Below are 116,702 nucleotides of genomic sequence, written 5' to 3' on the forward strand. Positions count from 1 at the left end.
TAAACAGGAATGTTTACTAGAACTAATGGAATGTTTTATTTTAAAGCTGTAGGTTAAAGGAATAATGCCACTAAACAGGAATGTTTACTAGAACTAATGGAATGTTTTATTTTAAAGCTGTAGATTAAAGGAATAATGCCACTAAACAGGAATGTTTACTAGAACTAATGGAATGTTTTATTTTAAAGCTGTAGTTAAAGGAATAATGCCACTAAACAGGAATGTTTACTAGAACTAACAAAATGTTTTATTTTAAAGCTGTAGATTAAAGGAATAATGCCACTAAACAGGAATGTTTACTAGAACTAATAAAATGTTTTATTTTAAAGCTGTAGGTTAAAGGAATAATGCCACTAAACAGGAATGTTTACTAGAACTAATGGAATGTTTTATTTTAAAGCTGGAGATTAAAGGAATAATGCCACTAAACAGGAATGTTTACTAGAACTAATGGAATGTTTTATTTTAAAGCTGGAGATTAAAGGAATAATGCCACTAAACAGGAATGTTTACTAGAACTAATGGAATGTTTTATTTTAAAGCTGTAGGTTAAAGGAATAATGCCACTAAACAGGAATGTTTACTAGAACTAATGGAATGTTTTATTTTAAAGCTGTAGGTTAAAGGAATAATGCCACTAAACAGGAAAGTTTACTAGAACTAATGGAATGTTTTATTTTAAAGCTGGAGATTAAAGGAATAATGCCACTAAACAGGAATGTTTACTAGAACTAATGGAATGTTTTATTTTAAAGCTGGAGATTAAAGGAATAATGCCACTAAACAGGAATGTTTACTAGAACTAATGGAATGTTTTATTTTAAAGCTGGAGGTTAAAGGAATAATGCCACTAAACAGGAATGTTTACTAGAACTAATGGAATGTTTTATTTTAAAGCTGTAGTTAAAGGAATAATGCCACTAAACAGGAATGTTTACTAGAACTAATGGAATGTTTTATTTTAAAGCTGTAGATTAAAGGAATAATGCCACTAAACAGGAATGTTTACTAGAACTAATGGAATGTTTTATTTTAAAGCTGTAGATTAAAGGAATAATGCCACTAAACAGGAATGTTTACTAGAACTAATGGAATGTTTTATTTTAAAGCTGTAGATTAAAGGAATAATGCCACTAAACAGGAATGTTTACTAGAACTAATGGAATGTTTTATTTTAAAGCTGGAGGTTAAAGGAATAATGCCACTAAACAGGAATGTTTACTAGAACTAATGGAATGTTTTATTTTAAAGCTGTAGTTAAAGGAATAATGCCACTAAACAGGAATGTTTACTAGAACTAATGGAATGTTTTATTTTAAAGCTGTAGTTAAAGGAATAATGCCACTAAACAGGAATGTTTACTAGAACTAATGGAATGTTTTATTTTAAAGCTGTAGGTTAAAGGAATAATGCCACTAAACAGGAATGTTTACTAGAACTAATGGAATGTTTTATTTTAAAGCTGTAGGTTAAAGGAATAATGCCACTAAACAGGAATGTTTACTAGAACTAATGGAATGTTTTATTTTAAAGCTGTAGATTAAAGGAATAATGCCACTAAACAGGAATGTTTACTAGAACTAATGGAATGTTTTATTTTAAAGCTGTAGGTTAAAGGAATAATGCCACTAAACAGGAATGTTTACTAGAACTAATGGAATGTTTTATTTTAAAGCTGTAGGTTAAAGGAATAATGCCACTAAACAGGAATGTTTACTAGAACTAATGGAATGTTTTATTTTAAAGCTGTAGGTTAAAGGAATAATGCCACTAAACAGGAATGTTTACTAGAACTAATGGAATGTTTTATTTTAAAGCTGTAGGTTAAAGGAATAATGCCACTAAACAGGAATGTTTACTAGAACTAATGGAATGTTTTATTTTAAAGCTGTAGGTTAAAGGAATAATGCCACTAAACAGGAATGTTTACTAGAACTAATGGAATGTTTTATTTTAAAGCTGTAGATTAAAGGAATAATGCCACTAAACAGGAATGTTTACTAGAACTAATGGAATGTTTTATTTTAAAGCTGTAGGTTAAAGGAATAATGCCACTAAACAGGAATGTTTACTAGAACTAATGGAATGTTTTATTTTAAAGCTGTAGGTTAAAGGAATAATGCCACTAAACAGGAATGTTTACTAGAACTAATGGAATGTTTTATTTTAAAGCTGTAGGTTAAAGGAATAATGCCACTAAACAGGAATGTTTACTAGAACTAATGGAATGTTTTATTTTAAAGCTGTAGTTAAAGGAATAATGCCACTAAACAGGAATGTTTACTAGAACTAATGGAATGTTTTATTTTATAGCTGTAGATTAAAGGAATAATGCCACTAAACAGGAATGTTTACTAGAACTAATGGAATGTTTTATTTTAAAGCTGTAGGTTAAAGGAATAATGCCACTAAACAGGAATGTTTACTAGAACTAATGGAATGTTTTATTTTAAAGCTGTAGATTAAAGGAATAATGCCACTAAACAGGAATGTTTACTAGAACTAATGGAATGTTTTATTTAAAAGCTGTAGGTTAAAGGAATAATGCCACTAAACAGGAATGTTTACTAGAACTAATGGAATGTTTTATTTTAAAGCTGTAGGTTAAAGGAATAATGCCACTAAACAGGAATGTTTACTAGAACTAATGGAATGTTTTATTTTAAAGCTGTAGGTTAAAGGAATAATGCCACTAAACAGGAATGTTTACTAGAACTAATGGAATGTTTTATTTTAAAGCTGTAGGTTAAAGGAATAATGCCACTAAACAGGAATGTTTACTAGAACTAATGGAATGTTTTATTTTAAAGCTGTAGGTTAAAGGAATAATGCCACTAAACAGGAATGTTTACTAGAACTAATGGAATGTTTTATTTTAAAGCTGTAGGTTAAAGGAATAATGCCACTAAACAGGAATGTTTACTAGAACTAATGGAATGTTTTATTTTAAAGCTGTAGATTAAAGGAATAATGCCACTGAACAGGAATGTTTACTAGAACTAATGGAATGTTTTATTTTAAAGCTGTAGGTTAAAGGAATAATGCCACTAAACAGGAATGTTTACTAGAACTAATGGAATGTTTTATTTTAAAGCTGTAGGTTAAAGGAATAATGCCACTAAACAGGAATGTTTACTAGAACTAATGGAATGTTTTATTTTAAAGCTGTAGGTTAAAGGAATAATGCCACTAAACAGGAATGTTTACTAGAACTAATGGAATGTTTTATTTTAAAGCTGTAGGTTAAAGGAATAATGCCACTAAACAGGAATGTTTACTAGAACTAATGGAATGTTTTATTTTAAAGCTGTAGGTTAAAGGAATAATGCCACTAAACAGGAATGTTTACTAGAACTAATGGAATGTTTTATTTTAAAGCTGTAGGTTAAAGGAATAATGCCACTAAACAGGAATGTTTACTAGAACTAATGGAATGTTTTATTTTAAAGCTGTAGGTTAAAGGAATAATGCCACTAAACAGGAATGTTTACTAGAACTAATGGAATGTTTTATTTTAAAGCTGTAGGTTAAAGGAATAATGCCACTAAACAGGAATGTTTACTAGAACTAATGGAATGTTTTATTTTAAAGCTGTAGGTTAAAGGAATAATGCCACTAAACAGGAATGTTTACTAGAACTAATGGAATGTTTTATTTTAAAGCTGTAGGTTAAAGGAATAATGCCACTAAACAGGAATGTTTACTAGAACTAATGGAATGTTTTATTTTAAAGCTGTAGGTTAAAGGAATAATGCCACTAAACAGGAATGTTTACTAGAACTAATGGAATGTTTTATTTTAAAGCTGTAGGTTAAAGGAATAATGCCACTAAACAGGAATGTTTAAAAGTGAATCAAACCCATTTACCTTCATGACGGGGGGTGAGAACAGACACCTCTGTCAGTCTACTGCTGTTAAATCATATACATATTTCTAACATTGGTAGCCCAGCATTATCCACAGTGCTCTCTATCATCTGTCAGTCACATGCCATACATTGGTGGTGTGATATTACAGCCTGTTAATATTCCGACAGTGTAAAACATCACATCTATGAACAAACACCTATGGTAGACTAAAAAGTGATCTGGTCTAAATTCATCGTGGCTACAGCACTCTGTGGGACCATCACTGTTCTTTAACAGGACAGGGACCCAAACACACCTCTAAGCTGTGTACGGACTGTCTAGAGTGATGGGGGTCTACATCAGAGGACCTGGCCTCTGAAAGCACCGGACCTAAACCCAGCTGAGAGGGTCTGGGATCAGAGCAGACAACAAGAGCTCAGCACCTCTGGGAGCTCCTTCAAGACTGTGGGAAAACCATCCCAGGCTTTACCTCAGAAGGGTGTCATCAGGGCCAACGGTGGCTAGTCTGAAGAATCTTAAACACAGGTGTCAAACCCAAGGCCCGGGGGCCATATCTGGCCCGTGGGACGATTATATCCGGCCTGCAGATTCAGATCCTGTCTGTATTCTACCTGTCCCAGTCTGAGGTCTGCAGATTTACTCCAGTATAAAAATGATTATTTTAAATCTCCTTGTTAAGCCATAAAAATCTGGAAAAGTAAAGAGTAAGAAAAATGTCATAAAAAGTCAAAAATATGGGGAAAAATCATTTGTGTTTTATTTCATATTTTCAATTTTGCATCTCAAGGTTACGTCTCAAACTTATGATTTTGACTTTTGATATCATACTTTGACCTTTTACACTCCCAATATAAATCAAAGTCATATTGTTAACTTTTTCAGTCATTATTTTGAATTCTAGCTCATATTTTGACATTTTCAACTCCTAATTTTGTCCTTTTTTTATAGATTTGTTTTTGGGCCTTTATTGGATAGAGGAGGACGGTGGATGGACTTAGAAACAGGGATGAGAATGAGAGACTTGCAGTAAAGGGCCACAGGCCAATTCAAACCTGGGACACCCGCGTACATGGTGCCTCCTTAACCACTCGACCACGGGTGCACCCCTAATTTTGGCTTTTTAATCCCATATTTTGAACTATCAGACTCACAGTTTAAAATTTTAATTCATATTTTGACCTTTAAACTCGTGATTTCAACTTTCTCCTCATATATTTGTTCTTTAAAAACATTGTTTTCTATTTTGAATTTCATGTTCTGACCTTTGAACTAATGAGTTAGAATTTTATCTCAGATTTGAGCCTTTAAACTTATCGTTTTTACTTTTTAAATTTCCACGCGATTTATCATCAGTGCTGTTTTATTTCATATTTTATTCCTGGTGAAAATGAGGCTGACAGTTCTGGTTAAATGTGGACCCTGGTAGGCCTTCAGGTTAGACTTGAATCCAGAATCTGGCCCCTGTTGTGACTGGGTTTGACACCCCTGATCTAAAATATAAAAGATATTCTGGTTTTAGTTTACTCCATAATCACCACGTTAATGTCACCTTCATAGGACGTCCCGCAGCACAGAGGGAGGTTCTGGGGTCTACCAGAATCAGATCTGTGGGTCAGTCATCTAACCCTCATAATGGACCACCTGCTGAGAGGTTCTGGGGTCTACCAGAATCAGATCTGTGGGTCAGTCATCTAACCCTCATAATGGACCACCTGCTCAGAGGTTCTGGGGTCTACCAGAATCAGATCTGTGGGTCAGTCATCTAACCCTCATAATGGACCACCTGCTCAGAGGTTCTGGGGTCTTTGATTGTTTTTGTTCATTGGGGAAAATTCAGTTCTGACTGTGAAACCTCTTCCTGTATAAGTCAGAGTAAACTCTAAATATCTTTAACTGGAGTAGAACAGTCTGGAACTTTCCACCTCCTCTGTGCCTCCAGAGGCTCAGGGATTTCGGTCTGGTCTATAAAATAGTTTAAAACTAGAAAAGCACTCAGAGAGCGCAGACCTCCACCATTAGCCCTATCTCCCAATAGTGAAGAATCCTTTAAACAATTCCTGGATCCAGACAGTGATCCGGATCACTCCCAAAATCTAATCAGTTCTTCCTCATGCCATTTCTGACATTTCCTCAGAATTTCATCAAAATCTGTCCATAAGTTTTTGAGTTATGTTGCTAACAAACTAACAAACCCTGTCGATCAGCTCCTTGGTGGAGGAAATAACTCCATTCTAGAGAGGTGGTGTTCGTCCACTGGGGGCGCTGTAGAGTCCTAGTCAGTAGTATTAGTGTCAGACCACTAGGGGCGCTGTAGAGTCCTAGTCAGTAGTATTAGTGTCAGACCACTAGGGGCGCTGTAGAGTCCTAGTCAGTAGTATTAGTGTCAGACCACTAGGGGCGCTGTGTGACTCCATTGACGGTAGTAAACGGGTCTAAAGTCGGAAGTCGCGGTGTTGTCTCCGTGTCTGTGAGCCTGCGGACGTACATGGATAGACTGGAGTGATAAAATGGGTGAGATTAACAGGATGTTACATCAAATTATCGTGTTTGAGCACTTCTGGATCTGCCGGGCGGAGCCGAGAGAGTGACCGAGGATGAGAGGCTGTGACCGGCAGAGGAGAGGGTAGACCTCCCGGTGGTGAGACCGGAGCTCCGGAGGGTCAGAGACCCAGAGAGGAACTACTGGGAGAAGTTTAGTCATGGTTTTAATGGTTCTACTGGGGCTAGTTAAGAAGGATTTAATCCTCACATGAAGATTTCCTACCAGATTAAGACTCCGCTCTGAGACGGACCAGATCCACGTCGGACTAAAGACAGGTCTGTGTACTGGGATTTGGACTAAAGATGGGTCTGTGTACTGGGATTTGGACTAAAGATGGGTCTGTGTACTGGGATTTGGACTAAAGACGGGTCTGTGTACTGGGATTTGGACTAAAGACGGGTCTGTGTACTGGGATTTGGACTAAAGACGGGTCTGAGTACTGGGATTTGGACTAAAGATGGGTCTGTGTACTGGGATTTGGACTAAAGATGGGTCTGTGTACTGGGATTTGGACTAAAGACGGGTCTGAGTACTGGGATTTGGACTAAAGATGGGTCTGTGTACTGGGATTTGGACTAAAGATGGGTCTGTGTACTGGGATTTGGACTAAAGACGGGTCTGAGTACTGGGATTTGGACTAAAGATGGGTCTGTGTACTGGGATTTGGACTAAAGATGGGTCTGTGTACTGGGATTTGGACTAAAGACGGGTCTGTGTACTGGGATTTGGACTAAAGATGGGTCTGAGTACTGGGATTTGGACTAAAGACGGGTCTGTGTACTGGGATTTGGACTAAAGATGGGTCTGTGTACTGGGATTTGGACTAAAGATGGGTCTGTGTACTGGGATTTGGACTAAAGACGGGTCTGAGTACTGGGATTTGGACTAAAGACGGGTCTGTGTACTGGGATTTGGACTAAAGATGGGTCTGAGTACTGGGATTTGGACTAAAGACGGGTCTGAGTACTGGGATTTGGACTAAAGATGGGTCTAAGTACTGGGATTTGGACTAAAGATGGGTCTGTGTACTGGGATTTGGACTAAAGATGGGTCTGTGTACTGGGATTTGGACTAAAGACGGGTCTGTGTACTGGGATTTGGACTAAAGACGGGTCTGAGTACTGGGATTTGGACTAAAGACGGGTCTGTGTACTGGGATTTGGACTAAAGACGGGTCTGAGTACTGGGATTTGGACTAAAGATGGGTCTGTGTACTGGGATTTGGACTAAAGACGGGTCTGTGTACTGGGATTTGGACTAAAGACGGGTCTGTGTACTGGGATTTGGACTAAAGATGGGTCTGTGTACTGGGATTTGGACTAAAGATGGGTCTGTGTACTGGGATTTGGACTAAAGACGGGTCTGTGTACTGGGATTTGGACTAAAGACGGGTCTGAGTACTGGGATTTGGACTAAAGACGGGTCTGTGTACTGGGATTTGGACTAAAGATGGGTCTGTGTACTGGGATTTGGACTAAAGACGGGTCTGTGTACTGGGATTTGGACTAAAGACGGGTCTGTGTACTGGGATTTGGACTAAAGACGGGTCTGTGTACTGGGATTTGGACTAAAGACGGGTCTGTGTACTGGGATTTGGACTAAAGACGGGTCTGTGTACTGGGATTTGGACTAAAGACGGGTCTGTGTACTGGGATTTGGACTAAAGACGGGTCTGTGTACTGGGATTTGGACTAAAGACGGGTCTGTGTACTGGGATTTGGACTAAAGACGGGTCTGTGTACTGGGATTTGGACTAAAGACGGGTCTGTGTACTGGGATTTGGACTAAAGATGGGTCTGAGTACTGGGATTTGGACTAAAGATGCGTCTGTGTACTGGGATTTGGACTAAAGATGGGTCTGAGTACTGGGATTTGGACTAAAGATGGGTCTGTGTACTGGGATTTGGACTAAAGATGGGTCTGTGTACTGGGATTTGGACTAAAGACGGGTCTGAGTACTGGGATTTGGACTAAAGATGGGTCTGAGTACTGGGATTTGGACTAAAGATGGGTCTGTGTACTGGGATTTGGACTAAAGACGGGTCTGTGTACTGGGATTTGGACTAAAGACGGGTCTGTGTACTGGGATTTGGACTAAAGACGGGTCTGTGTACTGGGATTTGGACTAAAGACGGGTCTGTGTACTGGGATTTGGACTAAAGATGGGTCTGAGTACTGGGATTTGGACTAAAGACGGGTCTGAGTACTGGGATTTGGACTAAAGACGGGTCTGTGTACTGGGATTTGGACTAAAGATGGGTCTGTGTACTGGGATTTGGACTAAAGACGGGTCTGTGTACTGGGATTTGGACTAAAGACGGGTCTGAGTACTGGGATTTGGACTAAAGACGGGTCTGTGTACTGGGATTTGGACTAAAGACGGGTCTGAGTACTGGGATTTGGACTAAAGATGGGTCTGTGTACTGGGATTTGGACTAAAGACGGGTCTGAGTACTGGGATTTGGACTAAAGACGGGTCTGTGTACTGGGATTTGGACTAAAGACGGGTCTGAGTACTGGGATTTGGACTAAAGATGGGTCTAAGTACTGGGATTTGGACTAAAGATGGGTCTGTGTACTGGGATTTGGACTAAAGATGGGTCTGAGTACTGGGATTTGGACTAAAGACGGGTCTGAGTACTGGGATTTGGACTAAAGATGGGTCTAAGTACTGGGATTTGGACTAAAGATGGGTCTGTGTACTGGGATTTGGACTAAAGATGGGTCTGTGTACTGGGATTTGGACTAAAGATGGGTCTGTGTACTGGGATTTGGACTAAAGACGGGTCTGTGTACTGGGATTTGGACTAAAGACGGGTCTGAGTACTGGGATTTGGACTAAAGACGGGTCTAAGTACTGGGATTTGGACTAAAGATGGGTCTGAGTACTGGGATTTGGACTAAAGACGGGTCTGAGTACTGGGATTTGGACTAAAGATGGGTCTGTGTACTGGGATTTGGACTAAAGACGGGTCTGTGTACTGGGATTTGGACTAAAGACGGGTCTGTGTACTGGGATTTGGACTAAAGATGGGTCTGTGTACTGGGATTTGGACTAAAGATGGGTCTGTGTACTGGGATTTGGACTAAAGACGGGTCTGTGTACTGGGATTTGGACTAAAGACGGGTCTGAGTACTGGGATTTGGACTAAAGATGGGTCTGTGTACTGGGATTTGGACTAAAGATGGGTCTGTGTACTGGGATTTGGACTAAAGACGGGTCTGTGTACTGGGATTTGGACTAAAGACGGGTCTGTGTACTGGGATTTGGACTAAAGACGGGTCTGTGTACTGGGATTTGGACTAAAGACGGGTCTGTGTACTGGGATTTGGACTAAAGACGGGTCTGTGTACTGGGATTTGGACTAAAGACGGGTCTGTGTACTGGGATTTGGACTAAAGACGGGTCTGTGTACTGGGATTTGGACTAAAGACGGGTCTGTGTACTGGGATTTGGACTAAAGACGGGTCTGTGTACTGGGATTTGGACTAAAGATGGGTCTGAGTACTGGGATTTGGACTAAAGATGGGTCTGTGTACTGGGATTTGGACTAAAGACGGGTCTGTGTACTGGGATTTGGACTAAAGACGGGTCTGTGTACTGGGATTTGGACTAAAGACGGGTCTGTGTACTGGGATTTGGACTAAAGACGGGTCTGTGTACTGGGATTTGGACTAAAGACGGGTCTGTGTACTGGGATTTGGACTAAAGATGGGTCTGTGTACTGGGATTTGGACTAAAGATGGGTCTGTGTACTGGGATTTGGACTAAAGACGGGTCTGTGTACTGGGATTTGGACTAAAGACGGGTCTGTGTACTGGGATTTGGACTAAAGATGGGTCTGTGTACTGGGATTTGGACTAAAGACGGGTCTGTGTACTGGGATTTGGACTAAAGACGGGTCTGTGTACTGGGATTTGGACTAAAGACGGGTCTGTGTACTGGGATTTGGACTAAAGACGGGTCTGAGTACTGGGATTTGGACTAAAGATGGGTCTGTGTACTGGGATTTGGACTAAAGATGGGTCTGTGTACTGGGATTTGGACTAAAGACGGGTCTGTGTACTGGGATTTGGACTAAAGATGGGTCTGAGTACTGGGATTTGGACTAAAGATGGGTCTGTGTACTGGGATTTGGACTAAAGACGGGTCTGAGTACTGGGATTTGGACTAAAGATGGGTCTGTGTACTGGGATTTGGACTAAAGACGGGTCTGTGTACTGGGATTTGGACTAAAGACGGGTCTGAGTACTGGGATTTGGACTAAAGATGGGTCTGTGTACTGGGATTTGGACTAAAGACGGGTCTGTGTACTGGGATTTGGACTAAAGATGGGTCTGTGTACTGGGATTTGGACTAAAGACGGGTCTGTGTACTGGGATTTGGACTAAAGACGGGTCTGTGTACTGGGATTTGGACTAAAGACGGGTCTGTGTACTGGGATTTGGACTAAAGACGGGTCTGTGTACTGGGATTTGGACTAAAGATGGGTCTGTGTACTGGGATTTGGACTAAAGATGGGTCTGTGTACTGGGATTTGGACTAAAGACGGGTCTGAGTACTGGGATTTGGACTAAAGATGGGTCTGTGTACTGGGATTTGGACTAAAGACGGGTCTGTGTACTGGGATTTGGACTAAAGACGGGTCTGTGTACTGGGATTTGGACTAAAGACGGGTCTGTGTACTGGGATTTGGACTAAAGACGGGTCTGTGTACTGGGATTTGGACTAAAGACGGGTCTGTGTACTGGGATTTGGACTAAAGACGGGTCTGAGTACTGGGATTTGGACTAAAGACGGGTCTGTGTACTGGGATTTGGACTAAAGACGGGTCTGAGTACTGGGATTTGGACTAAAGACGGGTCTGTGTACTGGGATTTGGACTAAAGACGGGTCTGTGTACTGGGATTTGGACTAAAGATGGGTCTGTGTACTGGGATTTGGACTAAAGACGGGTCTGTGTACTGGGATTTGGACTAAAGACGGGTCTGTGTACTGGGATTTGGACTAAAGACGGGTCTGTGTACTGGGATTTGGACTAAAGACGGGTCTGTGTACTGGGATTTGGACTAAAGACGGGTCTGTGTACTGGGATTTGGACTAAAGACGGGTCTGTGTACTGGGATTTGGACTAAAGACGGGTCTGTGTACTGGGATTTGGACTAAAGATGGGTCTGTGTACTGGGATTTGGACTAAAGACGGGTCTGTGTACTGGGATTTGGACTAAAGATGGGTCTGTGTACTGGGATTTGGACTAAAGATGGGTCTGTGTACTGGGATTTGGACTAAAGACGGGTCTGAGTACTGGGATTTGGACTAAAGATGGGTCTGTGTACTGGGATTTGGACTAAAGACGGGTCTGAGTACTGGGATTTGGACTAAAGACGGGTCTGTGTACTGGGATTTGGACTAAAGACGGGTCTGTGTACTGGGATTTGGACTAAAGATGGGTCTGTGTACTGGGATTTGGACTAAAGATGGGTCTGTGTACTGGGATTTGGACTAAAGACGGGTCTGTGTACTGGGATTTGGACTAAAGACGGGTCTGTGTACTGGGATTTGGACTAAAGATGGGTCTGTGTACTGGGATTTGGACTAAAGACGGGTCTGTGTACTGGGATTTGGACTAAAGACGGGTCTGTGTACTGGGATTTGGACTAAAGACGGGTCTGTGTACTGGGATTTGGACTAAAGACGGGTCTGAGTACTGGGATTTGGACTAAAGATGGGTCTGTGTACTGGGATTTGGACTAAAGATGGGTCTGTGTACTGGGATTTGGACTAAAGACGGGTCTGAGTACTGGGATTTGGACTAAAGATGGGTCTGAGTACTGGGATTTGGACTAAAGATGGGTCTGTGTACTGGGATTTGGACTAAAGACGGGTCTGAGTACTGGGATTTGGACTAAAGATGGGTCTGTGTACTGGGATTTGGACTAAAGACGGGTCTGAGTACTGGGATTTGGACTAAAGACGGGTCTGTGTACTGGGATTTGGACTAAAGACGGGTCTGTGTACTGGGATTTGGACTAAAGACGGGTCTGTGTACTGGGATTTGGACTAAAGATGGGTCTGAGTACTGGGATTTGGACTAAAGACGGGTCTGTGTACTGGGATTTGGACTAAAGACGGGTCTGTGTACTGGGATTTGGACTAAAGATGGGTCTGTGTACTGGGATTTGGACTAAAGATGGGTCTGTGTACTGGGATTTGGACTAAAGACGGGTCTGTGTACTGGGATTTGGACTAAAGATGGGTCTGTGTACTGGGATTTGGACTAAAGACGGGTCTGTGTACTGGGATTTGGACTAAAGACGGGTCTGTGTACTGGGATTTGGACTAAAGACGGGTCTGTGTACTGGGATTTGGACTAAAGACGGGTCTGTGTACTGGGATTTGGACCAAAGACGGGTCTGTGTACTGGGATTTGGACTAAAGACGGGTCTGTGTACTGGGATTTGGACTAAAGACGGGTCTGTGTACTGGGATTTGGACTAAAGACGGGTCTGTGTACTGGGATTTGGACTAAAGACGGGTCTGTGTACTGGGATTTGGACTAAAGACGGGTCTGTGTACTGGGATTTGGACTAAAGACGGGTCTGTGTACTGGGATTTGGACTAAAGACGGGTCTGTGTACTGGGATTTGGACTAAAGACGGGTCTGTGTACTGGGATTTGGACTAAAGATGGGTCGGTGTACTGGGATTTGGACTAAAGACGGGTCTGTGTACTGGGATTTGAACTAAAGATGGGTCTGAGTACTTGGATTTGGACTAAAGACGGGTCTGTGTACTGGGATTTGGACTAAAGACGGGTCTGTGTACTGGGATTTGGACTAAAGACGGGTCTGAGTACTGGGATTTGGACTAAAGACGGGTCTGAGTACTGGGATTTGGACTAAAGACGGGTCTGTGTACTGGGATTTGGACTAAAGACGGGTCTGAGTACTGGGATTTGGACTAAAGACGGGTCTGAGTACTGGGATTTGGACTAAAGACGGGTCTGTGTACTGGGATTTGGACTAAAGACGGGTCTGTGTACTGGGATTTGGACTAAAGACGGGTCTGTGTACTGGGATTTGGACTAAAGACGGGTCTGTGTACTGGGATTTGGACTAAAGACGGGTCTGTGTACTGGGATTTGGACCAAAGACGGGTCTGTGTACTGGGATTTGGACCAAAGACGGGTCTGTGTACTGGGATTTGGACTAAAGACGGGTCTGTGTACTGGGATTTGGACTAAAGACGGGTCTGTGTACTGGGATTTAACTCTAACAGAGCTCTAAACTTCATAGGGAGACTGAACCCGGATTTCTGTTCTTGTTTCTGTCCTTTCTGCAGGGTTTTTACTCTATTAGTTTGATTTGTGCTCTTATTTTGAAAGGAACAGTTTTTTATTCGTGCTCTTATTTTGAAAGGAACAGTTGTTGATTTGTGCTCTTATTTTGAAAGGAACAGTTGTTGATTCGTGCTCTTATTTTGAAAGGAACAGTTTTAGGATTGACGTTACAGACTTCTCTCTACAATCCCGGACTTTTAAAGTTTCTATTTAAACATTAATAATAATTAAACAGTGTATTTAAACATTGATCCTTATGGATAAACATAGATATTAATGACTTAATTGTTACTGTGATATATTCTGAACTCTCCTCCTAAACTCCTGTCTGACATAAAAGTTATTTTTAGTTTCAGCTTTATTTATTTATTTATTTCAGTTAGAACTTAAACTTAGATTCAGATTTTTTTTTATTTCATATTTTGGCCAGTTAGCTCATGAATCTCATTTTTTTCCTCATATTTAGCCTTTAAAGTCATGATTTTAAAGTTTACCTCCCATTTTGACCTTTAAAAGTCCCAACCTTTTATTTTATCTTCTCATATTTCAGCTTTTAAATTCACAGCTGTGAATTTTGACTCATGTTTTGTTCTTTTAGATTCATGATTTTGATTTTCAGTCTCATATTTCTGCCTTATATTTTATTTTTTCTATCCTTTTTTCTTATAATTTTGTGTTTTGACCCTTTGATCTAATAAGTTTGCCTTTTTATTTCAGATTTTGAGCCTTTAATCATTTTGACTTTTTAAATCCAAAAATCCTTTATCATCAGAGCTAGGTTTTTTATTTCCCATAATTCATCACTGCTGAAAATGAGGTTGACAGGTTTTGGTTAAATGTTGATCCTGGTCAGCCCTCAGGTTAGACCCCAGTCCAGATCCTGGCCCCCACTGGGGCGATAAAATCTCCTCTCCTTTCATCTAGACTGCTGTGCTAACGGTGGTCTTATAGGTTGTTTCCACTGAGCGGTCTGGCTCAGTTCGGCGCGGTACGGCACACTTTTTTTGGCGTTTCCATAGAGAAAGGGGCCCAAAAAACCGACCCGTACCGTCCCACTTTTCAGCACCCTTCCGTAGGGGTGCCAATCTTACCTAACCGTACCAATAAGGTGGAGCTACACACAACAGCAGGGGCTGCACTGACGTCACGTCAGCGCGCGACTCAGCTGCTCGCCTCCGGGCTTCAAACACGGAAGTCTGCGCTGTGAGAAGTGGGCGACGACGGGAGAAAAACTGACCATTATCTGCCTAAATGGGAAATATTTGGACTGGACGGAGATCCAAACTGTTTCCTAGTCTGTGGATATTGCTTTCTGGCCACAAATCCAGTTTCCTGACGTTTATCTGGATGATTTTAAGAACACAAAGCAGAACCTGAAGGCTCACATCAGCCTGATCCATCCGCCATGGATGAGAAACTAAATTAATGCTGAAGTTTTGTACGAAGCCTTCGAACAGTTCATTCTCTGTAACTAGTTATTAATCTACGTCTTACGTTAGGTAACCTGTGAAAACATCGCTCTGTGGTTGTTGGACGGGCTCGTAAAACTTCAGGCTGCAGACTATTTTAAAACGAGATCAGCGCACCCCGGATTTCTGACTTAATCTAGCTTGATTTTAACACCAGCTGAACTTTAACTTTATTTTGAATGAGGTGAAGTCTCACAGTACAGCTCTGAACTTTCAGATTTAGTCATAAAAACTGTTCTAGACTAGATATATTCACATATTAACGTAGCGTTACGACTCAAACCGTCTCTGTACACGTATTCATCAGCTGAGGATCTGGACTGACAGCGGTTAACATCATTGAGATGTGGTTATTTTTTTAAAAAAGCACTTCCAGCTGAAATAAAGCTGTTTACTGCTTATTCCCGACTGATTTCTGTCACTCATCCTTTCTATAACTGCAGCAGGAACAGCTGACTCACGCCGTCTGTGACTTTACATGCATGCTTTTACAGCCCCGCCCACCCAAGTGAGAGCACGGGTGTCTGAGGAAACGCTAACTATTTTGGGGTTTAGCGTACCAAACCATACCAAACTCAACTAAATCAAACCGGACCCCCCTGATGGAAACACGGCTTTAGTTCTCCTGGGTTCAGGTCTTCGTAGTCTAATCTGGTCTGATGGAGTCATAGGGACCCGGTTCCCTAGTCTGGTCTCATCAGCTGATAAGGCGTTAGTGTCTGGTTTAGAGGTGTTTACTCTGTTTAACTGACTCAGTCACAAGTGTAGAACGTCCGGTTCTTTCAAAATGAAACACAATGCACGGACTCCTGATCATAAATCTTCACTATATCAACATTGCATCTCATCCTGCAGCGAGAGCAAAGGTCACCGAGAGGTCAGAGAGTCACAGCACTACGACGGCGCCATTGAAAAGGAAAAGTTAACTTTTGAGGATATTTAGCCAAAGAATGTTCCATAAAACCACAGATCCTTTAAGCAAACTTTAACCTTTGAACTTCCTAATGTCCTCACCCAGTGAAGCAGTAATATCATGGACTTAGACCAGAGAGGATGAGAAATGACCACTACAAGGTACAACAGTCCGCTGTTAACACGCTATTCCTGCGTGAATCTCAGTTCTCCCGTGGTCACTTCCTGCTGATCAGGTCTGCGCGCTGCAGCACTGCGTTCTACACTCGCTTCCAGTGGGCGAGGTCGCTCTCCAATAGGTCGGGCCAAACCCGCGGCGCTTCGGTGCGCGGCGCGCTCGTCCTATGTGGAAATTGCGGGTGACTGAGGAGTTTACACTTAAGAGTCAGTATGATGAACTGTTCTGCTAACATGTCTCCTCGCCGTCCTTCTCGCCATCCTCAGAGAGCAGAGACGATGCCACAGAGCAGGATGAAGCTGGTGGTGACGGGAGATGACTTTGGTTACTGTCCCAGGAGGAACCAGGGCATCGTCGACTGTTTCCAGGCCGGAGGACTGTCCAACGTGTCGCTGCTGGTCAACGCCGCCGCCGCTAAGGAGGCCGCTGATCTGGCCAAGAGGTCGGTGGTGACGATGATGGTAACGGGGTGTTCACCTGAGTGGGAGGATACCACCACACAGATATCCGATTAAGCTGGCAGCACTGACGGGTTTTATCAAAGTTCAGTCAGATTTCAGAGAACAGCTGAGGGGTTAAAGTTTTCACTTCCTCTCTGACTGAGAGCTGGATTATATTAGTTCTGGATTATATTAGTTCTGGATTATACTAGTTCTGGATTATATTAGTTCTGGATTATACTAGTTCTGGATTATATTAGTTCTGGATTATGTATGTTCTGGATTATATTAGTTCTGGATTATATTAATTCTGGATTATATTAGTTCTGGATTATACTAGTTCTGGATTATATTAGTTCTGGATTATACTAGTTCTGGATTATATTAGTTCTGGATTATACTAGTTCTGGATTATATTAGTTCTGGATTATACTAGTTCTGGATTATATTAGTTCTGGATTATGTATGTTCTGGATTATATTAGTTCTGGATTATATTAATTCTGGATTATATTAGTTCTGGATTATACTAGTTCTGGATTATATTAGTTCTGGATTATACTAGTTCTGGATTATATTAGTTCTGGATTATACTAGTTCTGGATTATATTAATTCTGGATTATATTAGTTCTGGATTATACTAGTTCTGGATTATATTAGTTCTGGATTATACTAGTTCTGGATTATATTAATTCTGGATTATATTAGTTCTGGATTATACTAGTTCTGGATTATATTAGTTCTGGATTATACTAGTTCTGGATTATATTAGTTCTGGATTATACTAGTTCTGGATTATATTAGTTCTGGATTATGTATGTTCTGGATTATATTAGTTCTGGATTATATTAATTCTGGATTATATTAGTTCTGGATTATATTAATTCTGGATTATATTAGTTCTGGATTATACTAGTTCTGGATTATATTAGTTCTGGATTATACTAGTTCTGGATTATATTAGTTCTGGATTATACTAGTTCAGGATTATATTAGTTCTGGATTATGTATGTTCTGGATTATATTAGTTCTGGATTATATTAATTCTGGATTATATTAGTTCTGGATTATACTAGTTCTGGATTATATTAGTTCTGGATTATACTAGTTCTGGATTATACTAGTTCTGGATTATATTAGTTCTGGATTATACTAGTTCTGGATTATATTAGTTCTGGATTATACTAGTTCTGGATTATATTAGTTCTGGATTATGTATGTTCTGGATTATATTAGTTCTGGATTATATTAATTCTGGATTATATTAGTTCTGGATTATACTAGTTCTGGATTATATTAGTTCTGGATTATATTAGTTCTGGATTATACTAGTTCTGGATTATATTAGTTCTGGATTATACTAGTTCTGGATTATATTAGTTCTGGATTATATTAGTTCTGGATTATACTAGTTCTGGATTATATTAATTCTGGATTATATTAGTTCTGGATTATACTAGTTCTGGATTATATTAGTTCTGGATTATACTAGTTCTGGATTATATTAATTCTGGATTATATTAGTTCTGGATTATACTAGTTCTGGATTATATTAGTTCTGGATTATACTAGTTCTGGATTATATTAGTTCTGGATTATACTAGTTCTGGATTATATTAGTTCTGGATTATGTATGTTCTGGATTATATTAGTTCTGGATTATATTAATTCTGGATTATATTAGTTCTGGATTATTTTAGGTCTGGATTATATTAGTTCTGGATTATACTAGTTCTGGATTATATTAGTTCTGGATTATACTAGTTCTGGATTATATTAGTTCTGGATTATACTAGTTCTGGATTATATTAGTTCTGGATTATGTATGTTCTGGATTATATTAGTTCTGGATTATATTAATTCTGGATTATATTAGTTCTGGATTATACTAGTTCTGGATTATATTAGTTCTGGATTATATTAGTTCTGGATTATACTAGTTCTGGATTATATTAGTTCTGGATTATACTAGTTCTGGATTATATTAGTTCTGGATTATACTAGTTCTGGATTATATTAGTTCTGGATTATGTATGTTCTGGATTATATTAGTTCTGGATTATATTAATTCTGGATTATATTAGTTCTGGATTATACTAGTTCTGGATTATATTAGTTCTGGATTATATTAGTTCTGGATTATACTAGTTCTGGATTATATTAGTTCTGGATTATACTAGTTCTGGATTATATTAGTTCTGGATTATACTAGTTCTGGATTATATTAGTTCTGGATTATGTATGTTCTGGATTATATTAGTTCTGGATTATATTAATTCTGGATTATATTAGTTCTGGATTATACTAGTTCTGGATTATATTAGTTCTGGATTATACTAGTTCTGGATTATATTAGTTCTGGATTATACTAGTTCTGGATTATATTAGTTCTGGATTATACTAGTTCTGGATTATATTAGTTCTGGATTATGTAAGTTCTGGATTATATTAGTTCTGGATTATATTAATTCTGGATTATATTAGTTCTGGATTATACTAGTTCTGGATTATATTAGTTCTGGATTATACTAGTTCTGGATTATATTAGTTCTGGATTATACTAGTTCTGGATTATATTAGTTCTGGATTATACTAGTTCTGGATTATATTAGTTCTGGATTATGTATGTTCTGGATTATATTAGTTCTGGATTATATTAATTCTGGATTATATTAGTTCTGGATTATACTAGTTCTGGATTATATTAGTTCTGGATTATACTAGTTCTGGATTATATTAGTTCTGGATTATACTAGTTCTGGATTATATTAGTTCTGGATTATATTAATTCTGGATTATATTAGTTCTGGATTATACTAGTTCTGGATTATATTAGTTCTGGATTATATTAGTTCTGGATTATACTAGTTCTGGATTATATTAGTTCTGGATTATACTAGTTCTGGATTATATTAGTTCTGGATTATATTAGTTCTGGATTATATTAGTTCTGGATTATATTAATTCTGGATTATATTAGTTCTGGATTATTTTAGGTCTGGATTATATTAGTTCTGGATTATATTAGTTCTGGATTATATTAGTTCTGGATTATACTAGTTCTGGATTATATTAGTTCTGGATTATATTAGTTCTGGATTATATTAATTCTGGATTATATCAGGTCATGCTGGTTTGTTTGTCTGTCTCTTTAACTGAGAGCTGGATTATATTAGTTCTGGATTATATTAATTCTGGATTATATTAGTTCTGGATTATACTAGTTCTGGATTATATTAGTTCTGGATTATACTAGTTCTGGATTATATTAGTTCTGGATTATACTAGTTCTGGATTATATTAGTTCTGGATTATACTAGTTCTGGATTATATTAGTTCTGGATTATGTATGTTCTGGATTATATTAGTTCTGGATTATATTAATTCTGGATTATATTAGTTCTGGATTATACTAGTTCTGGATTATATTAGTTCTGGATTATACTAGTTCTGGATTATATTAGTTCTGGATTATATTAGTTCTGGATTATACTAGTTCTGGATTATATTAGTTCTGGATTATACTAGTTCTGGATTATATTAGTTCTGGATTATATTAGTTCTGGATTATGTATGTTCCGGATTATGTTAGTTCTGGATTATACTAGTTCTGGATTATTTTAGGTCTGGATTATATTAGTTCTGGATTATATTAGTTCTGGATTATACTAGTTCTGGATTATATTAGTTCTGGATTATATTAGTTCTGGATTATATTAATTCTGGATTATATTAGTTCTGGATTATATCAGGTCATGCTGGTTTGTTTGTCTGTCTCTTTAACTGAGAGCTGGATTATATTAGTTCTGGATTATACTAGTTCTGGATTATATTAGTTCTGGATTATATTAGTTCTGGATTATACTAGTTCTGGATTATATTAGTTCTGGATTATATTAGTTCTGGATTATATTGGTTCTGGATTATACTAGTTCTGGATTATATTAGTTGTGGATTATATTAGTTCTGGATTATATTAATTCTGGATTATATTAGTTCTGGATTATATCAGGTCATGCTGGTTTGTTTGTCTGTCTCTTTAACTGAGAGCTGGATTATATTAGTTCTGGATTATATTAGTTTTGGATTATATTAGTTCTGGATTATATTAGTTCTGGATTATATTAGTTCTTGATTATATCAGGTCATGCTGGTTTGTTTCTCTGTCTCTCTAACTGAGAGCTGAATTATATTAGTTCTGGATTATATTACTTCTGGATTATGCTAGTTCTGGATTATGCTAGTTCTGGATTATATTAGTTCAGGCTGGTTTGTTTTTATGTCTCTTTAACTGAGAGCTGGATTATTTTAGTTCTGGATTATGCTAGTTCTGGATTATATTAGTTCTGGATTATATTAGTTCTGGATTATACTAGTTCTGGATTATATTAGTTCTGGATTATATTAGTTCTGGATTATATTAGTTCTGGATTATATTAGTTCTGGATTATATTAGTTCTGGATTATATTAATTCTGGATTATATTAGTTCTGGATTATATCAGGTCATGCTGGTTTGTTTGTCTGTCTCTTTAACTGAGAGCTGGATTATATTAGTTCTGGATTATACTAGATCTGGATTATATTAGTTCTGGATTATACTAGTTCTGGATTATATTAGTTCTGGATTATACTAGTTCTGGATTATATTAGTTCTGGATTATATTAATTCTGGATTATGTTAGTTCTGGATTATATCAGGTCATGCTTATTTGTTTGTCTGTCTCTTTAACTGAGAGCTGGATTATATAAATTCTGGATTATATTAGTTTTGGATTATATTAGTTCTGGATTATATTAGTTCTGGATTATATTAGTTCTTGATTATATCAGGTCATGCTGGTTTGTTTCTCTGTCTCTCTAACTGAGAGCTGAATTATATTAGTTCTGGATTATATTACTTCTGGATTATGCTAGTTCTGGATTATGCTAGTTCTGGATTATATTAGTTCAGGCTGGTTTGTTTTTATGTCTCTTTAACTGAGAGCTGGATTATTTTAGTTCTGGATTATGCTAGTTCTGGATTATATTAGTTCTGGATTATATTAGTTCAGGCTGGTTTGTTTTTCTGTCTCTTTAACTGAGTGCTGGATTATATTAGTTCTGGATTATATTAGTTCAGGCTGGTTTGTCTCTCTGTCTCTCTAACTGAGAGGTGGATTATATTAGTTCTGGATAATATTAGTTCTGGATTATATTAGTTCTGGATTATATCAGGTCATGCTGGTTTGTTTCTCTGTCTCTTTAACTGAGAGCTGGATTATATTAGTTCTGGATTATATTAGTTTTGGATTATATTAGTTCTGGATTTTATTAGTTCTGGAATATATTAGTTCTGGATTATATTAGTTCTGATTATATTAGTTCAGGCTGGTTTGTTTCTCTGTCTCTCTAACTGAGAGGTGGATTATATTAGTTCTGGATTATATTAGTTCTTGATTATATTAGTTCAGACTGGTTTGTTTTTCTGTCTCTTTAACTGAGAGCTGGATTATATTAGTTCTGGATTATGCTAGTTCAGGCTGGTTTGTTTCTGTGTCTTTAACTGAGAGCTTGATTATATTAGTTCTGGATTTTATTAGTTCAGGCTGGTTTGTTTCTCTGTCTCTCTAACTGAGAGCTGGATTATATTAGTTCTGGATTATATTAGTTCTGGATTATGCTAGTTCTGGATTATGTTAGTTCTGGATTATATTAGTTCAGGCTGGTTTGTTTTTCTGTCTCTTTAACTGAGAGCCGGATTATATTAGTTCTGGATTATATTAGTTCAGGCTGGTTTGTTTCTGTGTCTTTAACTGACAGCCGGATTATATTAGTTCTGGATTATATTAGTTCTGGATTATATTAGTTCTGGATTATATCAGGTCATGCTGGTTTGTTTGTCTGTCTCTTTAACTGAGAGCTGGATTATATTAGTTCTGGATTATATTAGTCCTGGATTATATTAGTTCTGGATTATATTAGTTCTGGATTATATTAGTTCAGGCTGGTTTGTTTGTCTGTCTCTTTAACTGAGAGCTGGATTATATTAGTTCTGGATTATATTAGTTCTGGAATATATTAGTTCTGGATTATATTAGTTCTGGATTATATTAGTTCAGGCTGGTTTGTTTCTGTCTCTGTAACTGAGAGCCGGATTATATTAGTTCTGGATTATATTAGTTCTGGATTATATTAGTTCTGGATTATATTAGTTCTGGATTATATCAGGTCATGCTGGTTTGTTTGTCTGTCTCTTTAACTAAGAGCTGGATTATATTAGTTCTGGATTATATTAGTCCTGGATTATATTAGTTCTGGATTATATTAGTTCTGGATTATATTAATTCAGGCTGGTTTGTTTCTCTGTCTCTTTAACTGAGAGCTGGATTATATTAGTTCTGGATTATATTAGTTCTGGAATATATTAGTTCTGAATTATATTAGTTCTGGATTATATTAGTTCTGGATTATACTAGTTCAGGCTGGTTTGTTTCTCTGTCTCTTTAACTGAGAGCCGGATTATATTAGTTCTGGATTATATTAGTTCTGGAATATATTAGTTCTGAATTATATTAGTTCTGGATTATATTAGTTCTGGATTATATCAGGTCATGCTGGTTTGTTTGTCTGTCTCTTTAACTGAGAGCTGGATTATATTAGTTCTGGATTATATTAGTTCTGGAATATATTAGTTCAGGCTGGTTTGTTTCTCTGTCTCTCTAACTGAGAGGTGGATTATATTAGTTCTGGATTATATTAGTTCTGGATTATGCTAGTTCTGGATTATATTAGTTCTGGATTATATTAGTTCAGGCTGGTTTGTTTTTCTGTTTATTTAACTGAGAGCTGGATTATATTAGTTCTGGATTATATTAGTTCTGGATTATATTAGTTCAGGCAGGTTTGTTTCTGTCTCTTTAACTGAGAGCTGGATTATGCTAGTTCTGGATTATATTAGTTCAGGCTGGTTTGTTTCTGTCTCTTTAACTGAGAGCTGGATTATATTAGTTCTGGATTATATTAGTTCTGGATTATATTAGTTCTGGATTATATTAGTTCTGGCTGGTTTGTTTCTGTCTCTTTAACTGAGAGCTGGATTATATTAGTTCTGGATTATATTAGTTCTGGATTATATTAGTTCTGGATTATATCAGGTCATGCTGGTTTGTTTGTCTGTCTCTTTAACTGAGAGCTGGATTATATTAGTTCTGGATTATATTAGTTCTGGATTATATTAGTCCTGGATTATATTAGTTCTGGAATATATTAGTTCTGGATTATATTAGTTCTGGAATATATTAGTTCTGGATTATATTAGTTCTGGATTTTATTAGTTCTGGATTATATTAGTTCAGGCTGGTTTGTTTCTGTCTCTTTAACTGAGAGCTGGATTATATTAGTTCTGGATTATATTAGTTCTGGATTATATTAGTTCTGGAATATATTATTTCTGGATTATATTAGTTCTGGATTATATTAGTTCTGGATTATATTAGTTCAGGCTGGTTTGTTTCTGTCTCTTTAACTGAGAGCTGGATTATGCTAGTCTGGATTATATTAGTTCAGGCTGGTTTGTTTCTGTCTCTTTAACTGAGAGCTGGATTATATTAGTTCTGGATTATATTAGTTCAGGCTGGTTTGTTTCCTGTTCACTTACTAAGAATGTTTTCTGGTAACTGGTTGAGTTGAGAGATCGAACATCCTCCAGTGTTCTCTAGCCACGCCCACACAGATTTGACTGTCAGAGTGTCAGGTGACGTCCCCGTGTCTCTGTCTCTCTGTCCCTCAGACACAGCATCCCCATCGGTCTCCATGCCAACCTGTCCGAGGGCGTCCCCGTGTGCCAGGGTCTGCAGGCGGACTCCACGCTAGTGAACCAGAGGGGGTTCTTCCATGGGAAGATGGGTTTCAGAAAAGCTCTGGAGAGAGGACAGCTCAGCATGAAGCAGGTACAGGATCAGACCTGGAGGGTCAGACTTAGAGGGTCAGATTTAGAGGGTCAGACCAGGAGGGTCAGACTGAGAGGGTCAGACCTGGAGGATCAGACTTAGAGGGTCAGACCTGGAGGATCAGACTTAGAGGGTCAGACTCAGCGGGTCAGACCTGGAGGGTCAGACCAGGAGGGGCAGACGTGGAGTCTCAAACCTGGAGCGTCAGACTTAGAGGGTCAGACCTGGAGCGTCAGACTTAGAGGGTCAGACCTGGAGGGTCAGACTTGGAGAGTCAGACCTGGAGGGTCAGACTTAGAGGGTCAGACCAGGAGGGTCAGACTTGGAGAGTCAGACCTGGAGAGTCAGACTCAGAGGGTCAGACCTGGAGGCTCAGACCTGGAGGGTCAGACTTAGAGGCTCAGACCTGGAGGGTCAGACTTAGAGGGTCAGACCAGGAGGGGCAGACCTGGAGGCTCAGACCTGGAGGGTCAGACTTAGAGGGTCAGACCTGGAGGGTCAGACTTAGAGGGTCAGACCAGGAGGGGCAGACCTGGAGGCTCAGACCAGGAGGGTCAGACTTAGAGGGTCAGACCAGGAGGGGCAGACCTGGAGGGTCGGACTTAGAGGCTCAGACCTGGAGCGTCAGACTTGGAGGGTCAGACAAGGAGGGTCAGACCAGGAGGGTCAGACTTAGAGGGTCAGACCAGGAGGGTCAGACTTAGAGGGTCAGACCTGGAGAGTCAGACTAAGAGAGTCAGACTCAGAGGGTCAGACTTAGAGAGTCAGACCAGGAGGATCAGACTAGGAGGGTCAGACCAGGAGGGTCAGACCTGTGGGGTCAGACCTAGAGGGTGAGACTTACAGGGTCACACCTGAAAGGGCAGACCTGGAGGGTTTAGACCAGGAGGGTCAGATTTAGAGGGTCAGACTTGGAGGGTCAGACCAGGAGGGTCAGAATTAGAGGGTCAGACCTGGAGAGTCAGACCAGGAGGATCAGACTTAGAGGGTCAGACTCAGAGGGTCAGACCAGGAGGGTCAGACCTGGAGGGTCAGACTTACAGGGTCACACCTGGAGGGTCAGACCTGGAGGGTTTAGACCAGGAGGGTCAGATTTAGAGGGTCAGACCAGGAGGGTCAGACTTAGAGGGTCAGACCAGGAGGTCAGACATAGAGGGTCAGACCTGGAGAGTCAGACCTGGAGGGTCAGACTTGGAGGGTCAGACCTGGAGAATCAGACCTGGAGGGTCAGACTTAGAGGGTTAGACCTGGAGGGTCAGACCAGGAGATCAGACTTAGAGGGTCAGACCAGGAGATCAGACTTAGAGGGTCAGACCAGGAGGGTCAGACTTAGAGGGTCAGACTCAGAGGGTCAGACTCAGAGTGTCAGATCTTGAGGATCAGACTTAGAGGGTCAGACCAGGAGGGTCAGACTTAGAATCTCAGACTTGGAGAGTCACACCTGGAGGGTCAGACTTAGAGGGTCAGACCTGGAGCGTCAGACTTAGAGGGTCAGACCTGGAGGGTCAGACTTAGAGGGTCAGACTCAGAGGGTGAGACCTGTAGGGTCAGACTTACAGGGTCAAACCTGGAGGGTCAGACCAGGAGGTCAGACTTAGAATCTCAGACTTGGAGAGTCACACCTGGAGGGTCAGACTTAGAGGGTCAGACCTGGATAGTCAGACTTGGAGGGTACAACCGGGAGGGTCAGACTTAGAGGGTCAGACTCAGAGGGTCAGACCTAGAGGGTCAGACCTAGAGGGTCAGACCAGGAGGGTCAGACTTAGACGCTCAGACCTGGAGACGGACCAGGAGTGTTAGACTCAGAGGGTCAGACTCAGAGAATCAGACCTAGAGGGTCAGACAAGGAGGGTCAGACCTGAAGAGTCAGACCAGGAGGGTCAGACTTAGAGGGTCAGACCTTGTCTGATTTAGGTTAGTTGACCTCCAGAGAATATGGTCTTGACCCGCAGCCTGACAGTGAAACCCTCTCATGGTGTAGTTCATGGATAGATCCAGGGTTTGGCTTTTGGAGAGCTTTCACCGTAGCAGAGTTTAGATTCAGTAGACAGGAAGCTTTAGTAAAACTGAAACCAGCCTGAAGAGGGCTGTGAAGACCAGGAGACCGGGTTTCTAAGGTTAGAGGACTTTACTGAAACTCTTTTAGTTTTTAGAATCATCAAACCAGAGAAAAACAGACATTTTATTGCTTTTAGAGTCTAGAAAATGCTGACAGTCTCATATTTAATGTTTTTGTTTACAATGTCTGACAGTGAAGAGAGAGGAATGTCATGTGACAGGGGTCAAAGGTCAGACTATATCCTCCGTAGGAGCATACCCTCAGGTAGAAAACAGCCAGTGACAGAGATAACCCCCCTTCCTCTAACTTCCAGGTGTGTTGTTACCTCCTCAGGTGGAGCTGGAGCTCAGAGCTCAGGTGAGGCTCTTCACGGAGCTGACGGGTCATCTTCCTCACCACATGGATGGGCACCAACACGTCCACGTCCTCCCAGGTAAGCAGTAGACTCACCTGAGCTGGACAGTAAACCACATGGCCCCAGAGGAAGTCCACAGACCCAAACAGCTGATCAGATCCACTGAGGCAGGGGAAACCTGGTTATTTATATCCCTGTAGACATGAGAAATACTAGTATCCCCATGTCTAATCACTGAATCAGTATCCTGTTTTCTTTTGGAGTAGCAAAACCCGGATGCAGGTTTATCCCAGTTTCTGAAAGAGTATACATGCACAAGCCAAACCGAGACATTCAAAAAACCCAACAGGAACTGCAGTACTCAAGTCCATGTAGACTCAGTCACTGACTGATGTTTTAATGTGCTTTTACTTCCTGTTTGGATGAAAACTACCTTTATTTTGAAAGAGAACAAGGAACTTCTGGTGAGCAGAAACATTAGTGTCATCATGGAGGAAAGACCTGGTTGGACCCTTACAGAGATGAAGGCGTTAGTGTGACAGCTGTAGTAACCAATGATTCGTCGGTAAATACGGACATTTAATGTTGTTGTTGTTGTCATGGTCCAGGTGTGCGCGAGGTGTTTGCCCAGGTGTTGTCCGACCTCAGCATCACCTTCACTCGTGTTCCGGTTGAGGCTGGCTTACACAGCTGTACCTGGCTGCCTCCTCACCTGCACAGGTTCCACACCCAGGTGGAGAGAGACGCTCTGGATGCCATCCCTGTCTTCACACGCTACGGGATCAGGTGAGTTAGTGTGAGACACCATTGGTTATGTCTGTCTAGACCAGGGTATTCAGGTCTGACCTGTGGCTCCTTTCCTGCATGTGATATCTCTCATGCTCATTCTACAATATCCACTGTTAGAAAAGGGCAGAACTGCCAGAGGAAATCTTTAAAATCTTGATAATTTAATAATAATTTATGATGGTCTGACATGAGAAGGCCATGTGTTTCTGTACTCCTTAAGTCTAAAACGTACAAAACTTTCTGTGGACGTAGAGAACGTCCATTTCTGCTGATGGACCAGCCAATAGAAAACAGGTAATGGATGGACCAATCACGTTAGCTCTGCCCGTTATTGCTATGCTGTTCTCCAGGAGACTTTTGCTTTGATCTCACTGAGACAGTCCCTAAATTCTATCACACAAATTCATGGTAAAAGTCCCAGGGTAAAAAGTCGTCATCAAACTTGAACAGGAGTTATTAAATCTGTGGCTCTAGGGCGTAGGTTCAGAGGTGTAGGTGACAATGGCCTGGATTCCGCACTGTAGGTCACTGTGGTGTAGGTTCACAGGTGTAGGTCACTGTGGTGTAGGTTCACAGGTGTAGGTCACTATGGTGTAGGTTCACAGGTTTAGGTCACTATGGTGTAGGTTCACAGGTGTAGGTCACTGTGGTGTAGGTTCACAGGTGTAGGTCACTGTGGTGTAGGTTCACAGGTGTAGGTCACTGTGGTGTAGGTTCACAGGTGTAGGTCACTGTGGTGTAGGTTCACAGGTGTAGGTCACTGTGGTGTAGGTTCACAGGTGTAGGTCACTGTGGTGTAGGTTCACAGGTTTAGGTCACTGTGGTGTAGGTTCACAGGTGTAGGTCACTGTGGTGTAGGTTCACAGGTGTAGGTCACTGTGGTGTAGGTTCACAGGTTTAGGTCACTATGGTGTAGGTTCACAGGTGTAGGTCACTGTGGTGTAGGTTCACAGGTGTAGGTCACTGTGGTGTAGGTTCACAGGTGTAGGTCACTGTGGTGTAGGTTCACAGGTGTAGGTCACTGTGGTGTAGGTTCACAGGTGTAGGTCACTGTGGTGTAGGTTCACAGGTGTAGGTCACTATGGTGTAGGTTCACAGGTTTAGGTCACTATGGTGTAGGTTCACAGGTGTAGGTCACTGTGGTGTAGGTTCACAGGTGTAGGTCACTATAGTGTAGGTTCACAGGTTTAGGTCACTATGGTGTAGGTTCACAGGTGTAGGTCACTGTGGTGTAGGTTCACAGGTGTAAGTCACTGTGGTGTAGGTTCACAGATGTAGGTCACTGTGGTGTAGGTTCACAGGTGAAGGTCACTGTGGTGTAGGTTCACAGGTGTAGGTCACTGTGGTGTAGGTTCAGAGGTGTAGGTCACTATGGTGTAGGTTCACAGGTTTAGGTCACTATGGTGTAGGTTCACAGGTGTAGGTCACTGTGGTGTAGGTTCACAGGTGTAGGTCACTGTGGTGTAGGTTCACAGGTTTAGGTCACTATGGTGTAGGTTCACAGGTGTAGGTCACTGTGGTGTAGGTTCACAGGTGTAGGTCACTATGGTGTAGGTTCACAGGCGTAGGTCACTGTGGTGTAGGTTCACAGGCGTAGGTCACTGTGGTGTAGGTTCACAGATGTAGGTCACTGTGGTGTAGGTTCACAGATGTAGGTCACTGTGGTGTAGGTTCACAGGTGTAGGTCACTGTGGTGTAGGTTCACAGGTGTAGGTCACTATGGTGTAGGTTCACAGGTGTAGGTCACTGTGGTGTAGGTTCACAGGTGTAGGTCACTGTGGTGTAGGTTCACAGGTGTAGGTCAGTATGGTGTAGGTACAGAGGTGTAGGTCACTATGGTGTAGGTTCAGAGGTGTAGGTCACTATGGTGTAGGTTCACAGGTGTAGGTCACTATAGTGTAGGTTCACAGGTGTAGGTCACTATGGTGTAGGTTCACAGGTGTAGGTCACTATGGTGTAGGTTCACAGGTGTAGGTCACTGTGGTGTAGGTTCACAGGTGTAGGTCACTATGGTGTAGGTTCACAGGTGTAGGTCACTGTGGTGTAGGTTCACAGGTGTAGGTCACTATGGTGTAGGTTCACAGGTTTAGGTCACTGTGGTGTAGGTTCACAGGTTTAGGTCACTATGGTGTAGGTTCACAGGTGTAGGTCACTGTGGTGTAGGTTCACAGGTGTAGGTCACTGTGGTGTAGGTTCACAGATGTAGGTCACTGTGGTGTAGGTTCACAGGTGTAGGTCACTGTGGTGTAGGTTCACAGGTGTAGGTCACTGTGGTGTAGGTTCACAGGTGTAGGTCACTATGGTGTAGGTTCACAGGTGTAGGTCAGTATGGTGTAGGTTCAGAGGTGTAGGTCACTGTGGTGTAGGTTCACAGGTGTAGGTCACTATAGTGTAGGTTCACAGGTGTAGGTCACTATGGTGTAGGTTCACAGGTGTAGGTGACTGTGGTGTAGGTTCAGAGGTGTAGGTCACTATGGTGTAGGTTCACAGGTGTAGGTCACTATAGTGTAGGTTCACAGGTGTAGGTCACTATGGTGTAGGTTCACAGGTGTAGGTGACTGTGGTGTAGGTTCACAGGTGTAGGTCACTGTGGTGTAGGTTCAGGGGTGTAGGTCACTGTGTTGTAGGTTCACAGGTGTAGGTTACTATGGTGTAGGTTCAGAGGTGTAGGTCACTATGGTAGTGTTCACAGGTGTAGGTCACTGTGGTGTAGGTTCAGAGGTGTAGGTCACTATGGTGTAGGTTCAGAGGTGTAGGTCACTATGGCCTAGATCCAGCACTGTAGGTCACTGTGGTGTAGGTTCAGAGGTGTAGGTGACAATGGCCTGGATTCCGCACTGTAGGTCACTGTGGTGTAGGTTCACAGGTGTAGGTCACTGTGGTGTAGGTTCACAGGTGTAGGTCACTATGGTGTAGGTTCACAGGTGTAGGTCACTATGGTGTAGGTTCACAGGTGTAGGTCACTGTGGTGTAGGTTCACAGGTGTAGGTCACTGTGGTGTAGGTTCACAGGTGTAGGTCACTGTGGTGTAGGTTCACAGGTGTAGGTCACTGTGGTGTAGGTTCACAGGTGTAGGTCACTGTGGTGTAGGTTCACAGGTGTAGGTCACTATGGTGTAGGTTCACAGGTTTAGGTCACTATGGTGTAGGTTCACAGGTGTAGGTCACTGTGGTGTAGGTTCACAGGTTTAGGTCACTATGGTGTAGGTTCACAGGTGTAGGTCACTGTGGTGTATGTTCACAGGTGTAGGTCACTGTGGTGTAGGTTCACAGGTGTAAGTCACTGTGGTGTAGGTTCACAGATGTAGGTCACTGTGGTGTAGGTTCACAGGTGTAGGTCACTGTGGTGTAGGTTCACAGGTGTAGGTCACTGTGGTGTAGGTTCACAGGTGTAGGTCACTATGGCGTAGGTTCACAGGTTTAGGTCACTATGGTGTAGGTTCACAGGTGTAGGTCACTGTGGTGTAGGTTCACAGGTTTAGGTCACTATGGTGTAGGTTCACAGGTGTAGGTCACTGTGGTGTAGGTTCACAGGTGTAGGTCACTGTGGTGTAGGTTCACAGGCGTAGGTCACTGTGGTGTAGGTTCACAGGCGTAGGTCACTGTGGTGTAGGTTCACAGATGTAGGTCACTGTGGTGTAGGTTCACAGATGTAGGTCACTGTGGTGTAGGTTCACAGGTGTAGGTCACTATGGTGTAGGTTCACAGGTGTAGGTCACTGTGGTGTAGGTTCACAGGTGTAGGTCACTATGGTGTAGGTTCACAGGTGTAGGTCACTGTGGTGTAGGTTCACAGGTTTAGGTCACTATGGTGTAGGTTCACAGGTGTAGGTCACTGTGGTGTAGGTTCACAGGTGTAGGTTACTATGGTGTAGGTCACTATGGAGTAGGTTCAGAGGTGTAGGTCACTGTGGTGTAGGTCACTATGGTGTAGGTTCACAGGTGTAGGTCACTGTGGTGTAGGTTCACAGGTGTAGGTCACTATGGTGTAGGTTACAGGTGTAGGTCATTGTGGTGTAGGTCACTGTGGTGTAGGTTACAGGTGTAGGTCATTGTGGTGTAGGTCACTGTGGTGTAGGTTACAGGTGTAGGTCATTGTGGTGTAGGTCACTGTGGTGTAGGTTACAGGTGTAGGTCACTGTGGTGTAGGTCACTGTGGTGTAGGTTACAGGTGTAGGTCACTGTGGTGTAGGTTTCAGGTGTAGGTCACTGTGGTGTAGGTTTCAGGTGTAGGTCATTGTGGTGTAGGTCACTGGTGTAGGTTTCAGGTGTAGGTCACTGTGGTGTAGGTTTCAGGTGTAGGTCATTGTGGTGTAGGTCACTGGTGTAGGTTACAGGTGTAGGTCACTGTGGTGTAGGTTCACAGGTGTAGGTCACTGTGGTGTAGGTTCACAGGTGTAGGTCACTATGGTGTAGGTTCACAGGTTTAGGTCACTATGGTGTAGGTTCACAGGTGTAGGTCACTGTGGTGTAGGTTCACAGGTGTAGGTCACTGTGGTGTAGGTTCACAGGTGTAGGTCACTGTGGTGTAGGTTCACAGGTGTAGGTCACTGTGGTGTAGGTTCACAGGTGTAGGTCACTGTGGTGTAGGTTCACAGGTGTAGGTCACTGTGGTGTAGGTTCACAGGTTTAGGTCACTATGGTGTAGGTTCACAGGTGTAGGTCACTGTGGTGTAGGTTCACAGGTGTAGGTCACTGTGGTGTAGGTTCACAGGTTTAGGTCACTATGGTGTAGGTTCACAGGTGTAGGTCACTGTGGTGTAGGTTCACAGGCGTAGGTCACTGTGGTGTAGGTTCACAGGTGTAGGTCACTGTGGTGTAGGTTCACAGATGTAGGTCACTGTGGTGTAGGTTCACAGGTGTAGGTCACTGTGGTGTAGGTTCACAGGTGTAGGTCACTGTGGTGTAGGTTCACAGGTGTAGGTCACTATGGTGTAGGTTCACAGGTGTAGGTCAGTATGGTGTAGGTTCAGAGGTGTAGGTCACTATGGTGTAGGTTCAGAGGTGTAGGTCACTATGGTGTAGGTTCACAGGTGTAGGTCACTATAGTGTAGGTTCACAGGTGTAGGTCACTATGGTGTAGGTTCACAGGTGTAGGTGACTGTGGTGTAGGTTCACAGGTGTAGGTCACTGTGGTGTAGGTTCAGGGGTGTAGGTCACTGTGTTGTAGGTTCACAGGTGTAGGTTACTATGGTGTAGGTCACTATGGAGTAGGTTCAGAGGTGTAGGTCACTGTGGTGTAGGTCACTATGGTGTAGGTTCTCAGGTGTAGGTCACTTTAGTGCAGGTTCAGAGGTGTAGATCACTGTTATGTAGGTTCACAGGTGTAGGTCACTATGGTGTAGGTCACAGGTGTAGGTCACTGTGGTGTAGGTTCACAGGTGTAGGTGACTGTGGTGTAGGTTCACAGGTGTAGGTGACTGTGGTGTAGGTTCACAGGTGTAGGTCAGTATGGCCTAGATTCAGTACTGTAGGTCACTATGGCCTGGATTCAGTACTGTAGGTCATTGTGGCGTAGGTTCAGAGGTGTAGGTCACTATGGTAGTGTTCACAGGTGTAGGTCACTGTGGTGTAGGTTCAGAGGTGTAGGTCACTGTGGTGTAGGTTCAGGGGTGTAGGTCACTGTGTTGTAGGTTCACAGGTGTAGGTTACTATGGTGTAGGTCACTATGGAGTAGGTTCAGAGGTGTAGGTCACTGTGGTGTAGGTCACTGTGGTGTAGGTTACAGGTGTAGGTCACTGTGGTGTAGGTTTCAGGTGTAGGTCACTGTGGTGTAGGTTTCAGGTGTAGGTCATTGTGGTGTAGGTCACTGGTGTAGGTTACAGGTGTAGGTCACTGTGGTGTAGGTCACTGGTGTAGGTTACAGGTGTAGGTCACTGTGGTGTAGGTCACTGGTGTAGGTTACAGGTGTAGGTCACTGTGGTGTAGGTCACTGTGGTGTAGGTTACAGGTGTAGGTCACTGTGGTGTAGGTTTCAGGTGTAGGTCACTGTGGTGTAGGTTTCAGGTGTAGGTCATTGTGGTGTAGGTCACTGGTGTAGGTTTCAGGTGTAGGTCACTGTGGTGTAGGTTTCAGGTGTAGGTCATTGTGGTGTAGGTCACTGGTGTAGGTTACAGGTGTAGGTCACTGTGGTGTAGGTCACTGTGGTGTAGGTTACAGGTGTAGGTCACTGTGGTGTAGGTTTCAGGTGTAGGTCACTGTGGTGTAGGTTTCAGGTGTAGGTCACTGTGGTGTAGGTTTCAGGTGTAGGTCATTGTGGTGTAGGTCACTGGTGTAGGTTACAGGTGTAGGTCACTGTGGTGTAGGTCACTGTGGTGTAGGTTACAGGTGTAGGTCACTGTGGTTTAGGTTACAGGTGTAGGTCATTGTGGTGTAGGTCACTGTGGTGTAGGTTCAGCAGTCTATGATTAAACCTTGTTCAGAGCCTTCAGCTGATGATGAGGTCATTGACCCTTTTCCTGTCAGGTTCGCCTGTCCTTCAATCACCACACCTGTTGTTGTTGTTTTATTCATCGTTGTAGATTTTTTCGATCCCACACTGTCTCAGATTCAGAGCCATGTCTCTAATTTTAACTCTTCTTCTTTTTTTTTCGCTGTATCATTGTTTTTGTTGTCGACCAATTGTCTGCCATGTTCCTCCTCCTCTGATACCCATCAGCCCCTCCCCCTCTCTCCTCAGATGGCCTGACTCGTACTTCGGTCTGACCACGATGGGATGCAACATGTCCGTGTCCAACCTGCACAGGGCGCTCCGCCTGGCGTTCTCGGCGGGCTGCTCGGCTCCTTCCTCTGGTGGGGACGACTCTGATCAACCCGTGGTCACCGCAGAGCTCATGGTCCACCCGGGTTACCCCAGCCTGCCCCAGCAGGGGGGGTGTGGAGAGGGGCCTGACGACTTCTCCCGGTCAGCTGACAGACAGCATGAACTGAGCGTGCTCAGGGACCCCGCCCTGCTGGAAGTGTACAGGCAGGAGAGAGTGCAGCTGTGTGCCTTCAAAGACCTCTGACACCAACACCACCAACCAACCCTGTGCTCATATATTAGTTGACTACATTTCCCCTCAGCCCCAGGCAGGTCAAAGGTCACGAATAGAGCAGACTTAAACTCCAGGAATTAGCGACAGGCGTGTAACAGAAACACATTCATAGTCCTTGATTATCTCTGACTATAGATCAGTACTGATCATCGACCCCCACCCATCACTTCAGGCAGTGGTTCTCAACTGGAGGGTCAGGACCCACGAGTAGGTGGTAAACAGGTGGAAAAATTCTAGGAGTAAATTCTGGAGTCTGACTGACTTATCCTGCTGTCTCAGAAACACCTTGTAGAAAGCTGATTTCCAGTGATAATGCCATTGTTTCTGCAGATCTTAAACAAATCTACTTTATCGTGGGAAAACTGAAACAACACGTTTACATGTGTGACCTCCCAAAGGCCTGTCCGCTCTCTTTGTTCAGTCTGATGTTTGAATCTAATTTTTAATTGAATGAATTTCATTGTTTGAAAATGAAAGAGCTGTGGGTCATAATGTCACATTCATAGAGGTGGAGGGTCGTTGGGCTAGGACAGTTCAGAACCACTGATTTATGGTGTTAGAGTATCTCCCACCAACACGTACCAGCAGCCTGTTGCACCAGCTGGGTATAAGTTCAGCCTATAGTTCTGGTGTAAAGTCCACCCTTAACCCAACGTTTAGACTTGTTCGGCCTAAAGTTCAGGTGTAAAGTCCACCCTTAACCCAACGTTTAGACTGGTTCAGCCTAAAGTTCTGGTGTAAAGTCCACCCTAAATCCAACGTTTAGACTTGTTCGGCCTAAAGTTCTGGTGTAAAGTCCACCCTTAACCCAACGTTTAGACTGGTTCAGCCTAAAGTTCTGGTGTAAAGTCCATCCTAAATCCAACGTTTAGACTTGTTCGGCCTAAAGTTCAGGTGTAAAGTCCACCCTTAACCCAACGTTTAGACTGGTTCAGCCTTAATTTCTGGTGTAAAGTCCACCCTAAACCCAACGTTTAGACTGGTTCAGCCTAAAGTTCTGGTGTAAAGTCCACCCTAAACCCAACGTTTAGACTGGTTCAGCCTAAAGTTCTGGTGTAAAGTCCACCCTAAACCCAACGTTTAGACTGGTTCAGCCTAAAGTTCTGGTGTAAAGTCCACCCTAAACCCAACGTTTAGACTGGTTCAGCCTAAAGTTCTGGTGTAAAGTCCACCCTAAACCCAACGTTTAGACTGGTTCAGCCTAAAGTTCTGGTGTAAAGTCCACCCTAAACCCAACGTTTAGACTGGTTCAGCCTAAAGTTCTGGTGTAAAGTCCACCCTAAACCCAACGTTTAGACTGGTTCAGCCTAAAGTTCTGGTGTAAAGTCCACCCTAAACCCAACATTGAGACTTGTTCAGGTGTAAAGTCCACCCTAAACCCAACATTTAGACTGGTTCAGCCTAAAGTTCTGGTGTAAAATCCACCCTTGACCCAACGTTTAGACTGGTTCAGCCTAAAGTTCTGGTGTAAAGTCCACCCATAACCCAACGTTTAGACTGGTTCAGCCTAAAGTTCTGGTGTAAAATCCACCCTTAACCCAACATTTAGACTGGTTCAGCCTAAAGTTCTGGTGTAAAGTCCACCCATAACCCAACGTTAAGACTGGTTCAGCCTAAAGTTCTGGTGTAAAATCCACCCTTAACCCAACGTTTAGACTGGTTCAGCCTAAAGTTCTGGTGTAAAGTCCACCCATAACCCAACGTTAAGACTGGTTCAGCCTAAAGTTCTGGTGTAAAGTCCATCCTAAACCCAACGTTTAGACTAGTTAAGCCTAAAGTTCTGGTGTAAAATCCACCCTTAACCCAACATTTAGACTGGTTCAGCCTAAAGTTCTGGTGTAAAGTCCACCCATAACCCAACGTTTAGACTGGTTCAGCCTAAAGTTCTGGTGTAAAGTCCACCCATAACCCAAAGTTTAGACTGGTTCAGCCTAAAGTTCTGGTTTAAAGTCCACCCTAAACCCAACGTTTAGACTGGTTCAGCCTAAAGTTCTGGTGTAAAGTCCATCCTAAACCCAACGTTTAGACTGGTTCAGCCTAAAGTTCTGGTGTAAAGTCCACCCTAAACCCAACGTTTAGACTGGTTCAGCCTAAAGTTCTGGTGTAAAGTCTACCCTAAACCCAACGTTTAGACTGGTTCAGCCTATAGTTCTGGTGAAAATTCCACCCTTAACCCAACATTTAGACTGATTCAGCCTAAAGTTCTGGTGTAAAGTCCACCCTTCACCCAACGTTTAGACTGGTTCAGCCTAAAGTTCTGGTGTAAAGTCCACCCTAAACCCAACGTTTAGACTGGTTCAGCCTAAAGTTCTGGTGTAAAGTCCACCCTAAACCCAACGTTTAGACTGGTTCAGCCTAAAGTTCTGGTGTAAAGTCCATCCTAAACCCAACGTTTAGACTGGTTCAGCCTAAAGTTCTGGTGTAAAGTCCACCCTAAACCCAACGTTTAGACTGGTTCAGCCTAAAGTTCTGGTGTAAAGTCCACCCTAAACCCAACGTTTAGACTGGTTCAGCCTAATGTTCTGGTGTAAAGTCTACCCTAAACCCAACGTTTAGACTGGTTCAGCCTATAGTTCTGGTGTAAAGTCCACCCTTAACCCAACGTTTAGACTGGTTCAGCCTTAATTTCTGGTGTAAAGTCCACCCTAAACCCAACGTTTAGACTGGTTCAGCCTAAAGTTCTGGTGTAAAGACCACCCTAAACCCAACGTTTAGACTGGTTCAGCCTAAAGTTCTGGTGTAAAGTCCACCCTAAACCCAACGTTTAGACTGGTTCAGCCTAAAGTTCTGGTGTAAAGTCCACCTTAAACCCAACGTTTAGACTGGTTCAGCCTAAAGTTCTGGTGTGAAGTCCACCCTAAACCCAACATTTAGACTTGTTCAGGTGTAAAGTTCACCCTAAACCCAACGTTTAGACTTGTTCAGGTGTAAAGTCCACCCTTAACCCAACATTTAGACTGGTTCAGCCTAAAGTTCTGGTGTAAAATCCACCCTTCACCCAACGTTTAGACTGGTTCAGCCTAAAGTTCTGGTGTAAAGTCCACCCATAACCCAACGTTTAGACTGGTTCAGCCTAAAGTTCTGGTGTAAAGTCCACCCATAACCCAAAGTTTAGACTGGTTCAGCCTAAAGTTCTGGTTTAAAGTCCACCCTAAACCCAACATTTAGACTTGTTCAGGTGTAAAGTCCACCCTTAACCCAACATTTAGACTGATTCAGCCTAAAGTTCTGGTGTAAAGTCCACCCTTCACCCAACGTTTAGACTGGTTCAGCCTAAAGTTCTGGTGTAAAGTCCACCCTAAACCCAACGTTTCGACTGGTTCAGCCTAAAGTTCTGGTGTAAAGTCCACCCTAAACCCAACGTTTAGACTGATTCAGCCTAAAGTTCTGGTGTCAAGTCCACCCTAAACCCAACGTTTAGATTTGTTCAGGTGTAAAGTCCACCCTTAACCCAACATTTAGACTGGTTCAGCCTAAAGTTCTGGTGTAAAGTCCACCCTAAACCTAACGTTTAGACTGGTTCAGCCTTAATTTCTGGTGTAAAGTCCACCCTAAACCCAACGTTTAGACTGGTTCAGCCTAAAGTTCTGGTGTAAAGTCCACCCTAAACCCAACGTTTAGACTGGTTCAGCCTAAAGTTCTGGTGTAAAGTCCACCCTAAACCCAACGTTTAGACTGGTTCAGCCTAAAGTTCTGGTGTAAAATCCACCCTAAACCCAACGTTTAGACTGGTTCAGCCTAAAGTTCTGGTGTAAAGTCCACCCTAAACCCAACGTTTAGACTGATTCAGCCTAAAGTTCTGGTGTCAAGTCCACCCTAAACCCAACGTTTAGACTTGTTCAGGTGTAAAGTCCACCCTTAACCCAACATTTAGACTGGTTCAGCCTAAAGTTCTGGTGTAAAGTCCACCCATAACCCAACGTTAAGACTGGTTCAGCCTAAAGTTCTGGTGTAAAGTCCACCCTTAACCCAACATTTAGACTGGTTCAGCCTAAAGTTCTGGTGTAAAGTCCACCCATAACCCAACGTTTAGACTGGTTCAGCCTAAAGTTCTGGTGTAAAGTCCACCCTAAACCCAACGTTTAGATTTGTTCAGGTGTAAAGTCCACCCTAAACCCAACGTTTAGACTTGTTCGGCCTAAAGTTCTGGTGTAAAGTCCACCCTTAACCCAACGTTTAGACTGGTTCAGCCTAAAGTTCTGGTGTAAAGTCCACCCTTAACCCAACGTTTAGACTGGTTCAGCCTAAAGTTCTGGTGTAAAGTCCACCCTAAACCCAACGTTTAGACTGGTTCAGCCTAAAGTTCTGGTGTAAAGTCCACCCTAAACCCAACGTTTAGACTGGTTCAGCCTAAAGTTCTGGTGTAAAGTCCACCCTAAACCCAACGTTTAGACTGGTTCAGCCTAAAGTTCTGGTGTAAAGTCTACCCTAAACCCAACGTTTAGACTGGTTCAGCATTAAGTTCTGGTGTAAAGTCCACCCTAAACCCAACATTTAGACTTGTTCAGGTGTAAAGTCCACCCTAAACCCAACGTTTAGACTGGTTCAGGTGTAAAGTCCACCCTAAACCCAACGTTTAGACTTTAGACAAACAGCGTCCAAAGTGAATGAAAATTATGATAAGGCCTATGTGAGTTTTGAAACCCACAGCCTAAACCTAGAGCCAGTATAAAACACCAACACTGGCATCTAGTGGTGGAATCGATAATAACACCAGATAATTTAACAGTGGACGGTGGAAATGATCTCCACTCATGGGAAACAACAGAGTTACAGATCCTGGAGAACGCAGAGCTGACACCAAAGTGACGGTGAAATCCTCAACTCCTCGCCATCCTCCGGGTTGTCCCATCTCTCTGAGCTATCACTTTGACCGCCTTGTTCTACAGCGGACTTTAACCCTAGTAGAGGGTAGGTGTAAGATTTAAGTTAGAACTTTAGCCTATGTTGAAACTATCACTGCTGGTGCAACACCTTAAATGTTAGCAGAGAGTACACTCTGACGTTCAGACTGGGCCATGTCTGAACTTATCACAGCTGGTGGAACCATAGCTGACCTGGGTTTACACTGACAGTGTTGAATAACTGAAGAATCCCTCAGAGGGGACCATGGTTTAATATTCTAGAGTAGAAATGAAGGAAGTATTAGAGGAAGTTCAGGCTCAGGATTGTAACTCTAAGTAGAGACACCACAGCAGCACTACAGGATCCCGTTTAAACTCACATTAACATCCCGTTTGGTGGTCCAGACCCTCTGGTGATCTTTGATGGTTTAGATGGGCACCTCAGTGACAATGGTCCGATACCCGAGGGTTCAGAGTGATGCAGAGGTGGTCTAGGATGTCTTCATCTAGTCACGATTACTGGCCCACATTAAAGACCACACCAGCAGCTGACCTGGTCTGCTGTATTCTGATCGTAAACTAAAGTCATGGCATGGTTTCTGTCCGTCCAGCCTCACTCAGACCAATGAGGACTACGGCTCTGTTTAGGGTGCACTCACACCAGAGCCGGTTGGTCCACTTTGAATGGTCCGTTTCCCTGGATAATCCAGTTCATTTGGAGTGGACTGAAAGCTCATCTGGACTCTGGTGTGGACCAAACAAGTGAACTCCTGTCCCCTTAAAAATGAGGGACTTGGTTCTCTTCTAGACTAACTCTGGTGTGGATCTATTGAGTTGTGGAAGCAAAGCGGATCGACTTGTGAACCGACGACAGGGAGTGACAAACGTAATGACTTATGGATCTATTTATGTCATTTAGTACTCAAATACATGCTGGTGCCCCCAGGGACCATGACTGTCTCTGACTCTCAGGTCCAGTCCTGATTCACCTGCTGCATGTCTGCTCATGCTGACACCAAAGCAAAAGCAGGAACCAGACTGCATAGTGGTGTTTCAGATTTCTGGTTTCATCTTCTTCTCTTCTTCACTGCTCTTTATTTAGGTGAAAACACCACAAACGTGTAACGGTTGACTTTATCCAAACGGTTACGTTTGTACGTTAGAGCCCCGAACCAAACCAAGTCCCCCGGACTATCAGGAGTGAAAACCACCTGAGAGATCTGGATGGTTTAGCATAGCCCAGGATAAAGGATGGTCCTTAAGCTCCCACACAGATCTCCTTTGGTACCAGTCTGACTTTTTAGTCTTTTAACAGCAAAAACCGAAAAAGGAAGCCAGCCCTCAAACAGGAGCTGGCTCCTGTTGTTCACTGGTCACTTGTTGGGAACCACCAGCCAATAGACCTCCTGATTGCTTACATCACTGATCACATGACCTTGACCTTCCACAGCATCACCACCTGCAGGCTCCAGGTGGAGGTAACGCTGAGACTACCTGCACCCCTACAGGGCCTGAAGTCTGAGCTCCAGGCTTCACAGATACCTGCAGATCTCAGGTGTGGTGGCGGACCATTCACGGCAGCGGTGCTGAAAAAGTCTCGTCAACCAGACAGCCACTGCTGGAACATTGGCACTCTGATCACGGGCCGTTATGTAGCGACAGCCATCAGGGCGTTAATGCTGAATATAAGTGGGGTCATGCTGCCCGGTGGTCTGATTTTAAAGGTTTGTTCTTTCTAGAAGCCATAAAATCGCTCTGCTGTGTCTGATCACAGGCGGACATTTTTGCACATTTTTATGAAGACTTTAAACTGAAATAAGCGAGCACACCTACATCCTGATGAAGTTTCAGACTGATGACACTACACACCACTGCTCTGTCACAGTTAGAGCGCCACCTCCTGGTAATCAGGGTTAGACATGTGAGATTTTTCTGCAGGGAAACATCAGACCCATGTGGAGCATCCTGTAAAACCCAACCACAGACGACAAAAACAGTCACCATGGAAACAGGAACTCAACAGATATGAGTGACCATCAGGATCAGGACTGATGTTGGTCCAAACCCTAAACTCATTCACACAGGGAATCTGTTTTGGTGTTTGGTATTTCTACTGATGACCCCTGAACCCCTGACAGTCAGAGGAGGATTCTTAATCTCTCAATGTGTAAATAATAGTAATAATAATAATATAAAAACATCAGTGACCCATTCAAAGCTGGGATAAAGCCCTTCAAAGAAGTCAGATTTGCACATAGAATATAAAAATAAATGTCTATTTTTAATGAGTATAGTTTGACTATTTATAAGTAATAGAACAGCCAGGTGAAGGCTTTAACCCTTTAATGGCACACATTTATCTGTGCAGATTTATTTCTAATATTTAAAGGCTGCTGTCTCAGTCACATGTTCTCAGCTCTTTAATGTCTGAATGATCATCTAATGTTCATGTTCACTTCAGACTCAGGATGTGTGAAACTGGATTTTGATGACCAGGTTTTATCTTTCTAATGTCAGAATGAAGTTTAAAATGAGTGAATGATTGAGGTCTATCCTGTTGTGATCGTGAATAACCAGAGAAAGACTGATGATACTGTATGATAGAGGATGTCTGTCAGAGGTAAACAGCTGAGTGAAGCTGCTATGGAGAGTGATGACTGAGATTACCTGGGCCTGATGATCCTGGTTAGGACTCTGATCTAAGCCTCTATGGAGACCAATGTCTGAGATTACCTGGGCCTGATGATCCTGGTTAGGACTCTGATCTAAGCCTCTATGGAGACCAATGACTGAGATTACCTGGGCCTGATGATCCTGGTCAGGTCTCTGATCTATGCTTTTATGGAGACTGATGACTGAGATTACCTGGACCTGATAAGTCTGGTCAGGAATCTGATCTAAGCCTCTATGGAGACTGATGACTGAGATTACCTGGACCTGATAAGTCTGGTCAGGATTCTGATCTAAGCCTCTATGGAGACTGATGACTGAGATTACCTGGGCCTGATGAGTCTGGTCAGGACTCTGATCTAAGCCTCTATGGAGACTGATGACTGAGATTACCTGGGCCTGATGATCCTGGTCAGGACTCTGATCTAAGCCTCTATGGAGACTGATGACTGAGATTACCTGGACCTGATAAGTCTGGTCAGGACTCTGATCTAAGCCTCTATGGAGACTGATGACTGAGATTACCTGGGCCTGATGATCCTGGTCAGGATTCTGATCTAAGCCTCTATGGAGACTGATGACTGAGATTACCTGGACCTGATAAGTCTGGTCAGGACTCTGATCTAAGCCTCTATGGAGACTGATGACTGAGATTACCTGGGCCTGATGAGTCTGGTCAGGACTTTGATCTGGTTTAGATCAACCTGGAAAAATGGAGTTTACATGTTTCATAGAGAGGGTTTACTTTAAATCCAGAGACTCTCAACCCTGAGTCTGTTAACTCTGAGTCTGTTAACCCTGAGTCTGTTAACCCTGAAGTAAAGGATACTCAGAGGAAGAAACCCCAAGGCTGAGAATGTGGGCAGAGTCAGACATGTCTGTAAAAATGTCAGAGAATAGATAACAGTGATTAGTTAATCACTGTATCAGGGCTCTATTGATGATGGCTTTTCATGGCCGTGTTGCTGAAGTCAGAGTTAACCTACTCAGAGATGATTAAACTAACTCAGATCAGCCTTTCTGAACCTGAAAACTCAGGGTTTGTTATCTGAGGGTAGAAAGAGTCAGACTCTGAGTTTGTTGAGCCTCTTCGTTGAAACGGCCCCCTGCTGGTCAGATTTATTCTTGGGCAGAGGAAGTGAAGGTGGGACAGAGGAACCATCAGCATTAGGCCCTGATGTTATCTGATTCTTTACCCAAACACTAACCTCAGAGTCTCTGTCCTCCATAAGTCACACCCTCCCATTGCTGCCGCCATGTCTGTTTTGATTATTCTTCGCTCAGCTGGGGCGGTGCCATCTCAGATCTCTGATGTCAGAAAACAAGAGTAAGGCGTCCACGTGCCACAGTGTCCCGTCAACTTTCATGTTTGTGACCTCAGGATCAGTCTACATGTCCAATCAGTAAACAGGATACCAGAGTCCTACCTGAGTCCAGGTAAACACACTCATCAGTGCCGCTATGCTGCATATCTGACCATGTGATCAGCTGTTAAACATCTAGGATGTTTATAACTGACCTGATATTTCTCCTCATCTATTTAAGTCTGGTAGCTAATAAATAATGTCACATCACTCCTTCATGTGTCTTAGTCTTTATTTTCAAAGGCAGTGCTGTCCAAACTATGGCCCAGGGGCCAAATGTGGCCCACAGTGAGAAAAGTCTCAGAGGTTATGAAAAAACATATATATATATATTTATGTTTTTGTTTTTTCAGTTTCATATTTTGTCTTAAATTTCATTTAATTTTCATTTTTCTCTGCTGCTTTATTTTTAATTACCTATTTAATTTGTTTTTTTACTTCTTTATTTGTAGAACAGTCTACCAGTCTGGAGTAACACCGTAAAGGGCCTAATAAACATTTTTTTAAAATACATAGAAACACTTATTTTATCTGTTCATTATGTCTGAAGGTTAAGGGTTTGATCCCCAGCTCTGGCAGTCATGAGTGAACCCCAGTCCGATCAACTTCCTGTGTTTGGATAGGACGAGCTAACACTGATGACCGGTTCTCCTCAGGAACCTCTGAATGAACCTCTGTCAGTGTGAATGAGGGTAAAACGCTGCTACTGACCAGATCTGATTTCTGGAGTTATAAATCTCTACACACATTACACTGATGAGGTCAGTCTTCATGACTGTGTTCATTAGTCAAAATTTCTCTCAGCTCTATTCTAATCGGCTGCATTCCTTTGAACTCTGTTCTGATTAGCTGTAGTTCTCTGAGCTCTTTTCTGATTGGCTGTATTCCTCTGAGCTCTATTCTGATTGGCTGTATATCTCTGAGCTCTATTCTGATTGGCTGTACAGTTGTGTTCAAAATAATAGCAGTCCCACATCACTAGCAAGATAAATCACTGTTTTTGTTAGAATTTCAACTTCTACACTGCAAGTAAGTTTCTAGAAGGTTTAGTAAAGTTACAGAAAACCAACAGACCCAACAGGCATGGCGTGCATGCTGCTGATTCTGTGAAAGTGAATCATTTACTGAAAGGGGCGTGTTCAAAAAAATAGCAGTGCTGAGTTCAATTAGTGAGGTCATTGATTATGTGAAAAAAATAGGTGTTAAACAGGTGGCCCTTATTCAAGGATCAAGGCAACTGACGCTGCATATGCTGGCTGTGCATTTGTCCTTGAAAAACAGTAAAATGGGTCGTTCAAGACACTGTTCAGAGGAAGAGCGTTCTTTGATTAAGAAATTAATAAAAGAGGGGAAAACCTATAAAGAAGTGCAGAAAATGATAGGCTGTTCAGCTAAAATGATATCAAACGCTTTAAAATGGCAGCCAAAACCAGAAAGGCGAGGAAGAAAAAGAAAAACGACTATTCGAATGGACCGGAGAATAACCAAAATGGCAAAGGCTCAGCCAATGATCAGCTCCAGGAGGCTCAAAGAAGATCTAAGATTGCCTGTGAGTACTGTAACAATCAGACGACGTCTATGTGAAGCCGAGCTACCAGCAAGAAGCCCACGCAAAGTCCCATTGTTAAAAAAATACATGTGCTGAAGCGGTTACAATTTGCCAAAGAACACATTGACTGGCCTAAAAAGAAATGGCGTAATATTTTGTGGACTGATGAGAGTAAGATTGTTCTTTTCGGGTCTGAGGGCCACAGACAGTTTGTCAGACGTCCTGCAAACACTGAATTCAAGCCACAGTGCACAGTGAAGACGGTGAAGCATGGTGGTGCAAGCATCATGATATGGGGATGTTTCTCGTACTATGGTGTTGGTCCTGTTTATCGCATACCAGGGATCACGGATCAGTTTGAGTACATCAGAATACTGGAAGAAGTCATGTTGTCGTATGCTGAAGAGGAAATGCCCTTGAAATGGGTGTTTCAACAAGACAATGACCCCAAACACACCAGCAAGCGAGCAAAATCATGGTTCCAGACAAACAGAATTCAAGTAATGGAGTGGCCAGCACAATCCCCAGACCTTAATCCCATAGAAAACTTGTGGGCTGACATAAAAAATGCTGTTCATGAGGCAAAACCAAGAAATACAGAGGAATTGTGGAACGTAGTACAATTGTCCTGGGCTGCAATACCTGTTGATCGGTGCCAGAAGTTGGTCGACTCCATGTACCACAGATGAAACCGTGGTTATGCAACTAAATATTAGTTTATGATTCTCAGGAAAGTTGAATCTTCACGCATTTCTTAGTTTATACAGTACATGTTTGAGTTTGTAAAGAAAGATGTCAACACTGCTATTTTTTTCAACATTCTATTTCTTGACTTTCTGTCAAATATCAAATTCAATTCTTTTTTCCAGTTTTCTTGCTTTGAAATAGAATGTGCAGTGTCCCCAATGCATTTGTGTTCATTAAAATACAATTTATCTGAAGAATTTTGAGGTTTACTCACCTTTTTAAACACACTGCTATTATTATTATGAACATAACTGTATATCTCTGTGCTCTATTCTGATTGGCTGTATATCTCTGAGCTCTATTCTGATTGGCTGTATATCTCTGTGCTCTTTTCTGATTGGCTGTCTTCCATTGAGCTCTATTCTGGTTGGCTGTTTATCTCTGAGCTCTATTCTGATTGGCTGTATTTCTCTGAGCTCTTTTCTGATTGGCTGTATATCTCTGAGCTCTTTTCTGATTGGCTGTATTCCATTGAGCTCTATTCTGATTGGCTGTATATCTCTGAGCTCTATTCTGATTGGATGTATTTCTCTGAGCTCTTTTCTGATTGGCTGTTTATCTGTTAGCTCTGTTCTTATTGGCTGTATGTCTCTGAGCGCTGTTCTGATTGGCTGTCTTCCATTGAGCTCTATTCTGGTTGGCTGTTTCTCTCTGAGCTCTATTCTGATTGGCTGTATATCTCTGAGCTCTATTCTGATTGGATGTATTTCTCTGAGCTCTTTTCTGATTAGCTGTTTATCTGTTAGCTCTGTTCTTATTGGCTGTATGTCTTTGAGCGCTGTTCTGATTGGCTGTATTCCTCTGAGCTCTAATCTGATTTGCTGTATTTCTCTGATCTCTATTCTGATTTGCTGTATTTCTCTGATCTCTATGCTGATTGGCTGTATTTCTCTGATCTCTATGCTGATTGGCTGGTCCCAGTAAAGTGGAGGCGACAGCAGCAGACAGTGAGGCCAATAGTCAGCCATCTTTATTATGAAACCATATTTGGGAGCAGATCAAACAGCGGTTACATGGTGGTTGGTTCTTTTTTTTTTTTTTTTTTTTTTTTTTTGGCCATTGAAGTCCCTTCCCGTGTCCTGACACAACCCCGCACAGCCCCGCCCTCTCCCAGCTGCCTTCAACGTGCTCGGACCACTCCAGGAGCCGAGCTGGCGTCTTCATCGGCCCGCCGCTCCTCGCCCCACCCTCGCTCCCTCTCAGCTGGGCGGCCGGCGGTCCACTCTGTCTCGGTGTGGTGAAGGGCTCTGATTCTACTGGGGACGCCGACATCCACGGCTTCATCATCATCATCATCATCATCATCAGTCCATGTCCACATCGTTTCGGTGAATCAAAGAGGAGAAAATGAGCGTAATGAGGAAACACCAGGGGGCGCTAACATGCAGCTGGTGCTGAAGGCTCAAACCCATTAAAGGAGATGTGAACAGATGATTTTCTGGATTTTTCTCTCATTTATCAGGTTTTAACAGCGTTGTGTCTGAGTGGTAAAGGTCAAATAAACTCGCTGAGTCATGGCGTGAATGTGAGGACGATGTCATGCTTAGAGACCAATGTTTTCTTCTTCTGCAGCATTGTTACCAACCTGCCAGTCTGCTGAAACCACATTACAACTAAAGAGAACCTACGGAGGCTTGAAACTGTGTTCTGGCTGTTTGTCATGTTCTAAACGTGACGACTGCAGCGCTTCATCATGGACTCAAACACCTGAACGCCTCTACATGACTTTATTCTGAGTGCTGACCCCAGGAAGACTAGCAGAGACCGAGGCTCCAGCTAACAGGGGCATCCTGAACAGAAAAGAACCCATGACTCTCCTGGTGTGTGATAATCGATGGATCAATGAGCAAACGTATGGATGAGTGAGGAACAGATCAGACTTCCCTTACTTCGCTGCTTCACATTAAGAAAGAGTAGAAAGTTAGAAATGAGGGGGGAGGAGGGGGAGGGAGCTGTCTGATCCACAGAGAGTCCTGGGGGGTCGGGGTCAGAGGCTGCTGCTGCTGCCGGGCTTCAGCTGGGCAGGGCGGGGGCCGGGGACTAATGTGGGGGGGGGGGGGGGGCTGGGTGAGTGAGGCAGGTGAGCAGGGCGGGGCCAGAGGATGATGGGTAACTGTTTGAAGAGGAGGAGGGGTGAGATAGAGAGGAGGAGAGAGAGAGAGACAGCGACAGGGCTCCGGGACCCTCAGGGATCAGTCCATTGGCCGTTTCTCTCCGTGTTTCTTTGTAAACTCTTCAGCGTTCTTCAAGAATTTTTTACGGTCCTTTGAGTATTCTTCTGCGAGGTCCGCCCTCAGGGGGTGCTCGGGCTGGGGGTCGTTGACCAGGGCGATCAGGGACTGGATGACTGCAGCAGAGACGGGGAGAGAGACGGAGACGTGGTCAGCATCGAGGACTGAGGAGGAGACAGACTAGGACAGAGACAGAGACTAGGACAGAGACGGAGACATGCTCAGCCTCGAGGACTGAGGAGGAGACAGGGACTAGGACAGAGACTAGGTCAGAGACTAGTACAGAGACAGAGACTAGGACAGAGACAGAGACATGGTCAGCATCAAGGACTGAGGAGGAGAGAGACTAGGACAGAGACTAGGTCAGAGACTAGTACAGAGACAGAGACTAGGACAGAGACGGAGACATGGTCAGCATCGAGGACTGAGGAGGAGACAGAGACTAGGACAGAGACTAGGTCAGAGACTAGTACAGAGACAGAGACTAGGACAGAGACAGAGACATGGTCAGCATCAAGGACTGAGGAGGAGAGAGACTAGGACAGAGACAGAGACTAGGACAGAGACGGAGACATGCTCAGCCTCGAGGACTGAGGAGGAGACAGGGACTAGGACAGAGACTAGGTCAGAGACTAGTACAGAGACAGAGACTAGGACAGAGACAGAGACATGGTCAGCATCAAGGACTGAGGAGGAGAGAGACTAGGACAGAGACTAGGTCAGAGACTAGTACAGAGACAGAGACTAGGACAGAGACGGAGACATGGTCAGCATCGAGGACTGAGGAGGAGACAGAGACTAGGACAGAGACTAGGTCAGAGACTAGTACAGAGACAGAGACTAGGACAGAGACTAGGTCAGAGACTAGTACAGAGACAGACACTAGGACAGAGACAGAGACATGGTCAGCATCGAGGACTGAGGAGGAGACAGAGACTAGGACAGAGGCTAGGTCAGAGACTAGGACAGAGACAGGGACTAGGACAGAGACTAAGGGTGTACTCACACTAGGCCATCTGTGCCGTGCTGTATTCTAACCGTGCTGAAGCCCATTTCACCCCCTCCCCTGTCCCCCCTTCGGCCCGCACTCACACTGCTCAACGCATCCAGGCCCGGGCACGAATACGTCACGCGCCGACGTCATCACACTGAGTATCCACTGCTGATGACTTTATAGGTGTTGATGACTCAGTATTTAAGTGTTGTTTTTTTAGGCTGTAAAATATCAGCAGATTTATACGATATCTGATCTGACACCAGAGGTATTTTAGCTGACACCTGACATCAGCAGCTACATTAACTACACCGCATTCCACATTATTATGCAAATGATATTTTTCTCTGATTTTCCTAAATATTAATGCAAATGACAGAATATTTTTCAAGTCATCAGCCATCAGAGCATAATTCAAATGTTTTTGAACAAACTTCATAATGACAAAAATTATTTAAAAAAAAATAAAAACCTCAAAATGCACTGTTCCACATTATTAAGCACAACAGCTTTTAAAACATTTTATAGGTTGTAAAGAACTGAAAATGGTCATTTGTAGAAATTGCAGCATTAGGAGGTCATATTTACTGAAATCAAAGCTATTTCAATCAAAAACATCTGAACAGGCCCAGTTCCATGTTAACATAGGAGCCCTTCTCTGATATCACCTTCACTATTCTTCATCCATTGAACTTGTGAGTTTTTGGAGAGTTTCTGCTTGAATTTCTTTGCAGGATGTCAGAATATCCTCCCAGAGCTGCTGTTCTGATGTGAACTGCCTCCCACCCTCATAGATCTTTAGCTTGAGGATGCTCCAAAGGTTCTCAGTAGGGTCAAAGGTCAGGGGAGGATGGGGGCCACACCATGAGTTTCTCTCCTTTTATGCCCATAGCAGCCAATGACACAGAGGGATTCTTTGCAGCATGAGATGGAGCATTGTCATGCTTGAAGATCATTTTGCTACTACCATGGAAGAAAGTGGTCAGTCAGGAACTTTACATCAGCTCTCTCCTCATGTCCCGGCCTCATTGGGACATGGTGGCCATCCACCAACCATCCACTACTCCTCCATCTGGACCATCCAGGGTTGCACGGCACTCATCAGTCAACAAGACTGCAACCGTTTCTGCTTGTGAGCATTGGTTAGGGGGGGCTGAATAGTAGGTTTATACACGACTGCAAGCCTCTGGAGGATCCTACACCTTGAGGTTGGTGGGACTCCAGAGGCACCAGCAGCTTCAAATACCTGTTTGCTGCTTTGTGATGACATTTTAGCATCTGCTCTCTTAATCTGATGTATTTGTCCATCAGAAACCTTCCTCATTATGTCTTTATCTGCAGGAACCCGTCTGTGCTCTGAATCAGACTCTAATGTCTTCACAGTACGATGATCACACTGAAGTTTTCCTGAAATATCTCATGTTTTCATTCCTTGTCCAAGGCATTACACTATTTGACACTTTTCAGCAGCAGAGATCCTTTTTCTTTCCCAGATTGCTGAAACCTGTGGCCTGCTTAATAATGTGGAACATGTGGAAAAGAGCATTTTGAGGTTTTTATCTAAAAAAAAAAAGTTATCATTATGAAGTTTGTTCAAAAACATTTGAATTATACTCTAACTGATGATTTGAAAAATATTATGACTGTCATTTGCATTGATATTTAGAAAATCAGAGAAAAACGTCGTTTGCATAATAATGTGGAACGCGGTGTATACAGAGCCCAGTGAGGAGAGAGAGAGAGAAACGGTTCATAGCGGAGAATTATCCCTCACAGCATCTAATCTGGAGTCTGATCAGAGTAACTGCACTTTGATGAATGAAACCCGGACTTTTGATCTCATATGAGCCCCTGCGACTGCTCTTCTGCATGACAATATTCTAACTGAATCCCCGTGGAGTTCTTTTACGCGCCCTGAACTGAGCCTTTTCTCTGCGTTTGGATGCCTTTCAGTGGTGCACCAAACAAGCTCTCATGTCACCGGACAGTCTGTGTTCAGAGCAGGATTAAATGTTCAGATAAAAGATGTTTTTAACGTGACGAGAGCGAGTTTAACCCTCTGATGAGAGCTGGAAGTGAATGCGCCTCAGGATTAATAAACAATGTTCCGTCCAAACGTCAGCGAACAAGATCCCAATTTCACTGCTTGGTGACATGAAAAAGAATTAGAGGTCAGTTAATCCAGTGGAGGATACTTTGGTATTGTGTTTTTTTAATCAGAGAGGTTACATCAGCCGTGAGATTAACCGGCACACACTTGTCCACGTATTTGGCACTCTCCTTTACACACAGAGGATGAAAGGTGTTTGATTTCCCATGAGCTGCTGTTTGTCACTAAAACAAGGGAAGAAGTTTTATTTCACAAACCAGAAAACCTCTTACAGTCATTAAAGCCTGAAACTGGTCAGAAATGTGGACTGGACTGGGATCCATTAGAAAGAGGATGTGGAGCTGTGCGAAGTTAAGCGAAGTGAAGCGTGCCGTGCCGAAGCACGGAACGATTGCACTCACACCGGCCAAACGCACTGGACTTTAGGCTGAAACGGGCCAAGGCACGGTACGGATGGCCTAGTGTGAGTGCGCCCTAGGACAGAGACAGGGAATAGATAGGAGACTAGGACAGAGACAGGGAATAGATAGGAGACTAGGACAGAGACAGGGAATAGATAGGAGACTAGGACAGAGACAGGGAATAGATCAGAGACTAGGACAGAGACAGGGAGTAGATCAGAGACTAGGACAGAGACAGGGAATAGATAGGAGACTAGGACAGAGACAGGGAATAGATAGGAGACTAGGACAGAGACAGGGAATAGATCAGAGACTAGGACAGAGACAGGGAATAGATAGGAGACTAGGACAGAGACAGGGAATAGATCAGAGACTAGGACAGAGACAGGGAGTAGATCAGAGACTAGGACAGAGACAGGGAATAGATAGGAGACTAGGACAGAGACAGGGAATAGATAGGAGACTAGGACAGAGACAGGGAATAGATAGGAGACTAGGACAGAGACAGGGAATAGATAGGAGACTAGGACAGAGACAGGGAATAGATCAGAGACTAGGACAGAGACAGGGAATAGATAGGAGACTAGGACAGAGACAGGGAATAGATAGGAGACTAGGACAGAGACAGGGAATAGATCAGAGACTAGGACAGAGACAGGGAATAGATAGGAGACTAGGACAGAGACAGGGAATAGATAGGAGACTAGGACAGAGACAGGGAATAGATCAGAGACTAGGACAGAGACAGGGAATAGATCAGAGACTAGGACAGAGACAGGGAATAGATAGGAGACTAGGACAGAGACAGGGAATAGATCAGAGACTAGGACAGAGACAGGGAATAGATAGGAGACTAGGACAGAGACAGGGAATAGATAGGAGACTAGGACAGAGACACGGAATAGATAGGAGACTAGGACAGAGACAGGGAATAGATAGGAGACTAGGACAGAGACAGGGAATAGATAGGAGACTAGGACAGAGACAGGGAATAGATCAGAGACTAGGACAGAGACAGGGAATAGATCAGAGACTAGGACAGAGACAGGGAATAGATAGGAGACTAGGACAGAGACAGGGAATAGATAGGAGACTAGGACAGAGACAGGGAATAGATAGGAGACTAGGACAGAGACAGGAATAGGAGACTAGGACAGAGACAGGGAATAGATAGGAGACTAGGACAGAGACAGGGAATAGATAGGAGACTAGGACAGAGACAGGGAATAGATCAGAGACTAGGACAGAGACAGGGAATAGATAGGAGACTAGGACAGAGACAGGGAATAGATAGGAGACTAGGACAGAGACAGGGAATAGATCAGAGACTAGGACAGAGACAGGGAATAGATCAGAGACTAGGACAGAGACAGGGAATAGATAGGAGACTAGGACAGAGACAGGGAATAGATAGGAGACTAGGACAGAGACAGGGAATAGATAGGAGACTAGGACAGAGACAGGGAATAGATAGGAGACTAGGACAGAGACAGGGAATAGATCAGAGACTAGGACAGAGACAGGGAATAGATCAGAGACTAGGACAGAGACAGGGAATAGATCAGAGACTAGGACAGAGACAGGGAATAGATCAGAGACTAGGACAGAGACAGGGAGTAGATCAGAGACTAGGACAGAGACAGGGAATAGATAGGAGACTAGGACAGAGACAGGGAATAGATAGGAGACTAGGACAGAGACAGGGAATAGATAGGAGACTAGGACAGAGACAGGGAATAGATCGGAGACTAGGACAGAGACAGGGAATAGATAGGAGACTAGGACAGAGACAGGGAATAGATAGGAGACTAGGACAGAGACAGGGAATAGATCAGAGACTAGGACAGAGACAGGGGATAGATAGGAGACTAGGACAGAGACAGGGAATAGATCAGAGACTAGGACAGAGACAGGGAATAGATAGGAGACTAGGACAGAGACAGGGAATAGATAGGAGACTAGGACAGAGACAGGGAATAGATAGGAGACTAGGACAGAGACAGGAATAGATAGGAGACTAGGACAGAGACAGGAATAGATCAGAGACTAGGACAGAGACAGGAATAGATAGGAGACTAGGACAGAGACAGGGAATAGATGGAGACTAGGACAGAGACAGGGAATAGATAGGAGACTAGGACAGAGACAGGGAATAGGTCAGAGACTAGGACAGAGACAGGGAATAGATCAGAGACTAGGACAGAGACAGGGAATAGATAGGAGACTAGGACAGAGACAGGGAAGAGATCGGATACTAGGACAGAGACAGGGAATAGATCGGAGACTAGGACAGAGACAGGGAATAGATAGGAGACTAGGACAGAGACAGGGAATAGATCAGAGACTAGGACAGAGACAGGGAATAGATAGGAGACTAGGACAGAGACAGGAATAGATCAGAGACTAGGACAGAGACAGGGAATAGATAGGAGACTAGGACAGAGACAGGGAATAGATAGGAGACTAGGACAGAGACAGGAATAGATAGGAGACTAGGACAGAGACAGGGAATAGATCAGAGACTAGGACAGAGACAGGAATAGATAGGAGACTAGGACAGAGACAGGGAATAGATATGAGACTAGGACAGAGACAGGAATAGATAGGAGACTAGGACAGAGACAGGGAATAGATCAGAGACTAGGAGGACAGAGACAGGGAATAGATAGGAGACTAGGACAGAGACAGGGAATAGATAGGAGACTAGGACAGAGACAGGGAATAGATAGGAGACTAGGACAGAGACAGGAATAGATCAGAGACTAGGACAGAGACAGGGAATAGATCAGAGACTAGGACAGAGACAGGGAATAGATCAGAGACTAGGACAGAGACAGGGAATAGATAGGAGACTAGGACAGAGACAGGGAATAGATAGGAGACTAGGACAGAGACAGGGAATAGATAGGAGACTAGGACAGAGACAGGGAATAGATAGGAGACTCGGACCGAGACAGGAATAGATCAGAGACTAGGACAGAGACAGGAATAGATCAGAGACTAGGACAGAGACAGGGAATAGATAGGAGACTAGGACAGAGACAGGGAATAGATAGGAGACTAGGACAGAGACAGGGAATAGATCAGAGACTAGGACAGAGACAGGGAATAGATAGGAGACTAGGACAGAGACAGGGAATAGATAGGAGACTAGGACAGAGACAGGGAATAGATAGGAGACTAGGACAGAGACAGGGAATAGATCAGAGACTAGGACAGAGACAGGGAATAGATAGGAGACTAGGACAGAGACAGGGAATAGATCAGAGACTAGGACAGAGACAGGGAATAGATAGGAGACTAGGACAGAGACAGGGAATAGATAGGAGACTAGGACAGAGACAGGGAATAGATCAGAGACTAGGACAGAGACAGGGAATAGATCAGAGACTAGGACAGAGACAGGGAATAGATAGGAGACTAGGACAGAGACAGGGAATAGATAGGAGACTAGGACAGAGACAGGGAATAGATAGGAGACTAGGACAGAGACAGGGAATAGATCAGAGACTAGGACAGAGACAGGGAATAGATAGGAGACTAGGACAGAGACAGGGAATAGATAGGAGACTAGGACAGAGACAGGGAATAGATAGGAGACTAGGACAGAGACAGGGAATAGATCAGAGACTAGGACAGAGACAGGGAATAGATAGGAGACTAGGACAGAGACAGGGAATAGATCAGAGACTAGGACAGAGACAGGGAATAGATAGGAGACTAGGACAGAGACAGGGAATAGATCAGAGACTAGGACAGAGACAGGGAATAGATCAGAGACTAGGACAGAGACAGGGAATAGATAGGAGACTAGGAAAGAGTAAGTGAATATATAAGAGACTAGGACAGAGACAGGGAATAGATAGGAGACTAGGACAGAGACAGGGAATAGATAGGAGACTAGGACAGAGACAGGGAATAGATAGGAGACTAGGACAGAGACAGGGAATAGATAGGAGACTAGGACAGAGACAGGGAATAGATAGGAGACTAGGACAGAGACAGGGAATAGATAGGAGACTAGGACAGAGACAGGGAATAGATAGGAGACTAGGACAGAGACAGGGAATAGATCAGAGACTAGGACAGAGACAGGGAATAGATAGGAGACTAGGACAGAGACAGGGAATAGATAGGAGACTAGGACAGAGACAGGGAATAGATCAGAGACTAGGACAGAGACAGGGAATAGATAGGAGACTAGGACAGAGACAGGGAATAGATCAGAGACTAGGACAGAGACAGGGAATAGATCAGAGACTAGGACAGAGACAGGGAATAGATCAGAGACTAGGACAGAGACAGGGAATAGATAGGAGACTAGGACAGAGACAGGGAATAGATAGGAGACTAGGACAGAGACAGGGAATAGATAGGAGACTAGGACAGAGACAGGGAATAGATCAGAGACTAGGACAGAGACAGGGAATAGATCAGAGACTAGGACAGAGACAGGGAATAGATCAGAGACTAGGACAGAGACAGGGAATAGATAGGAGACTAGGACAGAGACAGGGAATAGATAGGAGACTAGGACAGAGACAGGGAATAGATCAGAGACTAGGACAGAGACAGGGAATAGATCAGAGACTAGGACAGAGACAGGGAATAGATCAGAGACTAGGACAGAGACAGGGAATAGATAGGAGACTAGGACAGAGACAGGGAATAGATAGGAGACTAGGACAGAGACAGGGAATAGATAGGAGACTAGGACAGAGACAGGGAATAGATAGGAGACTAGGACAGAGACAGGGAATAGATCAGAGACTAGGACAGAGACAGGGAATAGATCAGAGACTAGGACAGAGACAGGGAATAGATAGGAGACTAGGACAGAGACAGGGAATAGATAGGAGACTAGGACAGAGACAGGGAATAGATAGGAGACTAGGACAGAGACAGGGAATAGATCAGAGACTAGGACAGAGACAGGGAATAGATCAGAGACTAGGACAGAGACAGGGAATAGATAGGAGACTAGGACAGAGACAGGGAATAGATAGGAGACTAGGACAGAGACAGGGAATAGATAGGAGACTAGGACAGAGACAGGGAATAGATAGGAGACTAGGACAGAGACAGGAATAGATCAGAGACTAGGACAGAGACAGGGAATAGATAGGAGACTAGGACAGAGACAGGGAATAGATCGGAGACTAGGACAGAGACAGGGAATAGATAGGAGACTAGGACAGAGACAGGGAATAGATAGGAGACTAGGACAGAGACAGGGAATAGATCAGAGACTAGGACAGAGACAGGGAATAGATAGGAGACTAGGACAGAGACATTGAATAGATCAGAGACTAGGACAGAGACAGGGAATAGATAGGAGACTAGGACAGAGACAGGGAATAGATCAGAGACTAGGACAGAGACAGGGAATAGATAGGAGACTAGGACAGAGACAGGGAATAGATAGGAGACTAGGACAGAGACAGGGAATAGATAGGAGACTAGGACAGAGACAGGGAATAGATAGGAGACTAGGACAGAGACAGGGAATAGATAGGAGACTAGGACAGAGACAGGGAATAGATAGGAGACTAGGACAGAGACAGGGAATAGATAGGAGACTAGGACAGAGACAGGGAATAGATCAGAGACTAGGACAGAGACAGGGAATAGATAGGAGACTAGGACAGAGACAGGGAATAGATAGGAGACTAGGACAGAGACAGGGAATAGATCGGAGACTAGGACAGAGACAGGGAATAGATCAGAGACTAGGACAGAGACAGGGAATAGATCAGAGACTAGGACAGAGACAGGGAATAGATAGGAGACTAGGACAGAGACAGGGAATAGATCAGAGACTAGGACAGAGACAGGGAATAGATAGGAGACTAGGTCAGAGACTGGGAATAGATAGGAGAGACTAGGACAGAGACAGGGAATAGATCAGAGACTAGGACAGAGACAGGGAATAGATAGGAGACTAGGACAGAGACAGGGAATAGATAGGAGACTAGGACAGAGACAGGGAATAGATCAGAGACTAGGACAGAGACAGGGAATAGATCAGAGACTAGGACAGAGACAGGGAATAGATCAGAGACTAGGACAGAGACAGGGAATAGATAGGAGACTAGGACAGAGACAGGGAATAGATCAGAGACTAGGACAGAGACAGGGAATAGATAGGAGACTAGGACAGAGACAGGGAATAGATAGGAGACTAGGACAGAGACAGGGAATAGATCAGAGACTAGGACAGAGACAGGGAATAGATCAGAGACTAGGACAGAGACAGGGAATAGATAGGAGACTAGGACAGAGACAGGGAATAGATCAGAGACTAGGACAGAGACAGGGAATAGATCAGAGACTAGGACAGAGACAGGGAATAGATAGGAGACTAGGACAGAGACAGGGAATAGATCAGAGACTAGGACAGAGACAGGGAATAGATCAGAGACTAGGACAGAGACAGGGAATAGATAGGAGACTAGGACAGAGACAGGGAATAGATAGGAGACTAGGACAGAGACAGGGAATAGATAAGAGACTAGGACAGAGACAGGGAATAGATAGGAGACTAGGACAGAGACAGGGAATAGATAGGAGACTAGGACAGAGACAGGGAATAGATCAGAGACTAGGACAGAGACAGGGAATAGATAGGAGACTAGGACAGAGACAGGGAATAGATCAGAGACTAGGACAGAGACAGGGAATAGATAGGAGACTAGGACAGAGACAGGGAATAGATCAGAGACTAGGACAGAGACAGGGAATAGATAGGAGACTAGGACAGAGACAGGGAATAGATAGGAGACTAGGACAGAGACAGGGAATAGATCAGAGACTAGGACAGAGACAGGGAATAGATCAGAGACTAGGACAGAGACAGGGAATAGATAGGAGACTAGGACAGAGACAGGGAATAGATAGGAGACTAGGACAGAGACAGGGAATAGATCAGAGACTAGGACAGAGACAGGGAATAGATAGGAGACTAGGACAGAGACAGGGAATAGATCAGAGACTAGGACAGAGACAGGGAATAGATAGGAGACTAGGACAGAGACAGGGAATAGATCAGAGACTAGGACAGAGACAGGGAATAGATCAGAGACTAGGACAGAGACAGGGAATAGATAGGAGACTAGGACAGAGACAGGGAATAGATAGGAGACTAGGACAGAGACAGGGAATAGATAGGAGACTAGGACAGAGACAGGGAATAGATAGGAGACTAGGACAGAGACAGGGAATAGATAGGAGACTAGGACAGAGACAGGGAATAGATAGGAGACTAGGACAGAGACAGGGAATAGATCAGAGACTAGGACAGAGACAGGGAATAGATAGGAGACTAGGACAGAGACAGGGAATAGATCAGAGACTAGGACAGAGACAGGGAATAGATCAGAGACTAGGACAGAGACAGGGAATAGATAGGAGACTAGGACAGAGACAGCGAATAGATAGGAGACTAGGACAGAGACAGGGAATAGATAGGAGACTAGGACAGAGACAGGGAATAGATCAGAGACTAGGACAGAGACAGGGAATAGATAGGAGACTAGGACAGAGACAGGGAATAGATCAGAGACTAGGACAGAGACAGGGAATAGATAGGAGACTAGGACAGAGACAGGGAATAGATAGGAGACTAGGACAGAGACAGGGAATAGATCAGAGACTAGGACAGAGACAGGGAATAGATCAGAGACTAGGACAGAGACAGGGAATAGATAGGAGACTAGGACAGAGACAGGGAATAGATCAGAGACAGGGACAGAGACAGGGAATAGATCAGAGACTAGGACAGAGACAGGGAATAGGTCAGAGACTAGGACAGAGACAGGGAATAGATCAGAGACTAGGACAGAGACAGGGAATAGATCAGAGACTAGGACAGAGACAGGGAACAGATCAGAGACTAGGACAGAGACAGAGACGTGGTCAGCATCGAGGACAGGGGAGGAGACGGAGACTAGGACAGAGACTAGGTCAGAGACTAGGTCAGAGACTTGGTCAGAGACTAGGACAGAGACGGGGAATAGATCAGAGACTAGGACGGAGACAGAGACGTGGTCAGCATCGAGGACAGAGGAGGAGACCGAGACTAAGACAGAGACAGGGACTAGGACAGAGACTAGGTCAGAGACTAGGACAGAGACTAGGACAGAGACTAGGACAGAGACTAGGACAGAGGCGGGGAATAGATCAGAGACTAGGATTACTAATCACTCTTCAAACCTGGGGAGCTCTCAGCTGACCTAACAGGAAGTGGAAAAATTTTACTTAGGAAAATAAAACCAAAAGTGCATGGTGCATAAGGGTTCAAAGTGAAAGAAGATCCTGATCCCTAAGAACAGGAAGTAGTGTGGATGTAAACGGTTAAAACAATCCTGTGTCTGTCTTTAATCCAGCACCACAGCCTGGATTTCTTCAGAACTGCTGTTTAAAGGAGAGCCTTCACTGAAGACTGCAGTTTAAGTCCATGAGACAGAGCTGAACCTCTCCTCTGCTGAAGCTCAGTCAGATTAACGACAGACCCGTCCTCAGACCGAGACAGTTCGGGTCAGACAGGTGGGACGGTCTGGTCTCACCTTCTGGTCTGTACTGGGCATGTCTTTTAGTTCAGTTTAATGGACTGCAGCTCATCAGAACACAGCAGCACCAGGATCTGACTCTATCTGCACCAATGAGTCCGTAGGAGCTGGACCACTATCTAACCCTGGCTGACAGCTGGACCACTATCTAACCCTGGCTGAGACCTGGACCACTATCTAACCCTGGCTGAAAGCTGGACCACTATCTAACCCTGGCTGACAGCTGGACCACTATCTAACCCTGGCTGACAGCTGGACCACTATCTAACCCTGGCTGAGACCTGGACCACTATCTAACCCTGGCTGACAGCTGGACCACTATCTAACCCTGGCTGACAGCTGGACCACTATCTAACCCTGGCTGACAGCTGGACCACTATCTAACCCTGGCTGACAGCTGGACCACTATCTAACCCTGGCTGAGACCTGGACCACTATCTAACCCTGGCTGACAGCTGGACCACTATCTAACCCTGGCTGACAGCTGGACCACTATCTAACCCTGGCTGAGACCTGGACCACTATCTAACCCTGGCTGACAGCTGGACCACTATCTAACCCTGGCTGAGACCTGGACCACTATCTAACCCTGGCTGACAGCTGGACCACTATCTAACCCTGGCTGAGACCTGGACCACTATCTAACCCTGGCTGAGACCTGGACCACTATCTAACCCTGGCTGACAGCTGGACCACTATCTAACCCTGGCTGAGAACTGGACCACTATCTAACCCTGGCTGACAGCTGGACCACTATCTAACCCTGGCTGAGACCTGGACCAGTATCTAACCCTGGGTGAGAACTGGACCACTATCTAACCCTGGCTGACAGCTGGACCACTATCTAACCCTGGCTGACAGCTGGACCACTATCTAACCCTGGCTGACAGCTGGACCACTATCTAACCCTGGCTGACAGCTGGACCACTATCTAACCCTGGCTGAGACCTGGACCACTATCTAACCCTGGCTGACAGCTGGACCACTATCTAACCCTGGCTGAGACCTGGACCACTATCTAACCCTGGCTGAGAACTGGACCAGTATCTAACCCTGGCTGAGAACTGGACCACTATCTAACCCTGGCTGAAAGCTGGACCACTATCTAACCCTGGCTGAAAGCTGGACCACTATCTAACCCTGGCTGACAGCTGGACCACTATCTAACCCTGGCTGAGAACTGGACCAGTATCTAACCCTGGCTGAGACCTGGACCACTATCTAACCCTGGCTGAAAGCTGGACCAGTATCTAACCCTGGCTGAAAGCTGGACCAGTATCTAACCCTGGCTGAAAGCTGGACCACTATCTAACCCTGGGTGAGAACTGGACCAGTATCTAACCCTGGCTGAGACCTGGACCACTATCTAACCCTGGCTGAGACCTGGACCTCTATCTAACCCTGGCTGGGAACCTGGACCAGTATCTAACCCTGGCTGAGATCTGGACCACTATCTAACCCTGGCTGAGACCTGGACAAGTATCTAACCCTGGCTGAGATCTGGACCACTATCTAACCCTGGCTGAGACCTGGACCACTATCTAACCCTGGCTGAGACCTGGACCACTATCTAACCCTGGCTGAGACCTGGACCACTATCTAACCCTGGCTGAGACCTGGACCACTATCTAACCCTGGCTGACATCTGGACCACTATCTAACTCTGGCTGAGACCTGGACCACTATCTAACCCTGGCTGAGATTCTGGACCACTATCTAACCCTGGCTGAGACCTGGACCACTATCTAACCCTGGCTGAGACCTGGACCACTATCTAACCCTGGCTGAAAGCTGGACCACTATCTAACCCTGGCTGAGACCTGGACCAGTATCCAACCCTGGCTGAGACCTGGACCACTATCTAACCCTGGCTGAAAGCTGGACCACTATCTAACCCTGGCTGAGACCTGGACCAGTATCTAACCCTGGCTGAGAACTGGACCAGTATCTAACCCTGGCTGAGAACTGGACCAGTATCTAACCCTGGCTGAAAGCTGGACCACTATCTAACCCTGGCTGAAAGCTGGACCACTATCTAACCCTGGCTGACAGCTGGACCACTATCTAACCCTGGCTGAGAACTGGACCAGTATCTAACCCTGGCTGAGACCTGGACTAGTATCTAACCCTGGCTGAAAGCTGGACCACTATCTAACCCTGGCTGAGACCTGGACCAGTATCTAACCCTGGCTGAGACCTGGACCACTATCTAACCCTGGCTGAGACCTGGACCACTATCTAACCCTGGCTGAGACCTGGACCTCTATCTAACCCTGGCTGGGAACCTGGACCAGTATCTAACCCTGGCTGAGATCTGGACCACTATCTAACCCTGGCTGAGACCTGGACCAGTATCTAACCCTGGCTGAGATCTGGACCACTATCTAACCCTGGCTGACAGCTGGACCACTATCTAACCCTGGCTGAGACCTGGACCACTATCTAACCCTGGCTGACATCTGGACCACTATCTAACCCTGGCTGAGACCTGGACCACTATCTAACCCTGGCTGACAGCTGGACCACTATCTAACCCTGGCTGAGACCTGGACCACTATCTAACCCTGGCTGAGACCTGGACCACTATCTAACCCTGGCTGAGACCTGGACCACTATCTAACCCTGGCTGAAAGCTGGACCACTATCTAACCCTGGCTGAGACCTGGACCACTATCTAACCCTGGCTGAAAGCTGGACCACTATCTAACCCTGGCTGAGACCTGGACCAGTATCCAACCCTGCCTGAGACCTGGACCACTATCTAACCCTGGCTGAAAGCTGGACCACTATCTAACCCTGGCTGAGAACTGGACCAGTATCTAACCCTGGCTGAGACCTGGACCACTATCTAACCCTGGCTGAGACCTGGACCTCTATCTAACCCTGGCTGAAAGCTGGACCACTATCTAACCCTGGCTGAGACCTGGACCAGTATCCAACCCTGCCTGAGACCTGGACCACTATCTAACCCTGGCTGAGACCTGGACCACTATCTAACCCTGGCTGAGAACTGGACCAGTATCTAACCCTGGCTGAGACCTGGACCACTATCTAACCCTGGCTGAGACCTGGACCACTATCTAACCCTGGCTGAGACCTGGACCACTATCTAACCCTGGCTGAGACCTGGACCACTATCTAACCCTGGCTGAGACCTGGACCTCTATCTAACCCTGGCTGAGACCTGGACCACTATCTAACCCTGGCTGACAGCTGGACCACTATCTAACTCTGGCTGAGATTCTGGACCACTATCTAACCCTGGCTGACAGCTGGACCACTATCTAACCCTGGCTGACAGCTGGACCACTATCTAACCCTGGCTGACATCTGGACCACTATCTAACTCTGGCTGAGACCTGGACCACTATCTAACCCTGGCTGAGACCTGGACCACTATCTAACCCTGGCTGAGACCTGGACCACTATCTAACCCTGGCTGAGACCTGGACCACTATCTAACCCTGGCTGAGACCTGGACCACTATCTAACCCTGGCTGAGACCTGGACCACTATCTAACCCTGGCTGAGACCTGGACCACTATCTAACCCTGGCTGAGACCTGGACCACTATCTAACCCTGGCTGAGACCTGGACCACTATCTAACCCTGGCTGAGACCTGGACCACTATCTAACCCTGGCTGAGACCTGGACCATGGTTTTCTCACCGCTGTTGGCTGTGCTAGTTTTTGAAGATGATTTTGTCCAGATGAATCTGGACTATCTATAATCCACATAGTCTGGTCCCCCTTCAGGACTCTGGGTCTCACCTTGGTCAGTTTTAGTGGCAGGTTTCCAGTTCTCTGCGCTGATCACCGGCAGGCACACCTGGCCCTTCTCGTCGATGTTGGGGTGGTAGATCTTTGTCTTGAATGTGATCTTGGGGGGCTTGAAGGGGTACTCAGTGGGGAAAATGATTTCAATCCTGAACGCACCTTTGTCATAGGGAGGGTTGTCCTGGAGGAGAGGACAGGTACGGAGTTAGAGAGGACATCAGAGACAGCCAGGAGAGAGGAGCTACAGGTAGACCTGTATTAGGTCTACCTGGACCACATTCCTGGTCCCACTTGGACCCCACTAAGAGACCTAACTGGACCACTTTAACTGGACCGAGCACACTGAAGCATTCCTACATCAAAAATCTAAAACCAGAATTTCACGTTTTATTGTGTTCCTTTAGATGTAGAACATTTAGAAACTATCACTCACATTAGAAGAGTCCAGTATTGTCAGTTGGTCTGTTTCATCAGGGGGTGGTCCTCAGGGGCCACATGCCCTGCCCCCCCCCCCCCCCAAACATGTCCCTCAAGTCAATTTCAGACATTAAAATCCAGGGCAACCTGACCAGGTATCTGCCATGAACATCAGGAGCATTATTGTTCGGCCAAACTCTAAAGTCTGACTAAACTGATCAGAAAAAAACAGACTATTACGTCAGGAGCTAAAATCAGCTGTTAAGCTGATCAAATAAAGCATCTGAGTTTAACATGTAAACGTTGGTATAATCAGTTACTCTGAAAGGTTCTAATGAAAGCCTCCCATCCCTGGTTTCAGAGAGGTTGATGTATGGAGCCATTATTGGTACAAAACTTTAGAGCTCATTGTAATGTTCTGAGATCAGGACTCATGGATTGAGGGCTCAGAGTTTTCTCTCTGTGCTCTAAATGTCTGATCAAACTTCAGTCCATCCTCTCATTCAGGCTGGTTCTGTTCATCAAACTGACTCTGGTTTTTCTCTGTGGCGTACCAAACTTTCTCTGCAGATGAACCCACCAATAAGAAACAGGTAGAGGATGGACCAATCAGGTTAGCTCTGCCTGTTGTTGCTATGCTGTTCTCCTTTGATCTCACTGAGAGAGTCCCAACATTCTATCTCACACACACACGGTAACAAAACCATCATGAAGCTTCAACAGGAATGGTTAAAAACCTGTCAGAGACAGAGAACGGTGACTCCAGCACAGACAGATGAGTACTGAGTCTACCTGTTGAAGCCTAAAGGAAGTGTGTAGGAGGAGCTGGGGTGGAGTAATGGGGCTGAGGCGGTGTGTGGTAGAATGTTGGGACTGTCCTCAGGCTCAGTTAGGCCCTCCACGTGGACGGCTGCTCAAACGCACACTGACCAGGAACCATCAGGAGCATTTATAGGAAATGCCAGCTTCCTCCTCCCTGCAAACTGACATGCATGCCCGTATATGGGCGTGTCTGCATCTGTACGATCTCAGAGATACGTGTGGCCAGGCAAACATTCGCCACACAAGACCCTCACAAAGGGGCGTGGCTGAAGATTCCATACAACAGCATAAAGAAGGCCTAGTGAGAGCAGAGCAGATGTCTCCTGGAGAACAGCATGGCAACAGCAGGCAGAGCTAACCTGATTGGTCCATCCTCTTCCTGTTTCCTATTGGTTGGTTCAACAAAGGCAGGAAGTCGTTTGGAGTGCTATGAAACTTTCTCTGCTTGAAGAGAAATCCAAACACAAAGATTATAAAGTTTATTGCACAGGCAGGGTTGGGTGGAAAAGGCTGAGCTGTGCTCCTGAGTTTTGCAGCAATAATGACTCCATACATGAATGTCAGACCCCTTAGACACCCTTTACCTAACTGACAGACAGGAACAGAGGGGATACTCACAGGAACGATGAGCCCTTGCCATGACAATAGGTTTGATTCCTCCACTTGAATGTTTCTGAAGTTTTTCATTCCAGATCTGCGAATCTCATCAAGCTCCTGAGAAGCAGCCGAGTTTCACACAGGAGAGACGACAGAAGAGATGGACACACAGGTTTAGTTCAGGATAACTGCTGCTGGTCTAGTGTAGTAATGACTGATGAACCAGGAAGTTAGGGTCATTCTAAAGGCCTAAAGACAATCACGTTTCAACAGTAACAGCTTTGACAATCAATGAGAGGTAGACAGTGGTGGATATGAACACGACCTGTGGGTCAAAGTTCATACTAGAACTAAAACTAGACGTTCAAAGTCAAACACTCCATCTATCAGCCATCATACAGTCTGATGCAGTGTGGCATTCATCCCAGCAGAGGGCGCTCTCAGAGTAACCTCCACATGCCCTCTGGACCTCAGTGAATTAAGATACTGATGCTATTGAACTAAAATGGAGGGCGTCATGGAGGCGGCGCCACTGAACAGTAGCGGTACCTAGAGACCTTCAACGTGCTGTGTGGAAATACTCAGCATTTACAGCAAAGAGGGTAAAATGAGAACGGTACAGCCAGGTCTCCTCTCTGGACTCTTAAACTAGGGATGCACGACATTGGATTTTCTCCCATATCTGATATGTCGATATTTTGAAACAAATTTTGGCCGATACGGATATTTAATTACATTTTTTCCACTGTTATAAACACCAATTCTATCACGGACTACAATTTTTTAAAAATATTGGTAGTCTATTTTTGTACAAACTGACAAAACATTTGATTTTTATCAGAACTGAAGGATATATTGTTGTTGTTTTTTTTCAAATACAGCCATACACTAATGACAGACTTACAGTAATGTCTTTGGGTTACATGTGTATTACATGCTTACATGTATTTTTAACAGTACAGCCTAAGTCATCTGCATTTTTAGGGCAGTAAGCAGCAGCAAAATAACCTGCTGACTCTGAGCTCCACAGTATAAACAAGAAATAGCTTATACATTTAGACTGACTCTCCTCATTACTCAGCCAGTTTGCAGGATGGCTCCCTGAGATACTCCTGACGAAGGGCTTTAAAAAACAACAACACAGATTCTTAAATGCAAAAACAAAAATCTAGCCATAGTTCAGAGCTTAATTATAATTCTAAATTCCTGAGGGTCAAGATGAACAGAAATACATGTAAGACCATCACTGACAGGACCACAGGGTTCACATGTAAGACCATCACTGACAGGACCACAGGGTTCACATGTAAGACCATCACTGACAGGACCACAGGGTTCACATGTAAGACCATCACTGACAGGACCACAGGGTTCACATGTAAGACCATCACTGACAGGACCACAGGGTTCACATGTAAGACCATCACTGACAGGACCACAGGGTTCACATGTAAGACCATCACTGACAGGACCACAGGGTTCACATGTAAGACCATCACTGACAGGACCACAGGAGGACTCCAGGACTCCAACTGACAGGAGAAAGACTTTCATCACCGAAACAACAAGGCCGAAACACGATGTTGTGATGACACAAGCAAAAACCGCGGCCAGCACGCGCTTGGTGCAGTGGTTCTCAAATAGGGGTACGCGTATGTGAAGGCACTTCAGGGGGTACGTGAGATTTTAAAATACATGCCGGCTATTTAAGGAAAATAGCGCCTTTCTTTGCACGTCAGGAGTGACACGTTTTTGCGAGTATATTACTACATTCTAAAATCACATTAGTGCTGCGAACGTCTGCGGTGTGTTTTCTCTGTCCTCTGATAAACACTGATATTTTTTGAAGCGGAAGATAAAAGGAGGTGTGTCCCTCTCTGTCCTTCACTCCGTGCATAACGCGCCACTTTTACGCACAGCCAGGCTGTCAGTGCCTTTGGGTTTCACTGTTTCATCCACTCTGCCAGACAAGTTTGTAAGAGGAGGGACTGACTTTTCATTCATTCCATGTCAAATATGATCAATCAGAGTTATAATATCGCACAGCTGAGGCTAGCGGTGAGAGGAGTTAACTCTCCACAGACTGGCTCACCTGTTTGTGTTCCAGACTGGTCAGAGGAGTCATTTAGCTGGTTGATCTGGAGCTTTTATAAGTCGTATGTCTGAGGTCAGAGGAGACTGTGTTGGTAAATGTTTCACCAAAGTCCCGTTAGTTTAGAAACAGCTCCAGCTGTGTGAGTTTCGCTCCAGCGAGAGCACATGGTGGTGGTGGTGCCGATTAATAAGGCAGACAGAGGAACAAAAACGTCCTCCTCTCCAACACCACCTGAAGTTTGATATCTCCTCATATCTGTCTGTATCAGTGCTTGTGTTGTTGCCTCTTTTTTGGCCTGGTAGAGAGGGAGACAGGCAGCAGGAAGGCCGACATGTCCACATGAGCGCAAATGCGCTACTTAAACATGCAGCGATGTCGCGCTGCGTAATGATGTTGCAGGTGTGGAAGCTTGCTTTGATTCGCTACAGGTTCTAAATGTAAATATTTTGTGTAAATAAACTGCATGAAAAAATTGCGTATAGGGTGTAAGGACCTTAAGTTTATAAACTGGAGTTAATATTTTGTATGTTATTAAATTTAATCACCCTAAAACCCCCTGAGTCTCCCCCATGGCAGGATGGTTTGACCCACACTGGAGCATGCCTGTCAGTCACTGCATTCACAACCTCTCCATTCATAAAAAGGTTTAGGATTTATTTTTTGTGAAGAAGTTCTGATCTATAACTAAGTTCATGATTTCAGTTTGAGAAGAGAGAAGTCTTTTTTATAATTAATTATTATTTATAGGTTTTTAGTTCTTTCTAACTCTATGTTTTTACTTCCAAATTGTTCCAGAGTGACCGCTGCAGCTGAGCAGAGTTTTGCACACTTCTGGGTTTAAAGCCTTTCAGTCACTGTTCCCAACAGCTACATTCATTCGAGTTCCCACATTTAGAGATGAGACGATGTGCCATGACTTTAGTCATGCATTTTTAACATTTAAAATGTATGAAAAACAAATCTAATATTTGTAACTTGAAAGTGTTTATCAGTTACAAAGTTTGATAAATCAGACGGCTGTCACAACACTCTTTAATGTCTTTCTTTTTGGCCAAAAAGCTTTGTGCTGTTTAGGGGGTACTTAGCTGAAAAAGTACTTCACAGGGGGGTTCATGACTGAAAAAAGGTTGAGAATCACTGATTTAATGTAGACATGATAATGGTCAAGTTAAACATTTTATTTTGTATTTTATTTTATTTTGTATTGTGTATTGCTGGAATGAAGTGCTTAATAAATATTTACATAACTTTGTAATTGATTTATTCTTTGAAGCATGAATATTAATTTTTGCAATTGCAATTGATTTTAGTGAGGTTAGTACACAGCCATAGCCATAAATGCAATGGTACTAACCATTGGCATAATAATGTCTTTCGGTGTTTCGGTTGTCAGCCTTGGTTTCCTCGTTTTCGGTTTTCAGTTTCGGCCAAGAATTTTCATTTCGGTGCATCCCTAGTTAAAATGGCAATAAAAATAAGGTAGCAAAAAGGGTTAAAAAGCAGCAAAAAATGAACTGTTACAGACTGTAACAGACTGCCTGGACTGTTACAGACTGTAACAGACATCCTGGACTGTTACTGACTGCTACAGACTGCCTAGAATGTTACAGACTGCTACAGACTGCCTAGAATGTTACAGACTGTTACAGACTGCCTGGACTGTTACAGACTGTAACAGACTGCCTAGAATGTTACAGACTGCTACAGACTGCCTAGAATGTTACAGACTGTTACAGACTGCCTGGACTGTTACAGACTGTAACAGACTGCCTAGAATGTTACAGACTGCTACAGACTGCCTAGAATGTTACAGACTGTTACAGACTGCCTGGACTGTTACAGACTGTAACAGACTGCCTGGACTGTTACAGACTGCTACAGACCGCCCGGACTGTTACAGACTGCCTGGACTGTTACAGACTGTGACAGACTGCCTGAACTGTTACAGACTGCCTGGACCGTTACAGACTGTTATAGACTGCCTGGACTGTTATAGACTGTTACAGACTGCCTGGACTGCTATAGACTGCCTGAACTGTTACAGACTGTAACAGACTGCCTGGACTGTTACAGACTGCAGCAGACTGCCTGGACTTCTAAGGCCTGTAACACACTGCCTGGGCTGTTACAGACTGCCTGGACTGTTACAGACCGCCTGGACTGTTAAGGACTGTTACAGACTGCCTGGGCTGTTACAGACTACCTGCATTGTTACAGACTGTTACAGACTACCTGGACTGTTACAGACTGCCGTGACTGTTACAGACTGCCAGGACTGTTTAGGACTGTTACAGAGTGTTAAGGACTGTTACAGACTATTACAGACTGCCTGGATTATTACAGCATGTTATAGACTGCCTTGACTGTTACAGACTGCCTGGACTGTTACAGACTGCCTGGACTGTTACAGACTGCCTGGACTGTTACAGACTGTAACAGAATAACTGGACTGTTACAGACTGCCAGGACTGTTACAGACTGTAACAGACTGCCTGGACTGTGACAGACTGTGACAGACTGCCTGGACTGTTACAGACTGCCAGGACAGTTACAGACTTTTAAGGACTGTTAAAGACTATTACAGACTGCCTGGTCTATGACAGACTGTTATAGACTGCCTGGACTGTTACAGAGTGCCAGGACTGGCACACAGTGTTACAGACTGCCTGGACTGTTACAGACTGTAACAGACTGCCTAGACTGTTACAGACTATAACAGACTGCCTGGACTGTTACAGACAGCCTGGACTGTTACAGACTGTAACAGAATGCCTGGACTGTTACAGACTGCCAGGACTGTTAAAAACTATTACAGACTGCCAGGACTGTTACAGACTGTTACAGACATCCTGGACTGTTACAGACTGTTACAGACTGCCTGGACTGTTATAGACTGCCTGAACTGTTACAGACTGCCTGGATTGTTACAGACTGTTACAGACTGCCTGGACTGTTACAGACTGTTACAGACTGCCTGGACTGTTACAGACTGCCAGAACTGTTAAGGACTGTTACAGACTGTAACAGACTACCTGGACTATTACGGACTCCTACAGACTGCCTGGACTGTTACAGACTGCCTAGACTGTTAAAGACTGCAACAGACTGCCTGGACTGTTACAGACTGCTACAGACCGCCCGGACTGTTACAGACTGCCTGGACTGTTACAGACTGTGACAGACTGCCTGAACTGTTACAGACTGCCTGGACCGTTACAGACTGTTATAGACTGCCTGGACTGTTATAGACTGTTACAGACTGCCTGGACTGCTATAGACTGCCTGAACTGTTACAGACTGTAACAGACTGCCTGGACTGTTACAGACTGCAGCAGACTGCCTGGACTTCTAAGGCCTGTAACACACTGCCTGGGCTGTTACAGACTGCCTGGACTGTTACAGACCGCCTGGACTGTTAAGGACTGTTACAGACTGCCTGGGCTGTTACAGACTACCTGCATTGTTACAGACTGTTACAGACTACCTGGACTGTTACAGACTGCCGTGACTGTTACAGACTGCCAGGACTGTTTAGGACTGTTACAGACTATTACAGACTGCCTGGATTATTACAGCATGTTATAGACTGCCTTGACTGTTACAGACTGCCTGGACTGTTACAGACTGCCTGGACTGTTACAGACTGTAACAGAATAACTGGACTGTTACAGACTGCCAGGACTGTTACAGACTGTAACAGACTGCCTGGACTGTGACAGACTGTGACAGACTGCCAGGACAGTTACAGACTTTTAAGGACTGTTAAAGACTATTACAGACTGCCTGGTCTATGACAGACTGTTATAGACTGCCTGGACTGTTACAGAGTGCCAGGACTGGCACACAGTGTTACAGACTGCCTGGACTGTTACAGACTGTAACAGACTGCCTAGACTGTTACAGACTATAACAGACTGCCTGGACTGTTACAGACAGCCTGGACTGTTACAGACTGTAACAGAATGCCTGGACTGTTACAGACTGCCAGGACTGTTAAAAACTATTACAGACTGCCAGGACTGTTACAGACTGTTACAGACATCCTGGACTGTTACAGACTGTTACAGACTGCCTGGACTGTTATAGACTGCCTGAACTGTTACAGACTGCCTGGATTGTTACAGACTGTTACAGACTGCCTGGACTGTTACAGACTGTTACAGACTGCCTGGACTGTTACAGACTGCCAGAACTGTTAAGGACTGTTACAGACTGTAACAGACTACCTGGACTATTACGGACTCCTACAGACTGCCTGGACTGTTACAGACTGCCTAGACTGTTAAAGACTGCAACAGACTGCCTGGACTGTTACAGACTGCTACAGACCGCCCGGACTGTTACAGACTGCCTGGACTGTTACAGACTGTGACAGACTGCCTGAACTGTTACAGACTGCCTGGACCGTTACAGACTGTTATAGACTGCCTGGACTGTTATAGACTGTTACAGACTGCCTGGACTGCTATAGACTGCCTGAACTGTTACAGACTGTAACAGACTGCCTGGACTGTTACAGACTGCAGCAGACTGCCTGGACTTCTAAGGCCTGTAACACACTGCCTGGGCTGTTACAGACTGCCTGGACTGTTACAGACCGCCTGGACTGTTAAGGACTGTTACAGACTGCCTGGGCTGTTACAGACTACCTGCATTGTTACAGACTGTTACAGACTACCTGGACTGTTACAGACTGCCGTGACTGTTACAGACTGCCAGGACTGTTTAGGACTGTTACAGAGTGTTAAGGACTGTTACAGACTATTACAGACTGCCTGGATTATTACAGCATGTTATAGACTGCCTTGACTGTTACAGACTGCCTGGACTGTTACAGACTGCCTGGACTGTTACAGACTGTAACAGAATAACTGGACTGTTACAGACTGCCAGGACTGTTACAGACTGTAACAGACTGCCTGGACTGTGACAGACTGTGACAGACTGCCAGGACAGTTACAGACTTTTAAGGACTGTTAAAGACTATTACAGACTGCCTGGTCTATGACAGACTGTTATAGACTGCCTGGACTGTTACAGAGTGCCAGGACTGGCACACAGTGTTACAGACTGCCTGGACTGTTACAGACTGTAACAGACTGCCTAGACTGTTACAGACTATAACAGACTGCCTGGACTGTTACAGACAGCCTGGACTGTTACAGACTGTAACAGAATGCCTGGACTGTTACAGACTGCCAGGACTGTTAAAAACTATTACAGACTGCCAGGACTGTTACAGACTGTTACAGACATCCTGGACTGTTACAGACTGTTACAGACTGCCTGGACTGTTATAGACTGCCTGAACTGTTACAGACTGCCTGGATTGTTACAGACTGTTACAGACTGCCTGGACTGTTACAGACTGTTACAGACTGCCTGGACTGTTACAGACTGCCAGAACTGTTAAGGACTGTTACAGACTGTTAAGGACTGTTACAGACTGCCAGAACTGTTAAGGACTGTTACAGACTGTTAAGGACTGTTACAGACTGCCTGGACTGTTACAGACTGTAACAGACTTCCTGGACTGTTACAGACTGCCAGGACTGTTACAGACTGCCTAGACTGTTAAGGACTTTAACAGACTGCCTGGACTGTTAAAGACTGTAACAGAATGCCTGGACTGTTGCAGACTGCCTGGACTGTTACATACTGTAACAGACTGCCTGAACTGTTACAGACTGCCTGGACTGTCACAGACTGTCTGGACTGTTACAGGCTGTTACAGACTGCCTGGACTGTTATAGACAGCCTGAACTGTTACAGACTGCCTGGATTGTTACAGACTGTTACAGACTGCCTGGACTGTTACAGACTGCCAGAACTGTTATGGACTGTTACAGACTGTTAAGGACTGTTACAGACTGTTGTGGACTTTAACAGACTGCCTGGACTGTTACAGACTGTAACAGAATGCCTGGACTGTTGCAAACTGCCTGGACTGTTACATACTGTAACAGACTGCCTGAACTGTTACAGACTGCCTGGACTGTCAGAGACTGTTACAGACTGCCTGGACTGCCTGGACTGTAACAAACTGCCTGGACTGTTAGACTGTTACAGACTGCCTGGACTGTTACAGACTGCCTGGACTGTTACAGACTGCCTGGACTGTTACACAGTGTTACAGACTGTCTGGGCCGTTACAGACTGCCTGCACTGTTACAAACTGTTACAGACTGCCTGGACTGTTTCAGAATGCCAGGACTGTCACAGACTGTTACAGACTGTTGGACTGTTACAGACTGCCTGGATTGTTACAGACTGTTACAGACTGCCTGGACTGTTTCAGAATGCCAGGACTGTCACAGACTGTTACAGACTGTTAAGGACTGTAACAGACTGCCTGGACTGTTACAGACTGTAATAGACTGCCTGAACTGTTACAGACTGCCTGGACTGTTATAGACTGTTACAGACTGCCTGGACTGTTACAGACTGCCTGGACTAATACAAACTGTCATAAACTGCCTGGACTGTTACAGACTGCCTGGACTGTTACAGACTGTAATAGACTGCCTGAACTGTTACAGACTGTTACAGACTGCCTGGACTGTTACAGACTGCCTGGACTGTTATAGACTGCCTGGACTGTTACAGACTGCCTGGACTGTTACAGACTATCTGGACTGTTACAGACGTTATAGACTACCTGGACTGTTAAAGACTGTTACAGACTGCCTGGACTGTTACAGACTGCCTGGACTAATACAAACTGTCATAAACTGCCTGGACTGTTACAGACTGCCTGGACTGTTACAGACTGCCTGGACTGTTACAGACTGTTATAGACTGCCTGGACTGTTACAGAGTGCCAGGACTGGCACACAGTGTTACAGACTGCCTGGACTGTTACAGACTGTAACAGACTGCCTAGACTGTTACAGACTATAACAGACTGCCTGGACTGTTACAGACAGCCTGGACTGTTACAGACTGTAACAGAATGCCTGGACTGTTACAGACTGTAACAGAATAACTGGACTGTTACAGACTGCCAGGACTGTTACAGACTGTAACAGACTGCCTGGACTGTGACAGACTGTGACAGACTGCCAGGACAGTTACAGACTTTTAAGGACTGTTAAAGACTATTACAGACTGCCTGGTCTATGACAGACTGTTATAGACTGCCTGGACTGTTACAGAGTGCCAGGACTGGCACACAGTGTTACAGACTGCCTGGACTGTTACAGACTGTAACAGACTGCCTAGACTGTTACAGACTATAACAGACTGCCTGGACTGTTACAGACAGCCTGGACTGTTACAGACTGTAACAGAATGCCTGGACTGTTACAGACTGCCAGGACTGTTAAAAACTATTACAGACTGCCAGGACTGTTACAGACTGTGACAGACTGCCTGGACTGTAACAGACTGTTACAGACTGCCTGGACTGTTATAGACTGCCTGAACTGTTACAGACTGCCTGGATTGTTACAGACTGTTACAGACTGCCTGGACTGTTACAGACTGTTACAGACTGCCTGGACTGTTACAGACTGCCAGAACTGTTAAGGACTGTTACAGACTGTAACAGACTACCTGGACTATTACGGACTCCTACAGACTGCCTGGACTGTTACAGACTGCCTAGACTGTTAAAGACTGCAACAGACTGCCTGGACTGTTACAGACTGCTACAGACCGCCCGGACTGTTACAGACTGCCTGGACTGTTACAGACTGTGACAGACTGCCTGAACTGTTACAGACTGCCTGGACCGTTACAGACTGTTATAGACTGCCTGGACTGTTATAGACTGTTACAGACTGCCTGGACTGCTATAGACTGCCTGAACTGTTACAGACTGTAACAGACTGCCTGGACTGTTACAGACTGCAGCAGACTGCCTGGACTTCTAAGGCCTGTAACACACTGCCTGGGCTGTTACAGACTGCCTGGACTGTTACAGACCGCCTGGACTGTTAAGGACTGTTACAGACTGCCTGGGCTGTTACAGACTACCTGCATTGTTACAGACTGTTACAGACTACCTGGACTGTTACAGACTGCCGTGACTGTTACAGACTGCCAGGACTGTTTAGGACTGTTACAGAGTGTTAAGGACTGTTACAGACTATTACAGACTGCCTGGATTATTACAGCATGTTATAGACTGCCTTGACTGTTACAGACTGCCTGGACTGTTACAGACTGCCTGGACTGTTACAGACTGTAACAGAATAACTGGACTGTTACAGACTGCCAGGACTGTTACAGACTGTAACAGACTGCCTGGACTGTGACAGACTGTGACAGACTGCCAGGACAGTTACAGACTTTTAAGGACTGTTAAAGACTATTACAGACTGCCTGGTCTATGACAGACTGTTATAGACTGCCTGGACTGTTACAGAGTGCCAGGACTGGCACACAGTGTTACAGACTGCCTGGACTGTTACAGACTGTAACAGACTGCCTAGACTTTTTCAGAGTATAACAGACCGCCTGGACTGTTACAGACAGCCTGGACTGTTACAGACTGTAACAGAATGCCTGACTGTTACAGACCGCCAGGACTGTTAAAAACTATTACAGACCGCCAGACTGTTACAGACTGTTACAGACATCCTGGACTGTTACAGACCGTTAACGCCTGGACTGACCGTTACAGACTGCCTGACTGTTATAGACCGCCCGGAACTGTTACAGACTGCCTGGATTGTTACAGATCGTTACAGACCGCCTGACTGTTACAGACCGTTACAGACTGCCTTGGACTGTTACAGACTGCCAGAACTGTTAAGGACTGTTACAGACTGTAACAGACTACCTGGACTATTACGGACTCCTACAGACTGCCTGGACTGTTACAGACTGCCTAGACTGTTAAAGACTGCAACAGACTGCCTGGACTGTTACAGACTGCTACAGACCGCCCGGACTGTTACAGACTGCCTGGACTGTTACAGACTGTGACAGACTGCCTGTACTGTTACAGACTGCCTGGACCGCTACAGACTGTTATAGACTGCCTGGACTGTTATAGACTGTTACAGACTGCCTGGACTGATATAGACTGCCTGAACCTTACAAGACTGTAACAGACTGCCTGGACTCTTACCGACTGCATCAGACTGCCTGGACTTCTAACGACTGTAACACACTGCCTGGTCTGTTACAGACTGCCTGGACTGTTACAGACCGCCTGGACTGTTAGGCGACTGTTACAGACCGCTGAGCTGGGCCGTTACAGACTACCTGCATTCGTGCTACAGACCGTTACAGACTACCTGGACTGTTACAGACTGCCGTGACTGTTACAGACTGCCAGGACTGTTTAGACTGTTACAGAGTGTTAAGGACTGTTACAGACTATTACAGACTGCCTGGATTATTACAGCATGTTATAGACTGCCTTGACTGTTACAGACTGCCTGGACTGTTACAGACTGCCTGGACTGTTACAGACTGTAACAGAATAACTGGACTGTTACAGACTGCCAGGACTGTTACAGACTGTAACAGACTGCCTGGACTGTGACAGACTGTGACAGACTGCCAGGACAGTTACAGACTTTTAAGGACTGTTAAAGACTATTACAGACTGCCTGGTCTATGACAGACTGTTATAGACTGCCTGGACTGTTACAGAGTGCCAGGACTGGCACACAGTGTTACAGACTGCCTGGACTGTTACAGACTGTAACAGACTGCCTAGACTGTTACAGACTATAACAGACTGCCTGGACTGTTACAGACAGCCTGGACTGTTACAGACTGTAACAGAATGCCTGGACTGTTACAGACTGCCAGGACTGTTAAAAACTATTACAGACTGCCAGGACTGTTACAGACTGTTACAGACATCCTGGACTGTTACAGACTGTTACAGACTGCCTGGACTGTTATAGACTGCCTGAACTGTTACAGACTGCCTGGATTGTTACAGACTGTTACAGACTGTCTGGACTGTTACAGACTGTAACAGACTGCCTAGACTGTTACAGACTGCCAGAACTGTTAAGGACTGTTACAGACTGTTAAGGACTGTTACAGACTGCCAGAACTGTTAAGGACTGTTACAGACTGTTAAGGACTGTTACAGACTGCCTGGACTGTTACAGACTGCCAGAACTGTTATGGACTGTTACAGACTGTTAAGGACTGTTACAGACTGTTGTGGACTTTAACAGACTGCCTGGACTGTTACAGACTGTAACAGAATGCCTGGACTGTTGCAAACTGCCTGGACTGTTACATACTGTAACAGACTGCCTGAACTGTTACAGACTGCCTGGACTGTCACAGACTGTCTGGACTGTTACAGGCTGTTACAGACTGCCTGGACTGTTATAGACAGGCTGCACTGTTACAGACTGCCTGGATTGTTACAGACTGTTACAGACCTGCCTGGACTGTTACAGACCTGCCAGAACTGTTATGGACTGTTACAGACTGTTAAGGACTGTTACAGACTGTTGTGGACTTTAACAGACTGCCTGGACTGTTACAGACTGTAACAGAATGCCTGGACTGTTGCAAACTGCCTGGACTGTTACATACTGTAACAGACTGCCTGAACTGTTACAGACTGCCTGGACTGTCAGAGACTGTTACAGACTGCCTGGACTGCCTGGACTGTAACAAACTGCCTGGACTGTTAGACTGTTACAGACTGCCTGGACTGTTACAGACTGCCTGGACTGTTACAGACTGCCTGGACTGTTACACAGTGTTACAGACTGTCTGGGCCGTTACAGACTGCCTGCACTGTTACAAACTGTTACAGACTGCCTGGACTGTTTCAGAATGCCAGGACTGTCACAGACTGTTACAGACTGTTAAGGACTGTAACAGACTGCCTGGACTGTTACAAACTGTTACAGACTGCCTGGACTGTTTCAGAATGCCAGGACTGTCACAGACTGTTACAGACTGTTAAGGACTGTAACAGACTGCCTGGACTGTTACAGACTGTAATAGACTGCCTGAACTGTTACAGACTGCCTGGACTGTTATAGACTGTTACAGACTGCCTGGACTGTTACAGACTGCCTGGACTAATACAAACTGTCATAAACTGCCTGGACTGTTACAGACTGCCTGGACTGTTACAGACTGTAATAGACTGCCTGAACTGTTACAGACTGTTACAGACTGCCTGGACTGTTACAGACTGCCTGGACTGTTATAGACTGCCTGGACTGTTACAGACTGCCTGGACTGTTACAGACTATCTGGACTGTTACAGACGTTATAGACTACCTGGACTGTTAAAGACTGTTACAGACTGCCTGGACTGTTACAGACTGCCTGGACTAATACAAACTGTCATAAACTGCCTGGACTGTTACAGACTGCCTGGACTGTTACAGACTGCCTGGACTGTTACAGACTGCCTGGACTGTTACAGACTATCTGGACTGTTACAGACGTTATAGACTACCTGGGCTGTTAAAGACTGTTACCGACTGAGAGAGTATAGAGAAGATCAGGGAACATGTTTCCTTTAACCAGTGAACTTTAAGGTGACCTTCTTATGAGGTCGCCATCACTGAGAGAACAGAAGGGTTTCTTCATTTACATCAGAAATATCCGTTTACAGCCAGTGTGGTTAGACATCTGACTGTAACTCTGGTTACAATTATTTTACATCAGGGTGATCCAAACTGTGGCTCCTGGGACAACTGTGGCCCTTTAAACAGTAAATTTCAGGGAATTTCTATTTAATGAGTGAACATTTGGTTCATTTACATAAACAGGACACTCTTTTATAGTGAAATTAGTGGAGTAGATAAAAAGAATCAAAGGTATTCCATAGGGCCCTCCATGAAGCAGAGAGCATGCTAGGTACTCTGGTGTTTAAGGGATGCTGCCATGGCCGCTACCACAGACCAGGATCTGGACTATGTGGCTCTAGGATTACTGTTAGACCCTGTTTGGCCTGGGTCTAAGTAAGGGACTGAGGTGAAAGGTGCTGACATGGCCTCCTCCAAACTAAGGCAGACTGCAGCTCATTTCTGGAGGTCTCCATCAGACAGCTGCCTTCAGGAGCAGAAGCAAGGGCTTCTGGGTAGTGTCAGTTAGAATTAGTCATAAATATCTTTGCTCACTACACATTAACCCCTTCTTACCCCCAGATGTGCATAAATACATCAAATTAACTTATTTTTAAATCAACAATTGAACACGGATGATTGGTTCCTCTGGGTTATCTTCCATCAGGAGTAGGAAATGACTGGTTATCAGTTACTTATGGTGCATCCCTACCAGAGGTCAGTGATGTCTGTTTCTCACTGACCCTGATATCTAGTCTCTGAGGCTCAGAAACGTAGTGTCAGTCTCAGATTTCACTGCTGAAGGACTGGAAATGAGAGCCACAGTGGCTGGTCAATTCAAACATCTGACGTTAACAAGCAGCATTATTAATCAATATATCATCCATCATTACGTGTAATTTATCATATATTTAAAAGGCTATCTTACACAGGAAAATGTCTGAATGATTGAAGAACACACTGGCATGCTCCTCTCATTCTGAGGCTGCTTTATGAGCCTGTCCTGAGCTTCTCATCACAATAATAAAGGACAGTGTGACCCTGCCTTATCACATTTAATACTGCAGTTTCCATGATTCCAGAACTACTTAGACACCTACAGGACCAGATCAGAGACCACAGAGGGACCAGATTTATTTACAGAGCTCACCAGAATAAATACTCAGAGACTTCAACTAAAACTACTCAGTTACATTTTACCTACAAGAACATTTATCTCTTTATATAAACTATCCCCAGGAGAATCTCTAAACCAGGGGTCTGTCATCGCTTCTTGTAAAAGAGGCGATGACAGCTGTGGCTGAGACATTACTCAAGGATCATAAATGTAAGACAGAAATTATGTCTGCTATTGCCGATGTACAGCTGGGTGCGAATACTGTGGCAAGGAGAGTGTCTGCGCTGTCTGTGGATGCTGCGGAGCAGCTGGAAGGGGACTTGATCAGGTGTCAGTGGTTTTCAGTAGTGTGATGAGTCGGTTGACTCCAGTGATACGGCTCAGCTGGCTCTCTTTGTTCGCATGGTGTTCAATGACTTTTCTACGAAAGAGGAGCTTTTGACCTTACTTCCACTGAAAACCACCACCCGAGGAGTTGATATATACAACGCTGTGAAGGACTACTTTGTGGAGAAAAAGATCCCACTTGAAAAGCTGGTGTCTATAACAACTGATGGAGCGCCGGCTACGACAGGACGTCACTCTGGATTTATTGCCCGCTGCAAAGCAGACCCCGACTTTCCCAGATTTATAAACTATCATTGTATCGTTCATCAACAGGCCATATGCGGGAAGGTTATGGGATTTGATCATGTCATGGAACCTGTTGTAAAGATTATCAACTCTATTCGAGCAAAGGCCAAACAACACAGGAGCTTCAAGCTGTTCCTGGAAGAATGCTCTGCTAACTATGGGGATCTCCTTCTCCACACTGAGACCCGGTGGCTAAGCAAAGGTAAGATCCTACAGCGCTTTCTTTCCTTGCTGAGTGAAATCAAGACTTTCATGGAATCAAGGGAGGAGGACACCACCTTGTTGCCTGATCCTGAGTGGCTGCTTCCTTACTGATGTAACTGAGAAACTGAATAACTTGAACCTACAGTTGCAAGGTTAAGATAAAAACATGTGTGATATGATCAGTGCTGTTACGTCATTGAAAGCAAAGCTGTCATTTTACATTCAGCAAGTCAAAAACAAAAGGTTTCAGCACTTCCCCTCATTCTCAAGGGGGGGGGACAGCCTCTTTGAATGTACAAAAGTATTGTGACCTACTGCTAAAGCTTGGGCAGGAGTTTGATGACAGATTCAATGACTTTGAGAAACTGGAGCCCTGTGTGACATTTATTGCCAACCCCTTCACTGAGGTGGACATAAGTGAGATTTCAGGACTGATGGCTGAACTGTTCTGTGTTGATCCTGTGGAGATGGAGATGGAGGTTATAAGCCTCCAAAACGATGTCCAGCTTAAATCTCAGCAACATTCACAGCATTTCTGGAGCCTAGTTGAGCCAGAAAACTACAAGAGCCTTCACCCAGCAGCTCTGAAAATGTCTGCTTTGTTTGGCTCTACATATCTTTGTGAAGCTGCTTTCTCTGACATGTCATAAAATCTAAGTTCAGAACCAGACTGACAGATGAACATTTAAATGACTCCATAAGAGTGAACCTAAGCGGACACACTCCAGCCTACACCTGTCTTGTTGACTCCATGCAGTGCCAGTCATCTCACTAACTGCAGCAAAGACTGAATGAATAACAGGCTGTATGTTGCAGAATGGACGATTGCTTTGATGGGATCCTTGGCTTGATTTAATTCCCCTTGTTATTTGAGTTGTTGCTGTGTTGTCCCATGTCATTTGTATGACATTACTGTCTCACTCCTGTGCAGGATCTTTCCATGTTTAGTGAAACATGCTGTCCTGGGTTTCTCATGTTGTTTGTGTAAGAGGGCTTTTGACCTTCTTCTCATTGTATCCTGTATTTTTTTGGCAAGGTAAAGAACAGCTTAATGTCCTCAACGATCAAAAGTGGTACCTCATTGTTGTCCTATAATCTCACAGTTCAAGGGCACAAAACACGCACATGAACACAGATGTTACGTCAGGGGAAGTTATTTGACACAGTGATGTGTGCACAGACACAAAAAGTAATAACATTTTTCTGTTTTCTGTTACATTACATTCAGCTTGTTTGAATGAAGATCTGCTACGTAAATAAATGTTACCGATCATATAAAACTCTGAGGGGCTCTCGGCTGCTTTCATTTTGTCAAAGTAGCTCTCATAGTGTAAAACGTTGGAGACCCCTGCTCTAAACTGTAGAGCAACAGTGTCATTTATGATCCAGTCAGCTGATTCTCATCAGAGTTATGTCCTACTGCACTGATCATCAACTGGTGGCCTGGGGGCCATATCAGGCCCCTCAAAGCTCCCTGCCCGGCCCCCAAAGATCACTAAAGGAGGAAAAGAAGATGTTGTGGTTTTAAGAGTATTCTTGGGCTTTAAATGTCTGCAGCTGTTAAATCCTTACCAAAAACCATTAATATGAAGTAGTTTTAGAATGACTGAACATTAACATTACTGCCATGATTACTAGATATTTAAAAAAGGGTTAACGCTGGCAGAAGTGCTGCAGAAATGACCAGATAAAGTGGTGAAAAAGGGACTAGAGAGTAGCAAGAATGGGTGACAAGTGGCAAAATGGTTGTGGAGTGGAGAAAGGGGACAGAAAGTAGTGAAATGAGGTTAAAATGTAGCAAAAATGGTAAAAGAGGAAAAAAGGGGGCAAAAAGTTTTTAAAATTGGTTACAAATGATGAAAAATTGGGCGAAAAAAGTCATGAAAAGGGGTTAAAAAGTGACAAAAATGGATAAAAGAGTAGCACAAAGGGGATAAAACATGCAGGGAAAGTGGTTTAAAGGGGTTCAAATCCTGCAAATATTGGGTTAAATAGGCAACAAAGGTAAAATGATCAAAAAGGGGTTAAAGTGTGAAAAATGAGTTAATACTGGTACTAAATCACAGCTGTAGAGGGCCCTGCCTCTGGGAGTTTCAGGGGCCCAGCCTGTCTGCTGTCAGGCCTGCTTCATTACAGATAACAGGGATAGATCTGACTGGTGATGACTAACAATGTCCTGGATTTGGAAAGAAAATACAACAATATTTCAACCAGACCTAAATATTGATTTTATTTTTGTGTATGAAGGTCTGGCCCCAGAGCTACTGGTCCTGGGGCTACGTGGTCCTGGAGCTACCGGTCCTGGAGCTACGTGGTCCTGGAGCTACATGTCCTGGAGCTACCGGTCCTGGAGCTACTGGTCCTAGAGCTACTGGTCCTGGGGCTACGTGGTCCTGGAGCTACTGGTCCTAGAGCTACTGGTCCTGGGGCTACGTGGTCCTGGAGCTACCGGTCCTGGAGCTATGTGTCCTGGAGCTACCGGTCCTGGAGCTACGTGGTCCTGGAGCTACCGGTCCTGGAGCTACCTGTCCTGGAGCTACATGTCCTGGAGCTACCAGTCCTGGAGCGACAAGTCCTGGAGCTACCTGTCCTGGAGCTACCGGTCCTGGAGCTACCTGTCCTGGAGCTACTCGTCCTGGAGCTACGTGTCCTGGAGCTATGTGTCTTGGAGCTACTGGTCCTAGAGCTACTGGTCCTAGAGCTACTGGTCCTGGAGCTATGTGTCCTGGAGCTACGTGTCTTGGAGCTACTGGTCCTAGAGCTACTGGTCCTAGAGCTACTGGTCCTGGAGCTATGTGTCCTAGAGCTATGTATCCTAGAGCTACGTGTCCTAGAGCTACGTGTCCCGGAGCTACATGTCCTAGAGCTAAATGTCCTGGAGCTACCGGTCCTGGAGCTACCTGTCCTGGAGCTACATGTCCTGGAGCTACCTGTCCTGGAGCGACAAGTCCTGGAGCTACCTGTCCTGGAGCTACCGGTCCTGGAGCTACCGGTCCTGGAGCTACCTGTCCTGGAGCTACCGGTCCTGGAGCTACCTGTCCTGGAGCTACTCGTCCTGGAGCTACATGTCCTGGAGCTATGTGTCCTGGAGCTACGTGTCCTGGAGCTACTGATCCTGGAGCTACGTGTCCTGGAGCTACGTGTCCTGGAGCTACGTGTCCTGGAGCTACTGATCCTGGAGCTACGTGTCCTGGAGCTACGTGTCCTGGAGCTACGTGTCCTGGAGCTACGTGTCCTGGAGCTACGTGTCCTGGAGCTACTGATCCTGGAGCTACGGGTCCTGGAGCTACCTGTCCTGGAGCTACTCGTCCTGGAGCTACATGTCCTGGAGCTATGTGTCCTGGAGCTACGTGTCCTGGAGCTATGTGTCCTGGAGCTACTGATCCTGGAGCTACGTGTCCTGGAGCTAAATGTCCTGGAGCTACCTGTCCTGGAGCTACTCGTCCTGGAGCTACGTGTCCTGGAGCTACGTGTCCTGGAGCTACCTGTCCTGGAGCTACTCGTCCTGGAGCTATGTGTCCTAGAGCTACGTGTCCCAGAGCTACGTGTCCCAGAGCTACGTGTCCCGGAGCTACGTGTCCCGGAGCTACGTGTCCCGGAGCTACTGATCCTGGAGCTACGTGTCCTGGAGCTACGTGTCCTGGAGCTACTGATCCTGGAGCTACGTGTCCTGGAGCTACGTGTCCTGGAGCTACGTGTCCTGGAGCTACGTGTCCTGGAGCTACTGATCCTGGAGCTACTGATCCTGGAGCTACGTGGTCCTGGAGCTACGTGTCCTGGAGCTACGTGTCCTGGAGCTACTGATCCTGGAGCTACTGATCCTGGAGCTACGTGTCCTGGAGCTACGTGTCCTGGAGCTACTGATCCTGGAGCTACTGATCCTGGAGCTACGTGTCCTGGAGCTACGTGTCCTGGAGCTACGTGTCCTGGAGCTACTGATCCTGGAGCTACGTGGTCCTGGAGCTACATGTCCTGGAGCTACGTGTCCTGGAGCTACTGATCCTGGAGCTACGTGGTCCTGGAGCTACGTGTCCTGGAGCTACGTGTCCTGGAGCTACGTGTCCTGGAGCTACTGATCCTGGAGCTACTGATCCTGGAGCTACGTGTCCTGGAGCTACTGATCCTGGAGCTACGTGTCCTGGAGCTACGTGTCCTGGAGCTACGTGTCCTGGAGCTACGTGTCCTGGAGCTACGTGTCCTGGAGCTACTGTTCCTGGAGCTACGTGTCCTGGAGCTACTGATCCTGGAGCTACGTGTCCTGGAGCTACGTGTCCTGGAGCTACGTGTCCTGGAGCTACGTGTCCTGGAGCTACTGATCCTGGAGCTACGTGTCCTGGAGCTACGTGTCCTGGAGCTACGTGTCCTGGAGCTACTGATCCTGGAGCTACGTGTCCTGGAGCTACGTGTCCTGGAGCTACGTGTCCTGGAGCTACGTGTCCTGGAGCTACGTGTCCTGGAGCTACGTGTCCTGGAGCTACTGATCCTGGAGCTACGTGTCCTGGAGCTACGTGTCCTGGAGCTACTGATCCTGGAGCTACGTGTCCTGGAGCTACGTGTCCTGGAGCTACTGATCCTGGAGCTACGTGTCCTGGAGCTACGTGTCCTGGAGCTACTGATCCTGGAGCTACGTGTCCTGGAGCTACGTGTCCTGGAGCTACGTGTCCTGGAGCTACGTGTCCTGGAGCTACTGATCCTGGAGCTACGTGTCCTGGAGCTACTCGTCCTGGAGCTACTCGTCCTGGAGCTATGTGTCCTGGAGCTATGTGTCCTGGAGCTACGTGTCCTGGAGCTATGTGTCCTGGAGCTACTGATCCTGGAGCTACGTGTCCTGGAGCTAAATGTCCTGGAGCTACCTGTCCTGGAGCTACTCGTCCTGGAGCTACGTGTCCTGGAGCTACGTGTCCTGGAGCTACCTGTCCTGGAGCTACTCGTCCTGGAGCTATGTGTCCTAGAGCTACGTGTCCCGGAGCTACGTGTCCCAGAGCTACGTGTCCCGGAGCTACGTGTCCCGGAGCTACGTGTCCCGGAGCTACTGATCCTGGAGCTACGTGTCCTGGAGCTACGTGTCCTGGAGCTACTGATCCTGGAGCTACTGATCCTGGAGCTACGTGTCCTGGAGCTACGTGTCCTGGAGCTACGTGTCCTGGAGCTACGTGTCCTGGAGCTACTGATCCTGGAGCTACTGATCCTGGAGCTACGTGGTCCTGGAGCTACGTGTCCTGGAGCTACGTGTCCTGGAGCTACTGATCCTGGAGCTACTGATCCTGGAGCTACGTGTCCTGGAGCTACGTGTCCTGGAGCTACTGATCCTGGAGCTACTGATCCTGGAGCTACGTGTCCTGGAGCTACGGGTCCTGGAGCTACGTGTCCGGGAGCTACGGGTCCTGGAGCTACTGATCCTGGAGCTACGTGGTCCTGGAGCTACAGGTCCTGGAGCTACGTGTCCTGGAGCTCCGGATCCTGGAGCTCCGGGGGCCTGGAGATACGTGTCCGGTCGCTCCGTGTCCTGGAGCTCCGTGTCCTGGAGCTACTGATCCTGGAGCTACTGATCCTGGAGCCACGTGTCCTGGAGCTACTGATCCTGGAGCCACGTGTCCTGGAGCCACGTGTCCTGGAGCTACCTGTCCTGGAGCCACGTGTCCTGGAGCCACGTGTCCTGGAGCTACTGATCCTGGAGCCACGTGTCCTGGAGCCACGTGTCCTGCAGCTACTGATCCTGGAGCTACTTTTCCTGGAGCTACGTGTCCTGGAGCTACGTGTCCTGGAGCTACGTGTCCTGGAGCTACGTGTCCTGGAGCTACTGATCCTGGAGCTACGTGTCCTGGAGCTACATGTCCTGGAGCTACGTGTCCTGGAGCTACTGATCCTGGAGCTACGTGGTCCTGGAGCTACGTGTCCTGGAGCTACGTGTCCTGGAGCTACGTGTCCTGGAGCTACTGATCCTGGAGCTACTGATCCTGGAGCTACGTGTCCTGGAGCTACTGATCCTGGAGCTACGTGTCCTGGAGCTACGTGTCCTGGAGCTACGTGTCCTGGAGCTACGTGTCCTGGAGCTACGTGTCCTGGAGCTACTGATCCTGGAGCTACGTGTCCTGGAGCTACTGATCCTGGAGCTACGTGTCCTGGAGCTACGTGTCCTGGAGCTACGTGTCCTGGAGCTACGTGTCCTGGAGCTACTGATCCTGGAGCTACGTGTCCTGGAGCTACGTGTCCTGGAGCTACGGGTGCTGGAGCTACTGGTCCTGGAGCCACGTGTCCTGGAGCCATGTGTCCTGGAGCCACGTGTCCTGGAGCTACGTGTCCTGGAGCTACGTGTCCTGGAGCTACTGATCCTGGAGCTACGTGTCCTGGAGCTACGTGTCCTGGAGCTACGTGTCCTGGAGCTACTGATCCTGGAGCTACGTGTCCTGGAGCTACGTGTCCTGGAGCTACGTGTCCTGGAGCTACTGATCCTGGAGCTACGTGTCCTGGAGCTACGTGTCCTGGAGCTACGTGTCCTGGAGCTACGTGTCCTGGAGCTACTGATCCTGGAGCTACGTGTCCTGGAGCTACGTGTCCTGGAGCTACGTGTCCTGGAGCTACTGATCCTGGAGCTACGTGTCCTGGAGCTACGTGTCCTGGAGCTACGTGTCCTGGAGCTACTGATCCTGGAGCTACGTGTCCTGGAGCTACGTGTCCTGGAGCTACTGATCCTGGAGCTACGTGTCCTGGAGCTACGTGTCCTGGAGCTACGTGTCCTGGAGCTACGTGTCCTGTAGTCTCTGTAAATGCATGCAGCCTTTTCCTGTGTTATGACGGTCAGACTTGGGGAAGGTAATATTTAAATTGAATACTTCTGGCCTTGTTGAATGATCTCAGACATCAGTTCAAACACACAACAACAGCACAGCTGCAGTGGAGATGTCTGTGGTTTATTATGGGGCTACCAACCATGGAAATATAAGAGAAAATGGCAAACTGGAGGAAAAGTTTGTCGGTTATCTAATTTTGTTTGAAAAAGTAGCAGAGATGTTATCAGATGAAGACTTTAAAGAAGTAGTGAACACGTTAACATTCATTTCAGTATCTGACTGAACCATAATAAAACACACCAGTGCTGCTGTTATTTCTGACATTTGACCCAAACTGATAAAATTCTGCATTTTAGGGCTTTTAATGGGCTCAAACGAACATCTGCTGTGGAAAATCTATTCTGTGTGAGCTGGTCTGATTTCAGTGGTGCCCCTGTGCTGCAGAAGGGCCCAAACATCTGAAGTTTGAATCACCATGACCTTTCTGTGGCTGTCATGGAGGTAAATGAAGAGATGGAGGAGACGCCAGTGCTGCAGCTCCACATAGTGGTCAACAGTAGCTGCCAGGGCCTTGAATTATGTTTGCCCTCCAGGCCTCCATGTCAGGTCATGTGATAGAAGAGTATGTGGTGGGTGTTTTCTTCTTAGTCATGTAGCCGTGGTGTCAAACAGCTCTGAGAGTTATTAGAATCAAAGTTTACCTGACTATAGAGCACACATAAGAAGACGAAGAGGAGGAAGACACCGTTCTGCTTCTGTCTGGTCAGTTTACTGTCAAAGCTGATCACCTGAGTGTTTCTTCAGGTCAAACTAGCAGCAGTTCAAGGTCTACCTGAGAAACTGTCCTGTGACAATAAAAACTACACAGCTTTATAAAAGAGATGTCACATGATGTTTCTCACTCATGGCCCCGCCCCCTGGTCATCAATAAACGCTCCGACTGCTCTCCAGAGGAGCGGATGATTTTAACAGGTTCCTGTTCTTTAAACTATGCTCTCAGTGAAGAGCACACAGGTCTGTGGTCTACCAGTACACAGGTAGTAGACTCCAGTTAACAGCTAAATGCTCTCAGACACTCTGCTGTCATAGACAGGAGAGTCGAACTGTCCTGTTCTCATGCTCCCATCAAACACTGAGGTAACTCTACCAGAACATTTAACTAGCTCTGGTTATCCTGGTGAATCTTATCTACAGTCAACTCTGTCTGACTCAGATAAACTCCAGTTAATCAGTAGCAGATCCCGCTTTTATGAGTTCAGATCATGGACCCTACAAAACCTGTTACTTTCACTTTAAACCTCCTTGTTCTGTCAGTGGCAGCTACTCTGCTGTAAATAGAATACTTAACACGTATACATATATAATCCATATATATATATATATATATATAGATAGATAGATAGATATAGATATAGATATAAATATATATAGATTTATATCTATAGAATATAGAGGGTTAGCCCCACATCACACTTCAGTGGATTTATGAGTTATTATGATTCAGGTCAGGATTTTTGTTAGATAAACATATAAATAACCAAATACCAGATGTCTAGGAGGGTTTTTTTGGTAAATAAAGTAATAAAAAACAAAATATCAAGTTTATAGTCCTGTATTTTTATATTTTAATGTAATAAATAACCAAATACCAAGTTTATAGTCCTGTATTTTTATATTTTAATGTAATAAATAACCAAATACCAAGTTTATAGTCCTGTATTTTTATATTTTAATGTAATAAATAACCAAATACCAAGTTTATAGTCCTGTATTTTTATATTTTAATGTAATAAATAACCAAATACCAAGTTTATAGTCCTGTATTTTTATATTTTAATGTAATAAATAACCAAATACCAAGTTTATAGTCCTGTATTTTTATATTTTAATGTAATAAATAACCAAATACCAAGTTTATAGTCCTGTATTTTTATATATTAAAGTAATAAATAACCAAATACCAAGTGTATAATCGTGTATTTTTATATTTTAATGTAATAAATAACCAAATACCAAGTTTATAGTCCTGTATTTTTATATTTTAATGTAATAAATAACCAAATACCAAGTTTATAGTCCTGTATTTTTATATTTTAATGTAATAAATAACCAAATACCAAGTTTATAGTCCTGTATTTTTATATATTAAAGTAATAAATAACCAAATACCAAGTGTATAATCGTGTATTTTTATATTTTAATGTAATAAATAACCAAATACCAAGTTTATAGTCCTGTATTTTTATATTTTAATGTAATAAATAACCAAATACCAAGTTTATAGTCGTGTATTTTTATATTTTAATGTCATAAATAACCAAATACCAAGTTTATAGTCCTGTATTTTTATATTTTTATGTAATAAATAACCAAATACCAAGTGTATAGTCGTGTATTTTTATATATTACAGTAATAAATAACCAAATACCAAGTGTATAGTCGTGTATTTTTATATATTACAGTAATAAATAACCAAATACCAAGTGTATAATCGTGTATTTTTATATATTACAGTAATAAATAACCAAATACCAAGTGTATAGTCGTGTATTTTTATATATTACAGTAATAAATAACCAAATACCAAGTGTATAGTCGTGTATTTTTACATATTACAGTAATAAATAACCAAATACCAAGTGTATAGTCCTGTATTTTTATATTTTAATGTCATAAATAACCAAATACCAAGTTTATAGTCCTGTATTTTTATATTTTAATGTAATAAATAACCAAATACCAAGTTTATAGTCCTGTATTTTGATATTTTAATGTAATAAATAACCAAATACCAAGTTTATAGTCCTGTATTTTTATATTTTAATGTAATAAATAACCAAATACCAAGTGTATAGTCGTGTATTTTTATATATTACAGTAATAAATAACCAAATACCAAGTGTATAGTCGTGTATTTTTATATATTACAGTAATAAATAACCAAATACCAAGTGTATAGTCGTGTATTTTTATATATTAAAGTAATAAATAACCAAATACCAAGTGTATAGTCGTGTATTTTTATATATTACAGTAATAAATAACCAAATACCAAGTGTATAGTCGTGTATTTTTATATATTACAGTAATAAATAACCAAATACCAAGTGTATAGTCGTGTATTTTTATATATTACAGTAATAAATAACCAAATACCAAGTGTATAGTCATGTATTTTTATATTTTAATGTAATAAATAACCAAATACCAAGTGTATAGTCGTGTATTTTTATATATTACAGTAATAAATAACCAAATACCAAGTGTATAGTCCTGTATTTTTATATTTTAATGTCATAAATAACCAAATACCAAGTGTATAGTCCTGTATTTTTATATTTTAATGTAATAAATAACCAAATACCAAGTTTTTAGTCCTGTATTTTTATATTTTAATGTAATAAATAACCAAATACCAAGTTTATAGTCCTGTATTTTTATATTTTAATGTAATAAATAACCAAATACCAAGTGTATAGTCGTGTATTTTTATATATTACAGTAATAAATAACCAAATACCAAGTGTATAGTCCTGTATTTTTATATTTTAATGTCATAAATAACCAAATACCAAGTGTATAGTCCTGTATTTTTATATTTTAATGTCATAAATAACCAAATACCAAGTTTATAGTCCTGTATTTTTATATTTTAATGTAATAAATAACCAAATACCAAGTTTATAGTCCTGTATTTTGATATTTTAATGTAATAAATAACCAAATACCAAGTTTATAGTCCTGTATTTTTATATTTTAATGTAATAAATAACCAAATACCAAGTTTATAGTCCTGTATTTTTATATTTTAATGTAATAAATAACCAAATACCAAGTTTATAGTCCTGTATTTTTATATATTAAAGTAATAAATAACCAAATACCAAGTGTATAATCGTGTATTTTTATATTTTAATGTAATAAATAACCAAATACCAAGTTTATAGTCCTGTATTTTTATATATTAAAGTAATAAATAACCAAATACCAAGTTTATAGTCCTGTATTTTTATATATTAAAGTAATAAATAACCAAATACCAAGTTTATAGTCCTGTATTTTTATATATTAAAGTAATAAATAACCAAATACCAAGTGTATAATCGTGTATTTTTATATTTTAATGTAATAAATAACCAAATACCAAGTTTATAGTCGTGTATTTTTATATTTTAATGTCATAAATAACCAAATACCAAGTTTATAGTCCTGTATTTTTATATTTATATGTAATAAATAACCAAATACCAAGTTTATAGTCCTGTATTTTTATATATTAATGTAATAAATAACCAAATACCAAGTGTATAGTCGTGTATTTTTATATATTACAGTAATAAATAACCAAATACCAAGTGTATAGTCGTGTATTTTTATATATTACAGTAATAAATAACCAAATACCAAGTGTATAGTCGTGTATTTTTATATTTTAATGTAATAAATAACCAAATACCAAGTGTATAGTCGTGTATTTTTATATATTACAGTAATAAATAACCAAATACCAAGTGTATAGTCGTGTATTTTTATATATTACAGTAATAAATAACCAAATACCAAGTGTATAGTCGTGTATTTTTATATATTACAGTAATAAATAACCAAATACCAAGTGTATAGTCGTGTATTTTTATATATTACAGTAATAAATAACCAAATACCAAGTGTATAGTCGTGTATTTTTATATATTAAAGTAATAAATAACCAAATACCAAGTGTATAGTCGTGTATTTTTACATATTACAGTAATAAATAACCAAATACCAAGTGTATAGTCCTGTATTTTTATATTTTAATGTCATAAATAACCAAATACCAAGTGTATAGTCCTGTATTTTTATATTTTAATGTCATAAATAACCAAATACCAAGTTTATAGTCCTGTATTTTTATATTTTAATGTAATAAATAACCAAATACCAAGTTTATAGTCCTGTATTTTTATATTTTAATGTCATAAATAACCAAATACCAAGTTTATAGTCCTGTATTTTTATATTTTAATGTAATAAATAACCAAATACCAAGTGTATAGTCGTGTATTTTTATATATTACAGTAATAAATAACCAAATACCAAGTGTATAGTCGTGTATTTTTATATATTACAGTAATAAATAACCAAATACCAAGTGTATAGTCGTGTATTTTTATATATTACAGTAATAAATAACCAAATACCAAGTGTATAGTCGTGTATTTTTATATATTACAGTAATAAATAACCAAATACCAAGTGTATAGTCGTGTATTTTTATATATTACAGTAATAAATAACCAAATACCAAGTGTATAGTCCTGTATTTTTATATTTTAATGTCATAAATAACCAAATACCAAGTGTATAGTCCTGTATTTTTATATTTTAATGTAATAAATAACCAAATACCAAGTTTTTAGTCCTGTATTTTTATATTTTAATGTAATAAATAACCAAATACCAAGTTTATAGTCCTGTATTTTTATATTTTAATGTAATAAATAACCAAATACCAAGTGTATAGTCGTGTATTTTTATATATTACAGTAATAAATAACCAAATACCAAGTGTATAGTCCTGTATTTTTATATTTTAATGTCATAAATAACCAAATACCAAGTGTATAGTCCTGTATTTTTATATTTTAATGTCATAAATAACCAAATACCAAGTTTATAGTCCTGTATTTTTATATTTTAATGTAATAAATAACCAAATACCAAGTTTATAGTCCTGTATTTTTATATTTTAATGTAATAAATAACCAAATACCAAGTTTTTAGTCCTGTATTTTTATATTTTAATGTAATAAATAACCAAATACCAAGTTTATAGTCCTGTATTTTTATATTTTAATGTAATAAATAACCAAATACCAAGTGTATAGTCGTGTATTTTCACATATTACAGTAATAAATAACCAAATACCAAGTGTATAGTCCTGTATTTTCACATATTACAGTAATAAATAACCAAATACCAAGTGTATAGTCCTGTATTTTCACATATTACAGTAATAAATAACCAAATACCAAGTGTATAGTCCTGTATTTTCACATATTACAGTAATAAATAACCAAATACCAAGTGTATAGTCCTGTATTTTCACATATTACAGTAATAAATAACCAAATACCAAGTGTATAGTCCTGTATTTTCACATATTACAGTAATAAATAACCAAATACCAAGTGTATAGTCCTGTATTTTCACATATTACAGTAATAAATAACCAAATACCAAGTGTATAGTCCTGTATTTTTATATTTTAATGTCATAAATAACCAAATACCAAGTGTATAGTCCTGTATTTTTATATTTTAATGTCATAAATAACCAAATACCAAGTGTATAGTCGTGTATTTTTATATATTACAGTAATAAATAACCAAATACCAAGTGTATAGTCCTGTATTTTTATATTTTAATGTCATAAATAACCAAATACCAAGTGTATAGTCCTGTATTTTTATATTTTAATGTCATAAATAACCAAATACCAAGTTTATAGTCCTGTATTTTTATATTTTAATGTAATAAATAACCAAATACCAAGTTTATAGTCCTGTATTTTTATATTTTAATGTAATAAATAACCAAATACCAAGTTTTTAGTCCTGTATTTTTATATTTTAATGTAATAAATAACCAAATACCAAGTTTATAGTCCTGTATTTTTATATTTTAATGTAATAAATAACCAAATACCAAGTGTATAGTCGTGTATTTTCACATATTACAGTAATAAATAACCAAATACCAAGTGTATAGTCCTGTATTTTCACATATTACAGTAATAAATAACCAAATACCAAGTGTATAGTCCTGTATTTTCACATATTACAGTAATAAATAACCAAATACCAAGTGTATAGTCCTGTATTTTCACATATTACAGTAATAAATAACCAAATACCAAGTTTATAGTCCTGTATTTTCACATATTACAGTAATAAATAACCAAATACCAAGTGTATAGTCCTGTATTTTCACATATTACAGTAATAAATAACCAAATACCAAGTGTATAGTCCTGTATTTTCACATATTACAGTAATAAACCGGTATTTTTCTTGGTTCCAGTGAGTACTAAACCAGTTCAGGGTGTTCACTCGTGGCTGTTGTCTGTGTTTTTATCAGAACCTTCTCGAGGTTTCCTGTCCTCTGTGGTTTACAGTCAGTAGTTTGACGCTAACTAGTCAGAGGCACCCATCCAAACTTAAACTGATAACACAGAGCATGCGCACTGTGTCTACACCGCTTTACCTGACGTCACAGAGCTGGTTGATAACCGTTAGACGTAAAAACAGGTGCACTTTGGTGTTTGCAGGTGACACACCTGAACACTGAGGTACCTGTCTGTGTATAAAGTCCACATGTACGTCCTCGCGCTCAACAATCGCACCATCCCGACTCTGAGCTCGCGGGCTAGCGTTAGCATTAGCGGCTAACGTCTGAGGCTAGCTGGCTAGCTGATTAGCAGACGCCGTTTAAAAGTGAGGCGATGTTCGGCTGATGTAATCCGACTCTCCCCCCTCCGCAGTCGGATAGCTGACAGAGTAGGGTTCAGTCAGCTAGATTAGATCAGTCATCCTGGTTTCAGGGCGTTCCTCGGGCGGGATGGTGTCTCTGTGGCCTGTGTTGCCGGTGCTCTGCTGTCTAACGGTCTCATCGGTAATAGCCGCCGTTAGTGACCTCTCGGTCTCTTCACTGTACCGGTAATTAACGGCGATTAACGCGAATACACCCAACTACGACACCTGATAACAGCAGAGAGAGAGCGCTCAGGAGCCGGTAACCCCTCAGATTAAACACAAATAATCCCAATGAAGGGAAAATAACGGGATCGGGAGATTTACCTTGGACAGCCTCCTGCTCGCCGCCATCTTGTAACTACTGTGTGTCCCAGCATCCACCGCGCAGCGAATATGGGTCTGAGGGTGGGATTAACCCTGAAATTACAGGGATTAGCACTGAAATTATGGGCACTAACACTGGAGACACAGGAGTAAACTCTAAAAAAATAAAGTTAATAAATACCAACATATGAAATATTAGTCTGAGGGTGGGATTAACCCTGAAATTACAGGGATTAACCCTGAAATTACAGGGATTAGCACTGAAATTATGGGCACTAACACTGGAGACACAGGAGTAAACTCTAAAAAAATAAACTTTATAAATACCAACATATGAAATATTAGTCTGAGGGTGGGATTAACCCTGAAATTACAGGGATTAACCCTGAAATTACAGGGATTAGCACTGAAATTATGGGCACTAACACTGGAGACACAGGAGTAAACTCTAAAAAAATAAACTTTATAAATACCAACATATGAAATATTAGTCTGAGGGTGGGATTAACCCTGAAATTACAGGGATTAACCCTGAAATTACAGGGATCAACCCTGAAATTACAGGGATTAACACTGAAATTACAGGAATTAACCCTGAAATTACAGGGATTAACACTGAAATTATGGGCACTAACACTGGAGACACAGGAGTAAACTCTAAAAAAATAAACTTTATAAATACCAACATATGAAATATTAGTCTGAGGGTGGGATTAACCCTGAAATTACAGGGATTAACCCTGAAATTACAGGGATTAGCACTGAAATTATGGGCACTAACACTGGAGACACAGGAGTAAACTCTGAAAATAAAGTTTATAAATACCAACATATGAAATATTAGTCTGAGGGTGGGATTAACCCTGAAATTACAGGGATTAACCCTGAAATTACAGGGATTAACCCTGAAATTACAGGGATTAACACTGAAATTACAGGGATTAGCACTGAAATTATGGGAACTAACACTGGAGACACAGGAGTAAACTCTAAAAAAATAAAGTTAATAAATACCAACATATGAAATATTAGTCTGAGGGTGGGATTAACCCTGAAATTACAGGGATTAACCCTGAAATTACAGGGATTAGCACTGAAATTATGGGCACTAACACTGGAGACACAGGAGTAAACTCTAAAAAAATAAAGTTAATAAATACCAACATATGAAATATTAGTCTGAGGGTGGGATTAACCCTGAAATTACAGGGATTAACCCTGAAATTACAGGGATTAGCACTGAAATTATGGGCACTAACACTGGAGACACAGGAGTAAACTCTAAAAAAATAAACTTTATAAATACCAACATATGAAATATTAGTCTGAGGGTGGGATTAACCCTGAAATTACAGGGATTAACCCTGAAATTACAGGGATTAGCACTGAAATTATGGGCACTAACACTGGAGACACAGGAGTAAAATCTAAAAAAATAAAGTTTATAAATACCAACATATGAAATATTAGTCTGAGGGTGGGATTAACCCTGAAATTACAGGGATTAACCCTGAAATTACAGGGATTAACCCTGAAATTACAGGGATTAGCACTGAAATTATGGGCACTAACACTGGAGACACAGGAGTAAAATCTAAAAAAATAAAGTTTATAAATACCAACATATGAAATATTAGTCTGAGGGTGGGATTAACCCTGAAATTACAGGGATTAACCCTGAAATTACAGGGATTAACCCTGAAATTACAGGGATTAACACTGAAATTACAGGGATTAGCACTGAAATTATGGGCACTAACACTGGAGACACAGGAGTAAACTCTAAAAAAATAAAGTTAATAAATACCAACATATGAAATATTAGTCTGAGGGTGGGATTAACCCTGAAATTACAGGGATTAACCCTGAAATTACAGGGATTAGCACTGAAATTATGGGCACTAACACTGGAGACACAGGAGTAAACTCTGAAAAAAAAGTTTATAAATACCAACATATGAAATATTAGTCTGAGGGTGGGATTAACCCTGAAATTACAGGGATTAACCCTGAAATTACAGGGATTAACACTGAAATGACAGGGATTAACACTGAAATTACAGGGATTAGCACTGAAATTATGGGCACTAACACTGGAGACACAGGAGTAAACTCTAAAAAAATAAAGTTAATAAATACCAACATATGAAATATTAGTCTGAGGGTGGGATTAACCCTGAAATTACAGGGATTAACCCTGAAATTACAGGGATTAACACTGAAATTACAGGAATTAACCCTGAAATTACAGGGATTAACACTGAAATTACAGGGATTAGCACTGAAATTATGGGCACTAACACTGGAGACACAGGAGTAAACTCTAAAAAAATAAAGTTAATAAATACCAACATATGAAATATTAGTCTGAGGGTGGGATTAACCCTGAAATTACAGGGATTAACCCTGAAATTACAGGGATTAGCACTGAAATTATGGGCACTAACACTGGAGACACAGGAGTAAACTCTGAAAATAAAGTTTATAAATACCAACATATGAAATATTAGTCTGAGGGTGGGATTAACCCTGAAATTACAGGGATTAACCCTGAAATTACAGGGATTAACCCTGAAATTACAGGGATTAACACTGAAATTACAGGGATTAGCACTGAAATTATGGGCACTAACACTGGAGACACAGGAGTAAACTCTAAAAAAATAAAGTTAATAAATACCAACATATGAAATATTAGTCTGAGGGTGGGATTAACCCTGAAATTACAGGGATTAACCCTGAAATTACAGGGATTAGCACTGAAATTATGGGCACTAACACTGGAGACACAGGAGTAAAATCTAAAAAAATAAAGTTTATAAATACCAACATATGAAATATTAGTCTGAGGGTGGGATTAACCCTGAAATTACAGGGATTAACCCTGAAATTACAGGGATTAACCCTAAAATTACAGGGATTAACCCTGAAATTACAGGGATTAGCACTGAAATTATGGGCACTAACACTGGAGACACAGGAGTAAACTCTAAAAAAATAAAGTTTATAAATACCAACATATGAAATATTAGTCTGAGGGTGGGATTAACCCTGAAATTACAGGGATTAACCCTGAAATTACAGGGATTAGCACTGAAATTATGGGCACTAACACTGGAGACACAGGAGTAAACTCTAAAAAAATAAAGTTTATAAATACCAACATATGAAATATTAGTCTGAGGGTGGGATTAACCCTGAAATTACAGGGATTAACCCTGAAATTACAGGGATTAACCCTGAAATTACAGGGATTAACACTGAAATTACAGGGATTAGCACTGAAATTATGGGCACTAACACTGGAGACACAGGAGTAAACTCTAAAAAAATAAAGTTAATAAATACCAACATATGAAATATTAGTCTGAGGGTGGGATTAACCCTGAAATTACAGGGATTAACCCTGAAATTACAGGGATTAGCACTGAAATTATGGGCACTAACACTGGAGACACAGGAGTAAAATCTAAAAAAATAAAGTTTATAAATACCAACATATGAAATATTAGTCTGAGGGTGGGATTAACCTGAAATTACAGGGATTAACCCTGAAATTACAGGATAAACCCTGAAATTACAGGGATTAGCACTGAAATTATGGGCACTAACACTGGAGACACAGGAGTAAACTCTAAAAAAAAAAGTTTATAAATACCAACATATGAAATATTAGTCTGAGGGTGGGATTAACCCTGAAATTACAGGGATTAACCCTGAAATTACAGGGATTAACCCTGAAATTACAGGGATTAACACTGAAATTACAGGGATTAGCACTGAAATTAGGGGCACTAACACTGGAGAGAGAGGAGTAAACTCTAAAAAAATAAAGTTAATAAATACCAACATATGAAATATTAGTCTGAGGGTGGGATTAACCCTGAAATTACAGGGATTAACCCTGAAATTACAGGGATTAGCACTGAAATTATGGGCACTAACACTGGAGACACAGGAGTAAAATCTAAAAAAATAAAGTTTATAAATACCAACATATGAAATATTAGTCTGAGGGTGGGATTAACCCTGAAATTACAGGGATTAACCCTGAAATTACAGGGATTAACACTGAAATTACAGGGATTAACACTGAAATTACAGGGATTAGCACTGAAATTATGGGCACTAACACTGGAGACACAGGAGTAAACTCTAAAAAAATAAAGTTAATAAATACCAACATATGAAATATTAGTCTGAGGGTGGGATTAACCCTGAAATTACAGGGATTAACCCTGAAATTACAGGGATTAGCACTGAAATTATGGGCACTAACACTGGAGACACAGGAGTAAACTCTAAAAAAATAAAGTTAATAAATACCAACATATGAAATATTAGTCTGAGGATGGGATTAACCCTGAAATTACAGGGATCAACCCTGAAATTACAGGGATTAACACTGAAATTACAGGAATTAACCCTGAAATTACAGGGATTAACACTAAAATTACAGGGATTAACCCTGAAATTATGGGCACTAACACTGGAGACACAGGAGTAAACTCTAAAAAAAAAAGTTTATAAATACCAACATATGAAATATTAGTCTGAGGGTGGGATTAACCCTGAAATTACAGGGATTAACCCTAAAATTACAGGGATTAACCCTGAAATTATGGGCACTAACACTGGAGACACAGGAGTAAACTCTAAAAAAAAAAGTTTATAAATACCAACATATGAAATATTAGTCTGAGGGTGGGATTAACCCTGAAATTACAGGGATCAACCCTGAAATTACAGGGATTAACACTGAAATTACAGGAATTAACCCTGAAATTACAGGGATTAACACTGAAATTACAGGGATTAACCCTGAAATTATGGGCACTAACACTGGAGACACAGGAGTAAACTCTAAAAAAAAAAGTTTATAAATACCAACATATGAAATATTAGTCTGAGGGTGGGATTAACCCTGAAATTACAGGGATTAACCCTGAAATTACAGGGATTAACCCTAAAATTACAGGGATTAACCCTGAAATTATGGGCACTAACACTGGAGACACAGGAGTAAACTCTAAAAAAAAAAGTTTATAAATACCAACATATGAAATATTAGTCTGAGGGTGGGATTAACCCTGAAATTACAGGGATTAACCCTGAAATTACAGGGATTAACCCTGAAATTACAGGGATTAACACTGAAATTACAGGGATTAGCACTGAAATTATGGGCACTAACACTGGAGACACAGGAGTAAACTCTAAAAAAATAAAGTTAATAAATACCAACATATGAAATATTAGTCTGAGGGTGGGATTAACCCTGAAATTACAGGGATTAACACTGAAATTATGGGCACTAACACTGGAGACACAGGAGTAAACTCTAAAAAAATAAAGTTAATAAATACCAACATATGAAATATTAGTCTGAGGGTGGGATTAACCCTGAAATTACAGGGATTAACCCTGAAATTACAGGGATTAGCACTGAAATTATGGGCACTAACACTGGAGACACAGGAGTAAACTCTGAAAATAAAGTTTATAAATACCAACATATGAAATATTAGTCTGAGGGTGGGATTAACCCTGAAATTACAGGGATTAACCCTGAAATTACAGGGATTAGCACTGAAATGACAGGGATTAGCACTGAAATGACAGGGATTAGCACTGAAATTATGGGCACTAACACTGGAGACACAGGAGTAAACTCTGAAAATAAAGTTTATAAATACCAACATATGAAATATTAGTCTGAGGGTGGGATTAACCCTGAAATTACAGGGATTAACCCTGAAATTACAGGGATTAGCACTGAAATTATGGGCACTAACACTGGAGACACAGGAGTAAACTCTGAAAATAAAGTTTATAAATACCAACATATGAAATATTAGTCTGAGGGTGGGATTAACCCTGAAATTACAGGGATTAACCCTGAAATTACAGGGATTAACACTGAAATTACAGGGATTAACACTGAAATTACAGGGATTAGCACTGAAATTATGGGCACTAACACTGGAGACACAGGAGTAAACTCTAAAAAAATAAAGTTAATAAATACCAACATATGAAATATTAGTCTGAGGGTGGGATTAACCCTGAAATTACAGGGATTAACCCTGAAATTACAGGGATTAACCCTGAAATTACAGGGATTAGCACTGAAATTATGGGCACTAACACTGGAGACACAGGAGTAAACTCTGAAAATAAAGTTTATAAATACCAACATATGAAATATTAGTCTGAGGGTGGGATTAACCCTGAAATTACAGGGATTAACCCTGAAATTACAGGGATTAACCCTGAAATTACAGGGATTAGCACTGAAATTATGGGCATTAACACTGGAGACACAGGAGTAAACTCTAAAAAAATAAAGTTAATAAATACCAACATATGAAATATTAGTCTGAGGGTGGGATTAACCCTGAAATTACAGGGATTAACCCTGAAATTACAGGGATTAACCCTGAAATTACAGGGATTAACACTGAAATTACAGGGATTAACCCTGAAATTACAGGGATTAACACTGAAATTACAGGGATTAACACTGAAATTACAGGGATTAACACTGAAATTACAGGGATTAGCACTGAAATTATGGGTACTAACACTGGAGACACAGGAGTAAACTCTAAAAAAATAAACTTTATAAATACCAACATATGAAATATTAGTCTGAGGGTGGGATTAACACTGAAATTACAGGGATTAGCCCAGAAATGACAGGGATTAGCACTGAAATTATGGGCACTAACACTGGAGACACAGGAGTAAACTCTAAAAAAATAAACTTTATAAATACCAACATTTGAAATATTAGTCTGAGGGTGGGATTAACCCTGAAATTACAGGGATTAGCACTGAAATTACAGGGATTAACCCTGAAATTACAGGGATTAGCACTGAAATTACAGGGATTAACCCTGAAATTACAGGGATTAGCACTGAAATTACAGGGATTAACCCTGAAATTACAGGGATTAACCAACATATGAAATATTAGTCTGAGGGTGGGATTAACCCTGAAATTACAGGGATTAGCACTGAAATTACAGGGATTAACCCTGAAATTACAGGGATTAGCACTGAAATTACAGGGATTAACCCTGAAATTACAGGGATTAACCCTGAAATTACAGGGATTAACCCTGAAATTACAGGGATTAACCCTGAAATTACAGGGATTAACCCTGAAATTACAGGGATTAGCACTGAAATTATGGGCACTAACACTGGAGACACAGGAGTAAACTCTAAAAAAAAAAGTTTATAAATACCAACATATGAAATATTAGTCTGAGGGTGGGATTAACCCTGAAATTACAGGGATTAGCACTGAAATTACAGGGATTAGCACTGAAATTACAGGGATTAGCACTGAAATTATTGGCACTAACACTGGAGACGCAGGAGTAAACTCTAAAAATAAAGTTTATAAATACCAACATATGAAATATTAGTCTGAGGGTGGGATTAACCCTGAAATTACAGGGATTAACACTGAAATTACAGGGATTAACCCTGAAATTATGGGCACTAACACTGGAGACACAGGAGTAAACTCTAAAAAAATAAAGTTAATAAATACCAACATATGAAATATTAGTCTGAGGGTGGGATTAACCCTGAAATTACAGGGATTAACACTGAAATTATGGGCACTAACACTGGAGACACAGGAGTAAACTCTAAAAAAATAAAGTTAATAAATACCAACATATGAAATATTAGTCTGAGGGTGGGATTAACCCTGAAATTACAGGGATTAACCCTGAAATTACAGGGATTAGCACTGAAATTATGGGCACTAACACTGGAGACACAGGAGTAAACTCTAAAAAAATAAAGTTTATAAATACCAACATATGAAATATTAGTCTGAGGGTGGGATTAACCCTGAAATTACAGGGATTAGCACTGAAATTATGGGCACTAACACTGGAGACACAGGAGTAAACTCTAAAAAAATAAAGTTAATAAATACCAACATATGAAATATTAGTCTGAGGGTGGGATTAACCCTGAAATTACAGGGATTAACCCTGAAATTACAGGGATTAGCACTGAAATTATGGGCACTAACACTGGAGACACAGGAGTAAACTCTGAAAATAAAGTTTATAAATACCAACATATGAAATATTAGTCTGAGGGTGGGATTAACCCTGAAATTACAGGGATTAACCCTGAAATTACAGGGATTAGCACTGAAATGACAGGGATTAGCACTGAAATTATGGGCACTAACACTGGAGACGCAGGAGTAAACTCTAAAAAAATAAAGTTAATAAATACCAACATATGAAATATTAGTCTGAGGGTGGGATTAACCCTGAAATTACAGGGACTAACCCTGAAATTACAGGGATTAGCACTGAAATTACAGGGATTAACCCTGAAATTACAGGGATTAGCATTGAAATTATGGGCACTAACACTGGAGACACAGGAGTAAACTCTAAAAAAATAAAGTTTATAAATACCAACATATGAAATATTAGTCTGAGGGTGGGATTAACCCTGAAATTACAGGGATTAGCACTGAAATTATGGGCACTAACACTGGAGACGCAGGAGTAAACTCTAAAAAAATAAAGTTAATAAATACCAACATATGAAATATTAGTCTGAGGGTGGGATTAACCCTGAAATTACAGGGATTAACCCTGAAATTACAGGGATTAACCCTGAAATTACAGGGATTAACCCTGAAATTACAGGGATTAACCCTGAAATGACAGGGATTAGCACTGAAATTATGGGCACTAACACTGGAGACACAGGAGTAAACTCTGAAAATAAACTTTATAAATACCAACATATGAAATATTAGTCTGAGGGTGGGATTAACCCTGAAATTACAGGGATTAACCCTGAAATTACAGGGATTAACCCTGAAATTACAGGGATTAGCACTGAAATTATGGGCATTAACACTGGAGACACAGGAGTAAACTCTAAAAAAATAAAGTTAATAAATACCAACATATGAAATATTAGTCTGAGGGTGGGATTAACCCTGAAATTACAGGGATTAACCCTGAAATTACAGGGATTAACACTGAAATTACAGGGATTAACCCTGAAATTACAGGGATTAACACTGAAATTACAGGGATTAACCCTGAAATTACAGGGATTAACACTGAAATTACAGGGATTAACACTGAAATTACAGGGATTAACACTGAAATTACAGGGATTAGCACTGAAATTACAGGGATTAACCCTGAAATTACAGGGATTAACCCTGAAATTACAGGGATTAACCCTGAAATTACAGGGATTAACCCTGAAATTACAGGGATTAACACTGAAATTACAGGGATTAACCCTGAAATTACAGGGATTATCACTGAAATTACACTGAAATTACAGGGATTAGCACTGAAATTACAGGGATTAACCCTGAAATTACAGGGATTAGCACTGAAATTACAGGGATTAACCCTGAAATTACAGGGATTAACCCTGAAATTACAGGGATTAACCATAAAATTACAGGGATTAACCCTGAAATTACAGGGATTAGCACTGAAATTACAGGGATTAACCCTGAAATTACAGGGATTAACCATAAAATTACAGGGATTAACCCTGAAATTACAGGGATTAGCACTGAAATTACAGGGATTAACCCTGAAATTACAGGGATTAACCCTGAAATTACAGGGATTAACCCTGAAATTACAGGGATTAACACTGAAATTACAGGGATTAACCCTGAAATTACAGGGATTAGCACTGAAATTACAGGGATTAACCCTGAAATTACAGGGATTAGCACTGAAATTACAGGGATTAACCCTGAAATTACAGGGATTAACCCTGAAATTACAGGGATTAACCCTAAAAATACAGGGATTAACCATAAAATTACAGGGATTAACCCTGAAATTACAGGGATTAGCACTGAAATTACAGGGATTAACCCTGAAATTACAGGGATTAACCATAAAATTACAGGGATTAACCCTGAAATTACAGGGATTAGCACTGAAATTACAGGGATTAACCCTGAAATTACAGGGATTAACCCTAAAATTATGGGCACTAACACTGGAGACACAGGAGTAAATTTATGTCCCCAGTGTTTCATAACTCAAACACTGGGGCTTTATCTCCGTATTTACAGACTGGTCTCTGTGATAAATATCAGACTTATTCTTGATTTCCTTGTTGAACTGGTCCAGCAGGCCTAGACAGGACGTGCCGTAGGACGCCAGTTGGAGCGCGGTGGGATTGGAATTGTTTGGCCGGTTGCATAAACTGGACATCATGTCTGCTACCTGGATGGTTTGACTGAGGATGAAATGGAGGGGATGATATCCAGGCCTGCGGGACAGAAAAGGGCTGTTGGAGAGAAACAGCACAGACCGGGAGTTGAGCTGGTCGGAGGGCGGTGAGGTCGGACCTCCAAAGAAACAAAAGTCAAGGCACAGTCCACAGAAGCAGCTCAGCATGAACAAGATCAGATAAATGGGTGGAAGGTCGTGATTGAGTTCATTGAAGTCGGGGGGCATTACCCCCCCATAAAGCTTCCTAAAGCAATCCAAGAAGAGACTGGGAAAATCAGGTCAGCCAAGTTTATGAAAATAGTAATGATGCATGCTAACAGGAAACAGCAGCAGGAGGAAATCCTCTGCATGTCATTCTGCTGGGAGAGAGAATGAGGGCTCACATTCCCGGGGCTTTAGCCAGCGTCCGTGGCGTCATTTCAGGAGGACCACTAAGCGTGACTACGGATGACATCGAAACAGAGACTGAAGGAGGTAAAGATGTTGAGGCCACTAGAATCAGAAGCAGCAGAGATGGGGTTCTAAAAGAAACCATGTCTGTGATTCTACCGTTTGAGACAGTTCTCCCAGAGCAGAACAAACGGCTACACGAGCTTTAATGTGAGGGAACAGACCCCAGAACCTCTCAGGTGTACGGGGCACACTGCCAAACCATGTAACGGTGAACTCAGATGTGGAGGACAGCATGAGTATGGAAAATGTGAAGAAGATGCAAAGATTAAAGGTTGTAACTGGTGAAGATCATCCTGCAGGGTATGAAGGCTGCGCTGTGCAAAAAGAAGCCAGAGAAGCTCAGAGGTTAAAGGTCACAGAAAAGGTATCGTCTGCAGAAGCACTGAAGAAAGTCCGAGTGGAGGGAACTCACAGAGTCAACCAAAGTGAACAGGCTCAAAGAAAAGTTCGGCAAAGTAAAAGCCATGCACCAGAAAACCGGGGGCTCGTTATCCTCCCGGGGAATGCAGGGAGCCCTACAGCTGATGGTCAAGAGCTAAAAATAGATCTCCTCTTTAGAAACGGTACCAGATGTTGTATGTGTTCAGGCCTCATTTAGATTTGATCATCCCTGGACTCAGCTCAGTCTGGCCTGGTGGAGCCAACAACCAGAACGGTGGAGGGCGGGCCACGTGAGTTAGAGACGGGCCGGCCTACAGAGAGACGGCTTCACCTGATGATGCTGAGTGTGTGATGGTTGAGATATGTAGCCTAAGAAAAGAGGGACCTTTTCAGCTGATACGCCTCTATAATCCATGCAACAATCTGAACGCAGAAGCGTTAAAGAAGTGGCTGTAAATCCACTCAGGGGAGAAGTATGGCGTGGAGATTTCAGTGCACATAATACGCTATGGGGCAGCAATCACAGACATTAATGGATCTCTAATAGCAGAAATGTTGGATGAGAGATCCCTGGTCTGTCTTAATGATGGAGGGGACAAGATCTGATCTAAACAGAGGTAAAGTATCTCTCTCTGGCATCAGATAATCTAGTAAATGAGGGTGGATTGTTAGCAGCGGCTCTCTGGTAGGTAGTGATCACTCCCCAGTACTGATTAAAAGAATAAAGATGTGTGTACGGTAGCACATTTACAGGATGGTGCTCTGAAAAAACTGACTGGAAGAAGTCTGATATTGTTGTGAAGCCTCAGCGAGTTCTATCAGTCTTGAAGGAGATGATGACTGTGTGAAACAGGTTAATGGACATGTTTTAGATGCTGCTAATTTAACGACTGAAAGAAAACAGCAGGGAGTAGGAGGAGGGGAGCTCCTCGCAGCAAAGCCAGAGAAAAACAGGCTTTCAGAAAGTTACAGACAAACAGGATTCAAGAGAATCACAGGATTTCAGAGGAAAAGGGCTCGCAAAATAATTAAAGACACTAAAAAGAGATCTTGGAGGGATTTCTGTTCCACCACAGGCAGAGAGACTAAGGTGGGTAATGTTTAAACAATGAAGGAAACAGGACGTCAGGTTGGTTAATGGAGATGAACTGGTAGAGTCAGATCAAGAAAAAGCAGATTTACTTGGAAAGTCTTTTATTGCAGTCCATAGAGGTGATCATCATCTCATTAGATACGGAGTTCACAGTGAAGGAACTCAAAACAGCTCTACGAGGACCAGGAACTACAGCCCAGGACAGGACCAGCTTTGCTGTGCCGTGTTCAGACAGCTTCCAGAAGTAACAATAGTACTGAGTCTGTTTAATAGAGTCTGGAGAGAGGAGAGATACCCAGCAGCTGGACAGAGGCCGTCACCATTCAGCAAACCAGGGAAAGATCCAGTAATCCAAACAGTTACAGGCCGATAGCTTTAACGTCACACCTTTGTAAACGGATGGAGAAGGTCATCGTTTGAGCAGAGAGGGCTGCTCAACAACCATCAGTATGGTTTTAGAAAAGGTCGCTCAGCGGTGGACGCCTCAGTAAGACTGAGTAATGACACCAGAGGATTAAAATCAGAGAGGCGATGTTCTAGTGCTCATGACTCCATGTGGAGGGACGGTTCCTCTTAAAGCTAAAGAGTTTTAGTTGGATAATGAACTTCTGGACAGACAGGAAGATCAAAGTGAAAGCAGGAGCAGAGTTAGAGGCTGAGAATGGGACTCCCCAGGGAAGTGCCTTCAGCCCACTTATGATTAATGATATTTTTTCTAAACTGAATGGAGGTTTTAACTGGCCTCTGTATGCAGACGATGGGGCTGTATGGATGAGGAGCAGAAATGTGAATCATGCTATCAGAAATATTACAAAAGCAATACAAGAAGTGGAGAGATGGTCATATGGATTCAAACTATCAGTCAGTAAATCATGCTACATGGTGATAACAAACAAAAGGAAGGTGAGTAATGAAAAGCTAACATTATACCTCTGCAGAAAGGGTGTGAATATCTCGGTCCATGGTTGGACCATGATCACACATGGAGAACCACGTAAAACACTTGGAAACAAAGTGTAAAAAGTTATAAATCTTCTCTGTGCTGTTGCTGGATGCAGCTGGGGGGCTGATAAATAAGCTCTAATAGATCTCTATGAAGCACTCATGAGGTCAGCAATAGACTATGGCTGCATAATATACAGATCAGCAGCAACAACCACGCTGCAAAAAATAGACAGATTACAATACAGGGCTTTAAGAATATGCACACTCTGATTAATGCAGTCCTGATAGAGGCTGGAGAGACACCACTGGAGATGAGGAGGGACTAACTCTCACTAACATACGGGCTCAAACTCAGACCAGACCAGACCGGGTGGTGGTGTGAGGAGGCCAGACCGGACCGGGTGGTGGTGTGAGGAGGCCAGACCAGACCGGGTGGTGGTGTGAGGAGGCCAGACCGGACCGGGTGGTGGTCTTACTAAGACTTCACGGGGGTGTGTGTACGTACAGTTCTGTTGGGTACCAGCACATGAGGGGGTGAAGGGGAATGAGATAGCAGACAAATTAACCAAAGAATCACTAAGAAAAGAAATAACAATACCCATTCAACTAGGTAAAGGAGAGGGGAAACAATTATCAAGAAAAAAGGATTTTATAAAATACACTAGACAATTTCCTCAAGTGGAAATCGCGAGAGGGGCTTGGGGGGCGGTGCCGGTTTCATCGCAAGGCCATTTATGACAATAGCCCGACTTGTCATTACAAGGTCACGTCCAAGTCCAAGCTGAAGCAGCATGTAGCTGGACAATGACACGGTGAAATGGTTGAGAAACACTGTACATGACAGGAGACTTCATTCATGTGTTTTAGTCATGTGGCCTGATTAGCTGATGCTGATCACCTGGCAACTGAGCCTCAGCTGTTTTCTTGACATACCTGGTGGTGTTGACCCTCCCTATGAAATAGAGTCCTTTATTTGAATTTTATACAGACATGCAGTTCCTGTCAAGGTCTTGATGAGAGCAGGTGCAGAAGAGATGAACTTTGTTATTTCCAGCTCCATTTGAACACATTAAAAACTTTTATTGAGAAAGGATTGTGTGTTGCTATTTTGACTGACGTCACCAAAGTCAAGAGAACACAGAAACACACACTAATGCGCGCTTCGCGCGCTAACACACACACAAATGAACAATCTCTTCCATTCACTTCATATGGGATATATGTGTGGCTGTCTAAGACTTTATGAGGGACTGTATGTGGATGAGAAGCCACCCACAGTCCCACCATCCTGTTAAAGCATTGTTTAAATGGGCTGCTTTATTGGAGCAGCTCCATGTGTGTGCGTGATCAGAGCTCATTGAGGGCTGTATGTGTGTGTCAATCAACGATGACATCATCAAAGCACCAGAGCTGCTGTTGCCATGGTAATTAATGCCTGCACGGTTACGCATCACTGATCACAGATCAGTTACACCTGAGGCAGCAGAGAGTAGTTTTGGGTGATTTTTGCTTGTGAACACAGTCTCTTTCTCCTCTCCGTGTGCAAAAACCGTAAATGGTATCATCAAACGGATTTCGGCGTGAGCATCTGCAGGCTTGGAACTAGCTGTGATGTAATTTTGGTGTTGATTGTGCAAGAAATGAGGCCAGGAGGGCGATCTAAAAACGGGCAACTTTCAGACTCTTTCAGTAAATTTATCAGATTTGGTAACATTGCAGCAGATCAGAGAGGTGTCAGCGTACTTGGGACAGTTGGTCCTCTCACGCCAAAACTGCACATGATATGGCTTTGGTTCTTGGTTCCACAGTAGCGGGACAAGATTTCCTCCGTTTTGATATATTTTTTATGTGTGTGGTGTTAGATTTGTGGCCGTAGTCACAAGTTGTTCGCAAAAGTCTCAGTTGATGTGTTGGCTCTCTCACACTCTGGGGTGATGACATCACCCACTCTAGCAGGGTGATTTTTCATGATTTTCACTCAACGCACAGGAGATTTGAAGACTTGCCTATCGAAAACCGTAAACCCCATCATCATAACAAAGACATTCCTGAAGACAGGACAAAAATACCTGCGTTTTAAAGTTTGAATGATCTCTGTAGGTGAAAGTATGGCGAAGCAGTAGGGGTGGTAAAAAACCCTATTTTTGTGGTTTCATCATCCCTCTCCCCATTCATTTCAGATGGGACATTTTTCACAGTTTTTTGCAAATAACTTTGCGAAAAACTGGCGAATCTCTTAGAAAAGTCACAGCACACCGATCGGGAACAAACCACACGTTTTGATGTATAATTTGCAGGGGTTTTCTCAAAGCCCTAGGAGGACTAGCGCGGTGAAATTTTGTCCGCAAGACGAAGGAAAAAAGAAACGAACGGAAGAACAATAGTGGCTCGTGGCTTCGCCATGTAGCAGTCAGTAATAACAGAGACATACAGTGAAAGGAGCAGGAGGCAGGAAATCATCATTTCAAGACTCAGGGTAGGACAGACCGGACTGAATGAACCCTGGTATTTACTGGAGAGAAGGAGAAATGATTTATGTGATTTGTGTGGAGTTAAAGAAAATGTTGAACACACGTTGTCAGAAATATGAATTTAAAAGGAAAGATTTGAAGGAAAAAAGAGGCAGGTAGGGAGTGGAACCTGAAAGGAATCCTGGGAACAGAGGGAGGAGGGCAAAGAAATGGGAGGAGGGCAAAGAAATGGGAGGAGGGCAAAGAAATGGGAGGAGGGCAAAGAAATGGGAGGACGGCTAAAAAATGGGAGGAGGGCAAAGAAATGGGAGGAGGGCAAAGAAATGGGAGGATGGCTAAAAAATGGGAGGAGGGCAAAGAAATGGGAGGAGGGCAAAGAAATGGGAGGAGGGCAAAGAAATGGGAGGATGGCTAAAAAATGGGAGGAGGGCAAAGAAATGGGAGGAGGGCAAAGAAATGGGAGGATGGCTAAAAAATGGGAGGATGGCTAAAAAATGGGAGGACAGCTAAAAAATGGGAGGAGGGCAAAGAAATGGGAGGAGGGCTAAAAAATGGGAGGACGGCTAAAAAATGGGAGGAGGGCAAAGAAATGGGAGGAGGGCAAAGAAATGGGAGGATGGCTAAAAAATGGGAGGAGGGCAAAGAAATGGGAGGAGGGCAAAGAAATGGGAGGAGGGCAAAGAAATGGGAGGATGGCTAAAAAATGGGAGGAGGGCAAAGAAATGGGAGGAGGGCAAAGAAATGGGAGGATGGCTAAAAAATGGGAGGAGGGCAAAGAAATGGGAGGAGGGCAAAGAAATGGGAGGAGGGCAAAGAAATAGGAGGGAGCAAAGAAATGGGAGGAGGGCAAAGAAATGGGAGGACGGCTGAAAAATGGGAGGAGGGCAAAGAAATGGGAGGATGGCTAAAAAATGGGAGGAGGGCAAAGAAATGGGAGGAGGGCAAAGAAATGGGAGGAGAGCTAAAAAATGGGAGGACGGCTAAAAAATGGGAGGAGGGCAAAGAAATGGGAGGAGGGCTAAAAAATGGGAGGACGGCTAAAAAATGGGAGGAGGGCAAAGAAATGGGAGGAGGGCAAAGAAATGGGAGGAGGGCTAAAAAATGGGAGGAGGGCAAAGAAATGGGAGAAGGGCAAAGAAATGGGAGGAGGGCAAAGAAATGGGAGGAGGGCAAAGAAATGGGAGGATGGCTAAAAAATGGGAGGACGGCTAAAAATGGGAGGAGGGCAAAGAAATGAGAGGAGGGCAAAGAAATGGGTGGATGGCTAAAAAATGGGAGGACGGCTAAAAAATGGGAGGAGGGCAAAGAAATGGGAGGAGGGCTAAAAAATGGGAGGAGGGCAAAGAAATGGGAGGATGGCTAAAAAATAGGAGGACGGCTAAAAAATGGGAGGAGGGCAAAGAAATGGGAGGAGGGCAAAGAAATGGGAGGATGGCTAAAAAATGGGAGGAGGGCTAAAAAATGGGAGGAGGGCAAAGAAATGGGAGGATGGCTAAAAAATGGGAGGAGGGCTAAAAAATGGGAGGAGGGCAAAGAAATGGGAGGAGGGCTAAAAAATGGGAGGATGGCTAAAAAATGGGAGGAGGGCTAAAAAATGGGAGGAGGGCAAAGAAATGGGAGGAGGGCTAAAAAATGGGAGGAGGGCAAAGAAATGGGAGGATGGCTAAAAAATGGGAGGAGGGCTAAAAATGGGAGGAGGGCAAAGAAATGAGAGGAGGGCAAAGAAATGGGAGGATGGCTAAAAAATGGGAGGACGGCTAAAAAATGGGAGGAGGGCTAAAAAATGGGAGGAGGGCAAAGAAATGGGAGGATGGCTAAAAAATGGGAGGAGGGCTAAAAAATGGGAGGAGGGCAAAGAAATGGGAGGATGGCTAAAAAATGGGAGGAGGGCAAAGAAATGGGAGGAGGGCTAAAAAATGGGAGGACGGCTAAAAAATGGGAGGAGGGCTAAAAAATGGGAGGAGGGCAAAGAAATGGGAGGATGGCTAAAAAATGGGAGGACGGCTAAAAAATGGGAGGAGGGCAAAGAAATGGGAGGGAGCAGAGAAATAGGAGGGAGCAACGAAATGGGAGGAGGGCAAAGAAATGGGAGGACGGCTGAAAAATGGGAGGAGGGCAAAGAAATGGGAGGACGGTTAAAAAATGGGAGGAGGGCAAAGAAATGGGAGAAGGGCAAAGAAATGGGAGGAGAGCTAAAAAATGGGAGGACGGCTAAAAAATGGGAGGAGGGCAAAGAAATAAGAGGAGGGCAAAGAAAAGGGAGGAGGCCAAAGGAATGAGAGGAGGGCAAAGAATTGGGAGGAGGGCAAAAAAATGGGAGGACGGCTAAAAAATGGGAGGAGGGCAAAGAAATGGGAGGAGGGCTAAAAAATGGGATGAGGGCAAAGAAATGGGAGGGAGCAAAGAAATGGGAGGACGGCTAAAAAATGGGAGTATGGCTAAAAAATGGGAGGAGGGCAAAGAAATGGGAGGAGGGCTAAAAAATGGGAGGAGGGCAAAGAAATGGGAGGATGGCTAAAAAATGGGAGGATGGCTAAAAAATGGGAGGAGGGCTAAAAAATGGGAGGAGGGCAAAGAAATGGGAGGACGGCTAAAAAATGGGATAAGGCTAAAAATTGGAGGAGGGCAAAGAAATGGGAGGACAGCTAAAAAATGGGAGGAGGGCTAAAAAATGGGAGGAGGGCAAAGAAATGGGAGGAGGGCAAAAAAATGGGAGGACGGCTAAAAAATGGGAGGAGGGCAAAGAAATGGGAGGAGGGCAAAGAAATGGGAGGGAGCAAAAAAATAGGAGGGAGCAAAGAAATGGGAGGATGGCTAAAAAATGGGAGGAGGGCTAAAAAATGGGAGGAGGGCAAAGAAATGGGAGGAGGGCTAAAAAATGGGAGGACGGCTAAAAAATGGGAGGAGGGCAAAGAAATGGGAGGAGGGCAAAGAAATGGGAGGATGGCTAAAAAATGGGAGGGAGCAAAGAAATGGGAGGACGGCTAAAAAATGGGAGGAGGGCAAAGAAATGGGAGGAGGGCAAAGAAATGGGAGGACGGCTAAAAAATGGGAGGAGGGCAAAGAAATGGGAGGAGGGCAAAGAAATGGGAAGAGGGCAAAAAAATGGGAGGCGGTCTAAAAAATGGGAGGAGGGCAAAGAAATGGGAGGATGGCAAAGAAATGGGAGGAGGGCAAAGAAATGGGAGGACGGCTAAAAAATGGGAGGAGGGCAAAGAAATGGGAGGAGGGCAAAGAAATGGGAGGAGGGCTAAAAAATGGGAGGAGGGCAAAGAAATGGGAGGACGGCTAAAAAATGGGAGGAGGGCAAAGAAATGGGAGGACGGCTAAAAAATGGGAGGAGGGCAAAGAAATGGGAGGAGGGCAAAAAAATGGGAGGACGGCTAAAAAATGGGAGGAGGGCAAAAAAATGGGAGGACGGCTAAAAAATGGGAGGAGGGCAAAGAAATGGGAGGAGGGCAAAGAAATGGGAAGAGGGCAAAAAAATGGGAGGAGGGCAAAAAAATGGGAGGACGGCTAAAAAATGGGAGGAGGGCAAAGAAATGGGAGGAGGGCAAAGAAATGGGAGGAGGGCTAAAAAATGGGAGGAGGGCAAAGAAATGGGAGGAGGGCAAAGAAACGGGAGGAGGGCAAAGGAATGAGAGGAGGGCAAAGAAATGGGAGGAGGGCTAAAAAATGGGAGGAGGGCAAAGAAATGGGAGGAGGGCAAAGAAATGGTAGGACGGCTAAAAAATGGGAGGAGGGCTAAAAAATGGGAGGAGGGCAAAGAAATGGGAGGAGGGCTAAAAAATGGGAGGAGGGCAAAGAAATGGGAGGAGGGCAAAGAAACGGGAGGAGGGCAAAGAAATGGGAGGAGGGCAAAGAAATGGGAGGAGGGCAAAGAAACGGGAGGAGGGCAAAGAAACGGGAGGACGGCTAAATATGGGAGGAGGGCAAAGAAATGGGAGGAGGGCAAAGAAACGGGAGGAGGGCAAACATTAACAAATTACCAAACATTGTGGCATACATTCTTGACTTTAGTAATGAACAGGTGCATTAAGAGCAGTGAAACAAATACACGTTGTTGTATACTTGTATGTCATCTTACAACTTATAAATGAATAGACACCAGACTCTGGAGGACCGTGAACGGCGTGTATTTCTCATTTCAACAAAACTACAGAGAGAGAGATGTGACGTAAGCACGTACACACACTAGGGTACCGTGACAGGATACAATAAGGGACAAAGTTAAGCTGCTAATACATATGTTAGAAAAGGAAGCTCTAGAAACCAGATGGAGAGCAGTCTGAAGATGACACAGTCTACTGCACGTCACTCTTCATTATTTAGTGAAGGAGAGAAACTCATTATAAAACATATAATCCCAGGGTTTACCTTGGTGTTTTTGCATTTGTGAATGTAAAATTTCACTAGCATGAGCATTTTGTTAATCAAGAAATCATGCTGTTTGTTTTCTGAGACAGTCATGAGTAATGTCCTTCAGTAGAGAGGGTTCCAGTATCAACCCACAGTGCTTCTGAGAAAAAACACTGAAAAAATAAATGATCTGTTGTTTCAATATCCTCACAAAATACACACGTACTCGTCTCAAAACCAAGCCGTTGGCGTAAAAATTCACTTGAGGGATGCACACCATCCAGCATTTTAAAGAGCATTTCTTCAGCTTTGGGAGTGATGGGGAGTCTTCAACACTTTAATCTCAGAGACTGTGATGTCCTGAGTAATGGGGGGCTGGGACGGATAAGAAATGTGATCATGCATTTCCTAACTGTCTTGTTAGGAATTTTGGTGGAAATGAAATGGCAGCCGCCACAGAAAGACGTGGAGGACAGGGAGAGACATGGGTGGGACCTGAGAGGATGCCTGTGAGTAGACCT

At 43.1% G+C, this 116,702-nt stretch overlaps 2 protein-coding genes across 5 annotated transcripts; one reads left to right on the forward strand and one right to left on the reverse strand.

Moving 5' to 3' along the window:
• Positions 1-6,291: 6,291 nt before the first annotated feature.
• ydjc (YdjC chitooligosaccharide deacetylase homolog) lies at positions 6,292-43,096 on the forward strand. 4 transcript variants are annotated; one of them, XR_005991882.1, is made up of 7 exons: positions 6,391-6,686; positions 16,577-16,752; positions 24,521-24,680; positions 27,073-27,172; positions 27,703-27,880; positions 34,561-36,436; positions 37,844-43,096. XR_005991882.1 is itself a non-coding variant. In XM_041786993.1 (6 exons), the coding sequence occupies exons 2-6, from the start codon at positions 16,589-16,591 to the stop codon at positions 34,886-34,888; spliced, it is 930 nt and encodes a 309-aa protein (XP_041642927.1). In that variant the 5' UTR covers positions 6,292-6,380; positions 16,577-16,588; the 3' UTR covers positions 34,889-34,903. The 4 variants fall into 4 exon arrangements, 1 of the variants encoding a protein (XP_041642927.1); XR_005991881.1 differs by having other exon boundaries at positions 34,561-35,653; positions 36,278-43,096; XR_005991883.1 differs by having other exon boundaries at positions 34,561-35,653; positions 38,762-43,096.
• Positions 43,097-47,035: 3,939 nt separating this feature from the next.
• On the reverse strand, positions 47,036-96,273 carry ube2l3b (ubiquitin-conjugating enzyme E2L 3b). The gene is made up of 4 exons (XM_041788191.1): positions 96,206-96,273; positions 66,030-66,125; positions 64,167-64,353; positions 47,036-48,439 (listed from the first exon to the last, which is right to left on the reverse strand). The coding sequence occupies exons 1-4, from the start codon at positions 96,230-96,232 to the stop codon at positions 48,285-48,287; spliced, it is 465 nt and encodes a 154-aa protein (XP_041644125.1). The 5' UTR covers positions 96,233-96,273; the 3' UTR covers positions 47,036-48,284.
• Positions 96,274-116,702: the final 20,429 nt, after the last annotated feature.

This window comes from Cheilinus undulatus, linkage group 5 (assembly GCF_018320785.1).
Source record: "Cheilinus undulatus linkage group 5, ASM1832078v1, whole genome shotgun sequence".
Classification (NCBI taxonomy): Eukaryota; Metazoa; Chordata; class Actinopteri; order Labriformes; family Labridae; genus Cheilinus; species Cheilinus undulatus.

Bases quoted from the DNA above. Each gene is read 5' to 3' on its own strand.
- ube2l3b (XM_041788191.1), bottom strand. From the start codon at position 96,232: ATGGCGGCGAGCAGGAGGCTGTCCAAG. The intron at 66,126-96,205 runs GTAAATCTCCCG...GCTGCTTCTCAG, and splicing joins CGAGCAGGAGGCTGTCCAAG to GAGCTTGATGAGATTCGCAG. The intron at 48,440-64,166 runs GTGAGACCCAGA...TCTCTGCTGCAG, and splicing joins TGCCACTAAAACTGACCAAG to TCATCCAGTCCCTGATCGCC.
- ydjc (XM_041786993.1), top strand. From the start codon at position 16,589: ATGCCACAGAGCAGGATGAAGCTGGTGGTGACGGGAGATGACTTTGGT. The intron at 24,681-27,072 runs GTACAGGATCAG...TTACCTCCTCAG, and splicing joins GACAGCTCAGCATGAAGCAG to GTGGAGCTGGAGCTCAGAGC. The intron at 27,881-34,560 runs GTGAGTTAGTGT...CTCTCTCCTCAG, and splicing joins TTCACACGCTACGGGATCAG to ATGGCCTGACTCGTACTTCG.